Source organism: Lactuca virosa, chromosome 7, assembly GCF_052849685.1.
Source record: "Lactuca virosa cultivar CGN04683 chromosome 7, Lactuca_virosa_CGN04683_v6, whole genome shotgun sequence".
Taxonomy (NCBI): Eukaryota; Viridiplantae; Streptophyta; class Magnoliopsida; order Asterales; family Asteraceae; genus Lactuca; species Lactuca virosa.
The window spans coordinates 18,175,888-18,320,066 of NC_136432.1; the positions used below are offsets into that span (position 1 = coordinate 18,175,888).

Genomic DNA, 144,179 nt, shown 5'->3' on the forward strand with positions numbered 1-144,179 from the left:
CGGGGTCGTCAGGCTGCTAGAAGTGCGGCAAGACAGGGCACTTTGACAGGGATTGTACTGCCCCTGCCCCCACATTGCAGATGTCAGACCTGATTTGCTTCCATTGCAATCAGAGGGGCCATAAGCATGCCAACTGCCCTAGATTGACAGCAGCATCAGCAGCAGTACCAGCGGTGGCGCCGACTCCAGCGACAGCGCGGGTTACAGATGGCCGGAAGGCCAAGGCAGAGGCTCCGGTGGTGCGGAGCCGAGCATTTCAGTTGACAGCCGATGAGGCACGCAATGCACCCGATGTGGTGACGGGTACGATTTCTTTCTTATGCTTTTATGTTATGACGCTGTGATTTTGATATGTTATGTATGTGCTCTGTTTAGGGTCGTTCCATGTGTACGGTTTCCCAGTTCAGGTATTTTTTGATTCGGGCGCTACCCGATCGTTTGTCTCTCTTGCTCTTAGCAAGAAGTTTCCTGAGTCTTCGGGCATGTTGGATTGCCCTCTAGAGGTCGAGATTGTGGACGACCGGTCATTACGAGCATCAGAGGTTTACCGAGTTTGTGTTTTGCATCTGTTCGAAGAGTGTTATCTTGTAGACTTGGTTCCCATACCTTTGCGGGGGAACAAGGTTATTATTGGTATGGATTGGCTAAGCCCCAATGGGGCAGTGATTGACTGTGTGCAGCAGTTGGTGCGGATCAGGACCCCAAGTGGGGGAGAGCTGGTGATTCAGGGCGAGAGGCCGTAGAAAGGGCCAGCTTTATGTTCAGCAGTGAGAGCTAGGTTCTACCTTCAGCAGGGTTGCGCAGGATTTGTCGCCTATGTTATGGATACCCGGGAGATAGGTAAGGCAACGGTGGGCGATGTGCCCGTGGTACGAGAGTTCGCGGATGTATTCCCCGAGGAGTTGCCCGGGATACCTCCGGAACGGCAGGTAGAGTTCAGGATCGACCTAGTCCCTGGTGCGGCTCTGATAGCCAAGGCACCGTATCGGTTGGATTCTCCTGAGATGCATGAGTTGTCTACACAGCTGCAGGAGTTGTTAGACAAGGGATTCATTAGACCGAGCAGTTCATCCTGGGGAGCCCCGATTCTGTTCGTGAAAAAGAAGGACGGGTCGCATCGGATGTGTATAGACTATAGGGAGTTGAATAAGGTAACAGTGAAGAACCGTTACCCACTCCCGAGGATTGATGACCTCTTTGACCAGCTATAGGGAGCATCTTGGTTCTCCAAGATTGATTTGCGTTCAGGGTATCATCAGATGAGGGTCAGAGAGGAGAATATGCAGAAGACTGCGTTTCGGACGCGTTATGGCCACTATGAGTTCGTGGTGATGCCTTTCGGGCTCACCAACGCTCCTGCCGCGTTCATGGACCTCATGAATCGCGTGTGCAGACCGATGTTGGATCGGTCTGTGATAGTTTTCATCGATGACATCTTGGTCTATTCCAAGACGCGGGAGCAGCATGAGGAGCACTTGCGAGAGGTTTTGGATACTTTGAGGAGGGAGAGCTTGTATGCTAAGTTCTCCAAGTGTGAGTTCTGGTTGTACGAGGTGCAGTTTCTTGGGCACCTTGTCAACCAGGACGGGATATCGGTTGATCCGGCCAAGGTTGAGGCCATGATGAGGTGGGAGGTTCCGAAGTCTCCATCTGAGATTCGGAGCTTCCTGGGATTGGCAGGCTACTATCGGAGATTCATTCAGGACTTCTCCAAAATAGTCGTGCCCCTGACCAGGCTGACGAGGAAAGCCATGGTATTTTCACTGGGGGCGTGAGCAACAAGATGCGTTTGAGACATTAAGAAAGAGATTGTGCGAGGCGCCAATCCTAGCCCTGCCGGAGGGCATGGAGGATTTTGTTGTATACTGCGACGCGTCCATCTCAGGTTTGGGCGCGGTATTGATGCAGAGGGGGCATGTTATTTCTTACGCTTCGAGGCAGCTGAAGCCTCACGAGGCGAATTATCCGACGCACGATTTGGAGCTGGGGGCTGTTGTTTTCGCCCTCAAGATATAGCGTCATTACCTCTATGGGGTTCGTTGTACCATTTACACGGACCACAAGAGCCTGAGGTATCTCATGGACCAGCCAAATCTGAATATGAGGCAGATTTGGTGGCTTGATGTGGTGAAGGATTATGATTGTGAGATCCTCTACCACCCGTGGAAGGCCAATGTCGTGGCCGATGCGCTTAGCCGCAAGGCAGCGCCGATCAGGGACATCTGTCTGAGGATGACAGTTGTGACTCCGCTGTTGGAGCAGATTCGGGAGGCCCAACAGGAGGCCATGAAGGAGGAACATCGAAAGAGTGAGCGAATTGTGGGTCAGGTTTCCTCCTTCGACTATGATAGCCGGGGATTGTTGACTCTTTACCGTAGGGAGTGGGTCCCTTATCATGGGGTGTGCGCCAAGTATTGATGGCAGAGGCGCACAAATCCAGGTTCTCTATCCATCCCGGGGCGGCGAAGATGTACAGGGATCTTCGTCACGATTATTAGTGGCCCTGTATGAAGAGGGACATAGCCTGGGTGGTGGAGAGGTGCCTGACTTGCAGGAAGGTCAAGGCTGAGTACCAGAGACCTCACAGCAAGGTCCAACCGTTGGATATCCCGCTGTGGAAGTGGGAGGATATTACGATGGACTTCATTATGAAGCTTCCCAGAACCGCACATGGAGTGGATTCGATTTGGGTCATCGTTGATCGGTTGACCAAGAGCGCCCATTTTATTCCGACTCAGGAGAGTATTTCGGCTGAAAAGTTGGCCGACATCTACATCAGAGAGGTAGTGGCGCGGCTCGGGGTCCCAGTTTCAGTGATTTCCGACAGGGACGTGCGGTTCACTTCCAGGTTTTGGAAGAAGTTTCATGACGAGCTGGGTACTCGTCTGCATTTTAGCACCACCTTTCACCCGCAGACGAATGGTCAGAGCGAGCGGACCATCGAGACGCTAGAGGATAGGATGCGGGCGTGCGTTTTAGATTTCGGAGGTAGCTGGGATACCTACCTTCCATTGGCAGAGTTCTCTTATAATAATAGCTATCATGCGAGCATCGACCGTCCTCCTTTCGAGATGTTGTATGGGAGGAAGTGCAGGACCCCGATATGCTGGGGTGAGGTTGGTCAGAGGGTCATGGGGAGTACCGAGGTGGTACTCAAGACTACGGAGAGGATCCAACAGCTTCGGAGCAGGCTTCAGACTGCTCAGAGTCGGCAGAAAAATTATGCCGACAAGCGTCGATCGGACCTGGAGTTCCAGGTCGGGGATATGTAGCTCCTGAAAGTGTCGCCTTGGAAGGGCGTCATTCGATTCAGTAAGCGGGGCAAGCTGGGCCCCATGTATATTGGACCCTTCAGGGTTGTAGCCCAGGTGGGCAAGGTGGCATATAGGTTGGATCTGCCAGCTGAACTAAGTCATATTCATAGCACTTTTCATGTCTCACAGTTGTAGAAGTGTCTGGTGGACGATTCGGCGGTGGTACCTTTGGAAGATATCCAGGTTGATGATAGCCTGAACTACATCGAGCGGCCAGTGGCAATCCTTGACAGGAAGTCAAGGGATCTGAGGAAAAAGAGGGTGAAGCTAGTAAAGGTGTAGTGGCAGCACCGCAAGGGCTCGGAATTGACCTGGGAGCCGGAGGACGAGATGAGGGAGTATTACCCCGAGCTTTTTTAGGACCCAGTGGCAGACTTCGAGGACGAAGTCTAAAATAAGTGGGGGAGATTTGTAACACCCAATTCCTGGTACGTATTTAAATTCAAGGATTATTGCAATTTACCCTGGGACTCGGCGAGTTGGAGGCCCAACTCGCCGAGTAGACTCGACTGTTGATCGGGGGTTTAAGTGACCTACTCGACGAGTCTGAAGACCGACTCGACGAGTAGGAGCTGTCTGGACAAACCCTAATATTTAGGGTTTGTACCCTATTTAAACACTTTATCTTGGCCTCCATCGCCCTTATCACTCCCAGAAAGCTGTGTAACGAAACCCTAACCGTTTTTGTGTGTTCTAAGGCCATTTTGGTACATTTAGTGGGTTGTACAACATGGAGAAGAAGAAGGAAGCTTGAGAGTTCGAGGTGGGGCTTAGAGATTCAGGGATCTAGTTCCATTTTCAGCTCAATCAAGGTAAAATGCCCCTGTCTTGGTCTTCTATGTGTTTATTCATCTTTGGACTTAGACTTTGGTCACATTTAGGGCTTTCCAAGCCATATTCGGAATTGTGGAGTGTTATATGAGGTCTTGACTTCAGATATGAGTCATTGGAAGGGTCTCATGGCATAAAGGTGCCAACTTTATGGCCATGAGAGCCCCATGCACCTTGTGGATCACTTTTTATGGCCTTTTGAGCCAAAGGCCCCTTTCATGTGCACCAAGTTGGAAACTTTACGTGTAAAATGGACATTAGGGGACTAGATCTATGGTTTTGATGAGTTAAGACCCATTTAAATCGACTGTATAGTAATGGTCATGGATGGGCTCGACGAGTCGCTCTTGGGACTTAGCGAGTCGCGGTGTAATGACCACCAAATCCTTTCTGTGGATGGAACAGTTGTTAGGAAGGAAAAGTCCCGTGGATGTTTAGTCATAAAAAGGGACCTAGGAATCATGGGACTCGACGAGTGGATGAACAGACTCGGCGAGTCCAAGGCAATCTCCCAATCTTTGAAGACGGACTCGGCGATTTGTTCATACAACTCGGCAAGTCGTAGACCGGACACATTCTTATGAGGGAGATGAGCTCGCCGAGTTCAAGGAGGAACTCGACGAGTCGGATGAAGATGATCCCGATGTTTTGAATGAAGGAGAACCCACCGAGTTCTTGCTAGACTCGACGAGTGAAGTCCGGGTAGGATCGGGTTAGTGGAACATGGAATCGACGAGTTGGTAGACCAACTCGGCGAGTCAGGTCAACTGAGTGTTGACTTTGACCAATGGTGACTTTGCTTGGTTTTAGTATTGACCCTGGTTAGGGTCGTTTGTTCTGTTTGAGGACTTGAGGGTTGTCGTGTAGGGAATGAGGGGTTCAGGAGAGCCGACCTTCACACCGAGGACAGTTCAGACACTACACGGCATCGAGGTGAGTTACCTTCCAGTAGAATTGGGTCTAAGGCACCAAGGTCGGCCCACTAGTAGTTGTTTAGCTGAGATGATTATCTTTGTGATAATTGTTTGGTCTGCTATGGCTTGATATGGGAGTATGCTAGTCTGCTTGATATGTGACTAAGCTAGTCTGCTATGTTATGTGAGATAGTATCAGTAGGAGGGGACTAGTCCCCGAATCGGTCGTTAGGACCAATGGGTAGGTCGGACACCCCAGATATGTATGACAACATGATTGAGATATGATATTATGTGTTAGCAGTAGGGGTGACATAGTCCCCATGTTTGGTTGAAAGACCGGAGGGTAGGTCGGCACCCCAGAACAACTTGACATGGGCAGGTCAGCACCCGAGAATGGCTCGACATGGGTAGGTCAGCACCCCAGAATGGCTTGACATGGGTAGGCCAGCACCCTAGAATGGCTTGACATGGGTAGGATGGGTGCCCCAGAATTGCCCTGCAGTATGTATATTATGTGGTTGTATGGTATGTGGTATGATGGGAGAACTCACTAAGCTTTGTGCTTACGGTTTTAGTTTTGGTTTCACATACCTCTTCGTCCAAGGGGAAGGAGCCGGCGGTGTACAACGCATCACACACACATGGTTTCTGCATGGAGTTTTTCTGGGAATGTACTCTGATTTATTTTACTTTTGACAATATGGTTTTTAGACACATTGTTATGTTTCTTTTCACAAATGACATGGCATGGGAAATGTTTTGGCAAACTATGTTGTGAATTACTTAATCAAAAATGAAATTTTTGGGCTTGAAATTTGGGATGTTACATGTTTTTCTTTCTAGCATTTTGATTGACTTGCGTAAGTTGCTATCTACTTCCGAACTTGTTGCTCTCCTGTCTGTTTGCTTATTTTTCTCTCTTTGACATTCTATCTTGTCTTGTACGATTTCCTATCCGTCAATTTGTGTTTTTTTTTCTTTGATGGCTTGCAATGTTATCAAGATTATCAGCTTTGCTTTCATAGTTGTGTTTTTGCACTATTTTCCCAACTTTCTTTTCCATAGAGATAGTGCCCACTCTCGACATGGTGTAGAATTTGACAACTCCATGTATTGTAGATGTTATGACCATAAACCTATGCATTGTTGACCTTCTGAATATGATATTATAGGGTGATGACGCGTTGATGATTACAAACATTATTGCTTTGGGTACCCTTTATGTCATTGTAATCTACTAGCGTTAGCGTTAAGGTGATGGTACCATCTAGCCATTTATGTCGTTGTTGTAATCTACTAGCTTGGATCGGAGACCTGTTATTAGATCACTTAGCTGTTCGGCTTGCATTTTGTTTTCCAACTCTCTCATGAGCATGGTGAATACAATAATATCATGCCCGATAGAGTCATGAAAGTCACAGTATTTTCTATACTCCTTACCGCATGGTTTGTCTCCCAGGTTCGTCCCATTATTCCTCTTGCCCTCACTTACTGCTGCCACTTCATTCCTTCCCCCATTTCTTGTAGGTAAATAACTTCATCCTTGGTGCAAGAAACGGGTCCGTCGTTGTGTCCTAGTATTTCCATATCTTTGATTTTCTTGAATCGACGTCATGATCATCCATAACTTTTTAAATAGCTTAATGACTATATAAAAGTAAAAAACCTCAGGTAAAGAGCTTGAGAAAAAATGCAAAACATTACATTAGGATGCTTAAAATTTAAAATCAGTGTTTTTAACCAAGCGATCCAGTCTATGCTAAATTTTTGATTCTTATTCTTCATCCAATCAAAAAACAAACGATCAATATGTTCAACAATTATATTTTTAAGGAAGGAATTTGTATCAAATACAATATTATTCAAGTACCACCAAATGACCCATAAAGACGTGACCATAATCACCTCGACTTCCTTCTTTTTCCATTTTGAAATTGTTAAAACATCGAAAAAATAATAAAGTTGAAGTGTTACCAATTAACAACATAGGAAGAACGAGCCATTTGAAATTCAACCACGTCCGATTCGTAACATCAGAACGGAAGAACATGTAATTAATACTCCTAAACATCTTCACATCGCAGCCAAAGCATAGAAGAGATGTCAATATCCCTATCGTGAAAATAATCTATAGTGGATAGGTGCTAGTTTTGGCCCATCCTGTGCTAACATGCTAATAAGTGTTAGTGGCCGTAAACATGCTCAAAGAATTTATGACCCATACCCTACGGTCTCTATCATCCAAAGGAAGAAAGTCACAAAACAATATAGGAAGGTTATGAAGTTAGCTAATGTCAACTCCACCCTCTAACCGACCTCATCAATTTTTTTTTCATATATCAAAATAGACATTTACGATTTAGATATTTCAAGGGAAAAAAACATTATAAGATTTCTGTAAACATCAACTAAATCACAACGACTAGATTAATGACCAAATTTTAGTCATTCGTTGTCGAAATTGATAAGTTAATAATGTTGCAATATCTTATTGTTATTATATCACCATCTAATGTGATAATAGTTCAATGTAAAATACTTAAAAATACTTAAAAATACTTATGAGTGGGAGTTGGGAATAATTTTGCAACTTTATTACTCTCCAAGGTCCCAAGAACATTGTATGTTTCAGATCTGGACCCCAATATCTTTTGATTAGTTTGGGATGCTTCTTGGACCTCATGGACTAGGAAGGTTATGATCTTTTGCCTTCCCTTTTAGCCATGCAAGTTATCTTGGTCATTTATGTCATTTTGGTGTATTAAATTTATATCTTGAAAGTTTATGACATTATTATGGATAAAGTTGGAAACTTTATCCATCTAAACATCATGTTGATTCAGATCTGAAGGTTGGAGACTTGGACTTAATAGATTATGTTGAGAAAGATGCATTCTTGGCCCTTTTGAGATTTAAAGACTAGATCTTCATTGTTTGGACCTTCCTAATGGATAAAGTTGGAAACTTTATCCATTATTAAGCTATTTAGGATCTAGATCTGATGTTATGGGCCTTGGTCTGAAGAGATTAAGCACTTAATGAAGATTTTGGCCTTCTGACCAGAAGTCACGACGTGACGTAGGATGTGTCACGATGTGACAGTGTCCAAAATCGTGATTGTTTTGTCGTTGCATTCTCACAACGTGACGTTGATTTTTAACCGTTGACCTTGTGGACTTTGACCTTTGACATTTTGATCAGTTTGACTTTACTTGGGTAGAATTGAGTATTTGACTAAGGAGTGGTCACGGTTTGGTTTTAGGAAGTTTGGGTTGGATGTTCTGATGCAGAGGTAGCTGTTGGGCTTCTGTTGAGTAGTTCAGGTGAGTCTCTTCACTATACTCGTGGTTCGAAGGCACCAATGCTGGCCCACTGGACTATGTTTGTAGGATGATAGTTGTCTATGTGATATTTGCATGTTTTGTATGTTGGGTGGGGCCCATTATACGAGTTAGGGCGAGGTACGTTATACTCATTGGGCAGGGCCCGTTATGCGAGTTAGGGCAAGGCCTGTTATATTAATTGGGCGGGGCCCGATATGTAAGTTAGGGGGAGGCCTGATATACTCATTAGGCGGGGCCCGTTATGCGAGTTAGGGAGAGGCCTGTTATACTCATTGGGAGGGGCCCATTGCTTGTATGGTATGTAGTATTTTGGGGAACTTACTAAGCTTTGTTCTTAGGGTTTTGTGGTTTAAACATTTTCAGGTACTTCCAGTTTCCAAAGGAAGAGCCCGGTTTAATCGCATTGCATCCCATGAAGATTTATTTCGTATTAATTATTTATGATTTTACTCTGATGTTTTGAGAATACTTTTACTCAGATCGTCTTTGGGGATAATGTATTAATGGTTTGACTTATTTAAAATGAAAATTTTACTCGGTATTTTTGGGACGTTATGAGTTGGTATCATAACCTTGGTTTGAGGGATTCGGGTACACTCTCGGGTGTGTCTGAACTCAAACTGAGGATTTCTAAAATCTTTTAAAAGAAAAAGGTTTTCTAAAAAGGGTGTGATGCATGCAATTAGCCGAGCTCAAGTAAGCATTCCCCAAAATACCCTTACATGTGTTATGCTTATTTTTTTTGTATTAGTATATGAGAATTGCATGCTAGTTTAGGGATAAGGATCTGCACACGATTTGCATGATAGAATGCTAGGAGAGATGCCTTTATATGCCTGTTGATTGAGCTTTTGGAACTGCATGCTAGTTTGGATTCCATATTTTCAAATAGAATAGTCTGATTATGTGAGGCACTAGTTTAGATTACCCGATGCTCGAATATTGCTTGATTTGCGCTTTTAGGGACCTTCCATAATATCGGCTAACTATTAAGCAAATACGTTAGGTTATATGTTGCAGGTATTAGATAATTATATAGGTTAGGTTTAACTTTATTGCGTAGCTCTTGTTTGAGTCTAACCGTTGTAGTGTGCGAGCTTGCAGTCGAATAATTATCTAGTGCCTGTCACATGTAATTGTATTCGTGAGGCAGTTAGAAGTTATTAGATGGAGTCTCTTCTACAACTGATGATGGAGAGTGGTGTGAAGGGAACCCTGGTAAAGCCCAAGAAGAATGTTAAAATGTGCTTGTGTGAGCATTTTTGAAAGAGAGATCCTAGAAGGAGAAACTAGGATGATTAGCAGTTTGTACTCGTTTGAGGGTGGGTATTTGTGGTTGGGTCGGTCGATAGTGGACATGAGTAGTTACTTAGAGGATCCAAAAATATTTCTTGAGGAAAGTATAGATAGGTGTGGAAGGTAGTATTGGGCCCGTACTACTAAAAGTACAGGACTTGTACTCGAATTGAGGAAACATTTTGGGGATTCTAAGGAGCTGATTGAGGGTAAATTGTATGGTTTGGCACCATGATTCATTGCAAAGTGTTTCCCTCTTATTTGGTCTATCAGTTATGGTTGTTCAAGCAGAGGATAGGTCTAGTGATTGTTTAGGCCTTAGTGGCCATGTCAGTTTGGGTTTGAATGGTGCAGAACTAGGTGAGTTAGTTGATTTTGAGCTCTCGATGGCCTTGCTCGAGGTAGTTCCAGTTGAGTCGTGGGACTCAAGAAGGAAGCGATTGTGATGATCGGCTCGAGGTTTTCAGTCGGAGGCTAAGTGATTGGCAGATGTATTGGGATGCCACTATCTATGATAGGGGTTATGTTCTTCCAACTTTCCGTGTTCGGAGGAAAGAGAGAGCAGACATGAGATTTTCAAAGTTGTGATGTAAAACCAACATGGAGCTAAATGGTTGCAGTTTTTGGCGGCAAGTATGGTAGTGTGGGAATACACAAGAATTTTACTGTGGTATGGTTGCCTTGAGATGAAATCAAGGGTTTGCTTTCTTTAAATTTAGTTAAGTCATGTGCTAGTTGATTGTTTCAGGTGATCAAGGCAAGTGAATTACGAACGAAAACTTTTGTTTTCTCTGGTGTATCCTGACTAAGAGAATGATTCTTCTAGTATCTATAGATAATGATCACGACGAAATATTTGCTGGGGATTTATAGGCGAGGTGTGTGGTAGTCCATTTGTTTCTAGATAGAGAATCGATGTTATGAATGGACAGAATAATTGATGGTGCATATGAGGTGTTTATGATTGGGGAGTTTTCGAGGTCTCCATCTGAGATTTGTAATCTCTTTGAGTTTGCTTAGTCTTTATCTGAAAGATCATCTTGCATTAGAGTAAGGGATGGTATGTATCTAAATGAGCCAATTTGAGTTTTGGTATATTTACAATGTCAGTTGGTGGTAGTTCGAACCCTAAGTGGGGGAGAACTGAGCATTCTGCTTGGAGGAGCATCGATCGGTTCGAGTTTTTGGTTTTAGAAAAATGGGTCATAGGAATCTGCGGTTCAGGTGTGCGAGACTTTGGTTCGAGATTTGGTCAAGACAGGGATGCAGATCATATTGTCATAAGATATATGTTCTCAGAAATACATGAGTTTTCCTCGCGGCAGAAAGCTGTTGGATAATGCACTCGTGGTAGCCAGCGGTTCCTTTTAGGAATAGCGATGCATAGAGCAAGAAGCATTTGGGTCGCTCAATTTGAGAATTGGTTGTTGAGAGATTTGTCATCTCGTTTTCTAGATTGATATGTGATCGGTATATCATCTTCAAAGTTTGGTATGTTTAGTTCCACATGGGTTTTGTTTAGTAGTGTATTGAATCATTGGATTAGTTGTCAATCTATTCTCGATCGTTGGTCATTTCATTCGTCATCAATAGTTAAGGTTCTTCAAAAGTTTCAAGCTTTATTAGTTGAATTTTAATGGATGCATCAACCTCTCGTCAAAATCTACACATTGTACATATCGGTTTCTGGGTATGGGTACCCTTAATTGTTGGTTGTGGACATATTGTTCATAGCAGGCTCAAGTTTGGCAGATGTCATTGGTTATTTTCGGATGTTGAGGCAGTGTTGTTTAGTTTTTCAGATATGGATTTGGATGTACGCAAAATCCAATTTGGCATGTCATGTCAGCAGGGTTGGTATTTGGAATGACCCGACTAGGGTTTTAATAGCACTTTTGGATAACTTTGGAAGTTTTATCGAGCTAGTTACGTATTGGTGGAATCTGTTCAATTTTAATCAAGGTGTGGTACCTTGTTTCAGTCATTCACGAGGATGTTCCTGTATTGGTTTAGCTTTCTCATTTAGGTTAGATCTACTGGTACCTCACCCTTTGGGTAAGGTTGTGAGGAAGAAGGGATGTAGTAGATCTAGGGTTGGTTATGTGCTTCCCTTGGTGGTGTATATTGTGGTAGTTCATCAAATATGGTCATGAGGGGGAGGTGTATGTGGACTGAGTAAGATAGCATGATAACACTTGGTTTGAATTTTTGGCATGGTTCTTATTTGGTTTATAGCCTTTGAATTGGAAGAAGAGTACAATCGCCTATATCATTCTCTGGTTGTGTGAGACCATGTTTTCGTCTGATTTTGTATTGGTAGTAGCCTATACTATGAATGGAATTATGCGTAATTAAAGGGTATGGCCCGTGTTGTGCTTGATTAGCATTGAGAAGGATGTTGATTGGGTCCCTGTAAGCCGGTGGATTGATGGTTGGGTTGATGGGTTATGAGCATATCTACATTCCTATGTGATCATGCAACCCCAATTGCTTTGGATCTAAGGTTTTCACTAATTGAACATGCAAATAGAACACCAAAGCAATAACCATAGATCTAGCATACAAGATTTGAAATTCATATGAAATTAGGGTTATAATATTACCTCACTTGTTATATAATAATAACAAGAACAATCCTTAAAGATCTTGACTCTTAAAAGCTTAGTGCCCCAAGTGTTGCACCTCTAATGGAGTCACAAACACCCAATGCAAAGGATGAGAGGAGAGACACTCAGAAATCGACTACAGTTTCTTTCTTTCAAGCATTGGCCGAAACTTCAAGTGCTTAGGGGTCTTTATATAGCTGTGGGCTGCTAGGGTGTAACATACACGTTTTGAAATCGTGTTTTGTAAATGTTAAAAGTAAATAATATTATGAAATATTATGTAATATTGAGTATTGAGTTCTAACAGATGGTTTTTACTAGAAATGAACTAAAACTATGTTTAGAATCACTCGTAAAATATTGGAAGTCTTATGAGATTCCAATTAAAAGTCAAATATCGAAATTTAACGAAAATATAAAATTTGAAATAATTAAAATTTTATTATCCAAAGTTGTAGATAATTTCATTAGAAGCATTTAGGCGAAAACCTCATCGAAATCCGAGTTATAACGAAGAAGTTATGACTCCTTAAAGTTTCGCGACAGAACCGGCACGACGCCGTATGATGTAAAAAGTGAGTTTTCGATAGACTAATTTTTAGCTTTAGTGATCTAAACGAAAGTTGTAGTATTCGTTAAACCGAGAATTTTCATAAAAAGAACATCCAAATCTGACTTCGTATGAGGAAGTTATGATTTTTCTAAGTTTCAGAATAGCGGTAGACAGTTAAAAACTCGAAATAAAGATCGAGTGATTTTTAGCCGACGCAACCTAAACGAGAATCGAATGTCTCGTCAATAGTAGTACAACGGTAAAAAGACAAACGAAAACGGACGTCAAATGAAGAAGTTATGAAATTTTAACGGACTTTTCCTGTCCCGGCCCGTTAAAAATATAATATTAAAAATGAAGTCAAAATTAGCCGACGGAGTCTAAATGAAAGTTATAGAGCATAATCTCACCTAAGCGTGGATTGAAATAACGTGAAAACGGAGTTCGTATGCGAAAGATATGAATTTTTGAAGTTCAGAGCACAAACTTCGAGACCTGACTGCATTCACAACGTGAACACAGTGTTCACAACATGAACTCAGTGAACGACACGTTTCGAGCCTAGAAGACACACGACAAGCCTAGGGGATGACCGGGATCAAACCTCACTATGTGAACAAGCATGGTGCACGTCGTGAATCTCGAAATTCAGCCTATAAATAGGAATCGAAGCCCTCCGGTTTTAGGTTACAATTTCTCATTCTCTCTCACTTTTTACTCTCTTCCAAGCTACTTTTAACCCCCCTAAAGTCCCGGTATCATCCCTAAAACCCGAAGCAAGTCCCGACGCCCCGAAGTTCCCGAGAAAATCATCTTTCCAGTCGAAACTCTGCCCGCGTAAAGTCCAGATTTTAACTAAAATCCTCAGTTTCGTCACAGAAAGTCATATTTAGAGCCAAAGTGTTGCCCAAATTAATACTTTAACCCCCGGTTATTTCACGGTGAGTTCAATATATAGGAACAATTGTATGTTATGTGTTATATGTGCTATGTGCTTTTCCGTGTTATCATCTCGTGTTATTATTTCCGCTACTATGGTAGCAAAGTTGTACCTGTGACCATGTGATTAGTGAAAGGACTTAGATTCACGGTGGTACTAGTATGTAGACTCTGGCCATGTAGATCATGTCTCGTAAGAGAATGACTTCTATTCTATGGTATTGGCAGAAGGTTAGACAAGGCTTTCAGCCTGAAATCTACCAAAATGTTTAAATCAAAAAGTGTATGTCTTCTGTGCCATTTGGGCCGAAGCTTTATTGATGTATATCAAGTATAGAAATTGTTATGTCTCATTGATTTTATATATTTGAATCAAATCATTGATTGATATGCAAAGTTTGTCACATGATTCACATATGCCTTTGTTGTTCCTTGTTCCTCTTTGTTTCTTCCATATTGAACTCACTAAGCGTCACCACTTACCCCTCTCAATGTTGAACAAATTGCAGGAGATAAGTAACCAGTATAATCGTATACTGTTGCAAGATTTTGAATAGTTTGAAACTACTGTAATTTGTACTCATGTATGTATAAATTATAGTATCCTGGGAAGTTACGTAATATATAACACTTTGTAATATACTAAAACTTAGTCGGTTTGTATCCAGTCTTTTGTAATCACACTATCAATGTAAAATATTGTTTTTATGAATATGAAAGTAGCATGTTTTGGAGTAACAATTGTCAAATATGAAAGTGTGGGTCTTTCATAGGGTTTCTGGAGGAAACCCAAATTTCTCCTTAAGGCTTAAGTAGCCCATGGACTCCTCCTTATGAGGCCTTGGACGAAATCTATAGGGCCTCCTTATATGATTTCGTCCACTCCTAATTAAGGAGTCCAATAGCCTAGTTCTGGAACTATCAATGATTTACAAAACATCCCCTCCATTATTAATCAGTTCCTTTAATCCAAAATTAATGCCTTATTAATTTCTGATTAAATACTAATTAATAATATGATTTCCAAATAATATATTAATCTTGTAATATATTAATAAAATCTTTTAAGTACATATTTATTATTTCACATAACAAATTCTACTCTCTCTCCATTAGTCATCCTGTCAAGTTACATGAGTGAAGGCAACCCAAAAGGACCATGCTACATATCAAATCAAGTACATACGAATTATAGTTATGGGCTTAGACACCTAATCCAACAGTCTCCCACTTGGATAAGTCTAATAACTATAATTGCAAGTATGGCCTCAAAATTTGACTAGCAATCGTAGCTTTGAAAAGCCGCTGTCGAACTCTGATCTAATCAATGACGCGTCCTTTAGATAAATGATCAAATATCCCACCATTCTACAGGATATCGTATGGACATGAGACATGGATTATAATCAATGTCTATCCAAGATTTGTTTCCCGATTTCCGATTCATGACGACTAACTCAGACCACAATTGAACACATCAACTTAGTCCAGGCTTGGCCAAGCGCTTAAGATGTCATCATAAATCATCGAGGGGCCCACAGATATCGTTTTTATCCCATTTAGGGTAAAAGGAATGGATAAACTTCGACTCATATGCTTGCACAATTTTCTCATCAAATCACAGACAACAATACATTTTATAACATCAAGTTACTGATGCGTTTACGTATTATAAATGCACAATTGACTCCTAAACAACAACCCATATGTCTCCGTTTCAAGAATATAAGATATTATCGTCTCAAAATTACTCGTGATAAAATCCATGAAGTAATACTTGAGCGTGGGTTAATCCAATACTCAAATTCCTATTTCAGGAGTACTCACGAACACTGCAGCAAACATTTGCTATGTCTAAGCTTAGACAATCTACAGTCGGATTCATGACAATCTTAATTCACTACATACTTCCAAAGTATGATCGACAGTGGACGTTTGAATAATCTTATTATCCGGGAAGTAAAACATACGAAGTGAAACAAAAGAACAACCTAATCCAATATGGTCTCAAAACTTTTGAATATAAATAAAACACTTATTATTTAATCACCATATTAATTAGACCTTATTCATTGTATAATGTTTCGAACAATCAACTTAATACTTGAATTAAAACAATAGTCATCCCATTCTTCAAGCATGCACACTATGTTTTTCTATGGTCCTTTCTTTGTGAAATAGATTAATTAAACACATTTCCAATGATGGTCATTTCACAATTCCAAATCCTTATCACAAGTGTAAGAATACCAAATTTTTGCCATTAATAGAATCTGTTAGAGTCTAAACTTACATGCAATGATCCTTTTGTAATGTCTAGTCACCAAAGTCATAGAGACTTGGCCAATGATATTAAAAAACATTTCATTGGAGATTTGTTCAAAAAATTCGATAGAAATGAAGTCTCACATTCAAAGAGCATTCCTTGAACATCCTTCTCGCGTTAAAGTTACTAACTTACACATAGATCTTAATATCCAACTCCCATGATGAAACATTTTATATTCCATATGACTATGAATTCTGAACAAGAGCTACCTCTATTCAGAACATGTCAATATGGTCCATCCATTACCATACTTCCAACTGTCCATAAGCAACCAATCTTTAGCGAACCTCAGAATTTCCTCAATAGTTGTTTAATAACTCTGGTCAGTTCCAGTCCTTTTCCTTCTTAATGCTCTAGGCATTTGGAAAAATCAAAACAGGCGAATATTATAGTATATACAATCGATCCTATTCCCGAAGCATATGTGATTCGATACATAATGTCTTACATTAAGATATGAGACTTGACCAGTCTCTTGCTATAATATATCCATATATAGAATTTCCTATGTTGAGTTACTTCAGCACGATATTCATATACCTTCATGACTAAGTTCCATTAAAACTTCAATCTAAGATTTTAGATTTGAAATGAAGTCTAAATGCCCTCTCCCTTATGCGTTACTATAGCGAAACAATTTCCAAATGCTGCAACTTTGCAAATTTAGAACTTTGTTTTCTATAAATAGCATTGCTAAATTGCAATAATTATGCTCCCAATAGCTTCGACATGTACTTAGAAATCAGTTGCGGCTCTAGAAATCAATCTACATTGACTTTCTTACCAAATTTCAGATTTCTGATACGTGGTGCTTTGATAAGTATTTATCTAGACTTCTCAATCTCATACACCTTTCATTAGATAGCTTATGTGCATGTATAAACCATTTCAGAACTTATAACAGTAAGTCCTGAATGTTCAAACTATTTTCCATTTCTCACAATTCGAACTATGAAGAGGGATGTTGTAATCATACTTGAATTTGAGAACGTAATTACCACAACTGCTAACTATAATGATATTAATCAATCCTTTGAAATCTACTAGAGAAAGCGTTTTCTCACAATCATTTTCATGAAGTAGAGAAACCTCTTGCCACTTAGATTTTATGGTGCATGTGTTCCTATCCATGTGAATTTGTCATTTTCAACCACCATCATAAGACAAGGTTAATGAAAAATTTAAACTTATATGGACTGAACTTGCTTAATCTTAATTTCTTGCCTTCTGGTAGCACAAGGGCCTACTAGTGCTTCCAAGTTATTGAGCAGATCACCCATACTGATCATTATACTTTCACTTATCAAGGTCCTTTGCCTTGTGCAATTAAGTAAGAACTCATAGAACTCACACGCATAGTCAACCTAACCGGAATGGGCACAGAAACAAGAATGTGTCAACACGATAGGTTATAAACCTCAGGCCGTGTGCTAGGGATTAGCAAAAGGTTTATCCTTGATTAGTTCCTGAAACTATTTAAGACCATTAAGACTCCCACTGACCTCTTAACATATAAGATTCTCTGTCAAGAAACATTCCTTGATAAACAAATATTCAATAGTTAGTGTGAGTTCTTATCACGAAACATTTCATCTAATTGGTCTTAGTTGGTCTTTGTTTTAACCAAAACATCACAACTACCAATTTCAAATGTGCAAGAGTAAGAAAACATTTCTACTCCACATTTCATGAGGTGTTGTAAACCTACATAGAATATGTTACTCAAGGTACAACTTGGAGTAAATACAGTATGACTCTAAAACTTGTTTTTGGAACGAAGTATGACTCATCTTCTTGATTTAACCATTTCAACAATACTTGATTCCTCTTCTTAGTCGTATAAATGCACTAAGGTGTCCTTAGAGGATCAATTGTGACATGGTTCCATAATCATTAGGATGATCATAAAACATGATACTAGAGTACTCTCCTTTCCTTACAGATTGGAGAAACTTTTATCTTTCTGGCCAATGGATTCTTCTTATTCGTTCTGCTACACCTTGAAACTTTTCAAGGTATCAGAATTATAATTAATCTTGTAAGCATAACCATATTTACTGAACCATCAATAAATCATCTCGAATAAACTTATTTTCCTTTGTGGTGGATCTAACCAATACACATCAATGTGTACTAGATCCTTTAATCATTCACTTGACTCACGTATACATGTGAACAAGTTATTAGTCTTAATTCCCCATAGATCAAGATTCTCATACATCACACAATACAAATCGCATGATTCCAAGTCTCTATCCAATTGAAACTTGGGTGATGAGAATCCTTACTCACTTGGTAAATTATGACACTGCCACAAGCGATACAACTAAGAATCAAATCCATTTTCAACATTGCTAACAATAGAAATACAAACACCAATTTTCATAAATATCATTGCAAGGAAACGTAAAATAAGATAAAATCAAATTTTATTTTATTGATAAAATGCGGAAAACTTGTCCTTACAATGCAAATACATATGAAAACTATGTTTCTAAATATGCCTAAGCAATCTATCATAACTCCTAAGTAGCAGCTCCAAATTTTGATCTATTGAACCATGTGACCAAAATCCATTTCTTCAGATCAGAATCAACCTTTACTTCCTCTTAAGCTTCCTTTATTTTCTTCAATCCTACAAAACATCAAAATGTGATTAACACATCATGTAATAAGAATCTATAAACAGGAACTTAATAGAGTTAGATAGTGGATGTACCTGAAGTAGAGTCATACAATTTGACTTTACCATCTTTAAGATCGCTCAGGTAGTAAGGGAAGCTTCGCTTCCAATGCCCCTTCACTTGGAAATAGAAACATACAAACTCTTTAGGAGTGACACGTTGAATTATATCAGAACTGGCCTTTCTCTTGCGGTCAAACTTTTTGACCTTCGCCAATTTCTCTCCCTTAGAAGAAGAAACCATTTATGGACTATCATCGTTGTCATAGCCTATGTCCATAGAAGTTTGGGAGGTAGATATTCCAAACAAATTTGCTTGACCTATGTGCCAAAGCATTGCTGCTTCAACAGCAATTAGCAAATATGTTAGATCAATAAGGGCCACGTCGTGTTCAGTCATGTAGTAGTCCTTAACGGACTGACTATATGATTCAGGAAGCGATTGTAGAACCAAGTAAAAAGCTATCTTCAGTACTTGTGCACACACAAACCTTCCATCTCAGTGTTTTCATGCCAATAGGGCTTGAGTGACCTTGAACTTTTCAATTCGACGAAAACGTGGGTCAGGGAGAATCACGGGAGGAGGTGGAGGAAGAGAATGATTTCCAGTTCCACCAATACACGAAGAAGGGAACAATCTTTCACCTTGATCGGCACGTAGAAGATCATCTTCAAATGGAAAGCTTTTTACAAAAGGATGAGGAAGACCATAGTTGTCAAACTAGACAACTATAAAGGGAGAAAATTCAAGTAAGTTGATTTGGATCCATAATATAACACCCAAATGAAATATTAAGGCTAGGAACCAACACAATAATTCACAATTCGGAAGAGGGATGCCGTAATCCAATTGTAAATTATTTGAAGGTAGGTAAATGACGATTTACCAATTCCACCACGAAAAACGAAATTTTAAATGAATTAGGTTTTAAATGAAATTCCTAGATCTCTTGAGATTCATTGAACTTTTCAATGGCATGTTAAATCTCGATTATGCCCTTCGAATTTTTGACTGGGATACCGAGGATCACAAACAAGGTGTGAATAACCATGCAAATTAGCTTGGTACTCTCGATGTCATTTATCACCTAATCAATGTGCCGGTTAACCACACACGCTCTATTTGTAACGCCCGTAGATCCGGGCTAGTCAATTTAGAGACGATAAGCATCAAAAATGACTTTTTGATGTAAGATTATTTAGAAGGATTAATCTTAACCAAGTTGTAGTATATGTCTCAAGGTTTCCGGATATATAAAGAATGTCGAAATCCGAGTTATAACGAAGAAGTTATGACCTGTCGAAGTTTCGCGACAAAACCGGCACGGTGCCGAATGTCGTAAAAAGTGAGTTTTTGATAAACTACTTTTTAGCCTTGGTGATCTAAACAAAACTCGTAGTACTTGTTAAACCGAGAAGTTCGATAAAAAAAACGCCAAAATCTGACTTCGTATGAGGAAGTTATGATTTTTCGAAGCCTCAGCTTAGCAGTAGACAGCTAAAAAACTCGAATTTTAGATCGAGTGATGTTTAGCCGACACGACCTAAACGAGAATCAAAGGTCTCATAAATAGTAGCATAACGGTAAAAAGTCTGACGAAAACGGACGTCGGATGAAGAAGTTATGAATTTTTAACGGATTTCCTGTCCCGGTCTGTTAAAAATAATAATATAAAAATTAATGTCAAAACTAGCCGACGAAGTCTAAACGAAAGTTGTAGAGCGTAATTTTACCTAAGTGTGTATATAAAGAACGTCAAAAACGGAGCCCGTATGCGAAAGTTATGGATTTTAGAAGAATTGGGCACAATTTCCGAGGAATCTCGCAAGGATAAGGCCAATCTCGGTGAGTCACCCGCTGAGTTCGACGCGTGTTGATTGCTGATTTGACCGAGGGTGCGGTCCAATGGCCTTCCGACGCGCCTCGCTTCTGACTTCGCCCCGTGTCCGATGTGTTGGACCAATCCGAGACCGGCACGCACCCATCTCGCATCCGAGCCTCGCCCCTTCTGCTACATGTTCCGAACCTCACAGCCAGTAGCCTTCCCTCCGGATCCGAGGCTCGCATATGCTGCCGCGTGGAGCTTCCTCAGCCATTGATCTTCGGTCTCGCACCCTATAAAAGGGGGGGGTTGCGAGATCTCCCGGCTATAATTAGAAACTTGGCATTTTTCACCCCTAAACTCATATTTTCACTATTTCGACCTCCCCCGAAGCCCCGAGATCATTTCCAACACCCAGAACACGCCCCAAAGTGCCCGAAGACCCAGAAAATTTATCTTTTCGGTTTCAAAGCCCGACCCTTTGCAGAGCCCGATTTCTCAATAAAACTCCCGGTTTTATTAGAAACGATCGTTTTAGGAAACGAATTGCTGCCCGATTTTCATTAAATCAGGTGAGTGTGTAGTCACTTTCATCTTACACATAGATATGAAGTATTTTATATCAAATACGTGCTATGTGTGTATATGTTGTTTGTTTATTTGAGATAGATGTTGAATGAATGTTTTATACATGTTTAAAATGATTTAAAATGCATAAATATTTTATCTTCGAATATGTTGGGTAAAACATGGGTAGATAAAGTATGAGGGATAAAAGTACAGTATAGATGTACGTTGGTAGCTATGAATTTAGTACAATATAGATGTACGTTAGTAGCTATGAATTTAGTATAGTATAGATGTACGTTGGTAGCTATGGATTTAGTACGTTGGCAGCTATGGACTTAGTGCCTGTTGTGTTGTTTGTTTTATTTGACATAAATTGCTGAGGGAAAGCAATGTTGTCACCCCGATGTTTGTTTTATTTGACATAAATTGATGAGGGAAAGCAATATTGTCACCCATGTGTTTGTTTTATTTGACATAAATTGCAGAGGAAAGCAATGTTGTCACCCTATTGGTTGTCTTATTTGACATAAATTGCTGAGGAAATCAATGTTGTCACCTTATTGGTTGTTTTATATTAGGATGTCTGGTTTGACCTAAATTGCTGAGGAAAGCAATGTTGTCCCCCCATTGGTTTCCTTATTTGACATAAATTGCTGAGGAACCCCCGAAGCAATGTTGTCACCCCTAATGACAATCCTTAGGCTAGGTCCTTTGTAATAGTTGTTTTAGGGACGTAAGGTGAGGATAACGGGAATGGGTAATTAGGGTTGTTTTTGGTTGATGAAATTAATAAATTATTTGTTGATTGATAAACTTAAAGAGTTTATTATTTATTGTGGGTTGAAAACCCTATATGCTCACCAGGCTTCCAAGCCTGACCCACTCAGCTTTTTATATTATAGGTAGTGGACCCCGAGCATAGTCGGATGATGACAATGAGTGATTTTTGGATTATAGGCCAGTAGTTATAAATAACTGTTGTAAGGCTTGTAATGTCTTGTTTATGCTTTTGATCTGTATCGGAACATGACATCCCGAGGTTTTGATATAAAAGGAAATTATATATTTCTTAAAGAAAGGTTTTGACAAACTTTTATCATCTTTTGTTTTGGGGACCAATTCCGCAACATCTTTTAAAAAGATTTCTCTGATTTTATTTTAAAAAGCATAAACGAAATCGGTCTTTTCTGGCAGTGAAATTGGGGATGTCACACTATTGATCAATGATAATTTACGAGCTACCCATTTTAATCCTTCATTAATCCCATATTAGTGTTCCGGTTAACCACACACACTACAGTAACAACCAATAAGATGCAATGTGCAATTTCATGGGTTAGCATCAAATTCACATTTTCCTAAAGTAACTAAGATTGGGAATTAATAAAAGAGTTTAGTTACTTTATAATTCATTATACTTTTAATGAGAGTTTAGAGTCCTATCCTACCCATTTGGATAACGACCCTCGACTAGTCAAGAGTGCGGTGGGTAAGAGTGGATACCCAATGATGGTCATTTTACAGGTCGCTTTCTTAAACACCCCTTATAGACCAGCTTCGTGAATGAGGCCTACTGACGGTAAGACTGAATTTTCTTATACATATATAATATATTAGACTTTTAATTTTATATAGTATAAGGTGCATTTTAAACTTTTAAAATACTAAGTGGTTTAATCATTTAATAAATTAAAATTTTAATTTAGTTAAACTTAAACCATATAATGGATTTGCCAATTCTCTTTTAATTAACCACTTAAGTAATTTAATAAAATCCATGAGGGTGTATTTTTAAACTATTCAAAAATATCAAGGTTATGAAATTTAAGATTTCAAAATTAAAACTACTTAATTAAATTTTAAATTATGAACCAAATGGTGCATTTTAAAACTTTTCAAAATACTAGGTTAAATTTAAATTAGGAATATAATATTATCATAATCCACAAATTCAACCAAATCTTTCAATTTTGATAAGGATATCATGTTATCTTTCAGAAAATTTGATTCTAGGCTTTAAAATCGAATTATGGCAATTATCCTAATAAAAAACTGATCTGAAAATCGAAAAATTTGGAAACTGACGAGTCAACTCGTCGAGTTCAGCCTCCAGACAGCAAAAATCGATTTTCTTGTTCTTTGGACAGTTCACTATTGCATCAATTCAATTGAAAAACATCCTAGACTCTGATACCACTGATGGGTTATGAGCATATCTTCATTCCTATGTGATCATGCAACCCTAATTGCTTTGGATCTAACTTTTTCACTAATTGAACATGAAATAGAACACCAAAGCAATAACCCTAGATCTAGCATAAAAGATTCGAAATTCATATGAAATTAGGGTTAGAATATTACCTCCCTATATGACTTTGTCCACTCGTAATTAAGGAGTCCAATAGCCGAGATCTGCAACTATCAATGATTTGCAAAACAGCTCCTCCATTATTAATCAATTCCTTTAATCCAAAATTAATGCCAAATTAATTTCTGATTAAATACTAATTAATAATATGATTTCCAAATAATATATTAATCTTGTAATATATTAATAAAATCATTTGAGTACTAATTTATTATTTCACATAACAATTTCTACTCTCTCTCCACTAGTCATCCTGTCAAGTTGCATGAGTGAAGGCAACCGAAAAGGATCATGCTACATATCAAATCAAGTACATACCAATTATAGTTATGGGCTTAGACACCTAATCCAACATGAGTATCTTTAGGCCCCTGTGGTGCTAGTCATGAGTCTTAGGCCAACAATGGAGTGATGGCTAGATCGACATAGTACCGTAAGCTTATTGTTTTACTGGTTAGAAGGTGTCACGATGTATCGTAAACCAGTAGTTGTATGATGCATATTGGTGGAACCTGATAGTCATTTGAATGATACTATTAGGTCTCGGATCGTTAGTCTTGTTGGCGGGTTTGGGTGTTAGTGCATTGTTGGGAGTCGGGAAACTCAGTGACCAGCTAGTTTGGAACGTGTGGCCAGTAAAAAAATTTTGGGAGTAGTAATTTTGCATCAGGCGTATCTTGTTGAATGTTTGCAATATGAACCCCTTTTTCTTGCGGGTTATCTATTAGGAGGCCGATTACCAATGTTGGGTATCAATGCTGAAATCTCGAGTCATGAAGTTCGTCGTAAATGTGTTGAGTGTTTTGTCAGGTGGAGGTACACTTGAGCATATGATGGATTTGGATGTAACGGGGACTCTTGGATTGACCATAATTATACTGGTGGGAGCAGCGGGCCGATATGACTTTTCAGGAAGTTAAATGTGTATTTAAGGTTTTCAGGAACAATTTCCGGAGTTGGGATTGGGTAAAATTCACGATCATGATGTTTTGAGTATTCTTTCTGTGTGGTTTGGTGGTGTTCCTTATAAGGGAACTGAGGGTAGGTACGACGATTGGATGATCATCAGTCCTAGGGTACGGTTTCTAAAGTTTAGAATTATGGGTTCCTAGTTTGGGGAGTATATTGTCGGAGTTGATTTGTGGTTGTAGTTTTGAGAGTTACTGGTTTGAGTGGTTTTCTCTGGAAGTTGGGTCATACAGTTAGGGAGAGCAAGAAAATTGTTACGGTTGAGCATTTTCAAGTTATTAGGTTGTTTGTTGGCAGTTTTGGGTTTCCGATTGGTCTCTCGAGTTTTCATTATAAGATGCATTGCTTTCAAAATGGTTAAAGGGAGCTTATGGAATATGCTGCCGTTATTTCAGAGATCCTAACAAAGACGGATTTCGAGTACGAAATCCAGTCTAAGTGGGGGAGAGTTGTAACATCCTGTTTCGAGAATTTTCTTATTTCGGGATTGTGGACAAAAATGGATCAAGTAAAGGCCTTGGGTTTCAAGTGAACAGGGTTTAGACCTTATTGAATGATGATAATGTTGGATAACTGATTAAAGCCTTGGTTTGTATTTTGGAGTCAAAGGGTAAAATGGAAAAGGTGATGTTTCAGACTTTTTTCATGAATTAAGGATTTTAGTTTGGAGTGTTTTAAGTCAAAAGTAATTAGATAGGGTTGTGGGGCTCGTCAATACCTTTCTCTGCAAATAAAGAACCCCAAAAACGGAGTTGAAGCGAAGAAGTTATGACTGTTTGAAGTTGGAGTGAAATTTGGCGAACATTTGTCCTCATGAGGAAAGAATATATTCTCATGACATGAGAACAATGCAACCCAAAGCCTATGAAATTTTTAGGGTTTTCAATGTATTTAAAGGTAAGGATTCCTGTTTTAGGGCATTTTTATAGCCTCTATCATATCTAAAACCTCTTGGGAGAACTCTATCCTCCATTTTCAAGGTTTGAGCCTCCCCTCTCCTTTCTCATCCATTTTTTGTGGTTTCGGAGAAATATTTTCATGGAAGATTGATCCTTTAAGCTTGGAAATTGAAGATATGAACTTTCATCTACCTTCTAGACCTTTGTAAGTTATAAAGTTCCAAGATTTATTGCGTTTTCATCTTGGATCTTAGTGTAGTTGGTGTTTTGGTCCATTTTAATGAGTTTTAAGTGAGAGTTGGGAATAAAGTTTGCAACTTTATTAATCTCTAAGGTCCCAAGAACATTGTATGTTCCAGATCTGCACTCCAATATAATTTGATCAGTTTGGGATGCTTTTTAGACCTCATGGACTAGGAAAGTTATGATCTTTTGTCTTCCATTTTAGCTATGCAACTTATCTTGGTCATTTAGGTAATTTTGGGGTATTAAAGTTTAGATCTTGAATGTTGGAGACATTATTATGGATAAAGTTGGAAAGTTTATCCATCTAAATATCATGTTGATTCAGATATGAAGGTTGGAGACTTGGACTTAATGGATTAAGTTGAGAAAAATGCATTCTTGTCCCTTTTGAGACTTAAAGACTAGATATTGGTTGTTCGGACCTTCCTAATAGATAAAGTTGGAAACTTTATCCATTATGAAGCTATTTAGGATCTAGATCTGATGTTATGGGCCTTGATCTGAAGAGATTACGTACTTAATGAAGATATTGTCCATCTGACCATAAGTCACGATGTGATGGTGTCTAGAATCACGATTGTGTTTGTCGTTGCATTCTCACGACGTGACATTGATTTTTGACCGTTGACCTTGTGGACTTTGACCGTTGACTTTTTGAGCAATTTGACTTTTGGTCAAACTTGGGTATAATTGAGTATTTGGGTAAGGATTGGTCTCGGTTTGGTTTTCGGAAGTTTGGGTTGGCTGTTGTGATGTTGAGGTAGCTATTGGGCTTCTGTTGAGTAGTTCACTTGAGTCTCTTCACTATACTTATGGGTCGAAGGCACCAATGTCGGCCCACTAGATTATGTTTGTAGGATGCCAATTGTCTGTGTGATACTTGCAAGTTTTGTATGTTGGGCAGGGCCCGTTATGCGAGTTAGGGCGAGACCCATTATAATCATTGGGCAGGGCCCGTTATGCGAGTTAGGGTGAGGCTCGTTATACTCTTTGGGTGGGGGCCATTATGGGAGTTAGGGTGAGGCCCGTTATAATCATTGGGCGGGGCCCATTATGCGAGTTGGGGCGACGCTCGTTATACTGATTGGGCGGGGCCCGTTATGCGAGTTAGGGCGAGGCCTGTTATACTCATTGGGAGAAGGCCCATTGCTTGTATGGTATGCGGTATTTTGGGGAACTCACTAAGCTTTGTGCTTACAGTTTTGTGGTTTAAACATTTTTAGGTACTTCCAATTTCAAAAGGAAGAGCCTGAATTGATCATACCGCGTCCCTTAAAGATTTATTATGCATTGATTGTTTATGATTTTACTCTGATGTTTTAAGAATACTTTTACTCTGATCGTCTTTTGGGATAATGTATGAATGGTTTGACTTATTTAAAATTAAATTTTTATTTGGTATTTTTGGGACGTTACACTTATATTTCTCATATAAAGTATTCACTCATCTTTTTTTCGCAGATCAAAACGCGCACAAATTAATGGATAAGAGATTCATGGGAAACATCGAGCCCACCTGCGTCTTGAAAAGCTTTAATCTCATAATAAAACTTTTTAAATATCCTTCTTAGAACCTCTCATATGATAACTGAGGGCCTTTCCCATATAAATGAACAACATGAATTCCTCTATTAACGAACCACCATGATTAATTCAGAACCCACCAAAAATATTAATTGAGTTTGATTTATTGAGACCTATAATTGTATTTTTTGAGCTAGTTGTAACTCCATCACAACTTCTAGATGAAAGTATTGACTTGATAGGGGAGTAAAACCGTATACCACCAAAACCAAGGGAGCCAACACAACTGAAGACGAACCAGAAAAATGCTTAATAGTTTGTCGTTGAATGTCTTCATGATACAGGTCCATATTCTCGGCAACCGCATCCTCGGCATAATAGTGTTGTAAAGCATCCTATTTACATGAATTTTTTGGATAACATTCTTGTAAAGCTGCACCTAGTTGTAAGTCACTTTTCTCTTGATTACCTTGATCTTGATCACCCAATTCAATACTTGAGTCATCACGTTGCACACCTTCATATTGTTGAAAATTATCACTAGTGATATTAGTTGGTCTATCGTTAAAACGTTTTCATAGACGTTTGTAATCAAAGATATTATCATTGTTTGGTTGCACTAATGGGTAGTATAGCGAAGTAGGGTCGAATCCATAGGGAGAGAACCTAAAAGCCAAGGCATCTTTGTGTAAGCCACATACTAGTGAAAAACAGAAAATAATAAAAAGGGTATTTTTTGTTTATTAATTAAAACAAGAATATGCAGTGAAATAAAATAAATAAATTCCAATAATAAAAAGCATTTCGTATCTACTACAACTTTCCTAGCAATCTAAATCTAGTTATTTAAGATGCGTTCTAACTAAGTTGGTACTGAAAACTACTAATAAGCTCTAGTAAGATCTCTTTTACCTAGTTAATTAACAAAAACAAGCTATTTAGTTTTTTTCAACAGCAAGAAATTTATACAAAAGACGCTAGCAAGAAGCTAGAATTATATGAGTTTGATACATTCCCATGAAGGGTAATACCACCAATCAAACCAATTAAAGAAATAACCATTTCTAAATCTGTATTTAAGCCATTCGAAGGCCAAAATATTCACCTCGCTAGCCAAGATATTACAACTCTTAACCTTGCCGTAAAAATATTTTATCACACCTGTATCTCCAAATAGTTTAAGCAAAAGCAGAAAGTACAACCGATACAACCTTCCTCATGTATCCAAGGCTACTAGAACTAGACATACAACTGAAGAGGTCGTGGAGAGATCTATTATCCACCAGAAACTGATTCCACCAGTTGTTTATGGCAGCATGCACCTCCCGAGCACCTAAACAATTCAAAAAGAGATGAGACTATATCTGTAACAAAATGTTGCAAAGGGGACATAAATGGGAACTGACATACACCCCAATTTTCTCATAATTACTACCAGTAGGAAATATTTAAAGAATAGATCTCCACACAAATATATTAAATTTACCAGGAAAGATTTTGTTCCAAAGGGTACTGTCCTGAAGGCATACCAGAAGATGGTCATCAATAATTTTCCTACACGACGACATAGTAAAACATCCTTATTTGCCTTCAATCCACTTCAAGTCCCTTCTATTCTAGCAACAGCCCTGGTGCGCCCAATCCTACCATCAAGACCATGTAACGACATCACGCCATATTCCTCTATTATAATTTTTAAATCGCCACCACCACTTAACTAGTAAGGCAAAGTTGAACACTCTGATACTGTCAATTCCTAAGCCTCCATCATCACTTGAGCTAAGAAATTTCTTCTAGGCAACCCAAAGAATTTTATTTTTATCTAAAGAACCACCCCCGAAAACCTACACCTAATACTCTCAAGATGGTTGATAACACTACTTGGGATTTCAAAGCAAGAACAAGTATGAATCGATGATACATAGAACCACCTTACAAAGAACAAGCCTATCCCCAAAAGAAAGATTTTGAGCCTTCCAATTTGAGAGCTTATTGTTAAAGTAATCGATTACGGACACCCAATTTGATATTCGTCTCATACTAGATCCAACCGAAGTACCAAGGTAAATGAAACGAAACTCGCCAACACTACAATTTAACCAATTCTCCAAATGAAAGAAGACAAGCTCTTCAGTTAATCCTAACTTTTACTAACCTAATTCAACAAGCTCTTAATAAAGTCTGAAAAGAAACAGTATGATCTACGTAAAATTCTCAGTAATATTCAATACTTCTCACAAACTCGAAAACGTAAAAATATGTGATTTTCAGTTTATATTATAATTAAATCCCAACACTGAACCAATCTAATACTTGGTACTTATTACCAATTGATTAAAACAATTACTGTCACACCCCCGGACCAGAACGGCGGAAACGTCCGGAGGCGGGTGGCGTCATTGCACAGTATCATAACAATTGTATATAAATGAAACATAGAAAATTCCAACATCATACATCAATATAACACGCTTACATTGTTTTACATCATGTTCATGTTCTCAAATTTTACACAAAAGAGACATCAGTAAGCAAATCCAAAATATAGCAAAATAATCTTGAGTCTGCGATCCACAACCTGCTTATTGGTTTCCTGAGAATACAAGTCGTTTGAAAAGCGTCAACATAAAATATGTTGGTGAGTTCATAAGCATTGTTGTATAAAACTTTGATGATAGTTTAGAAATCCAGGAAATCCAGTATTTTCTTATCAAATAGTTGTATGTCTTGTTTCAACTCGAGTATAGTTGCATGTGTGTCTTAGTTAGTCGTTTTCGAAAATCGGATATAATTCTTTCCTCCAGAAAATCTTATATTTTCTGATGTATAAAATAGTTGTTTTGAAAACCAAAACACTTGTATAGAAAAGTTTCATTTGAACAAACCAAAACATAGTTGTTTGTAAACCAAAGATGAAATCTGTATAATTACATTTATGATATATTCTAGTGAGTCGTTATAACCATACTAATATGACGGAGTGCCCGTTATGACGTTCTTCAGGCGTCGGTTTCGTTTAAGACATTTGTCACCCTAGACTAGCCGGTCTAGCTGTAGCGAACAGCGAAGGTGCGGGGTGTCAACCCTGTATAGATCTATACACAAATTCCCGCTCCCCTCCAGGAGACTCTGGTTATAACTCTTACAGGACTTTAGGCGTACACTATTAAATAAATAAATGTACTGTGAAGATTTGTCTGACTAGAATACTAACCAACTTTTGAGCAAATCGTGAAAACCATTATTTACTATATAGATAATAATAGACGTACTCGTTGACTAGATATTTCGTTTTGGCTGCGTTTCATTTGTTGAAAATAATCCGCTTTAAATATTTATCAAATCAAACCAATATTAGCGAAATCGACAAAATGGCTCTTTTCTTTATAAATTATTAAATGAGACCCCATTTGTCGGAAGATGTCAAGTTATGGGTTGTGTAAAACTATGACTTCTGTGAAGTTATGACAACAGCTTTATGACATGCTAATTTTTCTGTCATAAAGGCTTTATATGTATATTTCCTTCGTGAAATTGTTCATCTCAAATATTTGTAATTAATTACTAATAGTTTGCAAAAAGTCATTAATATGACCCTAAGTTCCAAATTTCGAAAGTTTCTAGACACAGTGTCATCATATCAAGATATATTTCAACAACGTTTAATTTTAGACAAAGAGCCATGGATCAAGGGAGTATGTTGGACATACTCAAAAACTTGGGAGGCTCCTTTTGTAAATAGTATTCTTCATATGGTGATTAAAATATTATTTATCTTCATGTGTTTTTGTGAATCCTCACGTTCACAGAGAGTTAAAATAAAATAATAATATTCAACACACACATACCAAACATACGTATACGTGCAATCATTCACGAATTTAGAAGAAGAGATGACTTGTACTCTCCCCCAAAAACAATAGAAACTTAGAAAAAATGGGGTATGAAGCTCACCTTGGTTATCTTTGCTGGGTGATTTGAAGGGTGATGAGGAAGTTTCCAAGCTCCAAAACTTGGAGGATTCTTAAAACTTTAGAGGATTCTAAGGTTAATTTTTGTGTGTAAATATAGTGAAATCTTAGAATAATGGGAAGAATAATTGTTTAAAGAGGATAAAATACTCACCAAAGAAATATGGGAATTTCCCTTGAATGGATGAACTTGAAGCTTGAAGGTGTTGAGAGTGTTCTTGGGAGTTTGCTAAATGTGAATGAGAGAAGTGGGACATGGAGAGGAAAGGAGTTCACGTATATAAAGGGAAGGATAAGGGTGACTTGACATTTGCATGGAAAGCTGGTGGGTATAGCTTATCTTCTTATGGACAATGTGTGTTTATCTCGGATTTGCATGGGAAATGAGGAATTAGCATCACATCATAAAGTCAAACCCCTTTATCCTTTAAAAATCTCTTTAAAATCTTGGGTATTATTTTATATAAATATGTTTAAAATAATTGATTTTGGCGTAACATAGGGGTTTAAGGGGTCTAAGATATGAAAAATATGAGTTTGGTGCGATTTCCGACGTCAAAATGCCTTAAAATGATGAAATGGTCCGGAAATGGCACAAATCCGAAGTCAAAAGGCGAGGTCCGGAGTCAGGATGAAATTCCTGGAGTCATTTATCACATTCCAGAGCAAGAGAGTGAAATTTCGAAGCCGCTTGCTCAGGTCCGGAGGGCCCTTCTCGGATTCCGAAGTCAGGAGACAGATCGGTGGTCCGGACCGACCAGGTGCGAAGCGACTCAAAATTCTGGAGCGGGTCTAGACGTTTCCGAAGCAGTCCTAAGCGAGAAATTCCGGAGTCATGCGAGAAGGTCCGAAGCACAAGGGTTCCGAAAATGCACTCCTCTTGGTTCCTTAGAAGGTGTCCGGACTAAGAGGGTTCCGGACCAAGAGGCCCCTTTTGGGTTTTCTCCTCCGGTTTTGGGCTGTTTTCGTCTGAGGAAGGAACATAGAAAGATTTGGTTGAGATTTCACATACTCGGAGAGATTTGGGAGAGATTTCATATTCTTTGAGAGATTTGGGAGAGATATCACATACATGGAGAGATTCAGGAGAGATTTGATATTCTTGGAGAGATTTGAGAGAGACTTCATATTCTTGGAGAGATTTGGGAGAGATTTGATATTCTTGGAGAGATTTGGGGAGAGACTTCATATTATTGGAGAGATTTTGGAGAGAGAGAGGTAGAGTGGGAGAGATTGAGAGAGACTTTGTCGGGGGCCTTTATTAATGTTTTTCTTCGTAATTCAAAGGTCGTAGACTTAGTTACATCCCATTTTGAGTGTTATACACCCCTGAAGGGCACTTACTAATGTTTTATAGAGCTATTACTTCCCTCAATCAGATTAGGGTTTTAAATCCTGAACATTTGAAACCTTTAAGTGTTACTTTGCATTAATATTTATAGTCATACATTAGAAAACATAAAGTAATTCCTAACATATAAGCACTAGATAAGTTGACCAGTTGCCCCGTTGACCTTGACTTGACTTTAACTTGACCAGAAACTTGCCGGTTGTCACATCATCCCCCGCTTGAGGGAATTTTGTCCCGAAATTTCTGCTTTGAAGTAGACTTCAAGGTTTAGCTTATAGGTGGGGGTACTTCTGCAGCATTTGATCTTCACGTTCCTATGTGAATTCAGGCCCGCGTTTGGCATTCCAACGAACTTTTACAATTGGGATGCGACTTTGCTTGGTACGCTTCACTTCTCTGTCCATGATTTCGATTGGTTCTTCAATGAATAAAAGATTCTCGTTTATCTCAATCTCTTCTAGCGGAATAACAAAGGTTTCATCCGATAAGCACTTTTTCAAGTTCGAAACATGAAACACGGGGTGCACGTTGCTGAGCTCGGAGGGTAGTTGCAGCTTATAGGCCACTGGACCAATTCAGGAAGAATCTCGAATGGTCCGATGTATCGCGAGTTTAACTTTCCTCGTTTCCCGAAGCGGATCATCCCTTTCCAGGGAGAGACCTTTAGTAACACGCGGGACGCTTGGAGTCGTGACTTGATTTAGACGATTTTCTCGGTTGTTTCCCGGATAATCTCCGACACTGTGAGGGTGCTATCCGGTAGTTGTCCTCTTGCTAACTGGGTGTCACCCACCTCGGCCCAACAAAGGGGCGATCTGCACTTCCGACCATACAAGGCCTCGAAAGGGGCGACTCCTATGCTGGTGTGGTAGCTGTTGTTATATGAGAATTCAACTAGGGGCAGGTGGGTATTCCAGGCTTTACCAAAATCTATCACACATGCTCGGGGCATGTCTTCTAGAGTCTGAATGGTTCGCTCGCTTTGGCCATCTGTCTGGGGGTGGTAGGAAGTGTTCATATCTAGTCGGGTTCCCAATGCTTTCTGGAGTGACTGCCAAAAACGAGAGGTGAATCTACTATCCCGATCCGAGATAATAGATATGGGGACTCCGTGAAGTCTCACTACCTCTTTTAGGTATATTCGCGTTAGCCTTTCCATTTTGTACGTCTCCTTTATTGGCAGGAAATGGGCGGATTTTGTTGACGATCACCCAGATAGCATCCAGACCGTCTGCCGTCTTGGGTAATTTGGTTATAAATTCCATTGTTATCCTCTCCCATTTCCACTCGGGTATTTCGGGTTGCTGAAGTAGACCCGAGGTCTTCTGATACTCCACTTTAACCTTGGCACACGTGAGACACTTGCCTACATAAGTGGCAATCTCCGCTTTCATGTTCGGCCACCAATAATGTTGTTTGATATCCAGGTACATCTTATCGGAACCCGGATGGGTAGAGTACCTGGTCTTCTGAGCCTCATTCATTATCACGTCTCGAAATCCACCGAACCTCGGTGTCCAGATTCGGTCTTTAAGATAATAGGCTCCGTCCTCTTTGACCGTCAAATTCTTTTCCATATCGCGCAATGCCTCATCGGTGACGTTTTCGGGCTTCAAGGCTTCGTGCTGAGCCTCTTTGATTGGTGAGGATAGATGGGAATGGACGGTCATTATCAACTTCTTTACTCAGCGACCCGAGTACTCCTTTTGTCTTAAGGGATCGGCTACCACATTTGCTTTTCCTGGATGGTACTTGATTTCACACTCGTAGTCATTTAGCAGTTCGACCCATCTTCGTTGTCTCATGTTCAACTCCTTTTGATTCAGGATGTACTGGAGGCTCTTGTGGTCTGTGAATATGGTGCACTTTGTACCGTATAGGCAGTGCCTCCAAATCTTCAATGCGAAGACCACAGCTCCCAGCTCGAGGTCGTGGGTGGTGTAGTTTACTTCGTGGGTCTTTAGTTTCCTTGACGCGTAGGCTATCACTTTTCCTCGTTGCATAAGCACACAACCTAACCCTTGGTTAGAAGCATCATAATATACTACGAAGTCCTCCGTTCCTTCTGGCAAGGACAACACTGAAGCACTACAGAGGGCCTGTTTCAGGGTTTGGAAAGCAGCTTCTTCTTTGTCGTCCCAATGAAAAGGTACGCCCTTCTGGGTGAGAGTGGTGAGAGGCTTGGCAATCTTGGAAAACTTTTGGATGAACCTTCGGTAATAACCAACAAGGCCCAAAAATTGACGGATTTCGGTTGGGGTTCTTGGGGTTACCCAACCCTCAATAGCTTTGATCTTCGTAGGGTCCACATGTATTCCCTCTTCACTGACTACATGGCCCAAAAATTCCACTCTACGAATCCAGAACTCGCATTTGGAGAATTTTGCGTAAAGCTTTTCTGCTCTCAATGTTTCCAAAGTTTGTCGTAAATGTTGGTTGTGCTCTTCCTTACTCTTGGAGTAAACGAGTATATCATCGATGAAAACAATTACGAAGTTGTCAAGGAACGGCCGACAGACTCGGTTCATCAGATCCATAAAGGCTGCTGGTGCGTTTGTGAGACCAAAAGGCATATCCACGAATTCAAAATGCCCATAACGGGTTCGGAAAGCAGTCTTTGGGATATCCTCCTCTCGGACTCTTAGTTGATGGTATCCGGATCTCAGATCTATCTTAGAAAAGTAATTGGCTCCTTGGAGTTGGTCGAATAGATCATCGATTCGGGGAAGTGGGTATCGATTCTTGACGGTGAGTTTGTTTAGTTCTCGGTAATCTATGCACATTCGGAAAGATCCATCTTTCTTCTTGACAAACAGAACCGGAGCTCCCCAAAGTGAAAAGCTCGGCCTAATGAATCCTTTGTCGAGAAGCTCGCTTAGTTGACTAGATAACTCTTGCATTTCAGCAGGAGCTAACCTGTCGGGTGATTTGGCGATTGGAGTGGCTCCAGGTACAAGATCGATTCGGAACTCGACCTGGCGCTCGGGAGGAATTCCTGGCAAATCCTCGGGAAATACGTCAGGAAAGTCACGTACTTCAGGAATATCGTTAAGGTTCTTTTCCTCCTTTGTTTTATCAATGACATGAGCAAGAAAGGCGTGATTCTTTTTATGCAAGAACTTTTGTGCTTGGATGCAAGAAATGAGTCGGAGGTTTGAACCGGGTTTATCGCCATAAACTATTAGGGTTTCGTTGTTGGGTAGGTGAAGGCGAACGGCCTTCTCGTAACACATAATTTCAGCATGGTGGGGGCTTAACCAATCCATGCCAACAATCACATCAAAGCTCCTAATATTAACAGACATCAAACTGATTGGGAAGGAGTGATTATTTAACGTTAGAGTGCACCCTACATAGATATCGTTTGTTGATATTGTTTTACCATTGGCCATTTCGACCGTATAAGTTTCGTTCAATTTGTGGGGATTTTGATTGAGTAGGTGTTTGAATTTGTGACTTATGAAGCTTGCTCAGCTCCACTATCAAATAAAATGCACGCATAAGAGTTGTTGAGGAGAAACGTACCAGTCACCATTGTTGGATCTTGCACCGCCTCCCCTTGCCCCATGGTTAAGACCCTTCCAGCATTCTTATTGTTGTTCTTAGGGTAGTTGTGTTTGAAGTGACCGGTTTCCCCGCATCCGTAACATGCGCGGCTGGCTCCGGCGTTGTTGTCATTGGGCTGTTTGTTTTGTTGTGGGGGCATCTTGCAATACCGGATAGTGTGTCCTTTTCGATTGCAGTTGGTGCATTGGAAATATTTGCATGCCCCAGAGTGGTGATAGTTACACTTTTCACACTTGGGATTTGATCCCGCGTATGGCTTTGTGGGCGCGGTTGTGGTTGAGGCTGGGGCGGTTGGGGCTGGTGCTGCTGGAGCGGTAGCAGAATGGACCGCTACTGTCTGTGGCTTCTTGGATGGCCCTGAATTTTGTCGCCCTTTACGCTTGTTGTCTCGGTTTTTCATGTTCTCTCCTTCTTGTTTGCTCTCTCCCCCGGTTGCTTTGGTACTTTTCTTGTCACCGTGATCATAAAGCTTCTTGGCAAGGCGCTTTGCACTGTCGTAGGTTTCAGGTTTCGAGGCAATCACGTTACCTTGAATGGGAGGTGTCAGCCCCCAGATGAAACGCTCGACCTTCTTTCCCTTGGAAGTAATCATACCAGGACACAAAAGGGATAGCTTGTTAAACCTGGAGATGGACGCGTCAATGTCCGAGTTCTGTACCGTAAGGTTCCACAGTTCTTGCTCGAGCTTTTGTATTTCCCCTCGGGGACAATATTCGGTGATTAACATCTCTTTGAGTTCTTCCGAGGTCATGGAGTTTGCAACGGGAAGTGTCATGGCATCGATGTGTCCGTTCCACCATGACAGTGCCTGGTCGATGAAAGTGTAGGCCGCGAATTTGACTTTACTTCCTTCCGAGCACTCGCATATCTCGAACACCGACTCCACCTTCTCGATCCATCGTTTCAGGGCTATGACTCCTCCGGTCCCATTGAAAGTACGAGGTCTCGCATTGGAAAAATCATTATAGGTACAGGTCTTTACGGGCCCTTGATTCATCCCGTGGTGGGAGCTTCCTGTCCCTTGGCCTTGTCCATCACCATTATTTCCGGCTTGGATGTGGGCTAGAGCTGCTGTTACTGCGGCTGAGACTGCCGCTTGGAAAGCCGCAGAGTTCATTTCCAGCGGGGGTGGCGTGGTGGTGTGTTGTTATTCCTACGGGTTGATCTCCTCGGCATCTTTCTGTCATGGATCAGAAGGACAATGAGTATCCAAAGTATTTTATTTCACGACTTTATAGAATAGTATCGGTGATTTGGTTGTATACAAGCAAGTGTGGACAATAAATTAACATGTAATAGTAGCACATCACAGATAACACCTCATAAGAACACATATATATCCGTTTTTCATTGATGTTAATTTCTTGAGTACGTGAAAATTTGCCTTTATAGGGCATACAATACTTGAAGTGAAATAAAATCTAACAGAATAACGACTCCATGATTAGTGTAATCACTTAATTATGTCATCGATAATACATTGGAAAGTGCACAAAGGAAAAAAACCTATACGGTAGCCAATAAATAGATACTAGTCGTGACGAGTAGGGCCTGGTGGTGCTGTCGATGAGATATACGCGCCCTGGAGTTTGGCTAATCTACGCTCAGTGATCCGGACACGTTCCTCCAGCGCGGTAATTCTTTCCTGGTATTCTATGACTTCCGCTCGTGTTGCGATAAGATCTTCTGTGAGTCGTTCCATTGGGTAGAAGTCTCGCTCTAGGTCTCGCGTGCGAGCATCTGTAACCTGCATAGTCGCCAACATCTGCATTACCCGGTCGGTGGTCACTTGAGCCTGGTCACCGATGTCCCTAATACGTCTGACCACGACAGGCAGTGCGCGATCCGCTGGTCCTCCATGCCGAAGATCGTACTAACCTCGATTCATCCCAAATGGTGGCTGTTGACCCTGGCGTCGGCCCCATCTCTCGATATCGTCAGCCCAAGGAGGTGTAGGGCCATTGTAGCCCATCTTATGCGGTGGTACTCTTGCCATGTAGGGAGGGTTGATAACCTCGGACTCTGCGTTCGATTCTTCGTCCTCCTCCACCTCTTCCTCGTCATCCTCCTCGACTTCTTCATCGATGTTTTCTTCTTCAAACTCCACCGGTTCTTCGAGGTCCTCCATGGGTTCCTTGGGGTCTTCTTCTGGGTCTTCCTCAATCCAACCCCTGTTCCCCAGATTGGGAAAGTAAGGGTCTCCGGGGAGGTGAAAGCCTGCCATGTCGTCTGTGCAAGAATGAGTGAGTACGAGAAAATAGATAGAATGCCAAAATACTCCTATAGTATTTTACTTATTTTAGGGTTGGTTCTCAAAACTTTTGGATGGTAAGTTGGGAAACTCTAGACTTGTTGCAACACCACTACCACTCCCGAACACATGTTGGCCATACCTCAAATAAATATAGTTCATCAGGCTATATTTATCCCAGATATGATTACATAACTGCCCAGGTTTGACTGTAGTGTTCAACCTCTGAGTTATTTTCTTTTATTCCTTGTTATCATACAGTACTAGCAAGTATGTGTTCTTTTAGTCAGAGTGTTTTAGTCCCATTGTATTTATAGTTGTATATCTTGTATGGATAGATATACTAGTTCACTATAAACAATGCTCTGATACCAATCTGTCACACCCCCGGACCAGAACGGCGGAAACGTCCGCAGGCGGGTGGCGTCATTGCGCAGTATCATAACAATTGTATATAAATGATACATAGCAAATCCCAACATCACACATCAATATAACAATCTTACATTGTTTTACAACATGTTCATGTTCTCAAATTTTACACAAAAGAGACATCAGTAAGCAAATCCACAATATAGCGAAATAATCTTGAGTCCGCGATCCACAACCTGCTTATTGGTTTCCTGAGAATACAAGTCGTTTGAAAAGCATCAACATAAAATATGTTGGTGATTTCATAAGCATTTTTGTATAAAACTTTGATGATAGTTTAGAAATCCAGGAAATCCAGTATTTTCTTATCAAATAGTTGTATGTCTTGTTTCAACTCGAGTATAGTTGCATGTGAGTCTTAGTTAGTCGTTTTCGAAAATCGGATATAATTGTTTCCTCCAGAAAATCCTATATTTTTTGATGTATAAAATAGTAGCTTTGAAAACCATAACACTTGTATAGAGAAGTTTCATTTGAACAAACCAAAACATAGTTGTTTGTAAACCAAATATGAAATCTGTATAATTACATTTCTGATATATTCTAGTGAGTCGTTATAACCATACTAATATGACGGAGTGCCCGTTATGACGTTCTTCAGGCGTCGGTTTCGTTTAAGACATTTGTCACCCTAGACTAGCCGGTCTAGCTGTAGCGAACAGCGAAGGTGCGGGGTGTCACCCCGTATAGATCTATACACAAATTCCCGCTCCCCTCCAGGAGACTCTGGTTTTAACTCTTACAGGACTTTAGGCGTACACTATTAAATAAATAAATGTACTGTGAAGATTTGTCTGACTAGAATACTAACCAACTTTTGAGCAAATCGTGAAAACCATTATTTACTATATAGATAATAATAGACGTACTCGTTGACTAGATATTTCGTTTTGGCTGCGTTTCATTTGTTGAAAATAATCCGCTTTAAATATTTATCAAATCAAACCAATATTAGCGAAATCGACAAAATGGCTCTTTTCTTTATAAATTATTAAATGAGACCCCATTTGTCGGAAGATGTCAAGTTATGGGTTGTGTAAAACTATGACTTCTGTGAAGTTATGACAACAGCTTTATGACATGCTAATTTTTCTGTCATAAAGGCTTTATATGTATATTTCCTTCGTGAAATTGTTCATCTCAAATATTTGTAATTAATTACTAATAGTTTGCAAAAAGTCATTAATATGACCCTAAGTTCCAAATTTCGAAAGTTTCTAGACACAGTGTCATCATATCAAGATATATTTCAACAACGTTTAATTTTAGACAAAGAGCCATGGATCAAGGGAGTTTGTTGGACATACTCAAAAACTTGGGAGGCTCCTTTTGTAAATAGTATTCTTCATATGGTGATTAAAATATTATTTATCTTCATGTGTTTTTGTGAATCCTCACGTTCACAGAGAGTTAAAATAAAATAATAATATTCAACACACACATACCAAACATACGTATACGTGCAATCATTCACGAATTTAGAAGAAGAGATGACTTGTACTCTCCCCCAAAAACAATAGAAACTTAGAAAAAATGGGGTATGAAGCTCACCTTGGTTATCTTTGCTGGGTGATTTGAAGGGTGATGAGGAAGTTTCCAAGCTCCAAAACTTGGAGGATTTTCAAAACTTTAGAGGATTCTAAGGTTAATTTTTGTGTGTAAATATAGTGAAATCTTAGAATAATGGGAAGAATAATTGTTTAAAGAGGATAAAATACTCACCAAAGAAATATGGGAATTTCCCTTGAATGGATGAACTTGAAGCTTGAAGGTGTTGAGAGTGTTCTTGGGAGTTTGCTAAATGTGAATGAGAGAAGTGGGACATGGAGAGGAAAGGAGTTCACGTATATAAAGGGAAGGATAAGGGTGACTTGACATTTGCATGGAAAGCTGGTGGGTATAGCTTATCTTCTTATGGACAATGTGTGTTTATCTCGGATTTGCATGGGAAATGAGGAATTAGCATCACATCATAAAGTCAAACCCCTTTATCCTTTAAAAATCTCTTTAAAATCTTGGGTATTATTTTATATAAATATGTTTAAAATAATTGATTTTGGCGTAAAATAGGGGTTTAAGGGGTCTAAGATATGAAAAATATGAGTTTGGTGCGATTTCCGACGTCAAAATGCCTTAAAATGATGAAATGGTCCGGAAATGGCACAAATCCGAAGTCAAAAGGCGAGGTCCGGAGTCAGGATGAAATTCCTGGAGTCATTTATCACATTCCAGAGCAAGAGAGTGAAATTTCGAAGCCGCTTGCTCAGGTCCGGAGGGCCCTTCTCGGATTCCGAAGTCAGGAGACAGATCGGTGGTCCGGACCGACCAGGTGCGAAGCGACTCAAAATTCTGGAGCGGGTCTAGACGTTTCCGAAGCAGTCCTAAGCGAGAAATTCCGGAGTCATGCGAGAAGGTCCGAAGCACAAGGGTTCCGAAAATGCACTCCTCTTGGTTCCTTAGAAGGTGTCCGGACTGAGAGGGTTCCGGACCAAGAGGCCCCTTTTGGGTTTTCTCCTCCGGTTTTGGGCTGTTTTCGTCTGAGGAAGGAACATAGAAAGATTTGGTAGAGATTTCACATACTCGGAGAGATTTGGGAGAGATTTCATATTCTTTGAGAGATTTGGGAGAGATATCACATACTTGGAGAGATTCAGGAGAGATTTGATATTCTTGGAGAGATTTGAGAGAGACTTCATATTCTTGGAGAGATTTGGGAGAGATTTGATATTCTTGGGGAGATTTGGGGAGAGACTTCATATTCTTGGAGAGATTTGACTAGATATTTCGTTTCGCTGCGTTTCACTTGTTGAAAATAATCCGCTTTAAATATTTATCAAATTGAACCAATATTAGCGAAATCGAGAAAATGGCTCTTTTCTTTATAGATTATTAAATGAGACCCCATTTTTCGGAAGATGTCAAGTTATGAGTTGTGTAAAACTATGACTTCTGTGAAGTTATGACAGTAGCTTTATGACATGCAAATTTTTCTGTCATAAAGGCTTTATATGTATATTTCATTCGTGAAATTGTTCATCTCAAATATTTGTAATTAATTACTAATAGTTTGCAAAAAGTCATTAATATGACCCGAAGTTCCAAATTTCGAAAGTTTCTAGACACAATGTCATCATATCAAGATATATTTCAACAACTTTTAAATTTAGACAAAGAGCCATGGATCAAGGGAGTATGTTGGACATACTCAAAAACTTGGGAGGCTCCTTTTGTAAATAGTATTCTTCATATGGTGATTAAAATATTATTTATCTTCATGTGTTTTTGTGAATCCTCACGTTCACAGAGAGTTAAAATAAAATAATAATATTCAACACACACATACCAAACATACGTATAGATGCAATCATTCACGAATTTAGAACAAGAGATGACTTGTACTCTCCCCCAAAAACAATAGAAACTTTGAAAAAGTGGGGTATGAAGCTCACCTTGGTTATCTTTGCTGGGTAATTTGAAGGGTGATGAGGAAGTTTCCAAGCTCCAAACTTGGAGGATTCTTAAAACTTTAGAGGATTCTAAGGTTAATTTTTGTGTGTAAATATAGTGAAATCTTAGAATAATGGGAAGAATAATTGTTTAAAGATGATAAAATACTCACCAACGAAATCTGGGAATTTCCTTTGAATGGATGAACTTGAAGCTTGAAGGTGTTGAGAGTGTTCTTGGGAGTTTGCTAAATGTGAATGAGAGAAGTGGGACTTGGAGAAGAAAGGAGTTCACGTATCTAAAGGGAAGGATAAGGGTGACTTGACATTTGCATGGAAAGCTGGTGGGTATAGCTTATCTTCTTATGGACAATGTGTGTTTATCTCGGATTTGCATGGGAAATGAGGAATTAGCATCACATCATAAAGTCAAACCCCTTTATCCTTTAAAATTCTCTTTAAAATATTGGGTATTATTTTATATAAATATGTTTAAAATAATTGATTTTGGCATAAAATAGGGGTTTAAGGGGTCTGAGATATGAAAAATATGAGTTTGGTGCGATTTCCGACGTCAAAATGCCTTAAAATGATGAAATGGTCCAAAAATGGCACAAATCCGAAGTCAAAAGGCGAGGTCCGGAGTCAGGATGAAATTTCCGGAGTCATTTATCACATTCCGGAGCAAGAGAGTGAAATTCTGAAGCCGCTTGCTCAGGTCCGGAGGGCCCTTCTAGGATTCCAAAGTCTGGAGACGGATCGGTGGTCCGAACAGACCAGGTGCGAAGCGACTCAAAATTCCGGAGCGGGTCTAAACGTTTCCGAAGCAGCCCTAAGCGAGATCTTTCGGAGTCATGCGAGAAGGTCCGAAGCACAAGGGTTCCGAAAATGCACTCCTCTTGGTTCCTTAGAAGGTATCCGGACTGAGAGGGTTCTCGACCAAGAGGCCCCTTTTGGGTTTTCTCCTCCGGTTTTGGGTTGTTTTCGACTGAGGAAGGTACATAGAGAGATTTGGGAGAGATTTCACATACTTGGAGAGATTTGGGAGAGATTTCATATTCTTGGAGAGATTTGGGAGAGATTTCACATACTTGGAGAGATTCAGGAGAGATTTGATATTCTTGGAGAGATTTGGGAGAGACTTCATATTCTTGGAGAGACTTGGGAGAGATTTGATATTCTTGGGGAGATTTGGGGAGAGACTTCATATTCTTGGAGAGATTTTTGAGAGAGAGAGAGAGAGAGAGAGATACAGTGGGAGAGATTGAGAGAGACTTTGCCGGGGGCCTTTATTAATGTTTTTCTTCGTAATTCAAAGGTCGTAGACTTAGTTACATCCCATTTTGAGTGTTATACACCCCCGAAGGGCACTTACTAATGTTTTATAGAGCTATTACTTCCCTCAATCAGATTAGGGTTTTAAATCCTGAACATTTGAAACCTTCAAGTGTTACTTTGCATTAAGATTTATAGTCATACATTAGAAAACATAAAGTAATTCCTAACATATAAGCACTAGATGAGTTGACCAGTTGCCCCGTTGACCTTGACTTGACTTTGACTTGACCAGAAACTTGCCGGTTGTCACAATTACATATTTTAACAACTTATTAACTAGAATGATTCAATCCTAAATTAAATGACCAGGCTAAAAAATTTAAAAATCAAACATTTGTTAAGCACAAAACTAAAACCACTAGATAGAATCACATAATAAAAATGAAATCTAATGATTAATCACACAAAAAGTATTGATCTTTTGCATAACTGGAAACTAGGGTTTTAGCTAGACATGGATAAATTCTGTCTAAAACAAATGAAAAGTAAATTAAACAATAAAACCAAACTAATTAGACTAACTGTTCAGATCGCAATCTTTGGATATTCGTATCTTGCCGGAAAACATCAAAAACGCTGGAAAACATAAAAAACGGCTGTGAAATTCGTATGCAGCAACCTCTATGATTTGGAATTCAGGAAGGGTATTTATAGGTTGCAGGTGTTAGATAAGGATTATAGAGCTTACAGGGCCGAATTTTCAAAAACACGAAATATAAAAAAAATTCCAAAGATGTTCTGTAACGCCCGAGTCACCAGGTATAAAGTTTATCCATTTTTGTTATTAAAATCAAAGACTAATCGAGAGTACGCGAGGCATACACAAGGTATGCACGGCATAATCCCTTTGCATGCACATTTCAGGATGCCCCCTACGTACGTTGGGCGTACCTATGTGTATGTAGGGCGTACTTAAGCCAGGGGAAACCCTAATTTTTTGGGTTTGCACCCTATTTGAACTCATTAAGTGCCTCTATACCATCACCTTATCAGCCTCCCTTGCCCCTTAAGTCATATCACGAAACCCTAGCCTCCCATAGTGTGTTCTTGAGCTATAAAAGGAATTTTGTGTTGTTTTGTGTGCATTAAAGAAGGTGGTGCTTGGTGACCAAGCTTTTGTTGGACTTGAGGTTGTAGACCAAGAATCTTCATCAAATTTGCTAGCTCCAGAAGGTATAAAGTTCTCATCTTGATACCTCTTTATGTTAGATTGATATTAGGGCTTGTTTTTTAGCTTATTATTGTCCTATGAGTCCTCCTTGTGAGTTTGAGCCACTCCAGGAGCTAGGAATGCTAGATCTTAACCTCTCAAATGTTCCTTGTGTAAAAAAATGCTATCGTGATGAATCATATTGGACCATGTATGAGTTAGAGTCCTTATTGCGAGTCATAATGGACAAAATTGGGTTTCGGGTCCTGTTAGATGCATTTTATATGCATCTTTTAGCACAATTTCCTACGTATTTCATTATAAAAAGCTAACTAATTCCCGATTATTCTTATTTATTTCGTGTTTCGTGATTATTTTGAAGAATGCCCGTGCTACTCACGTTTGTTATGACTTTTCAGGGCCATTTGGAGCACATGGATGATTGCGCAAGTTTGGGATTCGTTCGTGGATGCTTAGGAGCTTAATTGGAGTCTAGACCAAGGAAGGATGACGGGAAATGATCAAGAACTGCTTGGAAGGAGGAACGACGATCAAAAGAGCCAAAAGAAGTAACATGCGATCGCATCTTCTCTCCTTGCGATCGCAGGTATGCCTTTGCGATCGCAGGTTGGATCGTAGGTTGCCTTCGAGGTTTTGTCGAGCCAAAAAAATTCATCAGTTGAGAAAAAAGAAACTTGCGATCGCAGGTTGGTCAATTTGCGTCGAAATAGCAACGTACTTCATTAAAAAATCCCGTGACGCGTTTTTTGATGATACATGCGATCGCAGGTATGCCCTTTGCGATCGCATGTATGGTGTTTTGACAGCTAGACGTATAAATACAGCCTGATACTCTTCCAGTAACCCTAATTGGCGATTCCTAGCGATTCAGAGACGATTTTCAGAGGTTTTCAAGTGAAGAATGCAGATCTAAAGGAGACGATTCGATTTCTATTCGTAGTTTAGTAAGATTTATCATTTAGATTCTATTTCCACTGTTTGTAATCCATTTTTAGCCATGTCCGGCTAAAAACTCAGATTTCAGTTTCGCAAGACGTAACCTTTTCGTATGATTAATCATTAGGCACTATGTTTGACTATGATTACTGTTTAGTTTGATCAATTCTGTGTTAAATTGAATGTTTGATTTTGATTTCAGTTTCTGTTGGCCACTTAAATTGTTTGTGAATCATTCTAGTCATCTAATTGGTTAGATCCGTAATTGTCTAGATTAATTAGTAAAAGGTGACAAGTATTAGATTAATTCTGAGATTAGGGTTAAGTCTGATATGAATTGATTAAACAAGTTTTAACGCCTCCGAGCTTATGAGAGGTATTGAACTTTACTGGGAATTACATTGTGTCTAATGCAACTTTTCTTCGTTAATCAAGAGCTTGTTTAATTAATTTAGTAAAAAGTTAGGTTTAATTTAAAGAACTTATTTTGATTAAACGATTTTTGTAGCAAAGGTCATTAGAGCTTGTTAATGAACTTTAGTACCAGTTTAAACAAGTGCATAGTCAAATATTGTGTTGAAGGTTAATTATATGATTAGGGGAGTCACCGCGAAACTGGAATTGCTTTCTCTTATTTGAATTTTCATCACTTTAAATTTAGTCATTTTCTTGTCATTTTCAATTTATGTTAGTTTAATTTTCAGAAATAACCCCCCCCCCCTTTTATGTTTATTGCATTCATCAAGAATCAGTTCACACCTCACACAAAGTGGTGTAAACATTAGGACGTGTCCCTGAGGATTCGACCCTGCTTACCTGTACTACCTGTTAGTGCAATAAAGTTGTTTATCTTATATTTTTATTTGTTTAAATTGTGTACAACAGCGGTCTTAACAAATTGGCGCCGTTGCAGGGGACACGGTGAAACACTAATAGTTTTATGCCAAGATCTTCATGTACAGGTGATCTGATTTTTGATCAAGAGATTGAGAAGACTGCTAGGAAGCTAAAGAAGGAGGCAGAACTCCAGAAGCAACAAGCAGGAATCTCAGTCTCCCCCCTCACATTCCAAAACACCCACAGCACAAGGCACTCCCTTGTGGAACGAATCTGAAACCTCATTTCAACCTTTCCCAAAAGCACCACCTACCTCACCAATTAACAGCCCGTTCAAAACCTACTCCTCACCCCCTTCAGACAAACCCGAACTCACAGACACTTCTGAAACTGAAATAGAATTCACCATGAGTGACAACGGAGACGATGCTGAGAAGACTCTACGAGAATGTGAAACACAAGAGGTTAGCCAGCAACCCTTGTGTATCACCTTTCTAGAGGCTCAAAACTTTGAGCTCAAATCCGGTTTAATCCATTTGCTGCCCCCATTCCGAGGCCTTGAGAATGAAGATCCTCACAAATTTCTCAAAGAATTCCATGTCGTCTGTTCTGGAATGAAGCCCCATATGGTTACTGAAGACCAGATCAAATTAAGGGTATTTCCCTTCTCCGTTCAAGATGCAGCAAAGGAATGGCTATATGACCTCCCGTCTGGTTCAATAACAAGCTGGAACGAACTCGCCAAACTTTTTCTAGAAAAATATTTTCCTGAGGCGAAGGTGTCAAATCTACGCAGAGAGATTCTAAGTATAAAGCAAGGCAAAAGAGAGGCTCTCCATACTTATTGGGAGCGATTCAAGAAGCTGTTAGTCCGATGCCCACAACATGGCATTAGTGATTATCAGTTGTATCAGTGTTTCTGTGAAGGATTGATACCTGTGGAGAGGCGACTTATAAATGCATCAAGTGGAGGGTCACTTTCAGACATGACACCAACAGAGATCAGGGCATTAATAGAGAAATTGGACAATGAATCAAAACATTCAGCAACTGAGGAAGTGTGGTACCCAGACCATCCAAGAGGAGTTAAGGAGATGAGCAACGCCCACCTGGAATCCCAGATTTCAGAATTGACTAAAGCTGTCCTTTTGTTGACAAAAGAAAAAGGTATTGAACCAAAGGTCAAACCTTGTGGGATTTGCTGCAAAACAGGGCAACCAACTGATATGTGCCCGTTACTTCAAGAAGATACGAAAGCTGTGCAGGCTATGGGAGAATTTCAGCAGAGGCCATTTGATCAACATCACAACAACCAAGCTTGGGGAGAGCCTCAAAATAACAATTTCCAGCCAAGACCTCAACAGAACCTTCAGCAAAGAAACCAATACCAAGCTCCACCTGGGTTCCAACAATCTTTTCAGCAGAATCAACACCAAAGCAATTTTCAGCAACCACCTGTTCAGTCACAAGCTAGCAGTTCCAGCATATCTTTGGAAGACATAGTTAAAAGTCTTACTACCAGTACCCAAGCTTTCCAGAATGAAACAAAGTCCAACATAAAAAATCTGGAGCAGCAGGTATCACAACTCATGAACTCCATGAGCAAACTAGAAGCAAAAACCCAAGGAAAATTCCCATCTCAGACTGAGAAGAACCCGAAGCACAATGCTTGTGCTGTCACCCTCAGAAGTGGTAAAAACTACAAAGGAACATATCAGAAAGAAGATGAGGAAGAAGAGATCGTGGTTGAGCAAGAATATGAGGCAACTGAAGAGGTGCAGAAAAAGGATAGACCTGCTGAAGCTAAAGTGAAAATCACCCCTCCTCTTTTTCCCTCAAGACTGAAAAACACGAAAAAAGAAAAGCAAGATAAAGAGATTATGGATTTCTTCAGAAAGGTTGAGGTAAATATTCCCCTTCTAGATGCAATTAAACAACTACCCCGATATGCTAAATTTTTAAAAGAGTTGTGTACTTCAAAAAGAAAATTAAAAGGAAACGAAACAGTTAAAGTAAGCGAGAATGTTTCAGCTGTTTTACAAAAAAGGCTACCCCCAAAGTGTAAGGATCCAGGAGTATTTACTGTTCCTTGCAAGTTGGGGGACCTTTCAGTGCCAAGAGCTATGTTAGACTTAGGAGCTCCAATAAATGTTTTGCCATATTCACTCTTTAAAACTATTGGGGTAGGGCCTTTAAAAATAACAGGAGTCATCATTCAGTTAGCTGATCATTCTCTGGTGCATCCAAAAGGTGTACTGGAAGACGTTTTGGTTCAAGTGAACGTACTCATATTCCCAGCTGATTTCTATGTTTTGGATATGGGAGATGATGACTCACCAAACTCAGGTTCCATTCTTTTGGGGATACCATTTTTAAAAACTACCAGGACCAAAATAGATGTTTATGATGGTACCCTTTCAATGGAATTTGATGGTGAAGTTATCAACTTCAATATTTATGATGCCCTGCGTTACCCTGATGATGTTTCAGCCCTTATTTTGATTGATGTAATTGAACCATTATCTGCAGAATATTTTGAGATTGCTAACCGTGAGTCACTAGCATTAGCGCTCCACATAAATTTGTCTATTAATGCAGCTCAGGTTATATCATAAAATTATGTGGTTGATAGAGAAGTTCAAGAATTGGCAGCTCATATGGACTAGCAGAGAAAGTTGAGGTATGGTACCCAAACTCTTAAATTACCAATTTCTAACTCCAAGCTTTTTTCCTTCTGTAGTGCAAGCCCCCATCTTGGAGCTGAATACACTTCCAGAACATCTGAAATATGCATATCTTGGAGAAAAAGAAACATTACCAGTTATCATATCCAACAAGCTGTCAGGAAAAGAAGAGTTAAAGCTGATCAGAATTTTGAAGGAGTATAAAAGTGCAATTGGTGGACTATTGCAGACATCAAAGGACTCAGCCCATCTCTATGCATGCACAAAATTTTGATGGAAGAAGATTATAAGCCATCGCGAGAAGCCCAACGCAGATTAAACCCACCAATGATGGAGGTGGTTAAAAAAGAAATTACGAAGTTACTGGATGCTGGGATGATATACCCAATTTCTGACAGCAAGTGGGTCAGCCCAGTTCAAGTTGTTCCTAAGAAGGCTGGAGTGACAGTGGTAGAGAACAAAGAAGGAGAGCTGGTTCTAACTCGGGTTCAGAACAGATGGCGCGTTTGTATTGACTAAAGAAAATTAAACGCAGCCACCCGGAAAGATCATTTTCCTCTCCCATTCATAGATCAGATGCTAGAGAGGCTTGCTGGAAAATCCCACTATTGCTGCTTGGATGGATTTTCAGGTTTCCATCAGATTCCAGTTGCTCCAGAAGACCAGGAGAAAACGACTTTCACCTGCCCTTTCGGGACATTCGCGTATAGGCGTATGCCATTCGGACTCTGCAACGCACCTGCTACCTTTCAAAGGTGCATGGTTAGTATATTTTCTGAGTATGTCGAAAATACCATAGAAGTCTTCATGGGTGATTTTACCGTCTATGGAGACTCCTTTGATATTTGTTTGAAAAACCTCACAAAAATTTTACAAAGATGTATAGAAACAGACATGGTCTTAAATTTTGAAAAATGTCACTTTATGGTTGACCAAGGTCTGATTCTTGGACATATTGTTTCAAAAAGAGGTTTGGAAGTCAATAAAGCAAAAATAGATGTTATAAAGAGCTTACCCTACCCGAAGAATGTTCGGGAAGTGCGTTCCTTTCGTGGCCATGCAGGGTTTTACAGGAGGTTTATAAAATATTTTTCAAAGATATCAGTTCCCATGTGCCAGTTATTGCAAAAAGATGTTGAGTTCGACTTCAATGAAGATTGTAAGAAAGCTTTTGATGTGCTGAAAAATCTTCTTACTTCTGCCCCCAGATTGGTGCTTACCATTTGAGATAATGTGTGACGCCAGTAACACTGCTGTTGGAGCTCTTCTAGGATAGAGAAAAGACCGGGTCCCCCACGTTATATATTATGCATCAAAGACTTTGGACAGCGCCCAAGCAAACTACTCCACCACTAAAAAAGAGTTGCTGTCAATTGTTTTTGCATTGGAAAAATTTAGACAGTATTTGTTGGGCACAAAAGTCATAATCTTTTCGGATCACGCAACCATTCGGTACCTTCTTGCCAAAAAGGACTCAAATCCAATGTTGATTAGATGGATTTTGCTGCTACATGAATTTGATATCGAGATTAGGGACAAAAGTGGGAGAGAAATTTTGGTAGCTGATCATTTGAGCTGACTCACCCCACCTGAAGACACGACACCGATCCACGAAACATTTCCTGACGAGTACCTATTCACTGTTCAGAACCCTCCTTGGTTTGCTGATATTGTGAACTACTTGGTCTCCAGAGAACTCCCTTCAGATCTCACCCGAGCCCAGAAAGATAAAATAAAGAAGGAGGCGAAAAGATATGTTTGGGACGAGCCGTATCTATGGAAACACTATGTTGATCAGGTGATTAGAAGATGTGTACCTCAAGATGAAGTCAAGTCAATCCTGAATTTCTGCCATTCAGAAGGTTGTGGAGGGCATTATGGTCCACAACGAACCGCACACAAAGTCTTGGACAGCGGCCTTTATTGGCCTCATATTTTTCGTGACTCTTTTCTATTTTGAAAAACCTGTGAAAGATGTCAAATGATTGGGTCTTTGACATCTCGTAATCAGGTGCCACTTACTCCAATCTTAATATGTGAAATCTTTGACGTTTGGGGTATAGATTTCATGGGTCTGTTTCCGCCTTCTTTCGGGTTTGTGTACATCTTACTTGCTGTGGATTACGTGTCCAAATGGGTCGAGGCAAAAGCTACACGAACTGACGATGCCAAGGTTGTGGTTGATTTTGTCAAGACAAATATATTTGCTAGGTTTGGGACACCAAAAGCCATTATTAGTGATCGGGGTACGCATTTCTGCAACCGCACCCTCGAAGCAGTCCTCAAGAAATATGGTGTCACACATCGGGTATCCACAGCATATCACCCGCAAACCAATGGGTAGGCTGAAGTTTCAAACAGCCAGATTAAGGGCATTATAGAGAAAACCATCAATCCGATCAAGAAAGATTGGAGTATTCGATTGGATGATGCGTTATGCGCTCACCGGACAGCATACAAGACTTATATAGGTATGTCACCATATCGAATAGTTTTTGGCAAACCTTGTCGATTTTCGGTTGAATTGGAGCATCGAGCATATTGGGCTGTCAAATATTTGAATATGAGCATGGATGAAGCTGGCAAGAAAAGAAGATTAGATATCCAAGAGTTAGAAGAAATTCGGAACGATGCATATGAGAACGAAGGAATCTATAAGGAGAAGACAAAAGCTTTTCACAACAAGATGATCTCGCGAAAGGTATTCACTACCGGTCAAAAGGTACTCTTATATCACTCTCGTTTCAAACTTATTTCCGGTAAATTGAGGTCTCGTTGGGTGGGACCTTTTGTTGTTACTAACGTGTTTGATCGTGGTGCTATAGAAATTAAGAGTGAACAAACAGGAAAGATTTTTAAGGTAAATGGTGACCATCTCAAACCATTTTACGAAGGGTTTCAAGTTCCAAATGAAGAAGTGGAGGTAGTCGAGGTCCCGACTTACCACAATTGAGGAAACCAAGTAACAACGTCGAGCCAACGACAGAAAAAACGGGGAGCTTACCAGGAGGCAACCCGGGCGTTTGTTTTGGTTTCGTTCTATTTTGAAACTTCTTTTTAATTTTTGTGTGTTTTAGCTACTTAGGTCGTCCCTTTTTAACTGAATCGTGTTTTTAAAATAAGACGTAACAGAGAGAATTTGAAAAAAATTGAAAACTACAGTTTTGTTGGAACCTGCGACCGCAAGTCCAGTCTTTACGATTGCAGGTTATACATTTTGGGGTCGCAGGTAGTCATCGAAGTTTTTTTTGGAACTATTTTCACGAAAATAGCGAACCTGCGATCGCAGGTTTCCCCCTTGCGATCGCATGTATCTCATAATGTTCCTGGATCACTTTTGCACAATAAAAACTCGATTAAATAGCATTTTTCAAAAACCTGCGATCGCAGGTTTTCCCCTCGCTATCACATGTATCACATTCTAATCAACTAGCCGTTACGTGCCTCAAAAAAAGTTCCCAGCTGTCATATTTTCAAAACCTGCGATCGCAGGTTCCCCCCTTGCGGTCGCAGGTTGTGTTTTATGCTATAAATACTGATCGCAGCCTCATTTGTAACCACCACACTCCAAAAATTCTCTCTGAAATCCACTACATTTTCGATTTCTTTCACCAACAAACACCCAAATCCCTCATTTTTCTTCCAAATCAAGCAAATAAATTCTACGTTCCGTTAGTCTTCCGCAGGCCGCGAAAAGTAGAAATGTTTGCTCACGACGCAATTCAGAAGAGATTCATCCGAACAGAATTTCAAAAATCAAAAAAAATTTCGGCACGAAAAATATACTGCTGCTCAGCGCACAGTCAGGTATTTTCGTTCTGAAACTGAATTTATGTTTTTGTTATATATTTGGGCGGTCGTTTGGGAGTAGTTAGAGATACTTTTTTTTGCTTTATTTTTATTATTTTTACCTGGAAATTGTGTCTTCTTATCCCGCTTTTAACCTGAACAAAATGCCCCCTAGACCATCTCGTTCACACAGACAGGTTGACGCTCCAGTGACATCATACACTGTTCAGGTGGACAATGTCACTGTAGATTTAGCTTCACAGGCCGCATTTGATTGTTACCAACGGCTTCTTGACCGCGAGATTATGCCACAAGCCTGGGCCCCTAGCCGCACCCTAATACGGGAACTCCATATTTATGATGGTGTTCACGCTCTTTTTGCCAATGTTGGCTGGGAGCGCCTATTATCTGCAGATTTTGCCACTTGTCCCCTATTGACCCGAGAGTTTTTAGCTATGCTTAGTGAGGTAAATCATGAGGGAAACATAGCTTTTCGTATTTTTAGCACCCCTCACACTATTTACGTCGACCAGTTATGTACTTTCTTCCATACCGCTATCACCAGTTTATCCCAGCCCACCCCCGCTTTTGACGTACGCGAGTTTTGGTACTCCATTACCGGTTTGGAGTCTTATGATTCAACCTCATCCGTACAGACCAGTATTGTGCACCCTGTTCTCAAAATTGCATTGAAAATTATATGCAATATCATTTATGCACAGACTGAGACTACGAAAGCCGGCAAAGTCGAGCTTTTTCTTTTGTGGTGCATGATCACCGGGTCGCACCGCCCGCATTTTGGTGATATTATCATCAGACGGTTCCATAGAGTTATAGCCCTTCGCACCGGCGGTGCAATTTGCTGTGGTGGTTTGATTCTTTCTGTTTGACCCTGCAGACCCTACAGGCTATGCACATGCTTCGTACTGCCCTAGGTGGGTATGTTTGGATGCAGGGTCGCTCCATTTATTTCAAGGTCACTGACTTGATTTCATAGCTCTCGCTGACCCCATTAGCGGCACTGTGTGGGTGCTTCCTTCGAACATCCAATCACCCCCTCGCCCACGTAGGGCAAGCGTCCATAGTCTGATCGACCATCTTCATCCACTCAGCACTGAGACTACGCAAACGCCACACCTATATCCTTTAGCCAGCCTGATCCTATGCAGACTGACTTTCAGGATCAGCCCCCACCCACCCAGCCATCTCACCCTCACCCCAACTCTCCCTTCACTTACCAGCATTATCTTGACCTCTGTGGGGATATTGCTTCCCTTCAGCAGACGATGACTGGTCTTCGCCTCGACTATCAGCAATATAGCACTCAGGTTACCGACTATCGTGACGAGCTTTTAGGTCTGCGCGACGATTTCGACGATTTCCGCGACGAGTTCTTCCGTCGCTATGCTCCCCCGTCCTAGTAGTCGTCTTCCACTCCTCCCTAAGCATTGAGGACAATGCCTATTTTTAAGCTTGGGGAGGGGATTTCCTATCTTTTTGTAAAAAGTTTTATCTTTTTGTAAAAAGTTTTTGTTTTGTTATTAAAAAAAATCCAAAAAAATTAGAAAGGTTTAAAAAATCCAAAAAGATTTTTCATTTATATTTCTTTTATTTGTCAGTTCTTCCTAGTTTTTTTTTTGTAAAATATTTTCATTTTGTTGCATTCTGCATTTGCATAAAAAAAATTTACGAGATGATGACACTCTTTACATACGATAGCTCCATGAAGTAGGATATTGAAAATTGAAAATGAAAAAAATCTGAAGCGACTTGATTGTTATTGGAAGTGTAGAATCAACTATCATAACCAGGGGACCCAAGACACCGTGATTCGAGACCCCGACCTTAGATAATAAAAAAATAGCGTACTGAAACGTTTTTTGGGTGGTAATAACAGCTCTAGGATGATTTGCTTATTAATGTTTAAAAAGAATCTTTATCGGCAACTCTGAACCCACAGAACATGGCCCTATTTGTTGATATGTGTTACCCTCGCGGTAACAGAGAGCTTAAGTATCAGATCCACACAGTCAAAATGAAGAAAGGGTACAACGTTATATCTAGTACCCAAATCAAAGAATTTCAAGCGCTCAATTGAAGAAACTTCAAGAAATTCCAAAAGAGAGAGAGAGAGAGAGAGAGAGAGAGAGAGAGAGATTGAAGAAATCAAGCTCAAAACGAAGTATAAATCAAAGTTCAATCAAGTTAGAAGTTGTTCCAAAGTTACATCTGGTGAAAGCTGATTTGGTCGTGCGGGTTCTTAATGATGCGTCGATTTTGATTCTTGGCCATCTAGTCTTAAGCACATGAGATCCTGACTATGTTATTTTCTCTCATAAAGCTAATTAAGGTGCAAAGTTTAAATAAAACTAGAGTTGGATTATTGTGTGACACCGTTTTGTGGTCTTCCTTACTTTGGGAGTCTATGACACATGAAAGATAGCAGGATGGTTGCTTTGGTGTTACTAATTGGAGCCCAGTATCGATGTAAAGTCTGATCGTAAAAGAAAAAAAATATAAAATATAAAAGTAAAAAAAAAAAGAGAAGCATGTTTCATTTTAGTTGTTCATTTTTCATTTGCATACTATTTTAGTTCTTTGTTCGTTTTCTTTATCTTTGCATGCATGTTTTATGTTTAGCTTTGGAAGTTCTTATTATTTAGGTTTTCGTTTTTTTTTAGTTAACGTGTGTCTAGGTTGTCCTGTTATTGCCTTTAGCCCCAATACTGTTTCCAAAGTTATCGTTTCCTTACTCGAGGGCAAGTAAGGTTTAAGCTTGGGGAGGTTTGTTAGATGCATTTTATATGCATCTTTTAGCACAATTTCCTACGTATTTCATTATAAAAAGCTAACTAATTCCCGATTATTCTTATGTATTTTGTGTTTCATGATTATTTTGAAGAATGCTCGTGCTGCTCATGTTTGTTATAACTTTTCAGGGCCATTTGGAGCACATGGATGATTACGCAAGTTCAGGATGCGTTCGTGGATGCTTAGGAGCTTAATTGGAGTCTAGAACAAGGAAGGATGTCGGGAAATGATCAAGAAATGCTTGGAAGGAGGAACGACGATCAAAAGAGCCAAAAGAAGTAACATGCGATCGCATCTTCTCTCCTTGCGATCGCAGGTTGGATCGCAGGTTGCCTTCGAGGTTTTGTCGAGCCAAAAAAATTCATCAGTTGAGAAAAAAGAAACTTGCGATCGCAGGTTGTGCCCTTGCGATCGCAGGTTGGTTAATTTGCATCAAAATAGCAACGTACTTCATTAAAAACTCCCGTGACACGTTTTTGGGTGATTCATGCGATCGCAGGTATGCCCTTTGCGATCGCATGTACGGTGTTTTGACAGCTAGACGTATAAATACAACCTGATACTCTTCCAGTAACCCTAATTAGCGATTGCTGGTGATTCAGAGGCGATTTTCAGAGGTTTTCAAGTGAAGAACGAAGATCTAAAGGAGACTATTTGATTTCTATTTGTAGTTTAGTAAGATTTATCATTTAGATTATACTTCCACTGTTTGTAATCCGTTTTTAGCCATGTCCCGCTAAAAACTCAGATTTCAGTTTCGCAAGACGTAACCTTTTCGTATGATTAATCATTAGGCACTATGTTTGACTATGATTACTGTTTAGTTTAATCAATTATGTGTTAAATTGAATGTTTGATTTTGATTTCAGTTTCTGTTGGCTACTTAAATTGTTTGTGAATCATTCTAGTCATCTAATTGTTTAGATCCGTAATTGTCTACATTAATTAGTAAAAGGTGACAAGTATTAGATTAATTCTGATATTAGGGTTAAGTCTGATATGAATTGATCAAACAAGTTTTAACGCCTCCGAGCTTATGAGAGGTATTGAACTATACTGGGAATTACATTGTGTCTAATGCAACTTTTCTTCGTTAATCAAGAGCTTGTTGGATTAATTTAGTAAAAAGTTAGGTTTAATTTAAAGAACTTATTTTGATTAAACGATTTTTGTAGGAAAGGTCATTAGAGCTTGTTAATGAACTTTAGTACCAGTTTAAACAAGTGCATAGTCAAATATTGTGTTGAAGGTTAATTATATGATTAGGGGAGTCACCGCGAAACTGGAATTGCTTTCTCTTATTTGAATTTTCATCACTTTAAATTTAGTCATTTTCTTGTCATTTTCAATTTATGTTAGTTTAATTTTCAGAAATAACCCCCCCTTTTTATGTTTATTGCATTCATCAAGAATCAGTTCACACCTCACGCAAAGTGGTGTAAACATTAGGACGTGTCCCTGAGGATTCGACCCTGCTTACCTGCACTACCTGTTAGTGCAATACAGCTGTTTATCTCAAATTTTTATTTGTTTAAATTGTGTACGACAGCGGTCTTAACAGGTCCCATTAAGACATGCAAAGTGGTAAAGTTTCCAACTTTATGTATTAATACCTTGAAATGAAGTAGATTTGAGGTTTGGACGTTAAGAGCTTAAGTGGTTAAGACAAAAATTAGACAAATGGGACTCTGACGTTATGTGGGGCGTAATTCTCGGTACGCTGCGCGTACTGGGTCAAATACCCGTTTTCGAGTCAACATCATACGTCGCACGTACGAGGAGTACGTCGAGCATACTCACTGAAGTGGGCTTTCGACGCTTTAGGCCCTTTTTGGACTCAGGATTATTTTGGGCTTTGGACCTTAACTGGATTTTGGGCCTTGTTTGGGCCTTAGGTTTATGAGTTGGGCGATTTTGGGCCTTGGGCCATTATTGGGTTTTTGGGCCAAGTTATTTGGGCCTATTAAGGTAAGGGTAAAAGAGTCTTATACCCTAGGAGTTAATTTGAGGAGTCAGGACCCGAGTTATGATTATTGACGTAATTATTAATTAGGGTTTTGTTTGTTTGGTTACTGAGGTGATTACCAATTACAGCAGCCTGCGTATTTCGTTATCAGCAGGATCGAGGTGTGTTTGCTCACTATACTGTAGGATCCTATGATATGTTATGTGATTGTAGTCTTTGTGACTGCTGTTGTAAGTGTTATATGCCTATATGCTTGTGTGCTATATGTATGTAGGGTGAAATAGACCCGGGGGTGAAACAGACCCGGTATGGCTTGGGCCGACATATGAGTTGAAAAAGACTCGGGGGTGAAATTAACCCGGTACATCTTGCGCCGACGCATTAGTTGAAATAGATTCGGGGGTGAAATAGACCCGACATAGCCTTGAGCTGGCAGATATGTATGGTATGCGGTATTTTGGGGAACTCACTAAGCTTTGTGCTTACGGTTTTCAGTTTTGTTGCAGGTACTTCCGGATCGAAGGGGAAGAGCTCAGGATGATCGCATCGCACACACCATATCGATCCATATTTTATTTAACTCGGATGTATTTGGATGATTTTGACATACTCTGATTTCATTATGATTTTATGAAAATGTTTTGGATGTTGGTTTTATTATTATCAAAATGGAAATGTTTAGTCTTAAATTTTGGGATGTTACAAGTTGGTATCAGAGCCTTGGTTTGAAGGATTCAGACATACTCTCGGGTGTGTCAGAACTCAAACTGAGGATTTGGTAAATTTTTCACAAAAGGAAACATTTTCACAAAGATCTCTCTAATAAAAGAAAGGGGTGTGGTGCATACAATCGATAAGCTCAAGTAAGTTTTCCCAAAATACCCATGCATGTTTATGTTATGCTTTGAATTGTGAATCTGTGAATCGTATGCTAGATTAGGGCTAAGGATATAGGAGACGCCTTTGTATGCCTGCTATATGTGTAACACCCCGTTTATTAATAAATAAATAAATAAATGAATGAATGTATAGTAGCTCTAAAATCAATAATTTGTTGGGTTTTGAGCATTCTAACACTCCTATGGTGTACATGCAACCCTATAAACCTTGGATCTATGTTTTCTCTATTATACATGAAAATATTAACTATTCCAAGATTTCATCCTAACTAGCATATTATGAAGCACGTATACTACAAAGTTCTAGTTAGATGACATACCTTTTGATGTAGCTTGATGTCTTCAAGCTTTAAGAGCTTAGCCCCAATAGTGTGGAAGCCTCAAATGGAATCACAAATCAACAAAACACCTTGGAAGAACTTGAGAGAATATGTATGCACACTAAAATCAGCCCACTCTTATTTTCACACACTTGTACCAATTTTGTGAGCCAAGGACCCCTTTATATATTATGGAGGATTAGGGTTACATCCATGTAAACCCTAATACCCATGACCTTTCATTTACATAGGATCCATGGCTTAAAAGCTCCATGGACCATCCATGAAAGCTTAGCCCAACCTAAATGAACTTGGCCCATTCCATATATATAAGAGTCCATATTTAATTAGTTCTTTTTGATCACTTAATTAATTCTAAATTAATTCTTGATCAATACTAATTAAATAATATGATTCCATATTAATATATTAGAACTTATAATATATTAATATAAATCATAAATATACTATTCTCAAAAGACTATCCATATAAATTGTGTCGGTGAAGTGCAACCCAAATGGATCATGCCGGGTCGGGTCAAGTACATACCAAATATAGTTATGGACTTAGACATTAATCCAACAGTCTCCCACTTGGATAAGTCTAAAACTATTATTGAGTATGACTTCAAAACCTAACTGGCAATCGTAGCTCTTAAAGCCGCTGTCGAACTCTGACCTTGTCAATGACTTGTCCATTAGATAAGGGATCATATATTCCTCCATTCTAGATATCATATGGACTGAGACATGGATTATAATCATTCTCTCTGTCCATTTGTTGTTTCCCGGTTTTCGATTTATGATGACTGACTGATTGAACAAATCAAATCAGTCATGGCTTGGCCAAGCACTCACATGTGTCATCGCTAAATCATCGAGGGGCCCACAAATATCGCTTTTATCCCGAAGGTAAAAGGAATGGATAAACTTCGACTCATATGGCTTGTTCTACTACTTGTTGAATCATACACAAAGGCACGTTTTATAACATCGAGTTACCAAATGCGTTTTCGTGCAATCAATGTATAACCAACTCATAGTAACAACTTATATCTCTAGGTTTGAAGAATATAAGATATTATCGTCTCATGATCACTCGTGATAAAATCCATGAAGTGATTCAAATGAGCGCGGGTTGAATCCAATACTCAGAACTTATGAGCACTCATGAGTGTTGTAGCACCACTTTGTCCACCAACTTGGACCTCTACAAACCAACCCATGACAGTCTTGATTCATATCTACTTCCAACATATGACCGACTGTGGATGGTTTGAATAACTTAATCATTCAGGAAGAGCGACTTAGTTATTCTGGAAGTCAAAACATGCAAAGTGAAACACAAGAATAAATGAATCAAATATGGTATCAAACCCTATGAATATAAATAAACACTTTTATTTATCACCATACTGATTACTCATTATTCATTGTTTCGGTTTTATCAACTTTATACTTGAATTAAAAACACTAGTTGTCCCATGCTCCAAGCATGTACACTATGTTTTTCTTAAACAATAGCTTTGCCATACACCAAGTATGCACTCTATGTTTGTCTATGATCCTTACTTTATGAAATAAACCAATTGAACATAATTTCAATGATTCTAATTTCACACTCCCAAATCCTTATCGAAAAATGTGAGAATTTCAAATTCCTATCATTTATCGAAATCTGTTTAGATTTTAAACTTATATGCACTGACCCTCCTGTAATGAATATGTACAAAGTCACAAAGACTTGTCAATAGTCATTATAAGGTATTCCAATGGAGATCAACTCCATGGAAACTAAGTCTCATATTCAAAGTACATTGCTTTGGACATGCTTCTTGCATTAAGTTTTCTAATCTTACACAGATAACTTCCACCTATGGAGACAACTCCATATTCTCATTTTGACTATCACTTCTGAATAAGAGATGCCTCTTTTCAGAATATGTCAATATGGTCCTTCCAAAATTAGCACTATACTTCCAACTATCCCTGAGCAACCAATCTTTGGTAAACCTCAGATTGTCCTCGACAATTGCTTAATCATTTTAGTCATATCCAATTATAGACCTTTTCCCTTCTTAATGCCTCTGGGCATTTGGAAAAATTTAGAAATGACAAATATTATAGCACATGCAATCGATCCTGTACCCAAAGCAAATGGTACACGATTCATGATGTCTCACATAAAGACATGATTCTAGACCAGTATTTTGCTACAATATTTTTATTTGCCATGTTTTCAAAATTTGACTATGAAGAGGGATGCCGTAATCATAATCGAATTTTGAGAACGCAATATATAGAATTTCCTTAAGTTGAACCAATCCAACATGAAATTCATATATATATTCTTGACTAAAGATGATTAAGGTCTCAATCTAAGCCTTTAGAACTGAAATGAAGTATATCCTCTCCCTTAATTATAGCAAAACAACTTTTTCAATCCCTGCAGCCTCACGAATTGAAACTTTTGTTTTCTATAATTAACATTGCTAACTTGCAACACTAACAATAATTATCATGCTCCCACTAACATGATGATTATTAGCATAACACTTATGCTCCCACTAGCTTTGACATGTACTCAGAAATCAGCTGGACTTCTACAAATCAATACTTTATTGACTTTCTTACCAAAGTTCAGATTTCTGATACGAGATGCTTTGATAAAACTTTATCAAAATCATACACCTTTCCTTAGATAGCATGCATGTGTGTCTAAACAATTTCAGAACTATGAAAAGGGATGCCGTAATCATAGTCTCAATTGTTTAGACCTTTTGCCATCTGCTTCAAATCTACTTCGTGGAAGTGTTTCCTCACCATCATTTTCATGAATCGGAGAGAAACCTTATGACCCTTAGATTTTATGGTGTATGTGTTCTTATCCATGTGAATCGTCAAAACCATAGTCACAAGACAAGGATAATGACAAATCCAAACTCATATGGACTGAACTTATGCAATCTTAACTTCTTGCCACCTGGCAGTACAGGGCTTGCCATTGCTTCCAAGTTGTTATGCAACCAATTTAGAACTTTCATAACTCCTATGCGAAGCCAACTTTAACTGGAATGGGCACAGAATATGTCAACACGATAGGTTATAAACCTCAAGTCGTGTGCTAGTGAAGAACCTCAGGTTTTATTCTTGATTAGTTCTTGAAATTATTTTTAGGATCTTTAAGACTCCCACTGTCCTCTTGACATATAAGACTATCTTGCCAAATATTCAAGAGATAGTGCGGATTCTTTATCAAGACAAACACTTCACAAAATTGGCCTTAGTTGGTCTTTGTTTTATCCAAAACATCACAACTTACCAATTTCAATTGTACAAGAGTAGGACACTTTTACTCTTACATTTGACAAGTGTTTTAAACCTTTCTTTAAGATATGTCACTCAAGTTACAATCTTGGAGTATGACTCTAAGAATTGTTTTGGAACGAAGTATGACTCATCTTCCTGATTTAACCATTTCAACAATTCATGACTCCTTTTCTTAGTCATAAGAATGAACTAAGATGACCTTTAGAGGACTAATTGTGATATGATTTCTAAATCATTAAGATGATCACAAACATGATACTAAAGTACTCTCCCATCTTTTCAGATTTGAGAAACTTTTATCTTTCTGCCTAATTTGATTCTTCCCATTCGTTCTGCCATACATTGAGACTTTTCCAATGTTTCAGAATTATACTTAAACTTGTAAGTATAACCATATTTACTAAACTTTAGTAAATCAAATAGTCTTAACGAGCTTTGGGGTGGACATGACCAGTGCACAAGAATGTGTACCCGATCCCTATAGTCCTTCACTTGACTCACACATCCATGTGAACAAGTAATTAGTCTTGATTTTCCAATGCTTGAAAGTTATCATTCATCATACTATTCAACTTGCATGATTCCAAGTTTTGGTCCAATTGAAAATTGGGCGATGAGGAACTTTCCTGATTTGGTAAATTTAGACACTACCACAAATGAAAGAATCAAATCCATTTTCCAATATTGCTGTCAGTGGAATCATATAAGCAACAATTTTCCACAAATGCCATTGTAAGGATACTTCAAATAAATAAAATTAAACAATTTTCTTTTATTTTAAAACTTTGCAGAAAAACTTATCCTTACAATCCACATGGAAAATTGTTGTTATCTATTCCTTACAATCCACATGGAAAATTGTTGTTATCTATTCCTTAGCAATATATCATAACATCTTTTGGGAGATATTCAAGATAGTTGATCTAAAGTCCTTAATATAACACCCAATATGAAATATTAAGGCTAGGATCCAACAACCTATTTATAACTGGAAGAGGGATGCCGTAATCCGAGTTATAAAATAGTTGAAGGTAGGTAAATGACGATTTACCAATTTCCACCATGAAAAACGAAATAATTTAATTAGGTTTTTACTTGGATTTGAAACTACTAGATCTTTTGAGATTCATTGAACTTTTCAATGGCATGTTTCAATCTCGAGTGTGCCCTTCAGGTTTTGTGACTGGGATGCCGAGGATCACAAAACAAGGTGTGAAGTAACCATGCAAATATACTTGGTACCCTTAATATTTACCCCTCAATCGATGTGCCGGTTAACCACACGAGCTCCACCGGTACTATGATAAATATTAAGTTACCCTTTGCCTACTTTGTTAAATCCAGGTTAGTGTGCCGGTTAACCACACACGCTCCACTAACGGTTTAAACAAAGTGCTGAGTGTAATTTCATGGATTAGCACCTTATTCACATTTTCCTAAGTAACTAAGATTGGGAATTAATAAAATGTTTAGTTACTTAGTATTTATCATTAATACTTTTAATGAATGGAGAATTATAGTCCTTGTCCTACCTGTTCGGCTAACGACCCTCCACCAGTCAAGGAAGCGGTGGGTGAGAGTGGACACCCATTAAGCTGCCATTTTATAGGCAACAACCTTATACCCCCCTTATAGACCGGCTTCGTGAATGAGACCTACTAATGGTAAGACGACTTGCTCTTATACATATAATATATTAATAGTATAAGGGTGTATTTTAGACATTTAAAATACTTGATGGTTTAATCTATTAATTAAACTAGACTTTTAATTTAATTAAACTCAAACCATATATTTATGGATTTAATAATACTCTTTTAATTAAATGCTTTAATTAACTATTAATAAAGTCCATAAGAGTTAATTTGAACTATTCAACAAAACATCATAATTCCAATTATTAAACTCAAAATTAAAACCATTTAATTAATTGTTTAAGTTATGAACCCAAGAGTTTTAGAATTCAATTCTTTTTTTCATAAAAAACTTTTCTCAAATTCCAAAACTTGAGGGCAAGTTTTGTAATTCTTGAAAACCTTTAGATTCCATAACTTATGGAATTAATGGTGTTTTATGATGAAACTTTCCATGTTCCATAACTTAAGAACAAGTTATGGAATTCTTTAAAACATTAACACCAAATTTTGTAACTCCATAAAAACTTTGAATCAAATTTTTTTTTTAAAAAAAAACTTTCATATCCATAACTTATGGAAGTTTCAAAAACTCTTAAGATCACAACTTTAAAAAAAACTTTTGAGCTCCAAAATTTTATGACAAAATTTGTAACTCCTTAAAACATTTAGATCAAACTTTTAAAACTAATAAAATAATCATATCATTTTATCTTTTACTAAATTTGACCTAATTCAACTCATATAACAAATGATTCAAATTTTACAAATAATTTGTTTTTCACAAAACAAGTAATTATCTTAAAATTTGACAAACGTCATGTTTTTTTTTCCTTTTTTTTCCAACTTGAAAATAAAACATTTGCATCAATATAACAGAAAACAACCCATGACTCTGATACCACTGTTGGGTTTTGAGCATTCTAACACTCCTATGGTGTACATGCAACCCTATAAACCTTGGATCTATGTTTTCTCTATTATACATGCAAATATTAACTATTCCAAGGTTTCATCCTAACTAGCATATTATGAAGCACCTATACTACAAAGTTCTAGTTAGATGACATACCTTTTGATGTATCTTGATGTCTTCAAGCTTTAAGAGCTTAGCCCCAATAGTGTGGAAGCCTCAAATGGAATCACAAATCACCAAAACACCTTGGAAGAACTTGAGAGAATATGTATGCACACTAAAATCGGCCCACTCTTATTTTCACACACTTGTACCAATTTTGTGAGCCAAGGACCCCTTTATATATTATGGAGGATTAGGGTTACATCCATGTAAACCCTAATACCCATGACCTTTCATTTACATAGGATCCATGGGTTAAAAGCTCCATGGACCATCCATGAAAGCTTAGCCCAACCTAAATGAACTTGGCCCATTCCATATATATAAGAGTCCATATTTAATTAGTTCTTTTTGATCACTTAATTAATTCTAAATTAATTCTCGATCAATACTAATTAAATAATATGATTCCATATTAATATATTAGAACTTATAATATATTAATATAAATCATAAATATACTATTCTCAAAAGAGTATCCATATAAATTGTGCCGGTGAAGTGCAACCCAAATGGACCATGCCGGGTCGGGTCAAGTACATACCAAATATAGTTATGGACTTAGACATTAATCCAACATAATTATATAGCAAGGTGTTGGTCTCGAGGAGCTAATTGTCATAATTTTAGAAGTCGGGGGTTAAAAGAGTAAGTTTCGGGATCTATTTTGTAAAGATTTTTAGAAGACATGGGGGTTTGGTATCATTTGGACCTAATATGAAAGGATTTATGGAAGAAGGGGCTAAAGAGTAAATTCTGGACCAAATATGAAAATCATTTGTAGAGGGAGGGACTGTTTTGTAAAACTCAGACTTAATTTCTAAAGAATTTAAGAGGCAGGGTTTAAAGAGTAAATTTTGGGCTAGGATTGAAAGAAAAAGGGAAGAGAGGGACTAGATTTGCCATTATGGGGTGAAGTTTCAAAGTTACAGGATATTTAACACCATCTAAACCCTAACCCTACTCAATGATCTATAGCCGCCACTTCTCTCCATCCTTATGCCTCCCTCACCGGCACCACCACCACCCCATTTTTCGATCAACGAAAGGGCCGCCAACGACCACAGGACTGCCGCCGTTGTTGAGGTCGCGAGTCACCGAAGTCAACCGTCGTGCTGTCGGGGTAGAAGAGGTTGAAGGAAGAGCCACGATGTCGCTACCGTTAATAAGATATGTCAACCATCTCACCCTTTCGTTGTTCCTGTCGCCGGCAAGGACCACATGTAGTCACCGCTCTGTTTCCGCCAACGGAGTTGTGAACCGCAAGGTCCGGCGAACCCGTTGCTCCCATGTATCGGTCGATCCGCAACGCCCTTCTCCGCCTCCTTTTGCCGATGTTGCCTCCATTTCATGCGCCTGCCGCTGTTTGTTGAACGCCACCAGGTCGGTGGCTGCGTTCGGATCTAGAGCAAGCGTTCGGGTGGTCGTTACCCTAACCTGCTGCCACAAGCCACCGTGAAAGGTGGCTGTGTGCATGTTGTGGTGTTTAGTTCGAGAATCTGTCATGCAGCAGTTGGGATTGTGTCTACGGGACTTCAGTAGTGTGAGGTGAGTTACCTTCCAGTAGAAGTGGGTCTAAGGCCACAATACCGGCCCACTAGTAGGAGGTGTTTGTTAGATGATTGTCTTTGTGATAATTATCTGGTATGCCATTATCTGTTATGTTTGTGTGCTAGGATGCTCTGTGATACATGTTAGTAGTAGTAGGGGTGAAATAGTCCTCGGATACCGGTTCAAAGATACTGAAGGGGTCGTCAGGCCCCATGCATGCCTAGCAGTACATTATGTTATGTTATTATGTGGTAGTGGTAGGGGTGAAATAGTCACTGATTACCAGTTCAAAGATACCGAAGGGGAAGTTAGCTCCCGGTTACCGGTTGAAAGATACTGAAGGGGAGGTTAGCTCCCGGTTACCAGTTGAAAGATACCGAAGGGGAGGTACCGGTTGAAAGATATTGAAGGGGAGGTCAGCTCTCGGTTACCGGTTGAAAGATACCGAAGGGGTAGGTCGGGCACCCAGATATGCCTGACAATATATATTTATATATGTTATGCTATGTTATTATGTGGTAGTGATAGGGGGAACAGTCCCCCGGATACCGGTTGAAAGATACCGAAGGGGTAGGCCAGCACCCGGATATGCTTGGCAGTATATGTGTTGTATGGTATGTGGTATGATGGGGGAACTCACTAAGCTTCGTACTTACAGTTTTCAGTTTTGGTTTCAGGTACTTCATTTTCAAAGGAAAGGAGCCAACTCGATCGCAGTGCATCACAGTATGTTTTCCGCACATGAGATCTTTGGGATTACACTCTGATATTATTTCATGATAATATGTTTGACTATTGACACTATGGTTTTGACATGAGATGTTATTATTGATGTTTTCTTATACTGTTGGTTTTATACTAACTTAATTAAAACGAAATTTTTGGCATTGAATTTTGGGATGTTAAAAGTTGGTATCAGAGCTTGGGCACGAGTCGATGTGTTCGACGGGGACATCGAACCCCATAATGGGGAGCGAAGGTAGGTTGCACCTGATCCCACATCGGCTTGGAAGGAGAACTAAACACTGCTTATAAGGGGTGTGGATACCTTCCTTGTCACAACGCGTTTTAAATCCGTGAGGGCAGCAGATCCCATAAGAACTCTGCACTTAAGCATGCCCGGGCGAGAGCAATCCAGGGATGGGTGACCCCCTAGGAAGTTTTCGCGTCGGGAGCCCAAAGCGAACAATATTGTGATACATGCCAGAGGAGGATGTTACAAATGGTATCAGAGTTGGGGCACGGGTCGATGTGTTCGACAGGGACGTCGAACCCTAAAATGGGGGGTGAAGGTAGGTTTCACCTAACGCACATCGGCTTGGAAGGAGAACTAAACACTCCTTATAAAGGGTGTGGATACCTTCCTTATCACAACGTGTTTTAAAGTCGTGAGGGCAGCATATCCCATAAGAACTCTGCAGTTAAGCGTTCTCGGGCGGGAGTAGTATCGGGATGGGTCACCCCCTGGGAAGTCCTCGTGTCGAGTGGCCCAAAGCGGACAATATTATGATACATGCCAGAGGGGGTGTTACAAATGGTATCAGAGCTAGGGCATGTGTCGATGTGTTCATGGGGACGTCGAACCCTACAATGGGGGGTGAAGGTAGGTTGCACCTGATCGCACATCGGCTTGGAAGGAGAACTAAACACTCCTTATAAGGGGTGTGGATACCTTCCTTGTCACACCGTGTTTTAAGGCCGTGATGGCAGCAGATCCCATAAGAACTTTGAAGTTAAGCGTGCCCGGGCGAGATTAATCTAAGGATGGGTGACCCCCTGGGAAGTTTTCGCGTCGGGAGCCCAAAGCGGACAATATTGTGATACATGCCAAAATAGGATGTTACAATATGAGCTTGTAGACTTGCATGCTAGTACTGATCAGTCAGTGATAGGATGGCATGTTTAGGTTATGCTTGATTCCGATTACTCGATGCTCGAATGCTGCTTGCTTTGTGCTTTCTAGGAGTTCTCATTAACTTCAGCTCACTAGTAAGCGAATATGCTAAGTTGCATATTATTGAGACTACGTAAATTTAGAAGGTTGGGTTTTAACTATACTGTGCAGCTCTTGTTTGAGTCCAAAAATTATAGTGTGAGACCTTTCATTTGAAGAATTATCTGGTGTCGGTGATATGTAATTGTATTCGTGAGCAAATTAAAGGGTGTTAGAGGTTGCTCTTTCTGTAGCTGATGGCGGAGAGTGGTGTGGTGATTGCCTTAGGAAACCTTAGGAAGAGATTTAGTGTTGGGAGCATTTTTTTGTTGAGTATTATATGTATGGATAAGGGAGTGACTTGGAGGATTCAAAGCGATCCTTGAGGAAAGTACATATAGATATGGAAGGTAGTATGGGCCCGTACTACTAAAATCAGATGATCTGTACTCGAGTCAAGGAAAGATGTGATAATACCAAGAAGGTTGTAGAGTGTGGGATCCCTCCATGTCTATATATGTGTGTTCTGATGGTTTGAATGGTCTATTTTCAGTATGGTGGTCACTCGAGGAAGACCTGGTAGTGGTTCTGATGCTGGTGAGGGTTCAGGTCCGGGTTCTAGAGCTGGACAGTTAGATTATCAGATGCGGGAGTTCATTTCGTCAGATATTAACTGCAATATTCTTGAGCAGACTCCTGTGATCTTCGGCATGATCAAGGAGGGTATCATGGAGTTTTTAGATGAGCATTTGGGATTATTCCGTTCTGAGATGGTAGCGATGATGGGAGCTCGCACTTTGAATTTTCGTGAGTTCCGCGCAGGTGGATCCCCAGAGTTCTTCGGGAAGAAGGACCCAATCGCGAGTAGACGTTGGTTAGCGGATGTCACTAATGCCTTCCATACTAGTAGTTGTCCCGATGGGGCAAAGGTCAGACTTGTTTCCTGTCTTATAAAAGACAGAGATTGAGACTGGTGGGAGGAGATAGGACATGCCTTGGGAGGTGAGGTGATTGAGTCCATGACTTGGGAGGATTTTGTGATTAGATTTTGGGCCGAGTTTGCACCTGTGATTGAGGTCCAACAAATGGGCGCAAGAGTTTCAAGATCTACGACAGACTACTAAAATGGTGACTGAGATCACCGATATGTTCCACGAGAGGGCATTGCTAGTTCCTCAGTATGTGGCGGATGAGGAGATGAAGAAGACGATATACCATGAGATGTTGAGGAGTGATATCCGACAGTTTGTGAGCTGATCCATTTAGATAATATGAGTGCGGGAGCAGGGAGAGGGATATTGACTTGGAGATGGATAGGAAGAGGAAGACGGATCAGGCTCAGGGTTCAGAGAACTCGACCAAGAAGCCCAAGGTATTTGATTCGAGATCGAGAGTCTAGAAGGACCGAGGCAGCTGTGGCAAGTGCGGCAAGAAGCACAATGGATGTCGCAGGGGTGGAGGTGGTTCAGGCTACTATAAGTGCGGAAAGACTGGGCATTTTTAGTCAGAATTGCACAGCCACAACCCAGGAATCGAGCCAGATTTTCTTCCATTACAATAAGAGGGGCCATAAACAGGCCGATTGTCCGAGTCTAGTAGCGGCCGGACCGGTTGAAGCTCCCGTTCTGGAAACTTTAAGGATTACAGATGGCCGCCAGGGCAAAGCGCAGGCGCTTATTGTGTGGATCAGGACTTTTCAGTTGACAACCGAGGAGGCTCGTGCAGCACCAGATGTGGTGACGGGTATGTAGCTTCTCCTTATCTCTTTATTTATATTGATATTCTGATTATATTTGTGTGTTTTATTACCGTGTGCTTTCCGGTCTTTTGAGCTTATTTTCAGGATTTATCGAAGACTATTTGTTATTGGAGGTGTGGAAGGAGTGCGGGACTGCTGGAGGCTTGCAATTTGTTCATGGACTTGAAGTGATGGAATTGGGCTTGGTGTCAGTATAAGTGAGAAGCGCATTGGACTTAATCTTTGGACGAGGATTCGAGTTAAAGAAGGCTAATGAGGCATTGGACCATCAATGGAGTCTTTTGAATAGCATAATTTGACTTCCAAGAATTGATGCATTTGGGTTGGGATGTTAAAGGAAGATTGGGTTGAATTACATACTAATTGGGCCAAGGATGCAATCAGCGAGACCCACGCGGTCCGCGTGGATCGTGCTCAAGTGAATCCGAGTTTTGACTTTTTGACTCTATTTTGGGAAGGTTGGTGGATATCTTTTGGGGAACTTTTGATTCTGGAAATAAGCACTCTTTACTGAAGATTTGAGGGGATTTTTCATTATCAAGACTTTTGAAGAACAACTATATTTTTCTCTCAAGAACGCTTGGGAAGATTTGGAAGATTGGTGTCATTTCATTTCATCTTACACTTTGAATCATGTTTGGTATCTCTAAACTAGCTTGTATTTCTTTTATTTTGGCCATGCTTGGCTAGATTCTCATTTGGTTGATTAGGGTTAAATCCCATGGATGATTGGTTGCTTTGTAAATGTTATCTTGTGTTTGAAGTTTATGGAAATGTTTTCTAGTTAAACATCTTGTTGTGTTTATTTATCTTTAATCGTGAGCTTTGATGAATGAATGCTTATTTTTGTTGACTAACTTCTTGGTTAAGTAATGGATCCTCAAATTAGTAAGCAACAAATGGTTTATATGTTTGTTTTCATTTCATTTAGACCATGGAAATGTTTCCTCCATAATGATAATGTAAGCATTTGATTATCTTTTGGACTTGGTAATTATTAGAACTTAAAGCTAATTGATTTTCACAAGACTATATGCTTCATTGATTTTGTGACTTTAATTAAGGAAATGTGTTAAGAGCTCCTCTAACCATTTTAGTAGCTATGAAGAGTTGAGGTAATTTGTGCTTATGAATTGCTATATCCAAGTTAAATTGATTCACAAGTGTTATTCCATAGTCTAATGATAAGTCAACCATGTCATCCATGTGGTGTACCCAAAATCAACCAGTTTCACTTCATTGAATTTAATCAAATGTTTTACTTGTTTATTTGTCAAACTTATATTCTAGCTTAGTTTTAATTTTGTCAAACAATCAAAAAGAATTAAACCCCCCCCTTTTTACTTTTACTTTTGTTTTACAAGTACTTGAACAAGTGATTTACATAGAGATTTAAATTGAACCAATCTCCGTGGATACAATCCCTTTACCACTATTCACTATTTTAGTGTGTAATATTTTGGGTATTAATTTTGTTGGCCTCGACAACCACCAAATTTTGGCGTCGTTGCTGAGGACTGGTTTATTTTTAATCAATTTGTTTCTCTATGCCCAGATCTCAACGTACAGGTGCTTAGATTTATAATCCAGAAATTGAAAAAGAAGCAAGACGTTTGGCGAAGGAAAAGAGAATAAAACGTGGTCAAACTTCAAATCCTCACAGGGACCCGGAGGTTGAACCCGCTTCATCAAGTGATACGGAACCCGATTCTAGTCCCGACCCTCGCCAAGAAATTCCCGAAACACCACCCCTACAACAAAATCCACCCATTATTGAACCAATTGCAATGGCGGACGGAGGTGAAGCTCCCGAAAGAACTTTGAGGAAAATCATGGAAACCGATGTTACACAAACATCAATTATCCTGTTTTGGAAGGAGGTTCGGAATTGAAGTCAAGTTTAGTCCATCACCTTCCAACTTTCCATGGATTAGAGAATGAAGACCCTCATAAGCATTTGAAGATGTTCCACATTATTTGCACTAGTATGAAGCCACAAGGGTCAACCGATGACCAAATCAAATTAATGGCATTCCCCTTTTCATTGGCCGATAGAGAAAAGGATTGGTTATTCTATCTTCCACCGGAGTCAATCAACTCATGGACCGACATGGCAAGAGCTTTTCTTGACAAGTTCTATCTCGCTTCAAGAGTCTCAAGTCTTAGAAATGAGACTTGTGGAATCCGCCAAGGTCAAAATGAGACTTTTCATGATTATTGGGAGAGGTTCAACAACTTGTGCTATAGTTGTCCACAACATCAAATTCCGGAACAACTCCTCATCCAACACTTCTATGAGGGATTGTTGCCAATGGAGAGAAGATTAGTTAATGCCTCAAGTGGTGGATATGTCTTTAGCAAAACTCCACAAGAAACAAGACAACTCTTCAACACCATATCCGCAAATTCACAACATTTAGTCCCGCACCAAGATATGAAGAGAGAAACTCAACAAAAAGTCAATGAGGTGGGAACATCAAACCTCGAGTCTCAAATCAAAGACTTAACCTCCGTTGTTCAAAAGCTAGCCATGGGGCAAACTCCACGAGTGATGGTTTGTGGAATATGTGCAACAATGGGACATCCTACGGATATGTGTGCCATTCTCCAAGAAGATGCGAAACATGTGAATGCCACGGGAGAGTTCCAAAATTACCACAACAAACCATCCGGTTAACAAAATGCATACAATTCAAGTTGGAAGCCAAATCCCAACATGAGCTACAACCCAAGACCATTGCCTCAGAATGCATTGGTTAGACCTTCCTACCTACCACAACAACCTCATTACCAACACCCACAACCACACTATCAACCCAAACCGCACCCTCCACATCATCACCAACAACCTCCTCAATCCCAACCAAGTAGCTTTGGAATGTATCTTGAAGAAATTGTCAAATCCTTAGCCACTAGTACCCAACAATTTCAAAAAGAGACAAGAACTAGTATCTCCAACCTTGAAGCACAAATGGGAGATCTAGTTACATCTTTAAGCAAGTTGGAGTCTCGTGGAAAACTCCCTTTTCAAACCGAAAAGAACCCAAATGTTAATGTGGTGACTTTAAGAAGTTGTAAACAAACCGGAGAAAGTAGTTCAAAGAAGAAGCCAATAGAAGAGGAGGAAGAAATAAAGATCACTCCCATTGAGGATCCCGTTGTTAAGAATGCTACATAATCCGGAGTTCCAAAGAAGATTACCCCTCTAGTGACTCCAATAGCCACTCAACCGCCATTCCTCTCCCGACTTGCAACTTCAAAGAAGAATATGGAGGAGAAAAAGATTTTGGACACCTTCCGAAAGGTGGAAGTAAACATCCCTTTAGTTGATGCCATCAAGCAAATCCCTAGATATGCAAAGTTTTTGAAGGAGCTTTGTACCAACAATAGGAAGTTGAAGGGAAACGAGAAAATCTCAATGAATGAAAACGCATCCACGGTTTTACAAAGGAAACTTCCACCCAAATGCAAAGATCCTGGAATGTTTACGGTTCCTTGCAATGTTGGGGATGTCACTTTTAGTAGCGCTATGCTTGATCTTGGTGCTTGTATCAATGTCATGCCCTATTCGGTGTATAAATCATTGAATGTCGGGCCTTTGAGTGGAATCGGAGTCATAATATCTCTTGCGGATAAATCAAGTGTCTTTCCTAGAGGCATTTTGGAAGATGTTTTGGTGCAAGTGAACCAATTGCTCTTCCCGGCGAATTTCTATGTGATTGATTTAGAAGAACAAGTGTCCTCCAAGTCGGGTATAATTTTACTTGAGAGACCATTTTTGAAGACGGATAGAACGAAGATTGATGTGTATGCGGGAAGCTTAACGATGGAGTTTGATGGGGAAACAATAAGTTTCAATATCTACGATGCTATGAGATATCCTAGTGATGTTTCATCTTTGTGTTTTGTGGATGTTGTCGAACCATTAACCCAAGAATTGTTTGAGTTGTCTAATGGTAACATGTTGGAGATGATTTTGAGCAAAGGCTTTGATTGTGAAAAATTAGCCAAGAAGTTGAAACTCTACTCGTTAGACCCCAAAGTTCAAAGATTGGTTAACAATTTGGAGATAAAGAAAACCACTCAATTCAGTGTGAAGCAAACTGAATTACCTCAAACCCATACAAGATTGCCACCCTCCCTTGTTCAACCACCGGAACTAGAATTGAAAGTCCTACCTCAACACTTGAAGTATGCGTACTTGGGAAACAACAAGACTCTTCCGGTCATCATTTCAACTCACTTAACCGAATGTGAAGAAGAGAAACTTCTCAAGGTGTTGAAGGAACATAAATAAGCAATGGGTTGGACGATTGCGAATATCAAGGGATTGAGCCCCTCCACTTGTATACACAAGATCTTGATGGAGGATGAATGCAAGCCAAGTCGGGATGCGTAAAGAAGATTGAACCCGCCTATGATGGAAGTTATGTAAAAAGAGATTTTGAAGCTCCTTGATGTGGGGATGATCTATCCAATCTCGGATAGTAAGTGGGTGAGCCCGGTGCAAGTCGTTCTAAAGAAGACGGGAATCACGGTAGTTGAGAATAAGAAAGATTTGATGGTCCCCACCCGCGTGAAAAACAGGTGGAGAGTATGCATTGACTACCGCAAACTCAATGCAAGCACAAGAAAATATCATTTTCCATTGCCTTTCATTGACCAAATGTTAGAAAGGTTGGCCGGAAAATCTCACTATTGTGGTCTCGACGGGTACTCCGGTTTTCACCAAATCCCGGTGGCACCGGAAGACCAAGAAAATACAACATTTACATGTCCATTTGGAACTTTGGCATACCGGAGAATGCCATTTGGATTGTGTAACGCCCCGGCCACTTTCCAACGTTGCATGGTTAGTATCTTTTCGGAATATGTTGAAAACATAATTGAGGTTTTTATGGATGATTTTACGGTATACGGGAACTCGTTTCAAGAATGTTTGACCAATCTCACCAAAATTTTAAAAAGATGCATTGATACGAATTTGGTTTTAAATTTTGAGAAATGTCATTTTATGGTGAGTCAAGGTCTTATTTTGGGTCACATTATGTCTAAGAAAGGAATTGAGGTAGATAAGGCCAAAATTGATGTTATTCAAAGCTTACCTTACCCGACTTGTGTCCGGGAAGTTCGTTCCTTTTTGGGTCATGCAGGTTTCTACCGAAGATTCATTAAGCACTTTTCAAAGATAACAAGACCAATGTGCCAACTCTTGCAAAAATATATTGATTTCGAGTTCAATGAGGCGTGCAAAGAAGCTTTCGACAAGCTCAAAGAGTTTCTTACATCCGCTCCTATAATGCAAGCTCCAAATTGGGATCTCCCTTTCGAGATCATGTGTGATGCAAGAAACTATGCTATAGGCGCCGTTTTGGGTCAAAAGAATGGAAGAGCCTCCCATGTGATCTATTATGCATCGAGAACACTAGACAATGCTCAAAGCAACTACTCTACCACAGAGAAGGAGCTATTGGCCATAATGTTCACTTTGGAGAAGTTTAGACAATACCTACTCGGTACCAAAGTCATAGTGTATTCTGATCACGAGGCACTCAAGTACTTGATGACAAAGAAAGATGCAAAACCAAGACTCATCCGGTGGATCCTACTATTGCAAGAATTTGATTTGGAGATTCGGGACAAGAGTGGAAGCGAGAACCTTGTTGCCGACCATCTAAGCCGGATCACTTCAAATGAGACTCCTTTCCCGTTGCGGGACGAGTTTCCGGTTGAGCATCGCTTTTCCCTTACTCAATCTATTCCTTGGTATTCCGATATCGTTAACTTTTTGGTCACGAAAAGGTATCCTGACACATTCACGCGTGCTCAAAAATACAAATTAAAAAGTGATGCAAAGTATTACGTGTGGGATGAACCTTATTTGTGGAAACATTGTCCCGATAAAATCATTAGGCGATGTGTGCCCCAACAAGAACATCAATCCATTTTGCAATTTTGTCATGAATTTGCTTGTGGGGGACACTTCGGACCTAACCGGACCCTGAGAAAGGTCCTTGAGTGTGGACTATTTTGGCCAACCATGTCACGCGATTGTTACTAGTTTTGCAAAAGTTGTGAACGGTGCCAAAGGACGGGGAACGTTTCACAAAAAAACCAAATGCCACAATATCCAATCCTTTTTTGTGAAGTTTTTGACGTATGGTGGATTGATTTTATGGGCCCATTTCCAGTCTCATTTGGCAACGTTTATATTTTGCTCGCAGTTGACTATTTCTCTAAGTGGGTTGAAGCCAAAGCCACATGATCGGATGATGCCAAAACGGTTATCGAGTTTTTAAAGTCTAATGTTTTTGTGAGATTTGGTATGCCTAGGGCGCTGATTAGTGATCGAGGGACGCATTTATGCAACAAGATGATGGAGGCCTTGCTAAGAAAGTACAACGTGACCCACCGTGTCTCTACCGCCTACCACCCTCAAACGAATGGCCAAGCGGAGGTTTCGAATCGTGAAGTGAAGCCTATTCTTGAGAAAACAGTGAATCCTACAAGAAAAGATTGGATTTCGAGGCTTGATGATGCCTTGTGGGCCTATCGGACCGCTTACAAGACCCGGATAGGAATGTCCCCATTTAGGTTGGTTTTTTGAAGGCCATGTCATCTTCCCGTGGAATTGGAACACCGTGAATTTTGGGCGGTAAAGCAATGCAATTTCAATATTGATGAGGCAGGAAGACATAGGAAGCTTCAACTTCAAGAGTTAGAAGAATTGAGAAATGACTCTTATGAAAAATCAAGAATTTACAACGAAAAAACGAAGCTCTTCCATGACAAGTCCATCACCCACAAGCATTTTGAACCGGGGCATAGGGTTTTGCTTTACCATTCACGGTTGAAGTTATTTCCGGGAAATTTATGCCAAGATGGATAGGCCCATTTGTTGTGCTAAAAGTCTTTGAGCACGAAGCGGTTGAAATATAAAGTGAAGAAACGGGACAAATTTTCAAAGTCAACAGGCATCGTTTGAAGCCATTCTATGAAGGTTTTAATGAAAATGCCCTTGAAATCATCCATTTGGATGTCCCGAAGTGTTGAATCAAGCTGGAAGGACGTCTCGCCAAAGACGTTAAAGAAGGGAATTTTTGGAAAACTTAATGTTTTCATCTTTTATAATTCCGAATAAATGTTTTAGATAAATTCTTTCTGCATTTCACATTTCTTCTTCTTCCTTCTTGCAGCAAATGAGTGTTGAATTCTAAGCCCCGATATTCATTTTGGTCAAAGGGCGAAAATTAAGTAGTTTCAGTAAAACTCACGCGGACCGCGTGTAGTCGAGGAACCGTCCGTGTGAATAAACAAACGGACCGTGTGTGGCCTCCAAAATCGACCGCGTCATTCTTCAAAAATGGATGGTTACAGAACTTTTTACGCGGACCACGTGTGGTCAAGGGTTGTCCGCGTGGGTAATACAAACGGATCGTGTGCCATCGCTGGAAACGACCGCGTGAGGGATCGAGCAAATGGACCGTTTTAGGGCACTACACGCGGACCGCGTGTACTCGGAGAACCGTCCGCGTGGGGTGTTGACTTTCATTGACCCGTGTTTTGACTAGGTATTGACCACGACTTAACCCCCCTAATACCCTCATTCGACCCGTTCTTCCTCACTTCTTCTTCCTCTTTACCCTAAACTCCATTAAAACACCTCCCACTTCCAACACAAAAACTTGATTTCCCGTCAAACCGCCGGTCGGAATTACGTGAAACCATTGTCATTCTCTCCCATTTTCCGAGCTCTACAAACCCACCCAAAAACCGCTCTGATCTGTTGCCGGAATTCCGGGCGCCACTTTCCGGCCATTTTCCGGGCAACTTCGGCCATCTCTCGCAATTCCGACACCACCATTATACTCCTCTTGGGCAAGGCTACAAACCCCACTAAAAATATTCCTCAAAGCTCACCGGAAAATTTTGTCGGAATCTCAAGTCATTTCCGGATTTCTCGGGTTTTCGCGGTAAATTATTTCTCATGAGGAATTGAGCAAAGCTTCAAGCTTGGGGTGGAGTGTTGCAAGATTTTCAAATCCCGAATTTTCGCGCGCAAATTTTCGACTTTCAAAAGTCGTGGTCACCAACGGGTACATTCTTTCCTTGACTTTAATTGACCAATATGCATGTTTTAGAATAACAATTTATATGGTATTGCATCAAATGAGCCTAGGAATTATTTCTTGCTTTGATTGTTGAACCATTTTAGAAGTCCATAGGGAGTCGATTGGTGATTTGCATTGAAATATTATATGTTGGTATTGTTGGTCCGTGTAGTTGTTAGTTTCCTTGCAGGTTGATCATGTGCACATCTAGAAAATGCTCGGCTGTCGCTCGAGGCAAGGCTCCCACTAGAGCTCAAAATGATGAACCCAACGTTCCAAGGTTTCGGGACGCAAAGGCGACTGAAAATACAAGAAGAGTTTGCGTAGGAAAGTTGCCTCAACCAAATATGTGTGCAAACCCACGCTCATTTCATTAGGGGTTCTTGAGGGGGTCACTCAACTGTTTCGTAACATCAGGTGGGAAAACCTTCTCGAACTCATGGCACACACTTACGAGCTCCCTACTAGAGAGTTCCTTGTCGACTGCGAGTTAGACAGCGAGAGAAAAAAAGTTACATTCCAACTTATGGGGGACCGAGCGTACATTGATTTTGCAAGGATAAATGACATCTTGGGCTTACCTTCCTCGAACACATTCACGGTTTTCGACACCTTGCCTGTCGAGTTCAAATACGAGACTTTTTGAACGGAAATCACCGGGGGGTATTTTCATGCGCCGGTCGCGATAAGGCAACCTCCATCATTCACCCGTGCCTCCGCATTGCCCATCGTATCTTGGTGTGCACTGTTTTTGCCCACAAAGAAGTCGGCCAAGTCGCAAAAAATGAGCTCGTCTTCCTTTGGCGCATGATGCGACATGAAAACCCACCGATCCCGGATTTTGCCTCATTCTTTTTCCACAAATGCACACTCATGAGAACCAAAACAACTGGTGATATTTTCATTGGAGGATTTGTCACCCTTTTAGCCCGCGGCTAGACATTGAGCTTCCGGACAACTATACGCCCGTCGACAACAAAATTCTCTTGGATGAGCGGGTTATCACAAACATGCATCACATCCGTCGTAGGAACTGGAGCAGTTTTACATGGTATTGTCCTCAAGGGGCCAGATATCTTATTCTTCCCAACCCCCGAGTCTCCAACTTCACCTTCCATGATCGCACTCAGTGGAGACTCGCGAGGACCATCATTCAGCCAGTCAATGAGGATGCGCTCCAGGCTCAAGATGATGATGGGATGCATGTGGATGACGAGCCCGACGATGAGCCCACCCATGGTCCACAGCAAGCCCAGCCCCAAGCACCTCCCGGATATTACCCGGTTCCCCCCAATTTTGCCGAACGGTTCGAGACCCTTTATGTCTCTAACCAAATCATGTCTCAGCAGATGCACCATATGTAGGGGTGGCACCAATCACAAAACCACTTTGAGAACATATCACTTCCTCCTCCCTATCTATACCCTCCACCCACTTACCCTTATCCACCTCCACCTTACCCCTACCCTTACCCCCAATACCCATATCCACCTCCCGATCCCCCGGTTTAGGTACTTTCGCCTCGCCCCAAGCATTGAGGACAATGCTTATTTCTAAGCTTGGGGTGGGGTATTCCCTTTTTCTTTTTGCTTTCTCATGCATTCTAACTTAGGTTGCATAGCATTTTAGCCTTAATTTGCATTCATTTTTTTTATAAAACTCCAAAAAGATTTTATTTTCTTCTTTTTCACTTTTTATTTTACATGACATTTACCTTAGGGCATTAGCATTCATGCATTTTTTTATCTCCTTCTTCTCATCTCCGAACATCTTTACTTGAAAGACTCGACACACCTTAAATACAGTTCTTTTGGAAACTCACATAACAAATAAGAATCACTCTTAGGGACCTTCAGTTGTTGCATCTTCTCTTATATATATGTGGGGAGAGAGTGCAAATAGTTATGCATATGAATCGACTTATGGCAACTGTGGCATAAGTAGGGGGACAACTTAGCCTCGTGCCGACTAGTCCCTCACTTGCATTTTCCTCACAAGCCACAATCAAACCCCAAAGAAAGGAATAAAAACTAGATTGTGCTATTTTTAGGTCTTTAGTGTCTAACTGCTACAATTCACATCATATCTCATTACTTTATTATTTAGACACATTTTCCCACTTGATCTCGAATTAGCCTTAGTGTAGTTGTGCTCGTTTGGCCTCGTGTTTGGGTTAGATTTAGATTCCGCTTATAGTTGTATATAGTTATATTTTGTATTTTTTTTTATTTCCAGGTTGTAATTGTAATACACTTGTGGTAAACCAAAAAAGTGAGCCAAAAGAGAGAGAGACAGAGAGAGAGAGAGAGACAACTACCCCTTTTTTCTAGTTTTGTTTTGTTTTGTGAATCAAAAGTAAATTGTTTTAAAAATGTCGTTCGAAAAATTTTGCATCAATTTACCAAAAATTTCAATAAAGTCTAGTATTTAGTTTGTGTACGTGAAAATTTCATTTGTATCCAATTTATTTGGAGAAGTCAAATCTTTGATCTTTCATGAAATTTGAACTTTATTTTTCTTGGTTTTAATGTTAAAGTGTTAAAAAAAAGAAAAAAGAAAGAAAGGTTTTGAAAAGTCGGATATTATCGCAATCATAAGATGCGAATGTAGTTATGTATTTTTAGTGTTTTCCTCGTTGTGTCTTAAGTATTTGTATTTGTAACTGTGTCCGTGGGGTTTTGTTGTCCAAAAAAAAAATAATAAATAAATAAAAATAAAAGAAAAGGCCGGGCCACGGACTTGTATCCATTTGTTTTCTTTGGTAGAAGTTTAGCCATTTTTGGATTTTAGTTCATTTAATTTGTTTCTGGTTTGATGTATTTCTAGTTAGATTTCGTTTTTGGTTGGCAACTACATTGGCGCCTTTTCTAGATAATTGTAGTTTGCCAACCTTTGTACATAGCTCGTTCCTTGCCATTTTTGGCTCGGGTTATATTTTGCTAGGTTTTATTTCTTGGCGTCGGGTTGAAATTGTGAGGAGTGAGGAACGTTCTAACCAAGGGACACTTTCTTATGGCTAATGGGCTAGATCGGACCACGAAACAACGTCACATAAACCATAATAGTGAAGTATGCATGCTCATTTTGCATCTTGATCAACATATATCCCTTGCTAGAAAGGTAACAAAGGCTTGTCCCTTAAAGCGATTCTTATCCCTAAAAATGGATTATATGTTTTTATTTTAAGGGCGTGTCGTGAATTTCCACCTAAGATGTTCATTCTTTTTTCTTTCTAGGATAGTTCATCCCAAGGTCATTTTAGTCTTGTCTTACTTGAGGACAAGTAAGGTTTAAGCTTGGGGTGATTTGATAGTTTCGTTTTTATTACTTCTTTTTATAGTTTATTTTTAGTTAAAACCATCTCATTTTAGTTAATTTTCATGCATATTTTCTCTTTTTTGTTATTTTTTTCCTTTACCGGGTGCTTTCCAGTCTTTTGAGCTTATTTGCAGCATTTATCAAAGACTATTTGTTATTGGAGGTGTGGAAGGAGTGCGGGACTATTAGAGGCTTGCAATTTGTTCATGGACTTGAAGTGGTGGAATTGGGCTTGGTTTCAGTATAAGTGAGAAGCGCGTTGCACATAATCTTTGGACGAGGATTCGAGTTAAAGAAGGCTAATGAGGCATTGGACCATCAATGGAGGCTTTGGAATAGCATAATTGGACTTCCAAGAATTGATGCATTTGGGTTGGGATGTTAAAGGAAGATTGGGCTGGATTACATACTAATTAGGCCAAGGATGCAATCAGTGAGACCCACGCGGTCCGCGTGGATTGTGCTCAAGTGAATCCGAGTTTTGACTTTTTGACTCTATTTTGGGAAGGTTGGTGGATAGCTTTTGGGGAACTTTTGAATCCGGAAATAAGCACTCTTTACTGAAGATTTGGGGGTATTTTTCATTATCAAGACTTTTGAAGAACAAATCTATTTTGCTCTCAAGAAGGCTTGGGAAGATTTGGAAGATTGGTGTCATTTCATTTCATCTTACACTTTGAATCATGTTTGGTATCTCTAAACTTGCTTGTATTTCTTTTATTTTGGCCATGCTTGGCTAGATTCTCATTTGGTTTATTAGGGTTAAATCCCATGGATTATTGGTTGCTTTGAAGACTAAATGTTATCTGGTGTTTGAAGTTTATGGAAATGTTTTCTAGTTAAACATCTTGTTGTGTTTATTTATCTTTGATCATGAGCTTTGATGAATGAATGCTTATTTTTGTTGACTAACTTCTTGCTTAAGTAATGGACCCTCAAATTAGTAAGCAACAAATTGTTTACATGTTTGTTTTTATTTCATTTAGACCATGGAAATGTTTCCTCCATAATGATAATTTAAGCATTTGATTATCTTTTGGACTTGGTAATTCTTAGAACTTAAAGCTAATTGATTTTCACAAGATTATATGCTTCATTGATTTTGTGACTTTAATTAAGGAAATATGTTAAGAGCTCCTCTAACCATTTTAATAGCTATGAAGAGTTGAGGTAATTTCTGCTTATGAATTGCTATAGCCAAGTTAAATTGATTCACAAGTGTTATTCCATTTAGTCTAATGATAAGTCAACCATGTCATCCATGTGGTGTACCCAAAATCAACCAATTTCACTTCATTGAATTTAATCAAATCTTTTATTGTTTATTTGTCAAACTTATATTCTAGCTTAGTTTTAATTTTGTCAAACAATCAAAAAGAATTTGTAACATCCATAAAATTCCATCCAATTTAAAACTTTTTAAATCATTTAAAACCTTTTAAATCATTTAAAACCATACAGTTATTAAAATTTGCTTTCAAAATAGTTTAAACATCAGACTTTCCAGAAATCATAATCATCAATCGAGGAAGTGTACGGTCACACCTTCGCCTTCCCGCGGTCATACGCTGAACTTGAAACAATAAACTGAAACTGTAAGCCCGAAGGCTTAGTGAGTTACCCTTAAAATACCCATACATACAATAATACACATACAATAATAAACAGCATACTATGGGTCCAGTCAACCATCTGGTTGGAATACCCCAGGCCCACAACCAACAGGTTGGAATGCCAACATACTATGGGTCCAATCACCTCGGGATGGAATACCCCAGGCCTACAACCAACAGGTTGGAATGCCCACATACTATGAGTCCAATCATCCTCGGGATGGAATACTCACGGCCCACAACCAACAGGTTGGAATGCCCAGGTCTATTGGCCTCCGCACAAAGCAGATAAGCCTCAACCGCCAAACAAACATGTGCACATATAACAGATAACCACATAACAGTCTATAGACATCAACTGATCTAACGGATCATACCACATAACACATAATAACAACCTATCTACCATGATACCGATCTAACAGATCATACCACATACCATATAATATTATCCTACCCTCTAGGATACCGATCTAACAGATCATACTAGCATAACATAAACAGATAACAATCCAAAGGGCCGACCTTGGTGCCTTAGACCCTTGAGTATAGTGAGGATAACTCACCTCGCAACTGACGCGCTGAAATGATAAGCTCCACTCTCAGATCACTATAACAAACTCCACCACCTATATTCACCATAGGACCATACTCATAATTTCCAAATTCCCAGAATGCTCCTAGAAGTCAAATAGTCTACCCTTGGTCAAAGTCCAAGTCAAAGGTCAAGGTCAACAGTCCATGTTGACTTCAACTCGTCGAATACAACCAGCCACTCATCGAGTTCCTTGCATAACTCGTCAACTCGCCGAGTCACATGGGTGACTCGTCGAGTTCCTAATGTTTGCGGCCATAAACTCCTTGGCCAACCCGTCGTGTTTCCCAGGAACTCGTCGAGTTCATGCGTTCCAAAAGGTCGAGAAAACCCTAGCTGACTCGCCGAGTCACTCTATTGACTCGTCGAGCCCACGACAATCTTCATTGGACTCGCCAAGTCGACCATGCAACTCGCCGAGTCCCTTCGGTCCAAATCCATACAAATGCTTATTAAGTCGTCTTAAGGTTCCATATTGCAGATCCAACTTCCCAAGGCATATTTATCACGTAAAGTTGCAAACTTTATGTGCATGCAATGCTCTAAGGTCTTATAATGACAAAACCAAGCTTGAAACGGAGTTTTACACTTGAGGAAAGGTTCACACTTGCTAAAGCTGAAAGCTTTATGGACTTAGAGGCCAAAGAGAGTTCAGATCTGAAGTTACAACCTCAGATCTTAGCTCATAACCAAGAATAGCTTCTTATTATGCTAGAAAAGCCCTAATATTTAATCAAATGAGATCTAGAAGGAAAAGAGATCAAGGCAACGACTTCATACCTTCCAAGAGATGCCAACTGAGGTAGATATCAGATCCCCACACGTTCTTTGCTCCTAGCCACTTGCTCTCCAAGTTCTTCTTACAAAGATCAACCTCCCAAAGCTTGAAACACACAAGGATGAAGCACACACATGGAGTAGGGTTTGCTGAACTCTCAAGAGGCTGTAAAGGGGCTGAAGGAGGCTTATGATCCTTTAGATAGGGTGAAAAACCCCGAAAATTAGGGTTTCATCCTCCATCTCCTACTCGTCGAGTCCCTTCTTGGACTCGGTGAGTAGGTCACTTAAACACGTGGACCAACCTGCTGCTACTCGACGAGTCAGGGCAACACGTAGACCTTAAAATCATGAAAATTAAAACCATAAATTAATACTTTGAGGATCGGGGCGTTACAGAATTAACCCCCCCCCCCCCCTCTTTTACTTTTACTTTCGTTTTACAAGTACTTGAACAAGTGATTTACATAGAGATTTAAATTGAACCAATATCCATGGATACAATCCCTTTACCGCTATACACTATTTTAGTTTGTAATATTTAGGGTATTAATTTTGTTGGCCTCGACAACCACCAAATTTTGGCGTCGTTGCCTTTGAAAATTGTAGGGATGGATTGGATGAGCCCCAATGGGGCAATGATTGATTGTGAGCAGCAGTTGGTGCATATCCGAACCCCAAGTGGGGGAGAGTTGGTGATTCATGGAAAGGGTGTTCAATGCGGGCCAGTTTTGTGTTCAGTAGCTAGCGCAAGGCGCTATCTTCAGCAGGGTTATTATGGATTTATCGCCTATGTTATGGATACTCGAGAGAAGGGTAAGGCGACTATGGATGATGTGTCAATTGTTCGGGAATACCGGGATGTGTTCCTAGATGACTTGCATGGAGTGCCTCCGGAGAGGCAAGTGGAGTTTTGGATTGACCTTATTCCCGGTGTAGCTCCGATAGCCAAAGCATCTTATTAGTTAGCTCCTCCAGAGATGCAGGAGTTGTCTACATAGCTGCAGAAGCTATTAGACTAGGGGTTCATTCGACCGGGTAGTTTGCCATGGGGAGCGTCGATCTTGTTTGTGAAGAAGAAGGATGGGTCACATCGGATGTGTATTGACTACCGGAAGCTGAATAAGCTAACGGCGAAGAACCGTTATCCACTCCCGAGGATTGATGATTTGTTTAACCAGCTTCAGGGTGCATCTTGGTTTTCCAAGATCGATCTACGTTCGGGTTATCATCAGATGAGGGTCAGAGAGGAGGATGTGCAGAAGACGGTCTTTTTAGTCGATGTTGGATCACCAATGCTCCAGTCGCGTTCATGGATCTCATGAACTACGTATGCAGGCCGATGTTGTATCGGTTTGTGATTATATTTATTTATGACATCTTGGTCTATTCCAATACCCAGGAGCTGCATGAGGAGCATTTAAGGGAGGTATTGGAGACCTTGAGGAGGGAGAGACTTTTTGTGAAGTCCTCCAACTGTGAGTTCTGGTTGCGCTAGGTACAGTTTCTGGGGCACCTTGTCAATCAGATGGGTATTCTGGTCGACCCGGCCAAGGTCGAGGCGGTGATGGCATGGGAGATTCCGAAGTATCCATCTGCGATTCGAAGTTTCCTTGGTCTGGCAGGTTACTATCGGAGGTTCATTCAGGATTTCTCCAAGATAGCGGTTCCTCAGACTCGATTGACAAATAAGACTATCACTTTTCGTTGGGGCCCTCAGTAGTACGCAACTTGTGAGACCTTGAGGCAAAGATTGTGTGAGGCTTTGATTTTGACCCTGTTGAGGGTGTTGAGGATTTTGTGGTTTATTGTGATGCGTCGATCTTGGGTTTCAGTGCAGTTCTAATGCAAAGGGGCCGCGTTATTGCTTACACTTCCAGGTTGATGAAGCCTCATGAGGCAAACTATCCTACGCATGACTTAGAGCTGGGGGTTGTGGTGTTCGCACTCAAGATTTGGCGACATTACCTTTATGGGATCCATTGTACTATTTATACGGATCACAAGAACCTGAGGTGTTTGATGGATCAGCTGAATCTGAAGATAAGGCAGCGTAGGTGGTTGGATGTGGTGAAGGATTATGATTGTGAGATCCTTTACCATTCGGGGAAGTCCAATGTGGTGGCAGATGGTCTTAGATGCAAGGCGGTCGCGGATCTGATTAGGGATATTTGTATGAGGATGAAAGTGATTACTCCACTCTTGGAGCAGATTCGAGAGGCTTAGGTTGAAGCTATGAAGGAAGAGCACCAGAAGAGTGAGCGCATAGAGGGTCAACTGGCTTCCTTCGATTATGATAGCCAACGATTATTGACTCTCCATCGGAGGGTGTCGGTTCCTTACTGTGGTGGTGTGCGGCAGATTATGATGGCGGAGGCGCACAAGTCGAGATTCTATATTCATCCCGGAGCGACAAAGATGTATAGAGATCTCCGTCCCGATTATTGGTGGACATGTATGAATCGGGATGTAGCTTGGTATGTGGAGAGGTGCCTGACTTGCAGGAAAGTCAAGGTCGAGCATCAGCGACATCACAGCAAGATGGAGCCGTTAGATATTCCCGTCTGGAAATGGGAAGAAATTACGATGGATTTTATCACCAAATTGCCTCGAACGGCGCGCGGGATGGATTCGATATGGTTCATCGTGGATCGATTGACCAAGAGCGCGCATTTTGTTCCTATTCAGGAGAGTATCTCTTTGGAAAAGTTGGCCGACATCTACATCAGTGGTTTCAAACAGGGATGTCTGATTTACTTCCAGATTCTGGAAGAAATTTCACGAGGAGCTGGGAACTCATCTGCACTTCAGCACTACCTTTCACCCGTAGACCGATGGTCAGAGTGAGCAGACCATGCAGACGTTGGGGCATATGTTGCGGGCATGCGTTCTAGATTTCGGCATCAGTTGGGATACGTGTCTTCCGTTAGCGAAATTTTCGTATAACAACTCATGCCAGCTTCAATCGACCTCCTTTTGAGATGCTCTATGGGAGGAAGTGTATGACCACGATATGTTGGGGTGAGGTTGTTCAGCGGGTCTTGGGGAGTATCGAGGTGGTACTCAAGACGACCGAGATGATTCAGCAGGTCCGTGGTAGACTTCAGACAGCTCAAAGTTGGCAGAAGAGTTATGCCGACAAGCGCCAATCGGACCTGGAGTTCCAGGTTAGGGATATGGTCCTCCTGAAGGTGTCACCTTGGAAAGGTGTTATCTGATTCAGGAAGTGGGGCAAGCTGATCCATAGGTATATTGGTCCTTTCACGTCTCTACGTCAGATTCACAACACTTTTCATGTCTCTCAACTACGGAAGTGTTTGGTTGATGATTCCGCAGTGGTCCCATTGGAGGATATACGGGTAGATGACCGCCTGAACTACATTGAGAGACCAGCAGCGATCCTCGACAGGAAGACGAAAACCTTGAGGAACAAGGTTGTTGAGTTGGTGACGGTGCATCGGCAGCACCGGAAGGGTTAGGAGTAGACTTTGGAGCCTAGGGAGGAGATGAGGGATCATTACCCAGAGTTATTTTTGGTGGTGGACTTCGAGGACGAAGTCGGATTCAAGTTGGGGAGAATCGTAACGCCCGAGTTACCAAGTATAAAGTTTAGCCATTTTTGTTATTAAAATCAAACACTAGCGGAGAGTATGTTGGGCATACACAAGGTATGCACGGGGTACTCCCTTTTGTATACGCATTTCGGGATGGCCCCTACGTATGATGGGCGTACCCATGCGTACGCAGGGCGTACTCAAGCCAGGGGCAAACCCTAATTTTTAGGGTTTGCACCCTATTTAAACTCATTAAGTGCCTCAATACCATCACCTTCTCAGCCTCCCTTGCGTCTTAAGTCATATCACGAAACCTTAGCCTCCCATAGTGTGTTCTTGAGCTTTGTAAGTAATTTTGTGTTGTTTTGTGTGCATTAAAGAAGGTGGTGCTTGGTTACCAAGCTTTGGTTGGACTTGAGGTTGTAGATCTAGAATCTTCATCAAATTTGCTAGCTCCAGAAGGTATAAAGTTCTCATTTTGATACTTCTTTGTGTTAGATTGAGATTAGGGCTTGTTTTTGAGCTTATTATGGTCTTATGAGTCCTCCTTGTGAGTTTGAGCCACTCCAAGAGCAAGGAATGCTAGATCTTAACCTCTCTGATGTTCCTTGTGTAAAAACAAAATGTTATCTTGATGAATCATATTGTACCATGCATGAGTTAGAGTCCATATTATGAGTCTTAATGGACAAAATTGGGTTTTAGGTCCCATTAAGACATGCAAAGTGGTAAAGTTGCCAACTTTATGCATTAATACCATGAACTGAAGTAGATCTGAGGTTTGGACGTGAAGAGCTTAAGTGGTTAAGACAAAAATTGGACAAATGGGACTCGGGCCGGTACGCGGGGCATAATTCCTGGTACGCTGCGCGTACTGGATCAAATGTTCGTTTTCGAGTCAACATTCGTACGCCGAGCATACTCGGTGAAGTGGGTTTTATCCACACATGACGAAAATGAGCCTAAAACTAATGAAAATTAAATTAAACGATAAAATTAAACCAATTAGACTAATTGGTTAGATCGTAATCTTCAGATCTTCGTATTTTGCTGAAAAACGTCACTAATGGCTCTGAAACTCATCGGTGGCAGCCTCTTTCATCTGGAAGTCAGGAATTCTAGCGAATAACATGAGCTGGACATTATTTAAACCAATGCATATGAAAAAGCATAAAATATGATGCAAAACACTAATATAAATGATGTATAAAATGGCACCTAACAACTATCAACTTCTCTTCTAAACCAAATATGTTATCAGCATTATCGTCTTTTGATTCTTCCTCACTACTATGTGCATTGCTTTCTTCCCCATATTTTTCTCCCCTTCTTTATTTGGATTAGGTGTCCATGTTGAGAGCTCATAGACATACACCATGTAATTAGCAGGTTCAATGTTAACAGTCACTTGATCCATGGTCATCTCAAAGCACGATAACTTAATACATACTCTTCCAAGTCCCTGTACCATCCTATTTTTCCTCGTCATAGAAAATAACCTCTCCCCACAACGCAACTACCTTTTTAAATTCATGAAAAATCCAAGATGAAAGAGGCAACCCATCAGTTTCAATACAACCTATTCTCTCCTTTACTAAGAAATGTTTTGTTGTAGGTTTTTAATTTTAGTTCTTTAAAAACCCTATTCATCAAGACACTATGTTTATGCTGATTGCAAGCTTTATGTGACCTAAACTCAAGCCACATCCATGCACCACCAATATAATTGACCTCCAAGTATCTAAAATCGTCTTTCAAACGAATATCGGTAATATATCTTATTTATCTAACATCCCGAATATTACCCAATAAAATGCATTCAGTATCCGGTACAGAAACTAAACCAGATACCTCAAGATTCGCCCTCTTAGTGGGTACATTAAGCTTGTTTATCACTTGTAATTGGGACGTACCACCTAAATTGCCTTTGCATAAGACATATTCACATCATTTGTTATACCCACTGGAATGATTAGATGAGTACCATTCCTAACCTTACCATGCATAGTACCACATATTGTATCACCATAGGAAAACCTTGCGATTGAGGCAAAAATATGGAAATTCCCAATCCAAATTAATGACATGTTTTTCTCCAATTCTGGTATATTTGAAACTTGTAGGAAGTGAACAAACACGAAACATTTACCCAACTTTGATTGCTTACAAGCAATATACACATCGGCCACCTTAGCATACTTCTCACAAAGCGTTTCTAGTCCTTCAACATCACCATCAATTAGGGAATTTGTGATAAAAAATTACGTGGAAATATTCTTCAATTCACGAAACTTAAAAAGGGGTTTATCATTTCCTTGTTTCTTGTTAGTCTTCACAAAACTTCATTCCCAGAGCAGAGCGTAGTGATTGGAATCAACGTTGGCAGGGAGAATACAATGATCACTAAATCATAGGGAGAAGACAAGATGTCGACATTTGATCTTGTCGGATGACATCGAAGTCTGATTCCACCGTAAGAGTCCCAAAATCATCGGAAGGGTTAATACATTTTTCCAATTTTAATTGATTTTTACAGAATGGTTATAATTGTCTAAATTTCACATCAAGAAAACGACAAAATATACGTAACAATGAATTAAGGTACTTATAAGTTTCTCTAACATTTTGATGATTCAATAACCTGATTTTGATCCATTGTTTATTTATTTTTTCCACTAAATGGTACCAAAGACATCATATAATATTAGATCGTTAGATTAACATACTCATTCACATGCGTGATTTCATTGTTGTTGTTGTTGTTGTTGTTGTTGTTGTTGATGTTGTTGTTGTTGCTGTTGACCTCTATAAAAACGAACTTCTTTTCTTCTCTCCTCTCCTTGACATGTAGCAATAGTTTAAATGGGACATCGTCATATACTACTTAGGCTTGTTTGATTTTAGAAACATCATTATATTTTAGCAGTGACGATTGTAGAACACAAAACAATGTGGTTCACTATTGAAGTGGATCGACGTTTTTTATGTTAAGTTGTATTGCCTACCTTTTATTGTATTATATCTTAAGTAAATTGGGCATTTGAGATTTTGGGCTATTATAATATAAAATATGGTCTTTAGAAATGTTAATATATATATATATATATATATATATATATATATATATATATATATATATATATAGGCTTATGTTATTCTATTCTAACTAATTATTGTGCGGACATACGGACAATGTTATTCTTTGAGAATGATAAAGAAAATATGTTGTTTGATAATATAATTATGTTCAATCTTACATAACTATTTTCATTAACACATCACTAATTAAATCGTCTATAATGTTATTATACACTTATTATTATTCTCATTTCTGTCAGAATGTTGTTAGGATGTTTATTGGGTCGTATTCTGTCAGAATGAAAATGAGTGAAAAAAGATGTGTGCGAACAAAAATAAATAATAATTAGCGAGAATGCATGAAAATGACGATATTATTGTAAGCTTGAACGTATTCGCATTGCTAAACAACTTATTCTCTTAGTAATTCTCATAGAATAACATTGTCCACACATCCGCACAATAATTAGTTAGAATACTTGAATCTCTCTCTCTCTCTCTCTCTCTCTCTCTCTCTCTCTATATATATATATATATATATATATATATATATATATATATATATATATATATATATATATATATATATATATATATATATATAGCATTAAGTTCAATTAAGAAGAAAAAAAAGTTGAGAAAGTCCATATATGAATATAAATGTAAGTATATATTCATATATGAATACATCACTTATTCGTATATATTTGTATATGAATATATATACTAGTTTATATATATGAATATACGTATTCATATATTCGTATATATTCGTATATATTTGTATATGAATATATATACCAGTTCATATATGAATATGTTCTTTTTCACTTTCTCAAACTTTTTTTTCCTTAATTGAACATTCTTATATATATATATATATATATATATATATATATATATATATATATATATATATATATATAGATTAAGGTATTTCAACTCAAATACTTAAGAAAAATCATAAATTATTTTTATAAATAACTATTAATATTTTTTTTAGGTGGGCCAAGTGACCCAACTTGTTAAGTTATAGCCTAGCCATTGTATTTTTTTTTTTCCTTTTAATTTTGACTCTCAAAATGTGATGTTACCAAAGAGTATCATGTCAGCATGTCATGTTAGTTGTCACGTGATCAAAAGATTGCATATCAGTTGGTAACCAGGTCACCGGATAAATAATCAATATTGAATCAAATTAAAAAAACTGAATGTCTTGAAACTAAAAACAATACAATGTTAAAATTTAATTTTGATGTAAACTTAGTGATATTTATAGAATTTATCCTAAAGATTATGCATTATGTTTCTTGTTTTTGGTATATTCACCTAATTTCTCGGGAAAATGACTCTAAAGGGTAACTAACTGTTGGGTTTGTTTTCATTTGATCTCTTTCCTTTTTTTGTATCCAATATACCATCGAACTTGTTGTTTGTGTTCATCATAACTCTTTTGACCGGCTTTTGACCTGTGATAGTCGGTCAAAGGGTTATGGTAAACACAAACAACAAGTTTGATGGTATATTGGGTACAAAAAAGGAAAGTGACCAAGTCAACAGTTGGTTACCACCCCAAGTCATTTTCCCTTTACTCATTTATAGAAAATCTCACGTTATCTCCTGCTCATATTAATGACTTTATTAGATTCATTCTTGCTTCTCTTCAAAACATAACCCACAAAAGAACATTATTCACACATGTAGAAGTTTGTAATGCATTTGAATATTTATTAGGGGAATCTTGATTGAGCAGGTGCATTTCATGACTACATTTACATTTCCAATCAAATGATTTATCATATCATGGATTCTAGACAAGTCTTCAAACGAATGCTCTTCATTAGAGTTGTTGATCTTGTACACATTGATGTTGTATCTTATCCCATGAATTCGATCTTAAAGCCAAGTAAACTCAAAAATCACAACACTTGTGATTCCATTCGTTTGCAGACTTGTCTAGAATCCATGATACGATAAATCATTTGATTAGAAATGTAAATGTAGTCATGAAATGCACCATCTCAATCAAGATTCCCCTAATAAATATTCAAGTGCATTACAAAGTTCTACATGTATGAATAATGTTCTTTCATGGGTTATGTTTTGAAGAGAAGCAAGAATGAATCTCATAAGGTCATTAATATGAGCAGGAGATGACGTGGGATTTTCTGTAAACGAGTAAAGGGAAAATGACTTAGGAGGGTAACTAACTGTTGAGTATGTTCTCATTTGGTCTCTTTCCTTTTTTTGTACCCAATATACCATCGAAATTGTTGTTTGTGTTTACCATAACCCTTTAACCGGCTATCACAGGTCAAAAGCCCGGCAAAAGGGTTATGGTGAGCACAAACAACAAGTTCGATGGTATATTTGGTACAAAAAAAAGGAAGTCATTTTCCCTAATTTCTCTTACGTTGAATGTGAGATCAGTTACTTGGGGACTAGAGGTGTCCAACAATAGTATTTACTTTTAACGTATCTTTGATTGTTTATGCAATGCAAATGATTTTTTTTTCTGAACCGCCCAATTCTAATCCGGTATCAACTCTAAAATGTTGCAAATATGTTTATCTTAAAATATCGATTTTCGAAAGTATATATGGATAAGAAATTGAAAATGAAATTAAAAGTATACGCCAATCATAGCAACATGCCGTTTAACTTTATATCTCAAACAAAAAGTGCTTGAATCTTAATTAACTTACTAAGGGTATGATCGTCATATTATTAATCTCATTTAATGTTTAATTTTTTATGTTATTGGTAATATTCATAAAAATGTCTAAAAACTAACATACTAAATAAAATTTTCGGATTTTTTTTAAAAAATACTTTTTATTTTTTTAAAAATTACAGATTTTTTAATTTTTTTCAGAAAACATGAATTTTTTTTTAAAAATCGAAAAAATATTTAAAAAAAACTGCAATTCTTTTAAAAAAAGTAAATTTATATAAACCAGTATATATATATATATATATATATATATATATATATATATATATATATATATATATATATATATATATATATATATATATATATATATATATATATATATATATATATATATATATATATATATAACTAGAATATTTGAAAAAAACTATAAAATTTTAACCAAAAAAATCAATGTTTTAAATGCATATATGCAAGAAAATTAATAAAAAAATTTTGATTATTGTACGAACACTCACAAAAAATACATGTGTGTGTATACATGTAATTCATATGTGATTCGCTTGTGATTTACATGTGAATCACAAATAATTCATATATGATTCACTTGTGATTTACATGTGAATTAAATATAATTCATATCTGAATTACATGTGAATCACATGTAATTCATATGTTATTCACTTGTGATTTACTTGTGAATTACATGTGATTCATATGTGAATTACATATTATTTACATGTAAATCACATGTAATTCATATCTGATTCACTTGTGATTTACATGTGAATCATATGTAATTCATATATGATTCACTTGTAATTCATATGTGAATTACATGTTATTTACATGTGAATCACATGTGATTTACATGTGAATCACATGTAATTCATATGTGATTCACTTGTGATTTACATGTGAATTACATGTGATTCACATGTGATTTACATGTGAATCACATGTAATTCATAAATGATTCACTTATGATTTACATGTGATTCATATGTGATTTACATGTAAATTACATGTGATTCACGTGTGATTTACATGTGAATCACGTGCAATTCATATATGATTCACTTGTGATTTACATGTGATTCATATGTGAATTACATGTGATTTACATGTCAATCACATGTAATTCATATATGATTCACTTGTGATTTACATGTGAATTACATGTGATTAGTGGTGCTTCTCAAGATGAATGAGCGTATACATAACATGAAAGGGGTGTTTGGCATTACGATTAGAAGCGTTAAAGAACATCATAAAGTAAATAAAAATAACAAACCTTTAATAGACTAGAAAGTTCATGCAATGAGCTCCAATCAAGAATAGTTAACCCCTTTCCTAGAGCTGAAATATCCATATCCAAAACAATTCACAACTTTATCTATGTCACATAGAGGAATTGCTTATTCCATGATGTGTACATAGTTGAAATTGAAGGCTTTCAACAGTTGACTATAGAGTACAAAAGTGGCAGAAAAGTATGGAAATGAAGATGAAATTTGGAAAGGAGGTGACATGTTTCAAGTGTGAAAAGTATGGGCATTGCGCTAATGAGTGGACATTCAACAAGAAGGTGTGTTTCGGATGTAACGAAGAAGGGAATATTTCTAGGGATTGCCCAAAGAAAAATGAAGCAGCAAGGCCAAATGCACCGCCAAAGCCAAAGGCAAGAGCATTCTAGATGATCCTCGACGAAGCAGGTGACAATGCAAGGAATCAGGAGTGAGGACTTTATATCCGAAGATCAAGATATGAAGTAGCCATGCGGATAATATCATGTGGTGTAGCCTATTAGAGACATAGTATAGGTTGAACTTGAACATGTAACAACGTAAATTCCAAAACAATTTTTCACTTTTAAAAATATAATTTCATTCATAAATATTATCAATCTCGATGTATCAGATATTAAATCCATAAAATTCATCCCAAGATCACAATACATAAAAACTCCACAAGTGTTTACTGATCATGTCGGCGCCTTCCCGCGATCCTCACTGGTACCTGAAACACATAACACAAAACACTGTAAGCATAAATGCTTAGTTAGTTCCCAAAAATACCACATACGCCACTCAAGGTTATAAGACCTTCCGGTCACTGTGTCTCAGAGGACTTCCGTCCCATATCCCTGGTAGACCTTCCGGTCCTACCCGTAATGACCTTCCGGTCCATATCATAATGACCTTCCGGTCCTTAGCATTCATAGCATACATAACACATCAATATCATATAACAGTATACAGCACATACATCTCATAGCATATAAGACCTTCCGGTCACACATAGGTACCACTCTAGGTACAGTATAGTGAAAAGACTCACCTCGTACGAAGTCGGATAAACTCTCGTGCTTGACGTCCCGACCTAGCCTCCTCCTATCATATGAATAACATTCCTGATCAATACCCTCTCATAGCCTCGTCTCTAAAGATTTGGTAGAAGGCCATCCTACCCCTCCCTGAACTCTCCTGAATCAGCTTGACCAAAACCCTAAGGTCAACTAAAGTCAACGGTCAACTTTGACCCGACTCGTCGAGTGCACATGGGCGACTCGGCGAGTCCATGTGGGTCCTCAACATTCTTCTATCCTCACTTGGCACGTCGAGTCATCCCTTCACTCGACGGGTTAAGCCTGTCACGAATCGCGGGGCAAACCCGACTCGACTCGTCGAGTCCACTTATGAACTCGGCGAGTTGCTTCCATGGCAACACTTAAATGACCTTCTGAGGTCAAATCTGCTTCTCTAACCTATAGATCTGACCTTCCCAAACACGATAATCACGTAAAAGTTCAGTCTTGACATTCATGCAACGCACACAAGGCTTTCCTTGTTGAAATGGCTTCTAAAATGGCAACATAGCCTCATTCCCTCCATGAACCCACATAAAGCAGAATAGATAAGGCCCACTGGACCTCTAGAGGTCCAGATCCAGAGTCTAACACTCAAAGGGGCAACATACTCAACATTTCAAGCCAATAAAGGGTATAGAAAACCCTAAAAATCAAGGATCTTAAACCAAACAGAGAAAGGATCGATTTGCTACCTCAACACTGTAGATTCAAGCTTGGAAACCATGGATTAGCAACCCTTTTGTCCTCCTTTAGCTGGAAACACCTTCTTCTTTGCAAAACAACACCAAAAAGGGTTAAAATGGCTTTCTCTCTCACACAACTCGTTCAAGCTCTCTAGGGTTTCTCTCTCTGGACTGGTAGCCGCAAATGAGGGCTATAAGGACCATTAAATAGGGCATAGGCCCAAAGATTTAGGGTTTCTGTCCACAGCGCGGACTCGTCGAGTCCACCCATCGACTTGTCGAGTCCCTTCATTAATCCAGTCAGCAACATGCGATCCTACTCGACGAGTCTAGGCGTCAAATCGTCGAGTCCCTCCTCAAAACTCAAAATAAAAGAATAACATAGAGTACCTGGGAATCCGGATGTTACAATTCTCCCCCACTAGAATCAGACTTCGCGCTCGAAGTCTCGCTCGGCAAACAACTCTGGATGCTGCTCCCGCATCTCTAACTCCGGCTCCCAAGTCAGCTCGGACACTCTCCGATGTTGCCACTGGACCTGAACCAGGGGCACTTCCTTGTTCCTCAGAACCTTGATCTTACGATCCAGGATCGCGATCGGTCTCTCAACATAATTCAGGCTCGCATCCACCTGAATATCCTCCAGCGGCACCACCGCCGACTCGTCGGCTACACACTTCCTCAATTGAGACACGTGGAAGGAATCATGAATCTGCCTCAACTCCGCAGGTAGCTCCACACGGTACGCTACCCTGCCCACCCTCGCGGTCACCCTGAACGGACCAATATACCGGGACCCCATCTTGCCCCTCTTCCTGAATCGGATCACTCTTTTCCAAGGAGACACCTTCAGGAGTACGAAGTCTCCCACCTGGAACTCTAGCTCGGATCGTCGCCTATCCGCATAACTCTTATGGGGACTCTGAGCTATCAACAACCTCTGCCTGACCTGTTGTATCTGCTCAGTCGTCTGAAGCACTATCTCGGTGCTCCCCATCACGTGCTGTCCTACCTCTCCCCAACAAATGGGGGTCCTACATCTCCTCCCATACAATACTCGAGTGGTGGCTGTTGTTATAGGAAAACTCAGCGACCGGCAAGTACGTGTCCCAACTTCCCCCGAAGTCTAACACACAAGCCCGAAGCATACACTCCAGCGTCTGAATCGTCCGCTCACTCTGCCCGTCCGTCTGTGGGTAGTATGCGGTACTGAAATGCAGCCACGTACCCAACTCCTCATGGAACTTCTTCCAAAACCTGGAACTGAAACGTACATATCGATCTGACACAATCGAGATCGGTACTCCATGACGCGATACCACCTCTCTCACATACAAATCGGACAGCCTCTCTGCGGAAGAGCTCTCACTGATAGCAAGGAAGTGAGCGCTCTTCGTCATCCGGTCAACGATCACCCAAATTGCATCGATGCCCCTCGCGGTCCTCGGCAATTTGGTGATAAAATCCATAGAATTTTGTTTCCACTTCCACCGGGGAATCTCAAGTGGCTGTAACTTGCCATGCGGACGCTGGTGCTCGGCCTTAACCTTGCGACAGGTCAAGCACCTCTCCACAAACCACGCGACATCCCTCTTCATACAGGGCCACCAATACTCTCTCTTCAGGTCCAAATACATCTTAGTGGCCCCGGGATGGATCGAGAACCTTGATCTGTGCACCTCTTCCATCAGAATGGTACGTGCCCCGCCTGTATACGGCACCCAGATCCGACCTTGAAAGGTCATCAGCCCTCGGCCATCGGTAATGAACTCAGACACCTGCCCGATCACCCGCTCCGTCTTGCGGTTCTCTGGTATCACGGCCTCTGCCTAGGCCTCCCGAATGGTGTCCAACACCGGAGTCATCACCGTCAATCGCATACAAGTATCTCGAATCGGGGCACTCTCTGCCCTACGGCTCAGAGCATCAGCCACAACATTAGCTTTGCCTGGGTGGTACAGGATCTCACAATCGTAATCCTTTACCACATCCAACCATCTCCTCTGACACATATTCAGGTTGGGCTGATCCATCAAATACTTCAAACTCTTGTGGTCCATGTATATGGTACACCGAACCCCATACAGATAGTGACGCCAGATCTTGAGGGCGAAAACACTGCCCCCAACTCCAGATCGTGGGTCGAATACCTCCTCTCATGAGGCTTCAGCTGCCTTGATGCATACGCTATCACATGCCCCCTCTGCATAAGCACCGCACCTAACCCCGATATCGATGCGTCGCAGTAAACCACAAAATCCTCCATTCCCTCTGGAAGGGATAACACCGGGCCTTCGCACAACCTCTGGCGAAGAGTCTCAAACGAGGTCTGCTGCTCTGGACCCCATGAAAAAGCAACGCCCTTCCGGGTCAACTTGGTGAGAGGCACGGCAATCATGGAGAAATCCTTGATAAATCTCCGATAGTAGTCGGCCAACCCCAGAAAACTCCTGATCTCGGTGGGGGATCTCGGCACCTCCCAACTCATCACAGCCTTAATATTGGCCGGATCGACCAATATTCCATTCTGGTTAACGAGATGCCCCAAGAACTGGACCTCTCGTAACCAGAAATCGCACTTGGAGAATTTGGTGTAAAGTCTCTCCGACCTCAATACTCTGAGGACCTCTCTCAAATGCTCCTCATGTTGCTCTCTGGATCTCGAATACACTAGTATATCGTCGATGAACACGATCACCGAACGATCCAACATCGGTCTGTACACCCTGTTTATGAGATCCATGAACGCTGCTGGTGCATTGGTGAGCCCAAAAGGCATCACCACGAAATCGTAATGCCCATAACGAGTCCAGAACGCTGTCTTCTGGATATCCTCATCTCGCACCCTCATCTGGTGATATCCAGACCTCAAATCTATCTTGGAGAACCAAGATGCTCCCTGCAACTGATCGAACAGATCATCAATCCTCGGTAGTGGATAACGGTTCTTGACCGTTAACTTGTTCAACTCCCGGTAATCAATCCACATCCGGTGTGAACCATCCTTTTTCTTGACAAAAAGGATCGGCGCTCCCCAAGGTGAGCTACTCGGCCTGATGAATCCTTTCCCCAACAGCTCCTGAAGCTGTGAGGATAACTCCTGCATCTCTGGTGGCGCAAGGCGATAGGCGCCGCTCCCAGAACCAAATCAATGCGAAACTCCACTTGGCTCTCAGGAGGCACACCCGGCAACTCCTCGGGGAAAACATCCAGGAACTCGCGCACTATCGGTACATCACTAACCGAACCCGGCCCCTCTGCGCCCCCCGTGAATCCATCAAATAAACCACAAACCCGCTACAGCCCTGCTGTAGGCTCCGCCTCGCTCTAGCAGCCGAACAAAATGCTGACCCAGAACGGAGACCCTCGCCGTACACCGTAAGTACTCCCCCACTAGGGTCTTGTATCGTCACCAACTGTCGCTCGCAGTCTATAACATCCCCAAATCGGTTCAGCCAATCCATGCCCACTATGACACACACGTCCCCCATCGCAATCAGGACCTGATCAATCGGAAACTCCACACCGAAGATCTCGAGTACACATCCTCGAATCACATCCGTAGCATACACTGCTCGCTCGTCAGCTATGGAAACTCGTAGAGGTCGACTCAACGCCTCCCGCGGAATACTGATGTGCTGACTAAAGGCTAAAGACACAAATGCTCGACTCGCACCCGAGTCAAATAACACCAAAGCAGGTACAGAATTCACAAGAAAAGTACCTGAGCATATCATAATATAAGCATAATATCTCAAACTCAGCATAAATAAATGAAAGAATACATACCAGCCACGACATCGGGCGCTGCGCGGACCTCCTCCGTTGTCAACTGGAAGGCTCTCCCGCAAGCCTTCGGTGCCTCGTCCTTCACTGGCCGAACCTCACTAGCTCGCACGGCAGCAGGGGCAGATCCCTGCGGTGCTCCCTGCGCTGTCCCCCGCAGCTGCGGACACTCGGCCTTCCGGTGTCCGGTTTGGTTGCAATGAAAGCAAACCATGAACCCCTAGGGGCAATCCTTGGCTATGTGCCCCTCCTTGCCACATTTGTAGCAATCACCTGATCGACAAACCCCATCATGTCCCTTGCCGCACTTTCCACAAGTGCGGCCCTTCTGGCCTCCAGATCTCAAATCGGCGGGCTTTGCCCGCTTGGCTGTCGGCTGAGACTGTGTCGGCCGCCGATCCTTCCCCTGAGACTCGGCCTCCTCCCGGGCCTGAGTCTCCAGCTCAATCTCCCTCTTCCGGGCATTTGCCTGGAGCTCAGCAAATGTCCGGTATGACGAGTTCGCCACGAACTCCCTGATATCCCTCCTCAAAATGCTCAAGTACCGACTCATGCGTGCCTATTCGGAAGACACGTGCTCAGGGCAGAACATCGCCCTCTCATGGAACATCCTGGTGATCACAGTAACAGACTCAGTACTCTGCTTGAGGGTCAAGAACTCATGGGCCAACCGTTCCCTTTCCACCGGGGGAACGTACTCATCACGAAACATAGCGATGAACCTCTCCCAGGTCACCGCGGCAAGGTCTGCAGAAGAATAGTGCACTGTCACAAACTTCCACCAGTCCTTCGCTCCCAAGCGAAGCTGGTTCAGCGCGAACCGAACTCTCAGATGCTCCGGACAAGAACACGTATAGAAGCATCCCACGATGTCAGAAACCCATCTCATCGCAGCGATCGGATCCTGCGTCCCATCAAACTCTGGTGGCTTCGTGTTGCTGAACTCTCGGAACAGCAACGCATCACCACCCTGAGGTCTAGCAGCAGCAACAGCTGTGGTAGCTACAGCGGCTGCAGCCTCAGTAACCGTTGCGTATCTCTCATCAAAGGTCTCAATCAATGTGGTCTTAATAGACCCAAACATCTCCGGAATCTCTGCGCGGATAGCCGCAGCCACCTCCTCGTGGATCATCTGACGAAGCTCCTCGTCACTCACACCGCTGGTCTCTTGTCTGTGGCGTGTCCCAACCATGATGTCTCTGAAATACAACATAAAATATCAGAGACTCGCTCGAGGATACTTTCACTCGATCACTCAACCCTACTTGTTCCCTAGTACCCTAAGGATTCTTACTTGGACTGCGCGCTGATCCGATGTCTTCAGTAGTACGGGCCCTATACTACCGTCCACATCGCATCAGTATTCACCCCAAGTCCTCCTCCTAGGATCCCAGATCACAAGTACTCTACACCTCGCTAGCATAGGCTACCCTTCAGTAGACCTCTCATAAGCTCCTCACTGCTACCTACTCACTCCCAAGCATCACATAGAAGCACAAATCTTCCTAGGCTAAGGCATCACAAATCAGGCCACTCTAGTCCTAATATGAAATCCTCAGTTTGAGTTCAGATACGCCCGAAGGTGCATCCGAATCCCTCAAACCAAGGCTCTGATAATTCATCCCAAGATCACAATACATAAAAACTCCACAAGTGTGTACTGATCATGCCGGCGCCTTCCCGCGATCCTCACTGGTACCTGAAACACATAACACAAAACACTGTAAGCATAAATGCTTAGTGAGTTCCCCAAAATACCACATACGCCACTCAAGGCTATAAGACCTTCCGGTCACTGTGTCTCAGAGGACTTCTGTCCCACATCCCTGGTAGACCTTTCTGTCCACAGCGCGGACTCGTCGAGTCCACCCATCGACTCGTCGAGTCCCTTCATTAATCCAGTCAGCAACACGCGATCCTACTCGACGACTCTAGGCGTCAACTCGTCGAGTCCCTCTTCAAAACTCAAAATAAAAGAATAACATAGAGTACCTGGGAATCTGGATGTTACAGAACATCTATGTAATCGTTTCAAGAAATAATATAAAGCTTGATTATGTTATCCGATGTGTTAAATGACTATGTGAAATTCTGGTATGGTGACTTGGAAAACTGCAAGACGATACTTGGGACGAGTATGAATAGGTGTAAATGGTAGTAGAGGCCTATACTACCGGAAGCACAGGACTCACACTTGGATCAGGAAAAGTCACAAGGTTACCAAGGCGCTAGTAATTGATTCTGTTTTGTTCATATCTGTCGTTACCATCGTTTCGGTAATGACTAACAAGATGATTGTTATTTCGACCCTAGTGGTTATATCAAATCGAGTCCGACTAAGAAGAGTATGTTATGTGGTTTAGAGAACCAAGATCGATGTAACATCCGAATTAAACCAGAAGATTGAAGTGAAAAATAATCGAAGCGATCAATAGAACTATCGCGGTCACCGTTAAAGTAAAGAAGATTGTAGTTAGAAGTACTACATGCTAGAATGTGATTATATCGCATTAGAACATGAAGTAATGTATATTCCATTCTGGAGTTTGACTCTAAGAGACCTGATTCTAAGCATAGCATCATACGATAAGAGGTCATTAGAACATGACCCATCGGTCTTTCATGATAATCGAGGTAAAGAACTTCTCTTAAGTTAAGTCTGTTTACGAAGGAACAGGAGTCTCCAATAAGGATCGATTATCTGACTTGAAGGTCACGATTGAAGGTCCAACGTAAGATAGAGAGCGGGTGCAAGATCGAGCACCGCCTACAATCAAGAAGTCCAAGAGTTAGATACTAATTCGACGGAACATAGAAGTTACAGTTATTACCTAGGATGAACAGATAACGTATGGAGTCATTATACAAGCCTTGTTTTATTGATGATTCTGGGACGTAATCATCCTAAGGGGGAGATAATTGTAACGCCCGCAGATTCGGGCTAGTCAATTTAGAGACAATAAGCGTCAAAAATGACTTTTTGATAGAATGTTATTTAGAATAAATAATCTTAACTAAGTTATAGTATATGTCACAAGAGTTCCGTACATATAAAGAATGCCGAAATTCGAGTTATAACGAAGAAGTTATGACCCGTCGAAGTTTTACGGCTAAACAGACACGGCACCGCGTAACGTAAAAAGTGAATCTTTGATACACTACTTTTATCCTTACATACCTAAATGGAAGTTTTAGTATACGTTAAACCGAGAGCGTGTATAAAAATAACGTCAAAATCTGACTTCGTATGACGAAGTTATGATTTTTCTAAGATTTCGCATAGGAGTATACAGCCTGGAAATCGAATTTTAGATCGAGCGATTTTTAGCCAAAACAACCTAAATGAGAATTGAATATCTCATTAATAGGAGTTCAACAATAAAAATACAGTCGAAAACGGAGTCCGTATGTAAAAGTTATGAATATTACACGGTCGTTAACAATGTAATCTTCTTATACTGTTAAATTTAAAATCGGTCGAGGATTAGCCGATGGAGTCAAAATGAAAGTTGTAGAGTACGTCGCCACCTATACATGGATATAAAGAACGTTGAAAACAGAGCTCGTATGCGAAAGTTACAGAATTTAGAACATGGAAGGGTGCAATTGCGAAGGGTGTGACGTGGCTTAATCTGAACCATTGCTTCCTCCCCACACCTTGCCACCAGCTGGTGACACTTGGCACTCAAGTCGATGATTTGGAGGCTCAAACTCGCCGATTTGGACCAGTTTTCAGCCTATAAATACCATGCGGAACTCACCCTTTTTCCTCACACCATAACCCTTCTCTCTCTCACTAACTTCTCTCTAAACCTCTCCCAAAGCCCTAGTAACTCCTAATTGCTAGAGGAAATCCACTAAGTGCCAGAGGGATCCAAAAATAAGAGCTTTCAGCTCGGAAGTTCTGCCTCGCAGAGCCCGGTTCCTAGCCAAACCTCCCGATAAGTGAGTTATGCTTACCCTACTTCAAGTATAGCTTATGTTTAAGTTCAATATCATTATTATGAACTTATAAACAATAAATATATTACAAAATATAATATACAAAATGTTATTATAATATCTTTTAACTACTCACGATACGGGGAATCTGGTTTGAAGGGCCACATAGGGTTGTTGGATTTCATAAGTGCTATAATGCCAAAATGGTCCTGCCCTCCGGTGTTTCATGTCTGGCCTCTGTCTGTACATAGTGGTTGAAATGTATTGTTTAACACTTATAAAAAAAATATCACTTGTAAAGATTCATTATAAATATTAGACTAAAATCTAGTGGTAATGATACTAGGATTCGTCGAAGGAAAATAGAATTGTTAGAAGCGAAGCGCTGCCCGAGTTTGGAATCATCACTTTAACAAGTGAGTGCATAGTTACTTTCGTCTTACACATAGATATGAAGTATTTAATATAAATTACGTTCTATGTGTGCATATTATCTGTGTTCTTGATATCTATGTTGGATGAACAAATTGTACATGTATTATTCGATTTAAACTGTATACGTATTGTATACCTATAATTATGATGGGTAAAGATGGGTAGATTAGAGATGAGATGAGATGAGAGATGAAAGATGAGATGAATGATGAGAGATGAAAGATGATATAGATGATGAGAGGGTGAATATGATGAGAAGCGATGACCCAGTCATCTAGCTGACTATAGATGACAACCACAAACTATTCTAGACAGTCTAGTAGAACACTAGCAGGCTCGCAAACCTGTAGGTGTTGTGAATGACGAGGGAAATGAAGACATGAGACAGAGCAGACAGGATTTGCTTCGACAGAAGTTCAACTTGTTTAATCATGTTCTAGGAGAGTCACTGTAAGTTTAACTGTAAAGGTTTATTACCCTCACTACTGAGATGAGTACCGCTGGAATTAATCTACCTCACTCGGAGATTAACAAGAAGCTACTGAATTCTCTTCCACGAAGTTGGGACACGAATGTGGTAGTGATCAAGAAGACTAGAGATCTGAGTAAGGTGACCCTTGCTGAAGTTATGGACATTATCAAGGCATGTGACATGGATGATAAACAACACGAAATCAACCAGGTGAATTCCTACTCTACAGCAAATCTAGGAATCTCATCAAATAATGCCTTCTCAGCTCAGCAAACATATATTGCTCATCCCGTTGTGCCTTTTAAATCTCTGGCACCCTCAAGTTTGTCTGGCTCAAATTCTAAAGTCACATCCACAACTCAAACTTCATCAATTCATAAAGAAGTTGAAGAGAACTTAGCCCTAATGTCTGGGTTTATGAATTGTTACAATGCTCTTCTGGCAGGAGATTTGGCGCCTCCAATCGTGGTTGGAGAACTGGATCAGATTCATCCTGAGGACGTGGAGGAGATGGACATCACGTGGCAAATAGCTATGGCAGTGTTCAGGGTAAAGAAATTTACTCAGCATACAGGAAAGAACAATTGGAGAATGAATGTGGAGAAGAAGGTAGGGTTCAACAAGATCAAGATTTGGTGTTTCAATTATCATGAGCCATGTCACTTTGCACGTGAATGCACCAAGCCAGATACCAGGAACAATTCTGATAGGATTCTGGTGCCTATAGGGAACAACAGAGTAGCTGCAGCAAACAATGAAACTGCTAACTTGGAAATGGTGGCACAAAGCTTCAACTGGGAGGATCAAATGCAGGCGCTGAATTTGACAGGACATGAAGCAGCAAACTTGGCTCAGATTAGTGAAAATTCAAAGGTGGAAGAAGCTGAAGAAGAGATGATGGAACTGCAATTTGCCTTCATGGTCTCTACCACACCTGCCACAAAATAGGTTAGTGAAACTCCCTGCTCTCAAGCCTGTAGTGATATAATTAAACTTTATCGTGATCAACTTGATTTATTAATTAGGGAGATTGAGGACCTTAAATACGAAGGAAACACTCTCAGAAAGGCCCAAAAGCCATTAAAAAATTAGAGGCCCAAACCAAAGACGTGAAAAGGATTAAGGAAGAATATAGTAATAAATGTGAAAAATATAATTATGCTCAAGTAGAGATTGCCAGTCTAACTGTCGAGCTTGACACATTAAAAAATAAGTTTGAAAATGCAGATTTTAATTTTAAAAAATTTGATATGTCTAGTAAGAAAGTTGAGACAATGATTGAGAAATAACTTAGATGGAAAGGTAAAAAGAATCTAGGTCTTGGTTATGATAGTGTTCCTCCCCCATTTAATCACAATTACACCTTTAGTCATCTGACTGAGGAGGAAATTGCAAGAGAAGCACACCTGCAGTATGGTAAATCTACTGTAGTTGTGCCAGTAAATAATGATAGGGTGAACGATACTAACATTCCTACCTCACATGCAGATGAACCCTTAGTGCAAGACAGGAAAGAGGATGGAGAAAGTGCTTTTATTTTGAAAAATGACGCTACTTTTAAAAATAATGCTATGAAAGCTGATACTGCTATTTTAGTTAATTCAGATGATTGTTCAAACAATGTTGCTTTAAAAACTGATACTTCTTTTGTTTCAAATGTTTGTGATGATGTGTTTGCGAATTCTAATACTAACAAACCTGATGTTAGTAAATATAGTCCACCAAAATAAGTCAAACAGATTGCAAGCTGCTCGTGTATTTGTGGACACAATCTGAACATGAATCCATGAACAATCAGTAACAGCTTGCTCATGAAGATGCAGACCTGCTTCCACTGTGGAACACCAGGACATATTGTTATACACTGCCCAAAACATGCATATGTTCCATACTATGCACAAGGTAGGCAGAACGTATCACGAGGAAGATCTATCAAAAGAAATTCCTCGAGGCCATGTTCTAGTGATGGTGATTGGAATGCAAATAAAGACAATAAGATTTTGAGACAAAATTCAAAAGATACTTTGGCGAAACTGAAATTGGTCAAACTGAAATCGGTATCTCCAAAGTCATCTCATGGGTCATCATCTAACCAAAGATGGATACCCAAAAGGTCAAACACAAAGGACAAAAGGACGTCAAAATCAAATGTCAAACCCCCATTTATGTCAGCTATAAAATTCCTAAACCTGATTATAGATGGATGCCCAAACGTCCTGCGGCCCAATCACCTCACCGTCCTTTAAATTTATCAAGCACATTGTTTGATTCAAAAGATATGATATGGCAAGAAGTTAAATGTATAAATGAACATGGTCAACCCAATGAATCTATGGACTGGGTTCCCAAATCTAACTAATCTCGCACATTGTGCAGGAACAGCTATGGAGAAATATCATCAGACCTTGGTATGTTAATAATGGTTGTTCCAGGCACATGACAGGAGACATCTCTCAGTTGCATGACATTCAAAAATTTAATAGAGGGTATGTTTCCTTTGCGGGAGGAGAAGGAGGAAAAATCACTCAAAAGGGCACGGTTACTAACGGAGTTTTGAGCTTTGAAAATGTTAATTATGCTCCAAAGTTGAAACACGGTTTGCTGAGTGTATCCCAGATCTGTGACAAAGGGTTTTCAACTCACTTCACAAATAAGGAATGATTAATTTTGAAGCCTGGTATCATCATACCAGAGGATTGGATTTTGGTGAGATCTGAGCGAGAAGGAAATGCATACATCATCAACATGAACCACAACGTTCTCGAGCAAGTAACATGTCTATTCTCAAAAGTATCCGAACATAATGCTATGCTCTGGCATCGTCGTCTCGGTCATACAAACGCTAAGAATCTCAATCGTCTTGCTAAGAATAATATTGTCTGAGATCTTCCGATAAAGGACTTCATTACGTTTCAGAAGTGTGTGGCCTGTGCTCAAGGTAAACATCATCGCAAGCCACACAAACCTGAATTGGTAAACACAATCAATAAAACTCTCCAACTGCTTCATATGGATTTATTTGGTCCCGTCAACGTTCTGAGCATCAATAGGAACTCTTATTGCTTGGTGATGACCGATGACTACTCTCGTTTCACCTGGGTCTTCTTCCTGTCTAATAAGAGTGAAACTGCTGAACTCATCAAGAGGTTTATAGTGCTCATTGAAAATCAGACCAACAAGAAGGTAAAGGGGATTCGAAGTGATAATGGCACAGAATTCAAGAATGTTGTCCTGGATCATTTTTGTGCTGAAAAGGGTATACTATGTCAGTACAGTGCTGCTCGGACACCTCAACAAAACGGTGTAGCGGAGCAGTGAAATCGAACTTTGATTGATGCAGCAAGGACCATGCTTTGTGACTCCAAATTACCGATCTTCTTCTAGGATGAAGCCATTAACACGGAGTGTTATGTTCAGAACCGTATTCTGATCAACAAAAAGTAGATGAAGACTCCGTATGAAATTCTATATGGTCATAAGCCAACCGTTGCTCACTTCAGGATTTTTGGATGCCCTTGCACACTACTTCACCTGGAATCAACTCCTAAATTTAACTCAAAGGCTGATGCAGCCACACCGAATACATCGTCTCCTTCACCTGTCCAAAAGGCTATATCTGACATCGACGCTACTTCTCCTACTTCTGAAGAAGTTGAGGTTCCCATAAGGGAAAATGTATCTGCCACTCAAACCTTCATGGAGTTTCTCTTTCCAGAGCCATTCGCAAATGAATTTGTGGCAAGTACCTCTCGTGATCACAGACAGTCAGATGGAGGTCATTTGGCAACGAGAAAATTTGACAACATCTCCAACCTTCCGGTCACAGTAAATGATATCAGTAATCCTATTCCAACCATAGTTCAATGCGATCACCCTATCCAGAACATTATCGGTCCACTAGAAAGCGGGGTTCACCCCATAAATCAAAGTGGAGATGTCAACGAATGTCTCTATTCGTGCTTCATATCCCAAATCGAACCAAAGAGTGTGGCCATGACATTGAACGAACCAAGTTCGGTAGATGCAATGCATGAAGAACTAAATCAGTTTAAGAAGTTGAGAGTATGGCAGTTGGTAGAGATACCAAAGGGAAAGAAGTCTTTGGACACACGTTGGGTTTTTAGAAATAAGCAAGATGATAGCGGGGCTATTGTGCGCGATAAAGCTTGTTTGGTCGTTCGCGGATTCAGGCAGATAGAGGGTCTTGACTACACAGAAATATATGCTCTTGTAGCACGTTTGGAAGCCATTTGTATATTCCTAGCATATTCTTCCTACATGGGATTTACGGTTTATCAAATGGATGTCAAGACATCCTTCTTGTACGGAGTCGTGAAAGAGGAGATTTATGTTGATCTACCACCAGGGTTTGTCAATCCAAAGTTTCCAAATCATGTTTACAAGCTGGACAAGGCTCTATATGGGTTGCATCAGGCTCCTAGAGCTTGGTATGCTACTCGTGGAACTTCTTCCAGAACCTGGAAGTGAAACGTACATCTCGATCTGACACAATCGAGATCGGAACTCCATGACGCGATACCACCTCCCTCATATACAACTCTGCCAACCTCTCAGCAGAAAAGCTCTCACTGATAGCAAGAAAATGCGCGCTCTTCATCAGCCGGTCGACGATCACCCAAATTGCATCGACACCCCTCGCGGTCCTCGGCAATTTGGTGATGAAATCCATGGAAATCTGTTTCCACTTCCACTGGGGAATCTCAAGTGGCTGTAACTTGCCATGCGGAGGCTGGTGCTCGGCCTTAACCTTGCGACAGGTCAAGCACCTCTCCACAAACCACGCGATATCCCTCTTCATACAGGGCCACCAATACTCTCTCTTCAGGTCCAAATACATCTTTGTAGCCCCGGGATGGATCGAGAACCTTGATCTGTGCGCCTCTTCCATCAGAATGGTACGTGCCACGCCTGTATACGGCACCTAGATCCGACCTTGAAAGGTCATCAGCCCTCGGCCATCGGTAATGAGCTCAGACACCGGCCCGACCACCCGCTCCCTTTTGCGGTTCTCTGGTATCACGGCCTCTGCCTGGGCCTCCCGAATGGTGTCCAATACCGGAGTCATCACCGTCAATCGCATACAAGTATCTCGAATCGGGGCACTCTCTGCCCTACGGCTCAGAGCATCAGCCACAACATTAGCTTTGCCTGGGTGGTAAAGGATCTCACAATCGTAATCCTTTACCACATCCAACCATCTCCTCTGACGCATATTCAGGTTGGGCTGATCCATCAAATACTTCAAACTCTTGTGGTCCGTGTATATGGTACACCGAACCCCATACAGATAGTGACGCGAGATCTTGAGGGCGAAAACACTACCCCCAACTCCAGATCGTGGGTCGAATACCTCCTCTCATGAGGCTTCAGCTGCCTTGATGCATACGCTATCACATGCCCCCTCTGCATAAGCACCGCACCTAACCCCAATATCGATGCGTCGCAGTAAACCACAAAATCCTCCATTCCCTCTGGAAGGGATAACACCGGGGCTTCGCACAACCTCTGGCGAAGAGTCTTAAATGAGGTATGCTGCTCCGGACCCCATGAAAAAGCAACGCCCTTCCGGGTCAACTTGGTGAGAGGCACGGAAATCTTGGAGAAATCCTTGATAAATCTCCGATAGTAGCAGGCCAACCCCAGAAAACTCCTGATCTCGGTGGGGGATCTCGGCACCTCCCAACTCATCACAGCCTCAATCTTTGCCGGATCGACCAATATCCCATTCTGGTTAACGAGATGCCCTAAGAACTGGACCTCTCGTAACCAGAAATCGCACTTGGAGAATTTGGCGTAAAGCCTCTCCGAACTCAATACTCCGAGGACCTCTCTCAAATGCTCCTCATGCTGCTCTCTGGATCTCGAATATACTAGTATATCGTCGATGAACACGATCACCGAACGATCCAACATCGGTCTCCACACCCTGTTCATGAGATCCATGAACGCTGCTGGTGCATTGGTGAGCCCAAAAGGCATCACCACGAACTCGTAATGCCCATAACGAGTCCTGAACGCCGTTTTCTGGATATCCTCATCTCGCACCCTCATCTGGTGATATCCAGACCTCAAATCTATCTTGGAGAACCAAGATGCTCCCTGCAACTGATCGAACAGATCATCAATCCTCGGTAGTGGATAACGGTTCTTGACCGTCAACTTGTTCAACTCCCGGTAATCAATCCACATCCGGTGTGAACCATCCTTTTTCTTGACAAAAAGGATCGGCGCTCCCCAAGGTGAGCTACTCGGCCTGATGAATCCTTTCCCCAACAGCTCCTAAAGCTGTGAGGATAACTCCAGCATCTCTGGTGGCGCAAGGCGACAGGGCGCCTTGGCGATAGGCGCCGCTCCCGGAACCAAATCAATGTGAAACTCCACTTGCCTCTCGGGAGGCACACCCGACAACTCCTCGGGGAAAACATCTGGGAACTTGTGCACTATCGGTACATCACTAATCGAACCCGGCCCCTCTGCGGCCCCCCGTGAATCCATCACATAAGCCACAAACCCGCTATAGCCCTGCTGTAGGCTCCGCCTCGCTCTAAAGGCCGAACAAAATGCTGACCCAGAACGGGTACCCTCGCCGTACACCATAAGTACTCCCCCACTAGGGTCTCGTATCGTCACCAACTGTCGCTCGCAGTCTATAACAGCCCCAAATCGGTTCAGCCAATCCATGCCCACTATGACACACACGTCCCCCATCGCAATCAGGACCTGATCAATCGGAAACTCCACACCGAAGATCTCGAGTACACATCCTCAAATCACATCTGTAGCATACACTGCTCGCTTGTTAGCTATGGAAACTCGTAGAGGTCGACTCAACGCCTCCCGCGGAATACTGATGTGCTGACTAAAGGCTAAAGACACAAATGATCGACTCGCACCCAAGTCAAATAACACAAAAGCAGGTACAGAATTCACAAGAAAAGTACCTACACATATCATAATATAAGCATAATATCTCAAACTCAGCATAAATAAATGAAAGAATACATACCAGCCACGACATCGGGCGCTGCGCGGACCTCCTCCGTTGTCAACTGGAAGGCTCTCCCGCGAGCCTTCGGTGCCTCGGCCTTCAATGGCCGAACCTCACTAGCTCGCACGGCAACAGGGGCAGATCCCTGCGGTGCTCCCTGCGCTGTCCCCCGCAGCTGCGGACACTCGGCCTTCCGGTGTCCGGTTTGGTTGCAATGAAAGCAAACCATGAACCCCTAGGAGCAATCCTTGGCTATGTGCCCCTCCTTGCCACATTTGTAGCAATCACCTGATCGACAAACCCCATCATGTCCCTTGCCGCACTTTCCACAAGTGCGGCCCTTTTGGCCTCCAGATCTCAAATCGACGGGCTTTGCCCGCTTGGCTGCCGGCTGAGACTGTGTCGGCCGCCGATCCTTCCCCTGAGACTCGGCCTCCTCCCGGGCCTGAGTCTCCAGCTCAATCTCCCTCTTCCGGGCATTTGCCTGGAGCTCAGCAAATGTCCGGTATGACGAGTTCGCCACGAACTCCCTGATATCCCTCCTCAAAATGCTCAAGTACCGACTCATGCGTGCCTATTCGGAAGACACGTGCTCAGGGCAGAACATCGCCCTCTCATGGAACATCCTGGTGATCACAGTAACAGACTCAGTACTCTGCTTGAGGGTTAAGAACTCATGGGCCAACCGTTCCCTTTCCACCGGGGGAACGTACTCATCACGAAACATAGCGGTGAACCTCTCCCAGGTCACCGCGGAAAGGTCTGCAGAAGAATAGTGCGTTGTCACAAACTTCCACCAGTCCTTCGCTCCCAAGCGAAGCTGGTTCAGCGCGAATAGAACTCTTAGATGCTCCGGACAAGAACACGTATAGAAGCATCCCTCGATGTCAGAAACCCATCTCATCGCAGCGATCGGATCCTGCGTCCGATCAAACTCTGGTGGCTTCGTGTTGCTGAACTCTCGGAATAGCAACGCATCACCACCCTGAGGTCTAGCAGCAGCAACAGCTACGGTAGCTGCAGCGGCTGCAGCCTCAGTAACCGCTGCGTATCTCTCATCAAAGGTCTCAATCAATGTGGTCTTAATAGACCCAAACATCTCCGGAATCTCTGTGCGGATAGCCGCAGCCACCTCCTCGTGGATCATCTGACGAAGCTCCTGGTCACTCACACCGCTGGTCTCTGGTCTGTGGCTTGTCCCAACCATGATGTCTCTGAAATACAACATAAAATATCAGAGACTCGCTCGAGGATACTTTCACTCGATCACTCAACCCTACTTGTTCCCTAGTACCCTAAGGATTCTTACTTGGACTGCGCGCTGATCCGATGTCTTCAGTAGTACGGGCCCTATACTACCGTCCACATCGCATCAGTATTCACCCCAAGTCCTCCTCCTAGGATCCCAGATCACAAGTACTCTACACCTCGCTAGCATAGGCTACCCTTCAGTAGACCTCTCATAAGCTCCTCACTGCTACCTACTCACTCCCAAGCATCACATAGAAGCACAAATCTTCCTAGGCTAAGGCATCACAAATCAGGCCACTCTAGTCCTAATATGAAATCCTCAGTTTGAGTTCAGATACGCCCGAAGGTGCATCCGAATCCCTCAAACCAAGGCTCTGATAATTCATCCCAAGATCACAATACATAAAAACTCCACAAGTGTGTACTGATCATGCCGGCGCCTTCCCGCGATCCTCACTGGTACCTGAAACACATAACACAAAACACTGTAAGCATAAATGCTTAGTGAGTTCCCCAAAATACCACATACGCCACTCAAGGCTATAAGACCTTCCGGTCACTGTGTCTCAGAGGACTTCTGTCCCACATCCCTGGTAGACCTTTCTGTCCACAGCGCGGACTCGTCGAGTCCACCCATCGACTCGTCGAGTCCCTTCATTAATCCAGTCAGCAACACGCGATCCTACTCGACGACTCTAGGCGTCAACTCGTCGAGTCCCTCTTCAAAACTCAAAATAAAAGAATAACATAGAGTACCTGGGAATCCGGATGTTACAGAACATCTATGTAATCGTTTCAAGAAATAATATAAAGCTTGATTATGTTATCCGATGTGTTAAATGACTATGTGAAATTCTGGTATGGTGACTTGGAAAACTGCAAGACGATACTTGGGACGAGTATGAATAGGTGTAAATGGTAGTAGAGGCCTATACTACCGGAAGCACAGGACTCACACTTGGATCAGGAAAAGTCACAAGGTTACCTAGGCGCTAGTAATTGATTCTGTTTTGTTCATATCTGTCGTTACCATCGTTTCGGTAATGACTAACAAGATGATTGTTATTTCGACCCTAGTGGTTATATCAAATCGAGTCCGACTAAGAAGAGTATGTTATGTGGTTTAGAGAACCAAGATCGATGTAACATCCGAATTAAACCAGAAGATTGAAGTGAAAAATAATCGAAGCGATCAATAGAACTATCGCGGTCACCGTTAAAGTAAAGAAGATTGTAGTTAGAAGTACTACATGCTAGAATGTGATTATATCGCATTAGAACATGAAGTAATGTATATTCCATTCTGGAGTTTGACTCTAAGAGACCTGATTCTAAGCATAGCATCATACGATAAGAGGTCATTAGAACATGACCCATCGGTCTGTCATGATAATCGAGGTAAAGAACTTCTCTTAAGTTAAGTCTGTTTACGAAGGAACAGGAGTCTCCAATAAGGATCGATATTCTGACTTGAAGGTCACGATTGAAGGTCTAAAGTAAGATAGAGAGGGGGTGCAAGATCGAGCACCACCTACAATCAACAAGTCCAAGAGTTAGATACTAATTCGACGGAACATAGAAGTTACAGTTATTACCTAGGATGAACAGATAACGTATGGAGTCATTATACAAGCCTTGTTTTATTGATGATTCTGGGACGTAATCATCCTAAGGGGGAGATAATTGTAACGCCCGCAGATTCGGGCTAGTCAATTTAGAGACAATAAGCGTCAAAAATGACTTTTTGATAGAATGTTATTTAGAATAAATAATCTTAACTAAGTTATAGTATATGTCACAAGAGTTCCGTACATATAAAGAATGCCGAAATTCGAGTTATAACGAAGAAGTTATGACCCGTCGAAGTTTTACGGCTAAACAGACACGGCACCGCGTAACGTAAAAAGTGAATTTTTGATAAACTACTTTTATCCTTACATACCTAAATGGAAATTTTAGTATACGTTAAACCGAGAGCGTGCATAAAAATAACGTCAAAATCTGACTTCGTATGACGAAGTTATGATTTTTCTAAGATTTCGCATAGCAGTATACAGCCTGGAAATCGAATTTTAGATCGAGCGATTTTTAGCCAAAACAACCTAAATGAGAATTGAATATCTCATTAATAGGAGTTCAACAATAAAAATACAGTCGAAAACGGAGTCCGTATGTAAAAGTTATGAATATTACACGGTCGTTAACAATGTAATCTTCTTATACTGTTAAATTTAAAATCGGTCGAGGATTAGCCGATGGAGTCAAAATGAAAGTTGTAGAGTATGTCGCCACCTACACATGGATATAAAGAACGTCGAAACCAGAGCTCGTATGCGAAAGCTACAGATTTTAGAAGATGGAAGGGTGATATTGTGAAGGGTGTGACGTGGTTTAATCTGAACCATTGCTTCCTCCCCACGCCTTGCCACCACCTGGTGACACTTGGCACTCAATTCGATGATTTGGAGGCTCAAACTCGCCGATTTGGACCAGTTTTCAGCCTATAAATACCATGCGGAGCTCACCCTTTTTCCTCACACCATAACCCTTCTCTCTCTCACTAACTTCTCTCTAAACCTCTCCCAAAGCCCTAGTAACTCCTAATTGCTAGAGGAAATCCACTAAGTGCCAGAGAGATCCAAAAATAAGAGCTTTCGGCTCGGAAGTTCTGCCTCGCAGAGCCCGGTTCCTAGCCAAACCTCCCGATAAGTGAGTTATGCTTACCCTACTTCAAGTATAGCTTATGATTAAGTTCAATATCATTATTATGAACTTATAAACAATAAATATATTACAAAATATAATATACAAAATGTTATTATAATATCTTTTAACTACTCACGATACGGGGAATCTGGTTTGAAGGGCCACATAGGGTTGTTGGATTTCATAAGTGCTATAATGCCAAAATGGTCCTGCCCTCCGGTGTTTCATGTCTGGCCTCTGTCTGTACATTGTGGTTGAAATGTATTGTTTAACACTTATAAAAAAAATATCACTTGTAAAGATTCATTATAAATATTAGACTAAAATCTAGTGGTAATGATACTAGGATTCGTCGAAGGAAAATAGAATTGTTAGAAGCGAAGCGCTGCCCGAGTTTGGAATCATCACTTTAACAAGTGAGTGCATAGTTACTTTCGTCTTACACATAGATATGAAGTATTTAATATAAATTACGTTCTATGTGTGCATATTATCTGTGTTCTTGATATCTATGTTGGATGAACAAATTGTACATGTTTTATTCGATTTAAACTGTATACGTATTGTATACCTATAATTATGATGGGTAAAGATGGGTAGATTAGAGATGAGATGAGATGAGAGATGAAAGATGAGATGAATGATGAGAGATGAAAGATGATATAGATGATGAGAGGGTGAATATGATGAGAAGCGATGACCCAGTCATCTAGCTGACTATAGATGACAACCACAAACTATTCTAGACAGTCTAGTAGAACACTAGCAGGCTCGCAAACCTGTAGGTGTTGTGAATGACGAGGGAAATGAAGACATGAGACAGAGCAGACAGGATTTGCTTCGACAGAAGTTCAACTTGTTTAATCATGTTCTAGGAGAGTCACTGTAAGTTTAACTGTAAAGGTTTATTACCCTCACTACTGAGATGAGTACCGCTGGAATTAATCTACCTCACTCGGAGATTAACAAGAAGCTACTGAATTCTCTTCCACGAAGTTGGGACACGAATGTGGTAGTGATCAAGAAGACTAGAGATCTGAGTAAGGTGACCCTTGCTGAAGTTATGGACATTATCAAGGCATGTGACATGGATGATAAACAACACGAAATCAACCAGGTGAATTCCTACTCTACAGCAAATCTAGGAATCTCATCAAATAATGCCTTCTCAGCTCAGCAAACATATATTGCTCATCCCGTTGTGCCTTTTAAATCTCTGGCACCCTCAAGTTTTTCTGGCTCAAATTCTAAAGTCACAGCCACAACTCAAACTTCATCAATTCATAAAGAAGCTGAAGAGAACTTAGCCCTAATGTCTGGGTTTATGAATTGTTACAATGCTCTTCTGGCAGGAGATTTGGCGCCTCCAATCGTGGTTGGAGAACTGGATCAGATTCATCCTGAGGACGTGGAGGAGATGGACATCACGTGGCAAATAGCTATGGCAGTGTTCAGGGTAAAGAAATTTACTCAGCATACAGGAAAGAACAATTGGAGAATGAATGTGGAGAAGAAGGTAGGGTTCAACAAGATCAAGATTTGGTGTTTCAATTATCATGAGCCATGTCACTTTGCACGTGAATGCACCAAGCCAGATACCAGGAACAATTCTGATAGGACTCTGGTGCCTGCAGGGAACAACAGAGTAGCTGCAGCAAACAATGAAACCGCTAACTTGGAAATGGTGGCACAAAGCTTCAACTGGGAGGATCAAATGCAAGCGCTGAATTTGACAGGACATGAAGCAGCAAACTTGGCTCAGATTAGTGAAAATTCAAAGGTGGAAGAAGCTGAAGAAGAGATGATGGAACTGCAATTTGCCTTCATGGTCTCTACCACACGTGCCACAAAATAGGTTAGTGAAACTCCCTGCTCTCAAGCCTGTAGTGATATAATTAAACTTTATCGTGATCAACTTGATTTATTAATTAGGGAGATTGAGGACCTTAAATACGAAGGAAACACTCTCAGAAAGGCCCAAAAGCCATTAAAAAATTAGAGGCCCAAACCAAAGACGTGAAAAGGATTAAGGAAGAATATAGTAATAAATGTGAAAAATATAATTATGCTCAAGTAGAGATTGCCAGTCTAACTGTCGAGCTTGACACATTAAAAAATAAGTTTGAAAATGCAGATTTTAATTTTAAAAAATTTGATATGTCTAGTAAGAAAGTTGAGACAATGATTGAGAAATAACTTAGATGGAAAGGTAAAAAGAATGTAGGTCTTGGTTATGATAGTGTTCCTCCCCCATTTAATCACAATTACACCTTTAGTCATCTGACTGAGGAGGAAATTGCAAGAGAAGCACACCTGCAGTATGGTAAATCTACTGTAGTTGTGCCAGTAAATAATGATAGGGTGAACGATACTAACATTCCTACCTCACATGCAGATGAACCCTTAGTGCAAGACAGGAAAGAGGATGGAGAAAGTGCTTTTATTTTGAAAAGTGACGCTACTTTTAAAAATAATGCTATGAAAGCTGATACTGCTATTTTAGTTAATTCAGATGATTGTTCAAACAATGTTGCTTTAAAAACTGATACTTCTTTTGTTTCAAATGTTTGTGATGATGTGTTTGCGAATTCTAATACTAACAAACCTGATGTTAGTAAATATAGTCCACCAAAATAAGTCAAACAGATTGCAAGCTGCTCGTGTATTTGTGGACACAATCTGAACATGAATCCATGAACAATCAGTAACAACTTGCTCATGAAGATGCAGACCTGCTTCCACTGTGGAACACCAGGACATATTGCTATACACTGCCCAAAACATGCATATGTTCCATACTATGCACAAGGTAGGCAGAACGTATCACGAGGAAGATCTATCAAAAGAAATTCCTCGAGGCCATGTTCTAGTGATGGTGATTGGAATGCAAATAAAGACAATAAGATTTTGAGACAAAATTCAAAAGATACTTTGGCGAAACTGAAATTGGTCAAACTGAAATCGGTATCTCCAAAGTCATCTCATGGGTCATCATCTAACCAAAGATGGATACCCAAAAGGTCAAACACAAAGGACAAAAGGACGTCAAAATCAAATGTCAAACCCCCATCTATGTCAGCTATAAAATTCCTAAACCTGATTATAGATGGATGCCCAAACGTCCTGCGGCCCAATCACCTCACCGTCCTTTAAATTTATCAAGCACATTGTTTGATTCAAAAGATATGATATGGCAAGAAGTTAAATGTATAAATGAACATGGTCAACCCAATGAATCTATGGACTGGGTTCCCAAATCTAACTAATCTCGCACATTGTGCAGGAACAGCTATGGAGAAATATCATCAGACCTTGGTATGTTAATAATGGTTGTTCCAGGCACATGACAGGAGACATCTCTCAGTTGCATGACATTCAAAAATTTAATAGAGGGTATGTTTCCTTTGCGGGAGGAGAAGGAGGAAAAATCACTCAAAAGGGCACGGTTACTAACGGAGTTTTGAGCTTTGAAAATGTTAATTATGCTCCAAAGTTGAAACACGGTTTGCTGAGTGTATCCCAGATCTGTGACAAAGGGTTTTCAACTCACTTCACAAATAAGGAATGATTAATTTTGAAGCCTGGTATCATCATACCAGAGGATTGGATTTTGGTGAGATCTGAGCGAGAAGGAAATGCATACATCATCAACATGAACCACAACGTTCTCGAGCAAGTAACATGTCTATTCTCAAAAGTATCCGAACATAATGCTATGCTCTGGCATCGTCGTCTCGGTCATACAAACGCTAAGAATCTCAATCGTCTTGCTAAGAATAATATTGTCTGAGATCTTCCGATAAAGGACTTCATTACGTTTGAGAAGTGTGTGGCCTGTGCTCAAGGTAAACATCATCGCAAGCCACACAAACCTGAATTGGTAAACACAATCAATAAAACTCTCCAACTGCTTCATATGGATTTATTTGGTCCCGTCAACGTTCTGAGCATCAATAGGAACTCTTATTGCTTGGTGATGACCGATGACTACTCTCGTTTCACCTGGGTCTTCTTCCTGTCTAATAAGAGTGAAACTGCTGAACTCATCAAGAGGTTTATAGTGCTCATTGAAAATCAGACCAACAAGAAGGTAAAGGGGATTCGAAGTGATAATGGCACAGAATTCAAGAATGTTGTCCTGGATCATTTTTGTGCTGAAAAGGGTATACTATGTCAGTACAGTGCTGCTCGGACACCTCAGCAAAACGGTGTAGCGGAGCAGTGAAATCGAACTTTGATTGATGCAGCAAGGACCATGCTTTGTGACTCCAAATTACCGATCTTCTTCTAGGATGAAGCCATTAACACGGAGTGTTATGTTCAGAACCGTATTCTGATCAACAAAAAGTAGATGAAGACTCCGTATGAAATTCTATATGGTCATAAGCCAACCGTTGCTCACTTCAGGATTTTTGGATGCCCTTGCACACTACTTCACCTGGAATCAACTCCTAAATTTAACTCAAAGGCTGATGGCTGCTATTTCATGGGTTATGATGGACACACTGCTTATCGAGTCTATAATAAATCCACCAAACATATTGTGGAGTCATTGGATGTGCGCTAGCTGGAAGAAAACACAACGGACGCTCGAGTTGGACCAGATTGGTTGTTTGATTACACTTCTTTGTTTAAATCTTTTAATGTGTTTTCAGATGATATTTCAGGTACATGCTCAGGTTCGAGTGCAGCTGCTGGAGATGATGAGGAAGATGTTGTCATTGGGTCATTCAAACCATTTGTGGTGGCTCTTGACTCTCCTACGGTGAATGCAGCCACACCGAATACATCGTCTCCTTCACCTGTCCAAAAGGCTATATCTGACATCGACGCTACTTCTCTACTTCTGAAGAAGCTGAGGTTCCTATAAGGGAAAATGTATCTGCCACTCAAACCTTCATGGAGTTTCTCTTTCCAGAGCCATTCGCAAATGAATTTGTGGCAAGTACCTCTCGTGATCACAGACAGTCAGATGGAGGTCATTAGACAGCGAGAAAATTTGACAACATCTCCAACCTTCCAGTCATAGTAAATGATATCAGTAATCCTATTCCAACCATAGTTCAATGCGATCACCCTATCCAGAACATTATCGGTCCACTAGAAAGTGGGGTTCACCCCAGAAATCAAAGTGGAGATGTCAATGAATGTCTCTATTCGTGCTTCATATCCCAAATCGAACCAAAGAGTGTGGCCATGACATTGAACGAACCAAGTTGGGTAGATGCAATGCATGAAGAACTAAATCAGTTTAAGATGTTGAGAGTATGGCAGTTGGTAGAGATACCAAAGGGAAAGAAGTCTTTGGACACACGTTGGGTTTTTAGAAATAAGCAAGATGAGCGGCAATTGTGCGCGATAAAGCTCGTTTGGTCGTTCGCGGATTCAGGCAGATAGAGGGTCTTGACTACACAGAATTATATGCTCTTGTAGCACGTTTGGAAGCCATTCGTATATTCCTAGCATATTCTTCCTACATGGGATTTACAGTTTATCAAATGGATGTCAAGACATCCTTCTTGTACGGAGTCGTGAAGGAGGAGATTTATGTTGATCAACCACCAGGGTTTGTCAATCCAAAGTTTCCAAATCATGTTTACAAGCTGGACAAGGATCTATATGGGTTGCATCAGGCTCCTAGAGCTTGGTATGCTACTCTGTCCGAACATTTGCTTGAGCATGGATACACAAGGGGAACGACCGATCAGACCTTATTCCTCAAGAAAGTGAATGCAGAATTAGTTGTTGTACAGATCTACATAGACGATATTATCTTCGGGTCGACCAGCACAGAGCTATGTAAAGAGTTCAAGGATGTAATGAAGAAAAGATTTGAGATGAGCTCACTGGGTGAGATGACAATGTTCCTAGGGTTACAGGTTCGACACGATTCGGCCGGAATTTTATTGCATCAAAGGAAATATGTGGAAGACATACTCGAAAAGTTTGATTTTAAAGATTCAAAAATTGCTTCAACTCCAATAGCAGAAAGTCCTTTGTTGACTCCAGACACATATGGGTAATCCGTAGATCAAACTGAATATCGATCGATGATCTGATCTCTGATGTATCTAACTGCCAGCAGACCTGACATCATGTTTGTTGTATGTCAATGCGCCCGCTATAAGGCTAATCCTAAACTTTCCCATTTAATTGTTGTTAAAAGAATTTTTAGGTATCTTAAAGGTAGCCCTAAATTGGGTCTTTGGTATCCAAAAAATTACGATTTCGATTTATATGCGTTTGCTGACAACAATTATGGAGGGTGTAATCTTAACATGAAATCTACATTAGGTGGATGTCAATTTTTAGTGGACCGATTGGTGTCATGGCAATGCAAGAAACAGCAAACAGTGTCGACCTCAACAGCTGAGGCTGAATATGTTGTTGCCTCAGCCTGCTGCTCTCAGGTTATCTGAATTCAACATCAATTGCTGGATTACGGTTTGATATTTCTTGACACTTCCATTTTTTGTGATAATGATGCGGCCATTCAAATTGCTAAAAATCCGGTTCAACATTCCAAAACCAAGCACACTGACATTAAAATTCATTTTATTCGAGACTGTTATGAGCATAAACTGATTCGTTTGGAACAAATTCACACTAATAATAACGTGGCGGATTTGTTTACCAAACCCTTCAGTAAAGCTCGTTTCGATGTGCTTGTGGGTTTTTTTAAAAATGATTCGTTTCGAAGAGTAGATTTTTTTAATTTCATTCCCATGCACAAGTTTAGGGGGGAGAAATCAAAAAAAAAATTCACGTAAGTATTTTTGGGAAGTGATATGAAGTCTAGTGCTAAAGGGCAGTTTATGATGCGTGTAAAGCACTGAAGCTGAATTGTCGAGACTCTATGTTCAATGTGCTGGTAGGCACGAAGGATTCAAAAGGACTAGACATAGATTGACAATGAAAGGACTTGACAATGTGGACTTAAATAGTTCCGTTTAGACTGAAAATACGACACTCTGGTAGGTTGAGTGGTGAGATATACATGGGAACCTGCGGGATATACTCAAATCATATATATCTAGAACTATGGTTTAACATTTCCTCGATGTACGGACTCATGTCCTTAATTCCGGTACTGATAAGGAGACTGGGGGGTTCTGATAAAGTAGGTCTGTAGGAAATTATTTTCTTGCTTTCTATCTATCAGTCATATGTTGCTTCCCCTGCGTGCTTGGAAGAGATCCGACCAGGAATGCAACATATGCAATTCTATCTCTATGCATCTTCTTATCTATGCAATTCTTTTTATCTGTTAGCCATATGTTGTCTCCTCTGTGTGATTGGAAGAGATTCGACCTGGAACACAACATATGCAACATTCTACCTCTCAATCCTTCTATCTGTGTTAGACACATGTTGTCCCCTCTGCGTGATTGGAGGAGATCCGACCTGGTGCACAACATATGCATTTCTATATCTGACTTCTCTCTTAATAATTGTCTACTCACCTAAATTAAAGAGTTCTTTGGAAGTTCTTGCTTATCGGGGTATATGGGAAGTGGGGAACACGTTCTAGTACACTTAAAATTGAACCATTTAAAATGTTGTCTGTAGATCTCGCTGCTGAATTTAGCTGGACAAAAATATCCTTGGTTGTCGTCAGCTAAATGGTCCATTTAGGAATATAGGTGCAATGTTTGGTCACTTATAATATGTCCAACTTGTCAATATCCTTTGTGTTTAAGTCGATCACAATATTTGTGATTGACCAGAGCTAAACATGCAGGTGTGTGCTGTCAAACGATATTGAACTGTCTGACAACTTTGATCCCAAAAGTTTCAAATTTTAGTTATTATTTTTGTTTTATTAAATTTGTTCATAGTTTTTCTCTATGCACAAATTTAGGGGGAGAATTAAAGATACAAAAATATTGTTCTTGATTTTATTCTCTCATTCAAAGTTTTTTTAAGTTTATTTAAATTTTAATTTTTAATTTGCATTTTGATTTTAAATTTTTATTTATTTTAGAATTAAATTTCTTATGTTTTTTCTTGGATCATTTTTAAGCCTAATGGATCGTGAACCCAAAATTTTTCAGTACAAAAGGTTTGATTTTTCCTTTTCACTTCATTTTTGAAAAATCTCACTGTAATTGAGTTGCCCCTTTTCTCTCAAAACCATCTCTACAAAATACTCTCAAAACCCTAAGCAAGATAAACTTTTCATCGCTTCATCTTTAACCAAATATCATCAATTTCATCTTGTTTGACTGCTGATTCATCTAGGTATATTGATTTCGAGCTTGATTTTTCACCTGCCATGATGTTTTCGTGGAAGTTTTGTAGGGTATTCGAAGAGTTTTTGATGTGTTGACGGCAGAATTCTGACGAAGCTGTCAACGATGAATCGTCGGTTTCTTTTCGGTTTTTCGCTTTGATCCGAATTTGATAGAAAACCCATTCTTTTTGACCGTAAATGATGGAACTCACTTGTTTTGTCTGTAAACTAATAAAGTTTACCGTAAACGTGTTGTTCAAACTATAATTCATCCGTAAACGTTTTTGGTCAAATGTGGCTTAACCATAAACGTTTTTCCCGTAAACGATGAAGTCCATTTATTTGACCGTAAACGGTGAAAACTTGACTTTAACCGTAAACGCTTGGTCAAAAGGATGTTATTATTTTTAATAAGAAGTTATTATTCTTATAATTCTTAATAATTAAAGTTTGAATCGAAATCAATACTTTTGGACAAATTTTAATTTTAATCTTAATCTGTTTATTATTCTTACCTGACTCGTTTGGTGCAGATTAATGGCGGACCAGTTAAAGTTCTATGAAAATCACAATGTTGCTGGATTTCTTATGGATCCTCCTGTTGCTCATCGAGAATTCAAATACATGATTGTAGGCTTGATTAATTGAAGAATTTCTCACGTCTTACGTTCTAATCCAGTCATCTTCAAGGACCTAATTGCTGATTTCTGGAAAAATATCTCTGTCAGTAACCAGGGTGCAAATGGAGCTGGTACTTTTGAATCAACGGTGAAGGGAACTAAAGCAGCTGTCTCTGAGCAAATTATTCGAGAATTGCTTGAATTTGGTGATGATCCTGCATTTCCAATTGAGTACCATATTAATCAAGTGAAGGAAGTCCTTGAGAAAATGTGTTATGAAGGAACCTACCCTCCTACCCTCAAGAAGCTGCTGCCACCTTACTGGAGGTTTTTGGCACACTGTTTTGTAAGCTGCATTTTTGGAAAGAAGAGTGGACTTGATGAGCTTAGTCAGACTGCAACCTCAGCCATTGTTGCGTTAACAATGAATTGGGATTACAACTTTTCAAAGTATGTTTTTGGAGAAATGAAAAGGAATCTCCAGGGGAAGAAGAAGGATTTGTTTTTAATGTATCCCAATTTTCTTCAGATGATTCTAAATGAAACATATCCCCAGATCGAGAGATCTTCTGATACTTTGGATATGAAAGATCTGGGTCCTAACACTTTTGGGCTCATGAAGCAATCAAGACAAGCTACCAAAGTCACCTTTCAAGGACTATAAGAATTGGTTAAATTTGGAAAGTTTGCAGAGACAGAAGGTGTTCAAGTTTCTAGTACTCCAATTGCAATAGTAGCTAAAGAACATGTAGATCCAGCAAGATCAAATCTTGGTTCTTCGTTTGAGGTTGTTGATGATTCTGATGATGATGATGCTAATGATGATGTTGATGATTCTGATGATGATGGTACTAATGATGATGTGATGATGATGATAATGATAGTGATGATGATGGAATGGATTTTCATATATATGTACCCCCGAAGGAGCCGATCAGTAAGGATGTGGATACTCCAGCTGAGTCAGAAAAGGATGTCAATATATTTAAGCAGTCAAACGATCCCACACCCAAACAGATGGATGCTCTCATTGCTCAACTACAGTCAACTGCAAGGAAGCCTCCCCAAGCAGTTCCTGTTATTTCTGATTCTCCATTTGAGAGTGATAAAATTGATTCAAACGCCTCCTTAGCGCCAAGAAGGCGAAGACGTAAAGATCCAAGGCTGGGAGTGCTTTCTACTGAGCCAGTATAGCAGCCCTCTCCAATTGCTGAGCCCACTCAAGTTGCTTATGATGCTCAAAGTCCGATTATTGAGCCCACTCAAGTTGTCCAAGAATATTTTCAAAGCCCAATCATTGAAACAGCCCCGGTCCAAGAAGATGTTCAAGTTCAAATGACTAATGAGGAAGCATTTGCTTCGGGAAGCTCTTCTGCTCCACCACCTCCAGAGCACGATGTTGCATCTGTTAAACTAGACAAGTTACTTGCTTTTCAATATTCCATTTCTCAATCCAAAGGGAAAGGAATTTCTATTGGCTCCAGGAAAGGAGGTGATGAAGACTCACATCACACCATCTCTGAGCTTAAACAAGAGATTATGTTTTTGAAACAAGAGTCCATTGAGAAGGACTTACTGATTGGTAGTCTGGATGTGCGAGTTTCTAATCTTGAACAGGAGAACTCTTTTCAAGATGCGAAGATTTCAGAGCTTCAAGCAAATCTTGGTGGTATAACTGCTTTATTCTTTGACTTGAAACATCGCTTACATCAGAAGTTTGGTGATGATTTTCAACCTTTAAGCACTGAAGGTGAAAAGATTTCTGCTTCTAGTTCTGATCCAGTCGATCCACCTTCTCGACATGCAAGTGAATGAGTTGTAATACCTGCTCCGGATGCAAATCTTGACACATTTTTATCTTCTGGTCCTTCTTCTACTCAAGAAAGAAGAGAGAAGCAAGCTCGAATTGAGCAGCTGAAAGGGAAGATGTTGGTGATGAAGCATTCAGATCAAAATGTTCCAGGTGATCACCCTGAATTGTTTTTTAGGGAAACTGGGAAGAAATTTACTGATAAGTATGGAGATCGCTCTGGCATTTTGATGTGGGTATATGATGCTGACAAGAAAATGTGGGTTGTGAAGCGTAAGAGTAGTCTAATTGAGTATTATGAGAAGCCAACTGACTTTATGTCTTGGACAAAAGTTGATCTTGTTGAACTCATTCACGCTCCTTTCAACAATCCAACCAATGACTCTGTGGCCTGGGATTTTAAGAGGTACCTTGAGGACCAAGCTAAAAATAAATTTCAAGGCATGAAAACTGCTTCATCGTTCACAAAAAAGGCTAAGGATGTCATTGATCCTCGCACTAATAAAACCATGGTGAATGTTATGTGGTCACCCACAAAGCAAGCTAAAAGGATTCCGCTTCCTAAACGCTTACCAGAAGGCACTTTGGACTCCATGCAATTCTGGGCATATGATGAGGCTACCGCGTCGGCGGTGATCAAGTCGAAAAAGGGCCAGTATCGTATTGTCGGTCCCAAAGATTTATTGAAGTTTGGAGAACGTGATATTCATACTTTGTCACATTTTCAACTTGTTGTAGAAAATGAACTTTTTGAAGCTACTGGCAAAGCTTTCACTGGAATGGTTGCCACTATAATTGACAAGAAGCTGTGGGCTGGGGCGTTCGATCGGTCAGTTGTTCATCTTGTAGACAAGCTGTAAACGCAGCCAGCAATAAACCAAGGGGGACATTGTTGGGTCATATTTTTGTGGTTTATGTTGGGCTCATATTGTTTGTAATATTGGACTTAGAGTATTAATAGATTAATGGGCTTGTATGTGTTTACGGATAGATGAACCGTAATCACCTAGTGTTTACGGTCATAATGGGTTGGGCTTTTGGGTATTGTACTCGGTATATATAGAATTGTATTCAGCCATTTAGAGTGGTCATTCTCATTGTTTTTGGTTCACGGTTGCTTCTAATATTCTCATGTACCAGATGATTTATTGTCAATAGAATCGTGTGCATCGGAAGTTATTTCGTGTTCTTGAATCACTATTTGGTTTACATTCCGCATTCACTAAATAGTTTGATTGATATTATGCAAGATCTATTGTTTTGGGACTTACATATGCATCGGATTATAACAAAATTCACTTCCTTTTTTTTAGTTTAATTTTTTTAAGCCGTGTTTTTTATCGAGAAAAAAAAACTGAATCTACCATTGTTTATGATTTTTCGTCCTCTTTCCAAAGAGATCCATATTGATATATAAAAAAATGAACTTTTTTTTCAAAATACCCACTTCATTTTCTTTGTTTGTTGAAAAGGTAAGGTCTATTTTCTTGTAGAAAAAAATTAATAAATATATCAAAATTCATATTTTTTTGTACTCGTTAAACATAGATTCATGTTGATGTTTAAAAAAAATACATAAATAAATAAATAATATAAAAAATCGAAATTTTAGTTCAAATTCACATTGTGAACCTGTTCAGATTCACATTGTGAACCTGCTCAGATTCACGGTGTAATAATAGTAAGTCAGATTCACAATGTGAATAAATTCATTTGTTGATTTTACAAAACTAATTTATGAGTAATGAAAAAGTTAAAATATTATAAAACTACATGGAATGTATTTCGATTCATATGTAAATTTCACTAAGTTAATTTACGAATAATCAAAGAGTTGAAATAATAAGTCAAATTCACATTGTGAATGTTACAAATTGAAATATTTACATTTTAGATTCACATTGTGAATCTGAACTTATCGAGTTTTTTCACATTGTGAATGTTACAAATTGAGATATTTACAGTTTAGATTCACAGTGTTAATCTGAAATGATCGAGTTTTTTTTAGTCGGTGTTGATGTTTATTAATAGAGTACAAAAAATTAATATTTTTTGTATAATTAGTTTTTTTCTGATAAAAATAAACTTAAATATTGAAAAAAATAACGAAATGAAGTGAGTTTTTTTTTAAAAATAAAAGATTGTTTTTTATATATCAACATGGATCTCTATGGAAAGATGACGAAAAATCGTGAACAACGGTATATTTGGTTTTATTTTTCAAAAAAAAAATGTGCCCTAAAAAATTTAAACGAAAAAAGAGGTGGGCTTTTTGGTAAGGAGGTGGATTTTTTGGTATAATCTGGTGTGTATGCGTCCAATGTACAAGTGTACATCTATTTTCTTGGCCGTTGATCATTATGATTTCCAATGCTCACGATTGGTTCATTGGTTCCTTGTTAATTATGGTTTTCTACTGAACCTCACCCTATATATATATATATATATATATATATATATATATATATATATATATATATATATATATATATATATATATATATATATATATATATTAGAAAATTTGACAAATACAACTATTATTTAAATAATTTTCTAAAAAATAACCAAAAAACCATTTTTTCCAAAAATAATTATCGAGTCCATAGAAGGGCCTCTGCCGACTCAACATTAATTCAAATACAAGGATATTTTGGTAATTTTCATGAGTCTGCAATATCTTCTCTACGGACCGGGGTACCATGTGCGGACTTATTCTTCAGAGTTGGTTTTTGCGGACTGGATCTGCAGAGAGTGGGTTTTTAGAGAAGCTTATGCTTAAACGTTATTCTTCTACAGACTGAAAAACGACAATATGAAATTTGACTCTTTAAATATAAAGTTAAATGCCATTTTAACCAAACAAACTCTTCACATTTGTTTTAAAATGTCTGTAATGATTTTTTTTGTAGTATAAGGGCTTAAAGTATGTTTTCACATGTTACTAAGGTCACTTGACCTACTATAACAGGATTTAAGACCCCACCTCACAAACACCACCGATTATCACCCTCAAAAACACCATCGACCACCCTTATCCCTCTATTACAACTAACCTTTCACCATCCTTCCAGCCTTATACTACTGTGAATCACCCTTACCAATTATCCACCTTCATCGTTTTCACCTTACACCATCGACCACCATTAGCTCATATTTATTCACTTACAAATCACATCATATTTCTCTTGTTCTCACGAAAGATCGCCCACCGTGATAAAAAAACCTTCTAATCTGTTAATTATTTCCAAGAAACAAGTGAACATTGTGGATTTTAGGGTTCTTGCGAATCTTGAAACAAACGATGGATCCATGTAATTCTGTGGTGGGTATGATTAATTACATGAGCCCGAAAAGTATAGAGACCGACCTAGCGAGCCTTATGTGTGCGATTTTCATGTCACATCCACCAAAAGTGTAACAACCTAAAATTTGGAAAGATTTGACTTTTAGTCAAATATGGACCAAAAGGGCAATTTGGTCAATTATGATAAAAATATGAGATTATGAATTTGTGACTTCTTGAAAATTTCCAAGAAGAGTTTAACTCACTAAAAAGAGATTAGATGAGTAAGTTTAAGATTAACAATGCAAGAAAAGATGTATTTTTGGTCAAAAGAGTAAAAAGGGAATTTAATGCTTTTTAGGCATACTTTGTGACTTAATAGATTAAGACTTGTATTAATTCAGTGATAACTAGCTTAATACAGTTGTAGAGGATGTTCCTAGCTTCGTGTGGATATAAAGATCCTCAAAAACGGATAAAAAAAGAAGAAGATATACATGTTTGAAGTTGGCACAAAAATATCCCCAAAGCTGGAATGGAATCAACAATGTACTTTGTTGATTCCTAGAGACCACGACGTGACTATATACTTATCACGACGAGATAACACATAGGAAACACATATTTAATCTGTTAAACGTCTGTTCCCGAATATGTTTCAATGGGTTCGAATGAGGGTTCTGCTAGGGCAATTTTGACGTTGTGAAGTTGTTTAGAGAAGGCTAGTATTAATGGAAACAAGTTCTAATCTACAGAAACACATAAAGGTATTGATTTCCCAACTTGATCATGATGATATTATCAGTGTTTAGAAGCTAATTACAAACCTTATGTTGAGATTCCATGGTTGAATTCGTTTATTGATTATCAGGGTTTCAAACTCTAATTGGTGAAAGTGATAAAATAGTGAAATTAAATATTGAACTTAATGAATTAAGTCATATTTAAGCTTAATTCATGAAGCTTAATCGGTTTCTTGACAAGAAATTGTCAAGTTAGTATTTTTGGACAAAAAAAATGTGATTTTGGTGATTTGGAATGTTATCAAGCTCTTAATTTATTGAGATGAGTTCTAAGGAACTCTACATGATATATGAATAGGTTTTTGGAAAACAATATTAATGAAGTACATCAATTGCAGATTTAGAGTCGAGGGTAGTAGTTAGTTTTCACAAACTAACAAGTTGAGTAACATTAACTTTATCTAGATGATTGTTATCTAGATATGTGATAATTATTGTGCATACTCATAGTTGGGTATAATATTTGGATTGCTATGTATTAATGTTATATGATTTGAGTATTTGTGATAATTGATAATGATATTTGTTTAATGCTATACGAGTTATTAAATAGAGTAATTGGAAATTATAGTATTTTAATACTATTCGAGTAAACAGACGAGTATAATTGAGATGCATAGTAAAGTATTACATTTTTAGCATATACACTCGAGATATGAAACTGAGTATTAAATGGTGTGTTAATGAGTGATTATTGTTGAGATATATATTTGCATATTACTATAGTGGTCTAGGAGTGAGTATTATCGAGACACATAATAGAGTACTATTATATTAGCTAATGAGTTAGTATAATTGAGATTAATAAAGATAGAAGGAGTGTGAATAAAAAAGAGAAATAGAGATACAAGAGAGAGAGAGAGAGAGATAGAGATGTAGAGAGAGAGAGAGAGTTGGAGATACAAAGAGAGAGAGAGAGAGAGAGAGAGAGAGTAACACTTGAATCCTAGTATGTTTCTTTATTGCCCTTGTTATTATAAAATTTGCAATTTGGTCCTTGGGCAATACGCGGGGCGTACCACTTGGTACGCTTATCGTACAAGCTGTAAAGCGAGTACGTAGGGCGTACCACTTGATACACTTAGCATACTGATGCGAGGTTGGGACGGGACTCCGGACACGTACGTTGGGCGTACATTTATGTACGTAGGGCGTACGTGAGTTATGTTGAAACCCTAAGTTAGGGTGTTGTGCCCTATATAAAGGACTTAAGTCCTCATAACTTGCTTCTTTACCAGCCTCCATTTCCATAAAAACCCTAAATCGACCCTTAAGCCTCTTTGTGGTGTTCTTGAGCTATTAAGAAGACTTTGGTGCCCATTTTTTCCTTTGTGAAGGAAGTAGAGAAGCTTGAAGTTGTCTTGCTTGGTCAGAAGGTTTTGGATCCAGAATCATCATCTTTTTTGCAAGCTTTCTGAGGTATCAAGTTTAAATCTTGGCTTGTAAATGTTTAGATCTCATTATGGTTTTTTTGTTATGCTTTTGGTCCCTTTTTAGGTTAATTGAAGAGTTTAGACGTTTTAAGGGTTTGTTCTTCCAGATCTGAGTTTGTCATGGTCTCATTAAACATAAAGGTGCAAGCTTTATGAGATTTTTGGTTACAGGCATGCATTAAGTCACTTATTAAGTCCTTTTTAAGCTTAACAGCTTCATCTAGACATGCATGAACATAAAGTTAGAAACTTTACGTGATATTTTAGCTCAAGGAAGTCAGATCTATGTTTTGGAGCTATGTCTTAAGGGCTCAAGGACTGAAATCGAGTTTTGGATGAATGGGTGAGTACGATGGGCGCACAAGTAGGTACACTTAGTGTACAAGCCCTCAAGCGAGTACATTGTGCATACGTGCTGGGTACGCCCCGCGTACTCATTCTGTTGGGCTTAGCGTTTTGGGCTTCGAATTTGGGCTATTCTTTGGGCTTGGATGCTTTGGTTCCTGTTGGGCCACCTGAGTACAAGTATTTTGGACTAGGAAAAAATTTTCGGCTTTAGGGTAAGGCCCATATAGGGGTTACGGCCCAATTTGGAAAATTAGGCCATAAGTGGGCTTCGGATGACTTTTTGGTGTTGGGCCTTTTAGATATTGAGTTTGGGCCTTAGTCTTGGACCAAACTAGGTGAGGGGTAAAATGGTCTTTTTACCCCAAGTATGGATTATTGGATTGGAACCCAAATGTTAATTGAGTGTTATTTTGTATTAAAAGCACGGGGATTTGTCGGACCAGCAGCCAGGATTATCAATTTGATTTAGCTGTGCGAGGTGAGTTTCCTCACTGTGTTTAGCGGGTCGAAGGCACCAATGTCGACCCATGATCTGGGCGGGGACCGATGATTATTCTGTATGTTATTACTTGTTGTGTAGTATGACTTGTATGTGGGCAGGACCCGTTATGCGAGTTAGGGCGGGGCCCGTTATACTCATTGGGCGGTGCCCGTTATGCGAGTTAGGGCGGGGCCAATTATACTCTATGGGCGGGGCCCGTTATGTGTTATATGAATTGTATGCGGTATCTCGGGGAACTCACTAAGCTTTGTGCTTACGGTTTTTAGTGTATGTTGCAGGTACTTCTAGTTCCAAGGGCAAGGGCTCGGGATGATTGCAGAGTACACACCACATTGTTCCGCTTTTGTGATTCATTCTGATTGATATGATGTTTGACACATTTAATTTATTTGGTTTGTATCGATGATGTTTTGGAAATACTTATTCTATTAAATTTAAAAATGAAATTTTCGGGCCTTATTTTTAGGATGTTACAGAGAGAAGGAGATATAGAGAGAGAGAATTATATATATGGAGAGAGAGAGAGAGAGAGAGAGAGAGAGAGAGAGACATCCCAAAAATATGATCTAAAAATTTCATTTTTAATTTAAATAAAACAGTTTTCCAAAAACATTATCCATACAACCCAATTGGAAATAAGTGTATCAACATCATATAAATCAGAGTAACATCTCAAAAGTGGAAAACCATGTGGTGTGTGCGATGCAGTCATCCCGAGCTCTTCCCCTTGGAACCAGAAGTACCTAAAACATAAACTGAAAACCATAATCACAAAGCTTAGTGAGTTCCCCAAACTACCACATACCATACATAATAAATCACATACTGGTCCCCCGCCCTACATCGGCCTCACCCGGCATCGGGCCCCGCCCGGCGTCGAGCCCCGCTCGATATACATATATGTTATTCATAGGCCCCGACCACCATACAAATACTATATATATATATATATATATATATATATATATATATATATATATATATATATATATATATATATATATATCACCTAATCATGCTAACACACACAATGATCATAAAACAATAGTATATGTTTCAGTCATCGGGCCTCGCCCGGCATTGAGCCATGCCCGGTATACATAGCAGCACATAACACATGCAAGGGCCACGCAGACTCCTAGCATCCTTGCATAATCAATAAGGGCCGGCATCGGTGCCTTAGACCCGCTAAACCCAGTGAGGAAACTCACGTCGACTACTGAATCTCATTGAAAATCCCTAGCCGTTGTCCTAACGAATCCCCGATCTATCAATACAAAATAGCACCCAATTAACATTTGGGTTCCAATCCAATAATCCATACTTGGGGTAAAAAGACCATTTTAACCCTAACCTAGTTTGGTCCAAGACTAAGGCCCAAACTCAATACTAAAAAGCCCAACACCAAAAAGTCATACAAAGCCCACTTATGGCCCAATTTTCCAAATTGGGCCCAAACCCCTATATGGGCCTTACCCTAAAGCCCAAAAAAAATTCCTAGTCCAAAATACTTGTACTCAGGAGGCCCAACAGGAACCAAAGCATCCAAGCCCAATAAAATGGTCCAAACTTGAAGACCAAAACGCTAACCCCAACATACTGAGTACGCGGGGCGTACTCAAATGTCCGTTAAGCGTACTTGCTAAATGTCTTGTACAACATGTGTACAGTCTTGTACGCCCAGCGTACTCACCCAATAAGCCAGTATCCACATTAAGCACTTAATGCTTAAGACCAAAAGCCCAAATCACAGATCTTAGCCCTAATAAACGTCTTGAACCATAAAGTCACAGACTTTGTGACTTTGAATGCCCCAAAAGATCCCAACTTTAATATATAGCATTTTACTTTCACAAAATGGGCATAAAATCATGCATGGATGGATCTAAACCTTAAAGGTGACAAATTTATGCATCTAGAACCTCAGAAACACAGAGAGTGGCAACTCAAAGCTCCTAGAGTGGTATCAAACCTCTAGATCTCATTATTGGGGCAAAAGGGGACCAAAACTCACATATGATAGATCTAAGACACTAATAAGCAAGTTCATAGCTTTTTACCTAAAACAAGCTGGATATAAAGCTTATAAACGAGATCCACAAGCTCTTCCTTGATCCACGACCTTGCACCAAGCTTCTACCTCTTGAATATGTACCAAAACACACCAAAATGAACATAATGAGCTCAAAACACAAATGAGAGGCTTAAGGTTCCGTGCTTGACGCTATAGGGACAATGGAGGCTGATAAATGAGGGTTTCATGGTCCATAATGATGTGTATATAGTGCCCAACCCCGAAAATTAGGGTTTCTAAATGACTCACATACGCCACGCGTACATACACGTATGCCCAACGTATGTGTACAAAGTCCAATCCCGCCTCGCATAAATACGCTATGTGTACAAAGTCCATGTGGTATGCCCCGCGTACTGGCTTTACAGCTTGTACGCTAAGCGTACCATGTGGTACGCCCCGCCTACAACTCAAGGACCAAAAATGCAACATTAATAACAATAAGGGCAATAAAGAAACTTACCAGGATTCAAGTGTTACAATTCTCCCCCACTGGAATCAGACTTCGTCCTCGAAGTCCGCTGCCCCTAACAATTCCGGATAGTGCTATTTCATCTCATCCTTGGGCTCCCAAGTCCACTAAGATCCCTTGCGGTGCTGCCGCTGCACCTTCACTATCTCAACAACCTTGTTCCTCAAGGTTTTCGTCTTCCGATCTAGAATCACCATCAATCTCTCAATATAATTCAGGCAGTCATCCACCTGAATATCCACTAATGGTACCACTGCGGAATCGCCCCCTAAACACTTTCGCAGCTAAGAGACGTGGAATGTGTTATGAATCTGACTGAGCTCATCTAGAAGATCCAAGCAATAAGTAACCCGGCCCACCAAGCCAAAACCCCAAAAGGACCAATACATGGAGCCCAGCTTACCCCGCTTCCTGAACCGGATGACACCTTTCCAAGGTGAAACCTTTAGGAGAACCATATCTCCCACCTGGAACTCTAAGTCTGATCGGCGCCTGTTAGCATAACTCTTCTTGCGACTCTAAGTTGTCTGGAGCCTGCTCCGAACTTGCTGAACCAGCTCAATGGTCTTGAGTATCACCTCAGTACTCCTCATAACCCACTGACCGACCTCGCCTCAACAAATCAGGGTCCTGCATTTCCTCCCATATAGCATCTCAAAAGGAAGTCGATCAATGTCGGTGTGATAACTGTTGTTATACGAAAATTTTCTCTAACGGAAGATATGTATCCCAACTCCCACCAAAATCCAACACGCACGCACGTAGCATATTTGTAACATTCCAAAATTTTCAACAAATTTTAAACTTTTCAAAACAACCCATTTATTAACAAAAGTGTTTACAAAAACATTGTCTCCAAAACATGATTTAAAACCAGAGTCTCCCAAGATCCAATCCGTTGTAAAACCAAGGATGTGTACGGTCACGCCTTCGCCTTGCCACAAATCATCGGAAGAACCTAAAACCATAAACAAAACTGTAAGGACAAAGCTTAGTGAGTTCCCCCAAAGTACCAACACACAAACAAATAGCACATATATAACAACAGCATATACTGGGTCCACAACTAATAGACTGGATTACCCCTGAGCCCACAGTATGAGTCTAGCTTGCTTATCGGGCCCACAACTCATATCTGGCCTGCACTTGAGCCCACAGCATAAGTCTGGCTTTCCCCCGGGGCCCACAACTTATGTCTGGATTGCTCCCCACCCAATCAATCATCAAACTTGAATACAAATGTTCAGCCCTCAGTACGAGTCTGGCATACCAACCGGCCCTCAGCTTGTATCTGGAATGCTACTGAGCCTTCAGTATGAGTCTGGCACGCCCTACCCAGCCCTCAACTCATATCTGGATTACTCCAATACCCTCAAGTTCTTTGTACGATTCTGCCATACCACTGGGTCCTTAGTTTGTATCTGGGATGTACTTGAGCCCTCAGTATGAGTCTGGCATGCCCTACCCGACCCTTAGCTCATATATGGATTGCTCCAGGGTTTGTTGGCTACAACACGAAGCAGTACAACCTCAACCCAACACAATATGCCAACAGATTACAAACATATATAGATAATCAGGCAGACAGGATCACAGGTCATCCTACAGATCTACCATACTAACATATCTACAACTGGCATAATCATGCAGATCTATTCCATGCTCAGCATATCAGTCAATAGCAGGATATCAAACCAATGGGCCAGCCTTGGTGCCTTTGACCCGTAAATACAGTGAGGAAAACTCACCATGCACTGTCGAATCATATAGACGATCCCTGGCCGCTGGCTGACAGATCCTCGAACCGCCAATATCAAAACAACACCCCATCAATAGCTGATCCCACGAATAATCTCTTACTGCAGATCTGCTAAAATCCACACGCTATCAAATACTACAATGACAACCCGTCAACATCTAGCCCCTTACTCACACTATGAGTCCAAATTAGTGTAAAAGACCTTTTTACCCTTCTTCAAGCTTGGCCCAAAGCCAAGGCCCAAACTTGATGACCAAAGGCCCAAAATCCAAAATAAACATATAAGGCCCAAATATGGCCCAATTTTCCAAATTGGGCCGAATTCCTTTCGTGGGCCTTTACCCGAGAAAGTCCAACAAGTCACAACAGCCCAGCTATAATAATCCAGATGGCCCAACATGGCCTAACACAACCAAGCCCAAACCGAAGCCCAAAACGAAAAAGCCCAAGTCTGCCAAGTACGCGGGGCATACTTAGCAACGTACTGCATGGAAGGCTTGTACGCACAGCGTACATACTTATACGCCCAACTTACTCACCAGCTATAGCCATCTTTCCAATTTAGCACTTAATATGTTAAGTCTTGGGTCCAATACGTAGATCTGGCTTCTCCAAGGTGGCTAATCACATAAAGTTGCCAACTTTATGTGCATGCATGGCTAAATGGGACTCTAGAGGTCAGATGAGCTTAATACTTGACTTAATACATGCATGGAACCAAAACCACCATAAAGTTTGCACCTTTATGCCCAAGGAACCCATGATATATCCAGATCTACAATTTCAAGCTTCAAAAACGACTTTAAATCCCACTCATCAACCAAAAGGGTCAAAATGACCAAAAAGGATCCAACAAGAATGTCCATGAAATGAAAAATGCAGGTCTTAGACTTTATACCTCCCAAGCTACCAAAAGGAGATGAAAATGTTGGATCTTAAAGCTTTCCTTCAAAGAACAAGTCTTCAAGTTCCTCCTTCTTCTTCTAGATCCACAAAACCCTCCACAAATCTCACAAGAGCTTCAAGATCACCAAACATGGGATAGAGGGTCGAATTAGGGTTTTTAGAGCATGGAGGTTGGCTTAGAAATGATCAAAATGGGATATCATAAAGCTTATACAGGGCACAACACAAAAATTAGGGTTATTCTTACTTACCCTCGTACGCCCAGTGTACTCCTCGTATGCCCAGCGTACGAGGCCACGCACCCCCGCACCACCCTTAGCAGTACACCCAGCGTACACCACTTTACGCCAAGCATACTGACCTCCGCAGCAATACGCGCTAAATACTAGGGTTCCCTCTAAAACCCTAAATACTCCGAATGCAATAACTTCCTCGATCTAAGTCCGTTTCCGACGAACTTTATATCCACGGAATGGTGACGAGAATTCCTACACTTGTAGTAACCCATCAAAGCCTTAAAACTCCCCGAACCAAACCCAAAATTCATCAAGGACCGAGCTAACAAATTATGATTATGCCATTGGGCTCCAAAACACCATAGAACACTCGGATCACTTAAACTTTAACATACTCATCCAAAAAGGGCCAAATCCTTTCTTCCCCAAGCTCCCAAGCCTTATGATAACTGATGATCAGGTCACAGCCTCGAATAATGAATTGATTCGAAAACGGTTGTTACAACTCTCCCCCACTCAAATTCGATTTTGTCCTCAAAATCATTCCTTATCATCCCCGGCATGCCCGACAGCCTGAAGGACACAACCACAACCTTGAACATACAATTACCTTCCCAAGGCAACTGAACCCAGAAGAATTGCCCACTCGACGAAGACGAATCCACAATTCCATGCAGAAACCCAACCTATTATATCTGAAACCGGAAGTCTCGAAGTGGTCTGACTCGCTGACAGACTGCCCATACAGAACCAATGCTAAATCCATGACAATTATCCGTCAATCTACCCACTCAACTCCTAATGATAACAATTCCATGAACACAAAGATATACAAAATATTGACTTCCTTAACTGTCGGACCGATACACTGCTGCTATAAACCTGAAACATCATCACTTTCCCGGCCTTCATACAGGTATAACCATCCCAGAGCGTAGACACATAAGCTAAATCCTGAACACTCCAGCTGATTCCTTTGACATACGGATTTCTTAACTCGCATCTCTCTGAGTACAGACCTTGCACGGATACACTCGCGATCCCTAACGCGATTTTCCACCAAAAACCCACTCGAGAAAAGCAACTCATAATATCTTCTCGAAGACCCTTCCCTAAAACTGGTGAGCATCCAATTATGAATCCACCCCCAGTCCCTGACTTGAAACACTATCGAAAACCTGCAGAAATGATCCTCAAAACATATCTATCGCGAACTTCACCCAAAACCAAACCATATAATACACCAAAACCTTAATAATCGTTGACTCTCTGCGATGCCATTGCCAACCACTGCTTCGACAAGAAAAGATGATCAAACCAAAAATTTATGCATTACATCCGACTCCTATAGGCTCAGGTGTACCCCCACCTGGACAACCACTCGAGACATTCATAAAGAACTTTATGATTTGTGACCTCATAAGCAATTACCAACTTGGAAATAAAAACCCTAAGAACAGCTTGCGAACAACCGGAAATATAATGCATACATCCCACAGAGACTTTCTGATACTTGACTGATACTCCCCACAACCCTTACTGCTCCTTTTATCCAACCAAATGATTTGTGAATCGCCCGACTCCCATCAGCGCGTAACACCGAAAGTACCACAAGCAGAAGAAATGAACAACCATGTTCACTAGGCCCACAGCCTATGACTGGAATACCCTTACAAGGTCCTCATCATAGTTTTGGATTGCCTTCGAGCCCACAGCATGAGTTTGGAATACCCTCCCTGGCCCTCAGCCCATGTCTGGAATGCTACCGATAAGATACCGACCTTGTCGCCATCGCATCGATCGCCCAACACTCTGGGCCTAAAGATACTCACCTCATTCCATTGCCTTGAAGGGACCTAATCAACTCCCTCACAACGCCAACTGAGCACCACAAAGCTGCTACCAAAGAAAAACCTTATGAAAACATGGTCGCACACGACCCGCGGATAGGATAACGGTTGCACTCTTGGTCCAATTCGAAGGCTATAACCCAAAAGAACCTTGCACATAAATCAAAACAAGAGCTCCAATGCTATCAAGCCCAGCTCACATGAAGTACCCCCATTGACATCCTTAGGGAACCCATAATCTCATCCAAAGAGAGAATAATACCAGAGATAATCGAAATAACACCTCAATCAATAACAGAAAACATCCTCGTGATCAGTCAAAAGAAGATCTCAGACTTGATTGAGACTGAACGAATTCGACCACTACGCATCTAGCTCGAGAAGACTTCCAAGGTGATCCTGCAGGTTACCAAAACCTGAGTCTGCTATGAACCAGGTTCCCACTCCACCATTAACGGTAACCATACCCGAAGACCAAAGGAACGTAGAACATACTGAACTTGATGACAGATTGGCCCAACCACTGAATCTCGGCTGACACAATTAAACTTTAGAGAGAAACTCCACTGAATGATGAACCCCACGACCAGTGGTCAAGACACATTGACACTTAATCCAGAGAATAAAGACTCCACGTACCAAGCCACATCCCACTTCATGCAGGGCCACCAATAATCAGGACAAAGATCCCTATACATCTTTGTCGCCCTGGGTTGAATGGAGAACCTCGACTTGTGAGCCTCATCCATCAGAATCTGACATACACCGCACCAATACGGAACCCAAACTCATCGATTCAGAGTTAACAATCAACGACTATCATAATCGAAGGAAGCCACCTAACCCAAAATGTGCTCTCTGTTTTGGTGCTCTTCCTTCATAGCATCGGCCTATGCTTCACGAATCCGCTCCAACAATGGAGTAATCACGGTCATCCTCAAACATAAGTCTCTGATCGGAGTCGCGACCGCCTTACGACTGAGAGCATCGGCCACCATATTGGCCTTCCCCGGGTGATAAAGGTTCTCGAAATCATAATCTGTAAAACCCAAAAATTTAAGCCGATTTAAAACTTTTAAAAACATTTCAAACCATTAAAAATCATTACAACTTTGTTTTCAAAATGTATAATATCAGAGTTTTCCCAGAAACATAAACAAGACATGAGGAGTTGTACGATCACGCCTTCGCCTTGCCGCAATCCCCCGATGTACCTAAAACAATAAACTGAAACTGTAAGCCCGAGAGCTTAGTGAGTTCCCCCAAAATACCAACGTCATACAGTCATAATCGTATCATATAACATACAGGTAAACAGATACAGCATGCATAATGAGCCATCAGTCTGACTGGACCGACTCTCGGTCCTCAGTCTATCTGGACCACTCTCCGAGCCCTCGGCACGTCTGGACCGCCCTCCTCGGGGCCTTCAGCCTATCCGGACCACTCGTTGGGCCTTCGGCCTGACTACATTTGCCCGGCCCGGGCCTACTGTCTACCCGGTCCGCCCAGGGTGTCTTGGCCTACTGCACACAGCAGGACCTGCCTCAACCCTTTCCCCAAACCAACAATCATGTGCACATACAAATAAACAAGTAAACATGCAGATCTAACCGATCACTAATCATGGCAACCATCCTAACCCATGATGAAATCTAACATAGTAACCATCCTAACCAGGATGTAATCTAACATAGCAACCAGCCTAAACCAGGATGTAAATCATAAAAGGTCGGCCTTGGTGCCTTAGACCCTGTTGATATAGTGAGGATAACTCACCTCGCAAGTAGCTCGGAAGGTAGTGTCAAAATCTTCCAAACGCAGCTCCAACTCCCACACCTATATTCACCAATGTTCTTTGCTATCAACTTCCAATTTACCAAAATACCCTCAAAAGTCAACGGGTCAACCCTTGGTCAAAGTCAAAGTCAACTCTTAAGGTCAACATTCCATGTTGACCTTAACTCGTCGAGTACCCTTAGCTACTCGCCGAGTTCCTTGCACCACTTGCCAACCTGTCGAGTCACTCGTGTGACTCGTCGAGTTCCTAGTGTCAGTGGCTATAACTCCTTGGTCAACTCGTCGAGATTTCCCTTTATAACTCGTCGCGTTCATACGTGTCCAAAGGTTGGGAAAACCCTCGCCGACTCGTCGAGTCACTCGACTGACTCGCCGAGTCGTTCATATAACTCGTCGAGTCTACGACAATCGTCATTGAACACGCTGAGTCGTTCATACAACTCGCTGACTCTCTTCAGTCCTTTATTCATACAGACGATTTTAAGCCATGCTAAGGCTCCAAATTGTAGATCCAGCTTCCCAATGCACGTTTATCACGTAAAGTTGCAAACTTTACGTGCATGCAAGGCTCTAATGACTCATAATGCCAAATCTAAACTTGAAATGGAGTTTAACTCAAAAGGAAGGGTTCATACTTGTTAAAGTTGTAAGCTTTATGGACCTAAAGACCAAGGAGAGTTCAGAACAGAAGTTGCAACTTCAGATCTTAGCTCATACCCAAGAATAGCTTCATAACATGATGAAAAGCCCTAATCTTCAACCCAAAAGAGATCTAGAAGGAAAGAAGGTCAAGGTAACGACTTGATACCTTCAAATGGTGCTATCTGAGGTAGATTTTAGGTCCACACAAGCTCCTTGCTGCTAGCTACTTGATCTTCAAGTTCCCTTTTCTAAGAATCTTCTTCCAAGGCTTGAAACACACAAATAGAGCACACACACACGTATTAAGGTTTTGCTGAGCTCTCAAGGGACTGTAAAGAGGCTGAAGGAGGCTTATGATTCTTTAAATAGGGTGCAAAACCCTGGAAATTAGGGTTTCACCCTCCAGCTCCAACTCGTCGAGTCACTCTTCCGACTCGGCAAGTTGGTCACTTAAACACGTGTCCCAAACCCGCTACTACTCGACGGGTCAGGGCATCCAACTCGTCGAGTAGACCTTGAAACTTGAAAATTAAAGCCACAATATTAATACCTGAGAATCGGGGCGTTACAATTCTCCCCCACTTGAACTAGACTTCGTCCTCAAAGTCCGCTGCGATGAACAACTCCGGATAGTGCTCCCATATCTCAGCCTACGGCTCCCAAGTCCACTCGGAACCCCTCCGATGTTCCTATTATACCTTTACCAAAGGTATCTCCTTATTCCGCAGAACTTTCGTCTTCCTCTCCAGTATGGCCACATGC

General features: G+C 40.2%; 3 protein-coding genes across 3 annotated transcripts; all 3 read left to right on the forward strand.

The window, feature by feature from the left end:
- Positions 1-46,918: 46,918 nt before the first annotated feature.
- Positions 46,919-49,126, forward strand: LOC145126438 (uncharacterized). The gene has a single exon (XM_079061806.1). It carries the CDS (start codon positions 46,919-46,921, stop codon positions 49,124-49,126), a length of 2,208 nt encoding a protein of 735 aa, XP_078917932.1.
- A 2,542-nt stretch (positions 49,127-51,668) lies between these two features.
- LOC145126439 (uncharacterized) lies at positions 51,669-52,148 on the forward strand. The gene has a single exon (XM_079061807.1). It carries the CDS (start codon positions 51,669-51,671, stop codon positions 52,146-52,148), a length of 480 nt encoding a protein of 159 aa, XP_078917933.1.
- Positions 52,149-73,533: 21,385 nt separating this feature from the next.
- LOC145126440 (uncharacterized) lies at positions 73,534-74,562 on the forward strand. Its single transcript, XM_079061808.1, has one exon. It carries the CDS (start codon positions 73,534-73,536, stop codon positions 74,560-74,562), a length of 1,029 nt encoding a protein of 342 aa, XP_078917934.1.
- Positions 74,563-144,179: the final 69,617 nt, after the last annotated feature.

Bases quoted from the DNA above. Each gene is read 5' to 3' on its own strand.
- LOC145126438 (XM_079061806.1), top strand. From the start codon at position 46,919: ATGAGTGACAACGGAGACGATGCTGAGAAGACTCTACGAGAATGTGAA.
- LOC145126439 (XM_079061807.1), top strand. From the start codon at position 51,669: ATGTCACCATATCGAATAGTTTTTGGCAAACCTTGTCGATTTTCGGTT.
- LOC145126440 (XM_079061808.1), top strand. From the start codon at position 73,534: ATGGAGGAGAAAAAGATTTTGGACACCTTCCGAAAGGTGGAAGTAAAC.